This window comes from Vulpes vulpes, chromosome 10 (assembly GCF_048418805.1).
Source record: "Vulpes vulpes isolate BD-2025 chromosome 10, VulVul3, whole genome shotgun sequence".
Classification (NCBI taxonomy): Eukaryota; Metazoa; Chordata; class Mammalia; order Carnivora; family Canidae; genus Vulpes; species Vulpes vulpes.
In genome coordinates this window covers 89,919,790-90,063,968 of record NC_132789.1, presented here as the reverse complement: position 1 = coordinate 90,063,968, position 144,179 = coordinate 89,919,790, and the positions used below count along the sequence as shown (strand labels likewise).

The 144,179-nt window shown below is 38.9% G+C and overlaps 2 protein-coding genes across 5 annotated transcripts; both read right to left on the bottom strand.

Annotated features, from left to right (window-relative positions):
• Window positions 1-58,938: 58,938 nt before the first annotated feature.
• RBM46 (RNA binding motif protein 46) lies at window positions 58,939-108,329 on the bottom strand. 4 transcript variants are annotated; one of them, XM_072725293.1, is made up of 6 exons: window positions 108,124-108,329; window positions 94,487-94,648; window positions 90,874-91,341; window positions 89,554-90,336; window positions 67,812-67,871; window positions 58,939-61,003 (listed from the first exon to the last, which is right to left on the bottom strand). In XM_072725293.1, the coding sequence occupies exons 2-5, from the start codon at window positions 94,635-94,637 to the stop codon at window positions 67,816-67,818; spliced, it is 1,458 nt and encodes a 485-aa protein (XP_072581394.1). In that variant the 5' UTR covers window positions 94,638-94,648; window positions 108,124-108,329; the 3' UTR covers window positions 58,939-61,003; window positions 67,812-67,815. The 4 variants fall into 4 exon arrangements, with proteins under 4 accessions (XP_072581394.1, XP_072581396.1, XP_072581393.1 ...); XM_072725295.1 differs by having other exon boundaries at window positions 58,939-59,905; XM_072725292.1 differs by lacking the exon at window positions 108,124-108,329 and adding an exon at window positions 107,753-107,905.
• Window positions 108,330-125,852: 17,523 nt separating this feature from the next.
• Window positions 125,853-134,931, bottom strand: LRAT (lecithin retinol acyltransferase). The gene is made up of 3 exons (XM_072724893.1): window positions 134,777-134,931; window positions 133,430-133,970; window positions 125,853-129,438 (listed from the first exon to the last, which is right to left on the bottom strand). The coding sequence occupies exons 2-3, from the start codon at window positions 133,967-133,969 to the stop codon at window positions 129,286-129,288; spliced, it is 693 nt and encodes a 230-aa protein (XP_072580994.1). The 5' UTR covers window position 133,970; window positions 134,777-134,931; the 3' UTR covers window positions 125,853-129,285.
• Between the last annotated feature and the right edge of the window lie 9,248 nt (window positions 134,932-144,179).

The following is a 144,179-nucleotide window of genomic DNA, read 5'->3' as shown; positions in this document are numbered from 1 at the left end:
CTGAGCATTGTTAAACACCTCATGGATCGATGAATATAGGTCCATGCATGGATATATTATATATTAAGAAATTGTCTCAGGAAGAAAAAAAAAGAGAGAGAGAAAAGGAGGAAATATAATAAAAGCACAAAACGTTGCAAAAAAGTTCTCGTAGAACCAAAACCTGAAGCTACAGCTGCCGCCAAGAGGGGGCACCAGAGAGTCACTGTCAGGGCTCCTGCTGGCAGCCCCGGAGCTCCCCAGTGCTTGGGAACTAGAAGAGTAGCCTCAGGCAGGAGACCCAGAGTCCTGAGGCCTAAAGGAGCAGAGGAGATGACGGTATAAGCCCCAAGTAGGTACAGAAGGAGAAGCATATCGGGGTTCCCTGTGATTTACAGATTAGATCAAAAATTTCTAAGCAGATACATTGTTCCTGGCTCTAGCCTATTCACTTAAGATGCCACACTTATTCAAAAAAGGAAAAATAGACAAAATCCTTACTTCTGTGAGTTTATATTCTGCAGTAATTGGTGGTTCTTGGCCTTGACTACACACTGAAATCACCTGGGGGAGCTTTAACATCCTGACTGTCTAGTATAATAGGCTTAGGGTGTGTCCATGGACTGGGATTGTTTTCATTTATTTTATTGATTGATTTATTTATTTTTTTTAGAGATTTATTCATCCGTTTGGATAGAATGGGTAAAAAGACCCTCAGCCCTTTCTAGGGTCACCAGATTCAGGAAGGACAGCTATTTTATCTAGCAATCCTATGCCTCACCTCATCAGACTAAAAGGAAATGTGGGTTCAGAACCTAGACTTCCGCTGTGTCACCTCAGATACTGGACTTGAGGAACTTGAGAGTGATGGGTGAGACGCAGGACAGTGAAAGACGCCTCCATTTTTCACCACCACCATGACTGCCAAGGTCAGGGAAGGAGGAAAAGTCAAGGTAGTTAAACTCACTGTTACCCAGCAGCACCAGAGGCTCCAGTTGTAAGGAGGGGAAAATCAACCCGTACTCGCTGCAGTATTTGTTGTGACCAGAGCTCCTACACTCTGTTGCAGCCCCCTCGGGCTTTCCTCACTCAATGGCTTCTTGTGACTTGATTTCACTGGTGAAGGAGCCAAAATGGTGAGATACAGTGTTAGGGCATGAGGTTTGACTGAGATGCTCCTGGATTCATTCCCTCAGCAAACGTACCGGGCACATGCTTCACACTTCCATACGTTCTCTTCAAATCCTGTCTCTATATTATTACCTTTTCCATCTCACAGACAGGGAAATGGAAACAGGGAGCTTGAGAAACAGGCCCAAGATTTTAGTGAGCACATGGTAGTACGGTTCTTAACCACTGCGCTAACTGCTTCTGGGTTTGCACCATGGCCCTACCGCTTACCAGTTGGGCAACATCCAGTTAAATATCCTCTCTGGGCCTCTCTATCCCCATCTGTAAAATGGGGATAATAGTGTCCCACCCTCCGAAGGACCTCACACTTGGTAGGCATTTATTTATTTTTTAAAGATTTTATTTATTTATTCATGACAGAGAGAGAGACAGAGACACAGGCAGAGGGAGGAGCAGGCTCCATGCAGGGAGTCTAATGTGGGACTCGATCACGGGTCCCCAGGATCACACCCTGGGCTGAAGGCAGGCGCTTAAACCGCTGAGCCACCCAGGCTGCCCCCTTGGTAGGCATTTAAAGTAGTATTTAGCATTTTTATTATCACTGACTGTGCTATATTTTTACATTCTTGGCTGGCCCTGGCAAAGGGAAGGAAGTATGGTAAGAAAAATATCTAAGTGTTTGTATTCATCAGCTTTCTCCAGAGAATAGAACCAATACCAATAGTTAGACGATACATAGATAGATAGATAATAGATAAAATAGATAATAGATAGATGATAGATAGATAGATGATAGATAGAGATTAGAAATAGAAATAGGTATCATTAGGGATATCTGTGCCTATATTTATTTATAGATATAGGTGGAAAAGAGATATTTATTATAAGTAATTGGTTTACTCAATTATGGAGGCCAATAAGTCCTAAGACCTATAGGGCAAGATGACGAGCTGGAGACCCAGGATAGCCAATGCTTTAGTTCCAGTCCAAAGGTAAGCAGGCTCAAGACTTCGGAAGAACCATTGCTTCCATTCAAGTTCAAAGACAGGAAAAAAGGAAAAAGCTGACACTCCAATTCTAAGGCAATCAGGAATAAGGAATTCTCCCTTACTGGTGAATTTTCATTCTCTTCAAGCCTTCAACTGATTGAATGAGGCCCATCTGTATCAGAAAGGGCAATCTGCTTTGCTCAGCCTACCACTTAAATATTAATCCTATCCAAAAGCATCCTCAAAGAAACGCTCAGAATGATATTTGACAACGCACCTGAGGCCCAGTCAAACTGACACATAAAATTATCCATCACAGCATTCAGCCAGGAGAGGTTGTGATAAAGAAATAGTAACTGGAAATCGACATTTTAGTCATGCCTGGTTTATTGACCTAATTAATTTTTCATATCCTCAGATTATGGAGAGCAACACATTTCACTTATTAAGATTTATATTCATGTCCATCATAAAACACTCTGTTTCAAAACAGAATAACTTAATGGCCATTGAAATGGATTTCAAGGAAATTAATTTCTCTTATAGAAGATAAAACAGCCTATGTCCCTTTTAGAAACAAACTGCAACCAACTTTTGGTTACTCTGCAAACTATTTATGCCAAAGATGACTAGCACCATTAAAAAGCATTTCTTCATGTCCCTCCACTCTTCCACTCCTTTGTGAAGAGTTGGAAACATATGTCCACACAAAAACTTGTACATCAGTGTGCATAGCAGCACTATTTATAATAGCTAAAGGGTGAGAAAAACTCAAACGTCTATCAACTGACAAATGGATACATAAAATATAATATATCCATACGATGGAATATGATTCCACCATAAGAAGGAATTTCACACATGCTTCATAGATCAACCTCAAAAACATTATGCTAAGTGAAAGAAACCAAACCAAAAGGCCACCTATGCTGTGCTTCCATTTATATGGGATGTCTAGAATAAGCAAAATATAAAGGCAGAAAGTAGATTAGTGGTTGCCAGGCACTGGATGGAGCAAGGGAGGAATGACAGAGCCTGACATTGCGCACAGGGCTTCCTTTTGCTGTGATAAAAATCTCTTGCAACTAGAAGATTATGGTGGATGCATTAATTTGTGAATATACTAAAATCTCTGAATTTTAAAATTTAAGAACAGTGATTTTTATCTCAACCTTTAAAAAAAAAAACATCTATTATGCTTGCTCTCAAAAGTGGTATATATTTGAAAACATTTCAATAAGAAATGCTTTAGGGAGATAAAGTTCAGAACATGAATCTTTCATCTAAACTCCAATAAAGTGCGCCTCAGCTTATTAATAACTACATCTAGGGAACAGTATGGGGTGTTAAAATTTGTTTTGTTTAATGCTCTCATTTGAAAAGGAAACTCAAAGTTTAATAATACTCAAAGATTTCAGGGTCACACTGACATGAATTCAATTTTAAAAATTCAGTCTTTGGTACTGGAGGAAAAAAATAGCAGGTCTGGCACAGAAAATGATGCCCATAGTGCTAAGGAGCCTTGTGGCTCCTGAGCCACTTCCCCCAGAAAGCAGGAATGAGTGGGAAACTTATCTACCCACCAGGGGTGATGGCTGTGCTACATGGCAGAAATAAACAGCACTGGGCACTTTATTAGAAAATCTGTCCTTTCCAAAATTTCAGTCCAATTTCTCAGGAGGAGCAATTGAACTGCTGGACAACTCTCCACTTGAATCAAAATACCCGATCTTTGGAGAATTGCCCATTAGCCTCGGTTCTGGCTGCAACAATGAAGGAGGCTCTAGAAACAGCACTCCATACCTGAGCAAGTACATGGAGACCCGTCCATCTGTAGAAGCAAAAAGACACATCTTTCTAAGGTCTTTTCACTGGCAATGCTTTGAAAAATCCCATTTTGCCCTAAAATAATCAGTTCTATAGGTTTGCACTGAAAACATATGGCCTTTATTTCTCTCTGATAGAGAGGATTCTGTGAAAAATGTGTACAACTGCCCACCTCTACTGTATTTGTACATACACTGGTTTTCATTTCAGTGATGCAATGAATGCCTCAAACACAAGAGGAAGGATGTTGCATGTGATTTCTTGCTTTGAGGGCAAATATCCATTTTTGGCATAAATCTTTTATTTTTGCATTACAAAGATTTAAAAAAAAAAAAAGGCCTGCTATGATAGGGACCACTGCTCTGAAAAAAGCCTATGGAGTGTTGCAATCCCATGTGCCATTAACTAGCTCTGTGACTTTCAGCAAGTCACTTCCCTTCTCCACATCTCAGTTGCTTTTGCCATAAAATAATGGACATTAACTAAATGTTCTCTGGGTTCTTTTGACAGTCTCAATATTATGATTGTAATCTGCATTTTGACAGAGAATATAGCATCAATGAGGCAGTCACAAGAGTAGCAGATCAAAATGCAAAAGTTTTCATGTCTTTTCATTTGAAAGGCTTTCTCTTTGACTGATTGCTTAGCAGCATCAAGCTTTATGTGTTCTCCAAAATGAAGGGCTCAGAGTTGCCTTTGCAAGGATGGAGGGAGGATGGATCCTGGCATTTGGCTATAGGATGGAGTTCCTTTATGGAGCTGAGTAAAATTTTAGTGGAACAAATTGAAGAATTGTGAGCAGATCTGAAGCCCCAAGAGACCAGATCCAAACAACCCAATTACTCTTGGATTCCCTTCTAAAGACTCTTTTTCCATCTCTAGATTTCCAGGCAAGTTTGAATTCTATAGTTCCAACTATCCATTGGATGGCACCAGAGGGATCCTTCTGAGGGCTCAAACTCAACATTTCTAAAACTGAACCTATTTTCCTTCTCCAAATCAAATTGGTTTACCAGTCCTCCACTTCACCCTTTGCACATATCTCAGATCTTTCTCCACGCTCCATTCCTTTGACGCTCTGTATTTCCACCTGTGCTGCCCATCACTTAGTCTACTGCTGCTTTCTAAGAGTGCTACCCCCACAGTTCTGTTCTTTCATCCTGCTGCTGTAATCACCTTCTTAAAGCATAATTTTGATCATGCCACTCATCTTCAGCCATCCCTCACAAATGACCAAAATTCAAATTCCTCTTTGCAATTGTCAAGTTACCCCACCATCGGCCTCCACTCACCCCTCCAAACAGAAGGGTTCCCATTGGAAACTTTTCCACACTCATTTTATGCTGTGCACCGTTTATCCCCATGGATTATAATTACCATTGTGCTTATCTTATCCTCGGGTTACGATGAAAGCTTGTTGTTGTTTCTCTTCTCTGTCCCACAACTTCTTTATGGGAAGATCACTGACAAAAAAGAACTCAATATCACAAATAAAGGACTGACGAAAGTCTTGACTAAGTTTCTTTATTTTTTCTTAAGATTTTATTTATTTATTCATGAGAGACACACAGAGAGAGGCAGAGACACAGGCAGAGGGAGAAGCAGGCTCCATGCAGGGACCCCGATGTGGGACTCCATCCCGGGTCCCCAGGACCATGCCCTGAACCAAAGGCAGACACCCAGGCATTCCCTTGCCTAGATTTCTTTACCACATCACCTGAATGCTAAATATGGGGACATTTAATAATACTGTCCATTTATAAAATCATGAAATGTAAATCAAAACATTACTTGCTAAAATTGGGAAGGACTTGCCATTTTTTAAAAATTGATCAATGAGTAGCCTCTGAACTTTATTTTCTTTGATTGATATTAAGGTGATCTGTTTAGTAAATGTAACACTAGTCTACAGAACTGGAAGCACAATTGAATATCAAAGGCTTATCTGATATTATGTTACCTTCTTCTGTTCCCTTAAATTAACTAGAATATTCTTAAAAGCATGTTTTCATCCAATGCTTCCAGCATCACTAGATTTGTGTAGGAATTTTGATTTGATGATTTATAGTCCTCTGAAAATAAAGGAAAAGTAAGTAACAGTGAATCAGTAAATTGCTACTTTGCCAGAAAAAAATATCTATAAGACACTTTCCATATTAATCTCCTATTTATAAGTAAGCAATGCAGAGGGTGTTTGCTTAAATATTTTATTATAAGAAAATCAGAAAGGGAAAATAAGCATTCAAAATATCATTTTTCTTCCCATATTTTCTCCTAGCATACATATTACTCATATATAATAAGGCAACATAAAAATGAAATTAAACCACATAATTTGGTATATGAACATCAATATATGTATTACCCTCAAATCAACACATCCTTCCATTTTTAATATGCTATCATTCAATAAATATTGACTGGGAGCTCCATATATGTCCTATTCTGTTCTAGCTGCTAGGATATCATGGAGAATAGTGCAGAGAAAATCACAACTCTTATGAAGCTCATATTCTACTTGAAAGAGACAGAAAATAAGCAAGAAAGTGAGAAAAGAGAACGAATCCATAGTGGCAAACACTATGGAGAAAATGAAGCAAGGTGATGGGAGAGCAAGTGACTGTCTCATAGCTATTGTCAATAGGGAAGTCAGGAGAAAGTCAATGTAACTAACAAGAAGAATCAACCAAGCAACAATCTGAGAGGAGAGCATTCCAGTCTGGGAGAAGAGCTAATGTGGAAGCCCTAGATCAGGTGTAAACCCGAGGTTTCAAGGAGTGGGAAGGAGGCCAAGGTAGTGGGCACAGTAAGAGTGAGAGAGAAATGCAGGAGAAGAATTTGAGGAACTGAGAGAACCCAGGTCATGCAAACCCCATGTTGGTCTTGGCCACAAATTTCTACTTTATTCTAATTACAATCAGACATAACTAAAAATTTTCAGAACAGAGTGTATATAACCTATGGACTATTTTAAAAGAGTGCCTTGAATGTGGTACAGAGGGAGAATAGATTAAGGGGAAAACAGGAATAGAAGCAGTCAGGAGGTTATATTCAGGCACAGTGTGAAGCTGGCTTGGATCTGGATAGAAGCAATGGGCATGGTGAAGAGTGGTCAGGCTGGGAGTATTTCTAATCCTGTGTCTGGAACACGTGAAGAAGGTTTTGGCCTAAAAACTGAGTGAATGGTGGTGTCACTTCCTGAAAAGGAACAGATGAGGGAATGGGTAAAATCAAGAATTTTCCATATGCATCTAACAAGACAATGGCTAGCCATGATTTGCCTTCCAAAGACAGTGTCAGGAATGCTTGCTTCCTTACAAGTTTTCTGATTAAATGGCTAACTAAGGCTGACTCCAATTACATTTTATAGTAAAAGCTGAAGTAAAAACTATAGGGCTTGAAACATTCTTTTTCCATACTTAATAAAAATGCAAATACTGGGTCCCCACCCCAAGAGACTCTGATTCATTAAATCAGGAATGAGGCTCAGAAATCTCATCAAGCTCTCTGGTTACTTTTAATGAAACTGGAACTGATTTTCCTTTAGACCACACTAAGAAACATTTGTTTTGATTCATGAACTTGAAGGTTTTAGAGACCTTAGATATCATCCTGTAAAGTTTAATTGGCTTGTTTTACAAATGATTAAACCAAAGCACAAAAAGTTTCAGTGCTTGCTGAAGTCAGTTGTCTATTACTAACAAAGATCTCTTAACTCCGAGGCCAGAGTTCCCATGTGGGGCGCCTTCCTACATAGGACCTGGGACATAGTGGTGCAAAACTAACATAGTAAACTTACTTGATCAATATAGCCTCCGTGGGCTACAGAGAAGAAAGAGGGTAGATTCTGAGAATTTCATCACTATTCACAGATAGGCAGCAATTTGAGCAACCAAATGAATGGCAAACCTACAGTGATATAGCCAGCCTTTAAAAAAAATCATAAAAATAAACTTTTACCTTTGTATCGGACTTTGTATTTCCCAAAGGCTTTTCACGTAATGTCTTATCCAAGTCTCCCCCAAATCCCATGAGACTTAGAGACCATCTTCCAAGACTGACTCCCATGACTCCATAGAGATATAGAGACTCCATAGAGTCTGTTATTCCCATTATCTAGACAAGGAAAACAAAGCTCAGAGAACCCAAGTATGATGGAATTACAGCTTGGATATGTTTAATATTCTGAAGTTCAACAGGTACAATTCAACTAAATAAGAAAAGAATCTTCTGCATTACTGTGGTTTATTAGTTTGGCTCTATACCCAGTGAGGCTGTGCACCAGATGGAGCAGGAAATGGGATATATCAGCCTGCCCTTACGAAGTCTCAGGCCCCCTGTGCTTCTATAGAATAAGCAATTCTCTTCATTGAATGTGAAGCTAATGTTTAAATATGCATTTTTATACTTCATTATCATTACACACAAACGCGATTGCTGCTTCTGGTGTCTGGTCCAACAGGAACTTGGTGTGTTGAACTCATTCAGAAATGCTGAGCTGATCTCCAGTTAGGTGGGCGGATCCTAGAGGCAGCCTGCCCGCAGAATTACACACACACCCTCCACCTCTACTGACCCAACAACCCCCATCATGGCACAGAACATGGTCACATTCAGTCTAGACCGTCAAGATCTGAGAAAGACAATTTTTTCAAGCTGAAAAAGCCCAAACTAAAATCCTGAAGGGATTTTTAAGGGGTTGTATGGACCATGTGGAATTTTGCCTTGTATGTTGATTTTAGGACTTCTCTGCTGACACTGAACTAAAAAAGAACAGCAACAACAACACAGTAGGGTTGGTTGAACCTGTATTTTCAGATCTAAAATCCAGACATCCAGCAAATAAACAAAAGGTAAAAACATGGCTTGTAAAGAAAACAGTTAATAACTGCAAGGAACTACTTAAATATTGTCTTAGTTTGGATTCCACCAGAAGCACATCTGGACCAAGTAATCTGTCTGGGAGTTATGCAGGAAGAAGTAGGAGGTCAGATTGAGAAAGGAGAAAGACAATACAAGGTGCATCCAGGAGCAGGTTACTGCTGTGAGAGACCTCTGGAAAATGGGTAGAACCTACCTCAAAGCTGTCCCACCAGAAGGGCAAAAAGCTGGAGTTCTTATCAACCAACTCCTATGTAGACATTGGTTAAAGTTTGCTGTCAGGGCATTCCTTTCCCTGCCTCTTCTGCAAGGCCGACCACACTTCTACCAGGACAGAAAACAGAGATGGCAGGCACTTGCAGCCAGAGGCCACTGGCATGTGTGAGGACAGTAGATACTTAGGGAATACGGGGGGGGGGTGGGGGGGGTGGGTACAGCGACCACACTATACATTTAATGAAATAGACTGCAGCTGTTAAAAGTGATGTGCAGAAAACAGTGATCTAGGAGACCGCCATGAAGCATACCATGAAAGAAACAGAAACAGGTTACAAAAAATAGGACGTGATCACGAAAAAGAAAGAAGTACACTACATGCATATGTAGGCTTAGAGGAAAATTGGAAAAACATACAACAAAATGACAAATAGTTATCTTTGGGTGGCAGGACCATAGTTGGTTTTAATTACCTTCTTTGTGCATATTAGAGTCTCTAACTTTTCTGCACTGAACATGCACTATATGTGAGATATGAGGCACATATTTTTAAATAAAAGAAACGGGGGAATGCCTTCATTGTGAGATCTATCTAATCACTAGGGAGTATGTGGATCCTTAAAGCACTGGAATCTAGGGTGGAGATAAAACAGAGAAAACAGGATTCCAAGAATCCACTCACTTCAGGATATCTTTACCTGCTGTTCTAGACAAATGTGATCAGTGTTCACTCAGTAGTACACAGGAAAAAGTAGGATTTATTCAGAGTTGTTATGATTAACAGAGCAAGAGAAAAGACATTTCCCTGTGTCCCTGACTATGGCTGCAATAAATGAGAGTAAAAGGGGGATCCAAATAAAAATATTTGTGAGGTTGAAATATGAAAGCAAAACAGAGATCACCAGTGAACAGATTCAGTACCCCAACCATGAAGGGAAAGAGTGAGACTTTGAAGTGGCCAGTTACAACTAGAGATCAACTGATAGGAGAGGCTGCGAACTGGATCCAGTGAAAGATGAGGACTGCAAATATTTAAGGCCGCCTGAAGTGAAATCTCTGTGTTTTTTTGCCTCTAGTTCATAGTTTCTTTTTTTTTATTATTTTTTAAAATTTATTCATGAGAGACACATAGAGAGAGCCAGAGACACAGGCAGAGGGAAGAGCAGGCTCCATGCAGGGAGCCCGATGTAGGACTCGATCCCAGGACCCAGGGATCACGACCTGAGCCAAAGACAGATGCTCAAACGCTGAGCCACACAGGCATCCCACTAGTTCATAGTTTCAATTGAGTTTTCCCTCACTGCTGTTTTATGAATAATTCCTTTGCTGGGTATAATTTGCTGTTAAGCCTATCCATTGAGTTCTTAATTTAATTATATTGTTATTATTTCTAGAATTTCTCTTTTTTCAAATTTTTTTGTCATTTTTGTAGTCTCTTGATCCTTGTTCATATTGTCAACACTTGCTTTTATTTTCTTAAATATATTAATCATACTTATATTCTGGGTTTAAAGACCTATTTTTTGAAGGTTTCTTTGTGCATCTGTTTTTACTACCTAATTTTTCTTCTGGATCACTTATGGTGCCATATATTCCTTTGATTCTCTGTTTGTTTCATTTTATTTTGTTTTTTAAGGGGGCAGCATTAGGTCATGTTCCTTATAATTTTACTATAAAGTTATTATTTGAGGCCAGCACTCCACTAGAGTAGATGTGTGTTTGCTTCTGCTAGCAACCTAGAGCCAGACCAACCTGAAGCCATTTTAATGTCTATCTTGAGGGTTTTGGACTCCAAATCCATGAGAAGGCCAACATGCTTTTACGAATTCTCGGGGAATATTGTTTTACCCCCATCCAGCAACTCTATTACAGACAGGCAATTTTTTCCCATCTTACCTGGAGAAGAGTCATGTGTACAGATGGATTTCTGGTTTCACTTGCACTTAAGTGGGCTGTTTTTTCAACATATGTGAGGTCACTTATGCTAAAGAAAAGGCCAACACATCTACAAACAAAATAAGTCTTCAGTTTACTTTACCTGACATGGAGACAATAACCAGTGAAAAGACTCAATGAATGGCTCTATGAGAGATGAAAATCTGAAGCTCTTATTTGTAGCAAGTTCATTGTAGTTATGCTAATTACGAAGTTTGTGCCTTGAATTAGGTAGAAAAGTCCATAAAGTATAGCCAGTTGATTTCTTCTGTGTAGTCAGGAGAGAATTTTCAATTTGTGTTATTGGGGTTACTAATATACTTAATCATTTACCAGCATTGGCTGGTGTATTGCTCCAAAAGTTATCAGCACTGGCTGCTCAAAAATGCTGTGGACAAAAAACAGCATTCAGTTTTTATAGCTCCCAGGCAAGGACTTTACAAATGGAAATTTTTCTTTTATGTGACTAGATCGTCATCTTGGGCAAGTGTTGAGCCCCTCAAAGCCACCAAAACAAAAGTATTTCTGAGGCTGGGACCATCCAAGATGGCAGCATAGGAAGGTTCTGAATTCATTTCCTCCCATGGACATATTAAATCTACAGTTATATATGGAACAACTCTCCCTGAAAAAGACCTGAAAACCAGCTGAACAGCTAGCTTCTTCACAACAAATGATAAAAGACCCATACTGAGATGAGTAAGAAAAGACACAGTCTCACCAAAATCCCTATCATACTCACAATCTGGAGAGATCTCCTAAATCCAGAGTTTCTCCCTAAGGAGCTATGAGTTTGTGCCTCACATCAGGGACCCCAACCAGAGAGATGAGAGAGAGACCCTCCAAAATGTCTGGCTTATGTCCAGAAAACCCAAAGGCCTATAAGGAACAGAGATACTGGTCTTAAAGTGCTAACACATAGAAGCACTCACCCTGGAGCCTGGTGCAAAAGCAGCAGATTGAAAAGCGCCTACACTGCAGGTGAAGGAGATTCATTTGCCAATCTTGAAGTGTCTATTGGAGGGCCAGAACCTGTTGGGACTCTTTCTAGGGATGGAGGTTCTAGCAGGTGCCATTGCTGCACTCTCCCTCTACCTAGAAAGTGCTGGTGAGCACCTCAGACCTGTACTCTCCTGTTGCCCTGCTAAAGCTCACAAGTATGCCCTGACCCTGAACTCTACCATTGCCTCATTAAATCCAACAGGTGTGCACAGTTCACATAGGGAATACTCTTTCATTGCCTGGTCTCAGGTGGCCAGTAGGCTTGTGTTCCTGGGTAACAATTGGAAAGACCTTTTTTTTATTTTCCCAAACTACCACCCCCAGGGCATGGCACAAACAGAAGACAGGAACACATCCAGTCTATTCGTGAAAAAGACCTAAAAAAAAAAAAAAAGAAAAGAAAAGAAAGAATGAGAAAGAAAGAAAGAAAGAAAGAAAGAAAAAGACCTGTTTACTTGTCTTGGCACTTCAGCCTGAGGGGCTGACTTCAGGTTTGTCACACATAGATTCTACAAAAATGTCCTCAGGGACCACAGGCGGGGATGCCGTCTTTGCATACTTCCTTGGCCTTGGCACAGCACACTGATACCTCACAAAAAGGAGCTTATATGCTCATCTGAATTAATCATTCCTAAAGTTAGTATGAAGGCTTAAATACAAAAGAAGTAAAAATAATTACAACTACAATAATTAATTAAGGGATATTCAAAATAAAAACATGTAAAATGTGACATGAAAAATGTAAAACATGGGGCAGAGGAGTAAAAATGTAGAATCTTAGAATGTATTCAAATTTAAGTTGTTATCAACTTAAAATAGACTCTATATGCAGGCTGTTATGTGATCTTTATGGTAAACATAAAACAAAAAAATAGATATACAAAAGATGAGAATGGAATGTAAGCATAACAGCAAGGAATGTCATCAAGCCATAGGGGAGAGAGAAAGATAAGAAAAGGATAGGAACTACAGAACAATGAGAAAACAACAAAATCTCAAGAAATACATCAATAATTACTTTAAATGTAAATCAACTAAAGTCTCCAATCAAATGAGAGAGAGTTGCTGAATGAATAAAAACAAATAAACACAACAAAAGGTCCATCTATATGTTGCCTACAAAGGGCTCATTTCAATCACACGGACTGAAAGTTAAAGGATAGAAAAAGAGTTTCCATGGGGCATCTGGGTGGCTCAGTGGTTGAGCATCTGCCTTTGATTAGGTCATGATCCCAGGTCCTAGGTTCAAGTCCCACATGAGACTTCCCAAAAGGAACCGACTTCTCCCTCTGCCTGTGTCTCTGCCTCTCTCTGTGTCTCTCATGAATAAATAAATAAAATCTTTAAGTAAAAGAAAAAGATGTTCCATGAAAATGTAAACCAAAAGAAAGCTAGGGTAGCTATACATATAGCAGACAAAATAGACATTAAAACAAAGACCGTTTTGTTTAAAAACAAAACACAAAAAGGGCATTATATAATTATAAAGGGGAAATCAAAAAAGAGGACACAACATATGCAAATACTTTTGCACCCAACATAGGAGCACATAAATTTATTTATTTTTTTTGAAACATGGATCTTTTATTTTTTTTTTATAAATTTATTTTTTGTTGGTGTTCAATTTGCCAACATATAGAATAACACCCAGTGCTCATCCCATCAAGTGCCCCCTCAGTGCCAGTCACCCTCACCCCCCGCCCACCTCCCTTTCTACCGTCCCTAGTTGGTTTCCCAGAGTTAGGAGTCTCTCATGTTCTGTCTCCCTTTCTGATATTTCCCACTCATTTTTTCTCCTAGAGCACATAAATTTAAAAAGCAAATATTAATAGTTCTAAAGAGAGAAATTTACAATAAAATAATAGAAGAAGGCCTTAACACCCCACTTATATATATGGATAGATTATCCAGACAGAAAATCAACAAAAAATAATTAGCCTTAAGTGACACCAAGACCAGATAGACTATTTTAATTGATCTATACAGAACATCCCATCTAAAAGCAGCAGGATATCCATTGTCCTCAAGTGCATGAGGAACATTCTCCAGGATCAATCATATGTTAGGATATAAACCAAGTCTCAATAACTTTAAGAAGATTGAAATCATATCAAGCATCTTTTCCAACCACAATGGTATGGAACTAAAAATCAATTACCAGAAGAAATCTGGAGAACACACAAATATGTGGTGATGAAATAACATGCTACTGGCCAACCAATGGGTCAACAAAGAAATTAAGGAGGAGGACAAATAAAGCTCAAAGTTAACAGAAGGAAGGAAATAAAAAACATTACAGCAAAAATTAATAAAATAGAAATTAAATAGACAATAGAAAAGATCAATGAAACTAAGAGCTAGTTCTTTGAAAGATGAAAGAAATTGAATAACATTTACCCAGAATTATCATGAAAAAAGAAAGAAAACTCAAATAAAATCGCAAATGAAAAAGAAGAAATCACAACTGATACCACAGAAACACAAAGGATTGTAAGATACTACTATAAACAATTTTATGCCAACAAATTGGAAAACCTAGAAGAAATGGATAAATTCCTAGAGACATACAATCTTTCAAGACTGAATCATGAAGAAATGGAAAATAAGAGTGGACTAACTACAGGTAAGGAGACTGGATCAGTAACTAAAAACCTCCCAACAAACAAAAGTCCAGGACCAGACAACTTCATTGGTGAATTCTATCAAAAATTCAAAAAAGGTTTAATACCTATCACTTCTCAAAGTCTTCCAAAAAATTGAAGAGGAGGGAATGCTTCCAAACCTATTTTATGGGACCATCATTACCCTTACACCAAAACCAGACAAGGACACCACAGAAAGGAAAGTACAAGACAACATTCTTGGTAATCCTTAACAATATGCTTGCAAACCAAATTTAACAGCACATTAAAATGGTCATTCACCACGACAAAGCGGCATTTTCCTAAGAGGAAAGGATGGTTCATCAGGCAAAATCAATCAGTGCACAAATCAATCAGTGTGATATAGCACATTAACAAAATGAAGGATGAAAATCATATATTCACCTCAAGAGATGCAGAGAAAACATTTGACAAAATTCAATATCCATTTGTGATAAAAACTTTCAACGAAGTGGGTATACATCAAATGTACCCCCCATAACAAAGGCCTCATATGACGAACCCACAGTTAACGTCATACTCAATAGTGAAAAGCTGAACCTTTTCCTCTAAGATTAGGAAAAAGATGAGATCCCCACGACCCCCCACTTTTATTCAACATCGTATTAGAAGTCTTAGGCAGAGCAATCAGGCAAGAGAAATAAATAAAAGGCACCCATTTTGGAGAGAAAGAAATAAAACTGTCACTATTTGCAGATGACATGACTTATTTACAGAAAACCCTAAAGACGCCACCAAAAAACTGTTAGAACTAATAAATGAATTCTGAAACAAACTCAGGGTACAAAATCAATGTACAAAATTTGGTTGTATTTCTATATACTAACAATTAACCATCAGAAAAAGAAATTAAGAGAACAATTTCATATATTAAAAAGGAAACAGGGATCCCTGGGTGGCGCAGCGGTTTGGCGCCTGCCTTTGGCCCAGGGCGCGATCCTGGAGACCCGGGATCGAATCCCACATCAGGCTCCCGGTGCATGGAGCCTGCTTCTCCCTCTGCCTGTGTCTCTGCCTCTCTCTCTCTCTCTCTGTGACTATCATAAATAAATAAAAATTAAAAAAAAAAAAAAGGAAACAGTCCCATTTATAATTGGTTCAAAAAGAATAAAATACCTAAGAATAAATTAAACCAAAGAGGTGAAAGAGCTCTACACTGAAAACTATAAGACACTGATGAAAGAAATTGAAGACAACACAAATAAATAGAAAGCTATCACGCGCTCAAGGATTGGAAGAACTAATATTGTTAAAATGCCCATTTTGCCCAAAATAATCTACAGATACATTGCAATTTCTATCAAAATTCCAATGGCATTTTACACAGAAATAGAAGAAAAAACCCCTAAAATGTGTATGGAACCACAAAAGACCCAAAATAATTGAAGCAATCTGGAGAAAGAAGAATAAAGCTGGAGGTATCAAGCTCCCTGATTTCAAACTATATTACAAAGCTGTAGTAATCAAAACAGTAATGCTATTGACATGAAAACAGGCACATAGGTCAAATGGAACAAAATAAAGAGCCCAGAACTAAACCTACACATATACAATCAATTAATTTATGACAAAGGAGGCAAGAAAATTCAATGGGGAAGAAATAATCTTTTTAATAGATCGTATGGGAAAAGTAGTCAGCCAAAAGTTAAAGAATAAAATTAGATTACAATCTTACATCATGCACAAAAATTAGCTCAAAATGGATTAAAAACTTGAATGCAAGACCTAAAACCATAAAATCCTAAAAAAGAACATAGAAAGTCCCTTGACATTGGTCTTGGAGATGATTTGGTGGATCTATCAACAAAAACAAGGACAGTAAAAACAAACATGACAAGTGAGATTACATCATACTAAAAGATTCTGCACAACAAAGGAAACTCAACAAAATGAAAAGGCAACCTACTGAATGGAAGAAAATATTTGCAAATGATATATCTAATAAGGGGCTCAACAGCAGACAAAAAATATCCCAAGAAAAAAATGGGTGGAGGATCTGAATAGACATTTTTCCAAAGGAGATATAGAGATGGCCAGTGGGCAAATGAAAAGATGTTCAACATTATTAATGATTAATGAAATGCAAATCAAAACCACAATAAGACATACCCCCCACCTATTAGAATGGCTATTATCAAAAAGACAAATAACAAGTGTTGGTGAAGACTTGCAGAAAAGGGAACCTCATGCACTATTGATAGGAATGGAAACTGGTGTGGCCACTATGGGAACAATACAACCATTCCTCAAAATATTAAAAATAGTACTACCATATGACCCAGCAATTCCACTTCTGGATATTTATCTGAAGAAAATTAAAACACTAATTTGAAAAGCAACCCTATGTTCATTGCAGCATCATTTACAAAAGCCAAGATATGGAAACAACCTAAGTGTCCATTGCCAGAGGGAAGAATGGTTGGGCATGGGCCAAGTGGATGAAAGGGGTCAAGAGGTACAAAATTCCAGTTAGAAAATAATAAGTCGTGGGATATAACATGCAGCATGGTGACTAAAAGTCGATAATATTGTACTGTATATTTGAAAGTTGCCAGGAAAGTAAACCTTAAAAGGTTCTCATCGCAAGAAAAAAACCTATAACTGTTTGGTAATGGATGGTAACTAGACTTATTATGGTGATGATCATTTCACTATATATATACAAACAGAGTCATTATGTTGTATACCCAAGGTCAGTTACACCTAAATAAAAATTTTAACAAGACTATTGAAACCAAAGTCTAAGTTCATGTAGCATCAGTGTTAACTTCCCTATACTCCTGCTTTAGATGGTCTTTACCTTTGCTAATTCCTTTCTTTCTAAGCAGCTTGTCGAGGCACTTGATATTTTAAAATATTTCAACTAATATTTTTAGTTGTTTTCAGTGGAACAAGATGCCCTATACGATGAAACAGGTAGTCAAGGAAATATTCCGTAGGTTCTTACTGTTTAGTGGAATTCAAATGTGTACATCACTGGGATAATTACATTCTGGATTTACCCAAAGCAAACACCCCATTTATGCTGAATTATTTGCCCAGGGATAAACCAGTGGACTTGAGTCTTTTAATTCCATTGTAAAATATTCCTTTTGAAAGTGAAATAGTTAAAATTAAATTAATTTTGAAATGCAAGGAATTGTTGTACAATGCTTCAAGAGCAAGTTCCCTGCCTTTCTCTTCTTTTATATTACCAGTCCAGTATGAATAATTAAATAAATGGATGAATGGTTTCTACTGACAGTCTAGCTACATATGTATTAAGATATAAGAATTAGTCTAAGAAAATGTGGGAGCAAGAGAAAGCAGAGTTTTTTGTTTATTTTTGCCATTCAGACTGTCATGTGTATTGAGTAACTGAAATTTGCTAAAACCGGAAATGTCTTCATCTATATAGATATAGTTAACAGATTCATAGAAAAGTCTTCATATGAATCACTGTGCTTCAGTTTTCTATTGACCTAAATAACTGCAGCAAAGGATAAAACCTGTCAATAGTACTGCCAAACAGACACATATTGTCACTGGTATTAAAACTTGTGGTCCTGGAATTGCTAAAAAAAAAAACGAAAAACAAAAAAACAAAAAACAAACAAACAAACAAAAAACCCACAACTGATGAGGCATTACTTTAAAGCAAAGGCAAAGGAAAGAATGTCATCAGTGAAGGAAAAATAGAATAAGAATTCATATATGTCCCGACATCAGAGTTGGAGAAAAACGGGTGCAGAATTTCACTTTAAAGAATGAAAAATTTGAAACATAGGTTCTGAAAAATATTGCTTGTCTCAAGTTCTTATGAGCCTGAAAGTTCATTGTCATTCAACAAAGATTTACTTAGAGCATAATATTTGCCAGACACTGCAAGGCCCGGAGCACATCAGAAAGCTCATAGATAAATAAGGCAGACAGATAAATAGTAAAATAAATATAATGAAAAATAAAAGCATGCATTATTCTTTCTATCAGCTAAATAATCCACGCATTTAGATTCAGTTAAATGCTGGTTAACTGTAGCCTAATATCCATAAACGAGATGCCATTTATCAACTGGCAGCTAATATTTAATCCAAGATTGTCTAATATAAAATTCACAGTGAAAATGTGTTCCTTGAGGGTTCCTGTGTTCACAGGGTGTTGGTTAATTTGAATGAAATGCTACAAGTTGCCTCCAGTCGCTTGCTTCAAACATAAGAAAACATTACACACTCCATTATGCTGCTAGTCTGAAGCCCGAAGAGCAAAGAGACAAAAGAACAATGCAACTAGGCACTCGAAATGAGTCTGTGAAACGCAGCACAGAGTCCCATTTCTAGAAGTTCATGATCATCATCAAAGCAGACAAAATCAATGAAAAGTCAAATTTCAATGAGCTTGCCTCCAAAACTTGACATTATTGAAAAGTAAATGGTAGAAGTAAATAAAACCAGGGTGAGAAAGAGAATGAAGAACAAATTTTATGCATTTAGACTAAGAGTAATTCTACTGCTACCTGGAGTCCTTTGCAAAAAAAAAAAATTTAATCCTTGGTATGCCCTCCACCACCACCACCCCCAAAATGCATTCACCTAAATAGCTGAAGGATCAAGGAAACCAAACAAATGTCTTGGAATGTGGCTTGCCTGGCTCCAGAGGGGCAGGAAGAGATGCCTGGGGTGCATTTGCTTCCTGGCTTATCAGGGACACTCTCCCCCTCATAATTTAAAAAGTCTTGTGAGTTTATGATCTACACAAAGACAATGATCCAACAGGAGACAAAAACATGGTCATGGGAAGCCAAAAACTAGAATAAGCAATCCGGACGTAGAAATTGGACAAAAGGGGAACAGAGAGACACAGTGCGAAGCCAGACACCAAGCAAAGGCACACGAAGTACAACCCAGTGGGCATTCAAACCCCAGGTCCTATGGAAGTAAGCAGCTTGCTTTTCATTCTAAGACTTCCAATTAAAAATTACAATACACTGCTAACTTCTTAAAAGGAGGCCAGGTTTGCCTGTGGAACATACTGTCCCTTAGTTTGGAGAATCACAGCAGTGAGCTACTTCAGTTACACAAATAAAAACGAAGTAACCACCCGTTGTTTGGAGGGGTGATCCATCTGGAATTACTTCTGGATTGTGTGTTGGTGTGGGTGAATGTAGGGAGCAATATATATGCATATGCAAACTGGAAATCTGAGAAATAGGTGCAGGAAAGGGCAAGAGAAGATTTAAAGAGAACAGAGGGGAGGTTTTCGGATTTCATTTGGTTATATTTTTGAAAGATTCTTTTCTTGATAGAGAATTCTAGATTGACTTTCCTCCTAGAAGGATGTTGCTGCCCTGTCTCCTGGATTGTGCTGCTTCTAATGAGATATCTGTTACTCTTATATATTTTTCCCCTCTGTACATGCTGTGTCTTATTCTGGCTGCCTGTAAGATTTCCTCTTTATCACTGGTTTCAGACAATTTGAGAAGGATGTGTCTGGTGTAGGTTTTTGGTTGTGGGTTATTGAGGGTTTTTTGTTGTTGTTGTTGTTTTCCGCCCCCTCTCACATTGCATTTTATTAATTAATAGCTTTAGTCATTTTTTAAGACTTCATTGTTTTCGTCAGTTTTAGGTTGAGAACAAAATTAGAAAGGTACACAGATTTTGCATATACCCCCCACCCACCCATACACTTACATAGCCTCCCCCATTATCAACATCCCCTACCAGAGTTGTTCATTTGTTACAATTGATGATCCTTCATTGATATTTCATAATCAGCCAAAGTGGATAGTTTAATTAGGGTTCGCTCTTGAGGTTGAACATTCCATGGGTTTAGACAAAGGTCTAATGATATTTAGCCACCATTACAGCATCAGACTTAACAATCCTCTGTGTTCCACTTACTCATCACCCATCCCACCAATCCCTGCAACCTTTTTCCCGTCTTCATGGTTTTGCCTCTTCCAGAATATCAGATAGTTGGAATTATACAGTAGGTAGACTTTTCAGATTGACTTCTTAAAATTAGTAATATGCACTTAAGTCTCCTATATGTCTTTTCATGGCTTGATAGCTCATTTCTTTTCAGTGCTGAATAATATTCCATTATCTGTTGTACCACAGTTTACTTATTCATTCACCTACTGAAGGACGTCTTGGTTGCTTCCAAGTTTTGGCAATTATGAATAAAGTTGCTATAAGCCTCATGTGCAGATTCTACGTGGACATAGGTTGCAAACCTTTGGGTAATACCAAGGTGTGGAAGAGTTGGATCATAGGGTAAAAGTATATTTACTTTTACAAAAAACTGCCAACCTGTCTTCTAAAGTGACTGTTCTAGTTTCCCTTTCCATCAGCAGCGTATGAGAGTCCCTGTTGCTCTACATCCTTGATAGCATTTGGTGCTTTGGATTGGGGTCACCCTAACGGGGATGTAGTGGTATCTCATTTTAATTTGCATTTCCTTAATGACATATGATGGTAAGCATCTTTCTAGATGCTCAATTGCCATGTGTCTACCTTCTCTAGTGAAAGTACATACTGGTAAGGTCTTTGAACCATGTTTTGTTGTTGTTATTGTTTAATTATTGAGTTGTAAAAGTTCTTTGTATATTTTGGCTTATCAGATGTATCTTTTGGAAATAATGTCACCCAATCTGTGGCTTATCTTCTCTTTCTCTTGACCTTACCTTTCACAGAGCAGATGTTTTTAGTTTAATAAAGTTTGGGCTATTGATTCTTTCCCTTATGGTTTGTGCCTTTGGTGCTGTATCTAAAAAGCCAGTACCATACCCAAGGCCATCTAGATTTTCTCCAGTGCTATCTTCTAGGAGTATTATAGTTTTATGTTACACATAGGGCTTTGATCCACTTTGAGTTAGTTTTTGTGAAGGATGTAAGTCTGTGTCCGGATTGATTTTTTTTTTTTTTTTTTTTTTTTTTTTTTGCTTGTGGATGTCTAATTGTTCTAGTACTATTTGTTGAAAGGATTATCTTTGTTCTATTGCATTGTTGTTGCTTCTTTGTCAAAGATCGGTTGGGGAACACCTGGGTGTAAAGTATGAGCGTTTGCCTCTGACTCAGGGTGTGACCTCAGTCCTAGGATCAAGTCCCACATCAGGCTCCCTGCAGGGATCCTGCCTCTCCTTCTGTCTATGTCTCTGCCTTTCTCTCTGTGTGTCTCATGAATTAATACATAAAATCTTAAAAAAAAAATAGGTTGACTATATTTATAAGTGTCTGTTTCTAGACTCTCTTGTGTTCAACTGATCTGTCTATTCTTCAGCCAATACCACACTGTCTTCATTTTTGTAATTTGTTTTTTTTATAAATTTATTTTTTATTGGTGTTCAATTTGCCAACATATAGAATAACACCTAGTGCTCATCCCATCAAGTGGCCCCCTCAGTGCCCATCACCTAGTCACCCTCACCCCCCCCCCACCCACCTCCCCTTCCACCACCCCTAGTTCGTTTCCCAGAGGTAGGAGTCTCTCATGTTCTGTCTCCCTCTCTGATATTTCCCACTCATTTTACTCCTTTCCCATTTATTTCCTTTCACTATTTTTTATATTCCCCAAATGAATGAGACCATATAATGTTTGTCCTTCTCCAATTGACTTCTTTCACTCAGCACAATACCCTCCAGTTCCATCCACGTGAAACAAATGATGGGTATTTGTCGTTTTTAATGGCTGAGGAATATTCCATTGTATACATAGACCACAGCTTCTTTATCCATTCATCTTTCGATGGAACCGAGGCTCCTTCCACAGAACAGAAATCTCACAGAGCAAGAGGTAGACATGGCCAACAAGCACATGAGAAAATGCTCTGCATCACTGGCCATCAGGGAAATACAAATCAAACCCACAATGAGCTACCACCTCACACCCGTGAGAATGGGGAAAATTTACAAGGCAGGAAACCACAAATGTTGGAGAGGATGTGGAGAGAGGGAACCCTCCTGCACTGTTGGTGGGAATGTGAACTGGTGCAGCCACTCTGGCAAACTGTGGAGGTTCCTCAAAGAGTTAAAAACAGATATGCCCTACGACCCGGTAATTGCACTGCTGGGGATTTACCCCAAAGATACAGATGCAATGAAACGCCGGGACATTTTTGTAATTTGATAATAAATCTTGAAGTTGGATAGTGTCAGTCCTCAAACTTTGCTCTCTTTTAACGTTGTCTTGGCTCTGCTGGATCTTTTGCCTCTCTCTATAAACATAAGAATCAGTTTGTCAAAGTCCATAAAATAACTGCTGTGATTTTTTATTGGGATTCCACTGAATCTACAAATCAGATTAGAACCGACATCTTGATAATGTTGGGTCTTCTGAACCATGAGTATACAGTATCTCTCCATTTATTTTGTTCTTTGATTTTATCATTTTGATTTTGTTTTTTCACATATAGATCTTATACATATTTCATTAAATTTATACCTAAGTATTTCAATTTTTGCAGTTGCTAAAATAATTGGTGTTATGTTTTTTAATTTCCGTTTAGTGCTAGTATATAAGAAAGCAACTGACTTTTGTATATTAACTTGTATCCTCAATACTATAAATAATTCTCTTTTTTTGTTCCTCTATAGGTAAAGAGTCAAAGAGTACCCCCCCCCCCCGGCTTATTTCAAAATTTTCTCTTTATTTTTAATTATCTGTAGTTTGAAAATGATATGCCTAGCTGTTACTTTTTTTTGTCACGTATCCTGCTTGGTGTTCTCTGAGTTTCCTAGATCTGTGGTTTTGTGTCTGATATTAAATTATAGAAATTCTCAGTAATTATTGCTTCAAATATTTCTTCTGTTCCATTCTTTCCTTCTTCTTCTGGTATTCCCACTATACATATGTTACACGTTTTCTAGTTGTCTCACAGTCCATGTATAGTCCATTCTGTCTTTTTCAGTCTTTGTTCTCTTTACGTCTGTTTTGCAGTCTCTATTGATATACCCTCAAGCTCAGATATTCTTTCTTCAACCATATCCAGTTTACTAGTAAGCCCATTAAAAGCATTCTTCGCCCTATTCTAGTTTTTTGTTTGTTTAGCATTTCTTTTTGATTCTTCGTTAGGATGTCCACCTCTCTGTTTATAATGTTCTCCTAATTTTTGTGTGCTTTCTACTTTATCCATTAGAGACATTAGCATATTGATTATACCTATGTTAAATTTCCAGCTTGACAATCCATGTCCCTGCAATACCTGGTTCTGAAGTTTGCATGTGGATGTTCTTACTTGAAATTGTTTTGGCCTCTTAGTACGTCTTGTAGTATTTTCTAGATAGCTGAACAGGATACACTGGGTAAAAAGAACTGTTGTAATTAGGCTCTTAGTAATATGGTGGTGTAGTCTGGAGGTCAGGGAAGTCTTCTCTCGTCCAATGATTAGCTCTCAGTCTTTCAGGAGCCTATGCCTATGGACTGTAAATGTCATAGGGTTTCTTGGTTTTTATTTTTTTTTTTTCTCCCTTCTTAGGTGGGATAGAATTGCTAGAGTGGACCAACATTAGGTATTTCCCTTTTCTCACCTGAAAGGCTAGAACTGACTGTAGTTGGATACTTCCTTTGCCCTGATAAAATCTGATAGAATCCCAGATTTGGCTCTGGTTAATTAGTTTCTCCTGAGGGCAGTCCCTTATTAAGAAGACCAAAGTGCCCTGGGGTATTTTTTTTTTAACGATTTGATCTCTTTATTCATACCCTGCTTGACTGGCAGGAATGATTATGGGATTAGGATCCTTTAGTTCCAGTGCTGTGGTGATCATCACTGCCAGTACTGAGATTTTACCAGCAATGCATTCAGGTTTCCATACTACTCATTATTAGCTGTAATGTTTCAACATTTCAATTTCAGGTGATTGGAAACAAGCACAATGATTTTAATTTCCACATTAGTTGGTGAGTGAGTTGTGTTTTCATATGAGACCAAATTTTGCTTCTCCATCCAAGAGCAAGAATACACTAAGTTCAGCCAAGGGGAGTCTGTTGTAGGACGGCTTCAGGGAAACTCTACATAATGATTAACTGCTCCCATTCTTCCCCCTTGCCCCACCTTTTACAAAATATGTATTGTTGCTCTGTGAGCACATATTTTAAGTTTTCATAAGTGATTTTAAAATATACATTGCATCCTGAGTCTTAAATTATTTTTGTAATTCTGTTTTTACCATTCATTCATTTTATAAAAAACCAGCTTCAAACTGTTACATAATAGCTCCTAGAGAGCATCCCCCTGTTTTAATTATCCATCTAATCCACCAGCACCACCCCCCCAGCCCCAGAATGGATACGGGATTACCTCCAGCTCTCTGCTATCATGAATCCTGCTGCAATGAACATCTGCGAACATGTTCCTTTATGGACCTATGTGAGAATTTCTCTCTTGGGTTTCATCTTCTGTTAATTGCCTATTCATATTCTTTTGTTCTCTTGTTCTCAGTGATTTGCAGCAGTTCCTTGGTTATTCTAAATATTATTTCATAGTTGGTTTTATATTTTGGAAATAACTTCACCCAGTTTATCGTTTCTCTGTTGCTATGTCCATGATGTCAGGATTCAGAACCAAATACAGGAAATAAGGAAAAAACTGGGGAACCTCGCATAGCTCTCAACTCTAGGACACAAAAGGAATTGTTAGCATCTGTCTTAAATTATTCCCCAGGAAGGCTAGTTCCATCAAAATATTGAGGGAATGACTTCATGTAAACTTACAACTATATGTGAAATAGCCTTAACGATGTTTGGAGATAAAAATGTGGAGTGTTGCCAGAGGTGCCTTTATCATAAATATATCTTGGTTTCATTGCCCTTTAAAAAGCCATCCAGCTACACCCCTTGATAATATGCCTATTTAGGCATATAACCAAACCATGTGTTATGAGTCATTAAACATCAGAATGAGGTCAAGGTGAAGAAACAAGAATGCTGGAGAGACTTGGTGCATTCATTATGGTACCCACCAGGTACCCTAATGTTTAGGGAGTCATTAAGTTAGTATCCAGAGGGGGGAAAAACATACAGCTGCAGCTTTCAAGATTAAAACAAAAATGAAGCAAGATGTTAAAAAAATAGTGTCAGTGAATTTCCTAATGCTGAGTAAATTCTAATTCCTTTGAACACTGATTAGAGTGCAAGTTAATGAAAGAATTTTACATAGAAATGTTGAAATATAGATTTGGTGCCAAATATTTCTTTCATATTAAACTAAAGCAGTCCATTTAGACCTCTTTTTCCAAATGGACATATTCCTAATGCATAAGAAGAACCATTGAATTGACCATGACCTTAGTCTTTTGCCTGTATGCCTTTGATTAAATTTTAGTGATGTGGTCATTTCTCTTGTTTTGTTTCATTTCTCACCAAAGAAGTACATATCCTCTTGAAAAGGTTAATGTTACCGTGGACTGATTCTTAATATAATTCTCTGCTAACATTTCCATTTCTGAAATGTACTATGTCATATCTCATATGTTAAATGGCAGTGTACTATCAGTGTATATTGGAAACATGTACAACAGGAAGATCTAGACACAGAGATAGAGATGGCCATGGAAAGGGAGGTAGAGAAACAGATCAACCTGAAGCTATGGATAGATAAATTTCTAACTGCAAAAATCGAAAAGCATTTTGAAAGTCTGTATCTAATCCCTACATTAAGAATCAAAGGATCTAGAGAAAACCTATTGTTCCTGGACAACAGGTATTCTATCATTCTGTGAAATTGAATTCTATCATTGTGAGGCTGTCAGTCGGACTTGATTATCATAATAGATAGCTTTTAGAGTCAGGTTATTTTTAGTTAAAAAAATAGGACTTATTAAATATTAGGTAAACTATTGATAGTTCTTTTACCCCCTCTACTATGACTTCTAATGGTGCTGATTCAATTAATTATCCAGTCTCCTATTACAATATGGAATAAATTTTAAGTGTATTTTCAGGGTAGATGTCAGAGCCATTAGCACATATATTTAAATGAGCTGATTAGGCACCTGCCTTCAGCTCAGGTCATGATCCCCGGGTCTTGGGATTGAGCCCCTCATCAGGCTCCCTGCTCAGAGGGGAGCCTGCTTCTCCCTTTCCCCACCTCCCTGCCTCATGCTCTTTTGCTACCTTTCTCTCAAATAAATAAATAAATAAATAAAATCTTCAAAAACAAAGATAAATAATTGTAGTTAGTAAGAAACATAACTACAAAATGTATTTTGACTCAGAGCAACTGTTATTATTTGGTCAGTGGAAGGAATGAAAGATTCACCTGTTCATATTTGAATGAGTTAGAAAGAAATAAATATGCAAATATCATGAAACTTACCTTCTGATAATGTGAAAGCTGAGCTGCTTCAAATTCATTAAGAAAATATTCATTAGAAATTGTATAGGAAATTATATTTCTTTAGGAATCTGGCCTTTCCTGTTACTCTTTTTTCTCTCCTGTAAATTGGATCCCATTCTCCCACGAATGATTGCTTTTCCCTGACTAAAAAATATGTTCAAGTCTCCTCTCACTGCACACACAAAACCAGACAAATCTTCAGCAGTCTTGCTACCCGAAGATGCTTCTTCCTGTATATCATTTTCTTCTTTGCCAAACTCCTCAGAACAGGGGTGTCATCCAAAGATTCATTTCTTCTCTGTAAGAAGAAATTCTCATCTCACTTGGAACTGATGATCTCAACCTCTTCCCCAATTCTCTTTCCTTCCTTGTCTCCTGACTTGCTGGTTTATTTCTCATCTCTCTGTCCCTTCACACTTTCTTTGGTTCTAGCTCCTTAATTTTCTAACCCATTAAATGTAGACTTTCCTAAAATTCATATCTTTGGACATTGCTGTGACTTAAATCTTTGTATCCTCCCCCCAAAATTAATATATTGAAATTCTAATGTCCAATGTGACAGTGTTAGGAGGTGAGGCCTTTGAGAGAGGCTTAGGGTATGAGGGTGAAGCCCTCATGATTGGGTTAGTTCTCTTACAAAAGAGACCTCACAGAGCTCTCCTGCCCTTTCTGCCCTGGAAACAAGAATTCTGTGGTATGAAAGAAGGCTTCACCCATCCATGTTGGCAACCTGATCTCAGACTTTCAGCCTCCAGAACTGTAAGCAATGCATTTCTGTTGTTTATAAGTCACCCAGTGTGGGGTGTTTTGTTGGAGCAGCCTAAATGGACTAACACAGACACCTTCTCATTTTGTTCTCTCTTACAGATCATAATTTTCGATTACCTACTAGACATCAAAAATATTGACCCCCCCAAAAAAAAAATATTGACCCAGTGTATTTCCCCCCCACCAAAAAAATCTCTTCTTTCATCCATGTTATCTAGTGACATTCCTATTATACTAGTTATTCCAGCTGCTATCATCGATAACCTCTCAAAATATTGGCTTGCACAATAAAAGTTATTTCTTGCACATATATAGTCCAAAATAAGAGTTTCTGACCAGTGGGCATTCTCTGTCATCAGTGATTCAGAGACTTGAGCACCTTCTATTTTACTATTTTGCCATCTTTAAACATTGTTTTCATGGTCATTGAGCATGTCTTCATTGAGTCATTAGAAGGAACAAGAGCATAGGAAAGAAAATAAAAGTAATTTTGAGGCCTTTTCTGAAAATGATGCACATCACTTATGGTCACTTTCTATTAATTAGAACTCGTTTATATGGCTCATCTAAGAGAGGTGCATTAATGTACTCTTGCTGCCATAACAAAATAGCATAAACTTGGTGACTTAACAGAAATTTATTTCTCACAGTTTTGAAGACTAGGAAGTCCAAGATCAAAGTGTCTGGTAAGAACTCTCTTCCTGGCTTACAGATGGCCACCTTCTCATTGTATCTTCACATGACTAAGGAGGGAGTAGGTAGAGAGAGAGAGAAGGAAAGGAGGCAGAGAGATGGAGGAGGACGGGAACTAAGAGAAGAGAGCCTTCTCCTAAGGCCACAGTCCTTTTAGAATAGAGTGCAGCTGTTATGACCTCATTTAATGTTAATTACCTCCTAAAGACCCTATCTCTGTATACAATCACCTTGGGGGTAAGGGCTTCAACATATGAATTTGAGGAGGTCACAACTCAGTCCATGTCTGATCTAACTGTATTCTCAGGAAGAAGAGGAAATAGGTTTGGTAAATGGCTAGTCTAACTCTATCTTAGTTCACCCTTCTGCTCATCAAATATCCTTTCCACCCTTTTTTCCCCCACACAAAGAACACAGTTATCCCCTCCCTAAGGGATAGACCAAAGTCCCTTGCAGTAACCGCATCCAGATCAAAGTCCAGAGTCTCTGGATGATGCATGTTCCTCTCCAGTATGAAAATGTCTTTTCATGGTGCAGTGACTTATAACCTAAAAATACAAGTTGTCTGCCTCCCTGACCTCCCCCCCCTTAAATACATGACATATTCACTCACATCTACTATGTAAGTTATGGCAAGAACAAGATAGCTACATTAAAAAACTTTCATTTTAAAAAGGAGAGAATTGGCAAAATAGTCATTGATCCATAGCAATAATGAAATTCTTCCAGACAGGAATTTTGAGAAATCTCTGTCCTGTCCTTGCAGTGGAGGGTAGAAAGGTGGAGTTTCCCTGCTTCTGCTCTTTGGAGGGAATTCCCTTGTCCATTGATGTCTATATCCCCTGGGCCTCATCAAAACTAAAACTTTTACTCTACTTTACTTTTACTCAGTGAGAAGGACCAAAAGATAAGCCACAGCTTGAAGAAAATTATTACAAACCACCTATCTAAATGTATAAAGTTCTCTCAATCCTATTCAACAATAAAAAAGATCAAAGAGTAAAATTAGAAAATGGGCAGAAGACATGAACAGACATTTCACCAAGGAGAAGAAATAGCAAATAAGAGAATGAAAAAATGCACATCATTGGCCATTAATGAAATCCAGATCAAAACCCAAATGAGAGGGGCACCTGGGTGGCTCAGTAGGTTGATCATGACCCTTTGGCTTGGGTCATGATCCTGGGGTTCTGGGATCAAGCCTCATGTTAGGCTGCCTGGCAGGGAGCCTGCTTCTCCCTCTCCCTCTCCCTCTGCACCCCACCACTTATGCTCTCTCTGTATCTCAAATAAATAAATAAAAATCTTAAACAAAATAAAAAAATAAAATCCAAATGAGATATCACTACCCTCATACCAAAATGGCTAAGATAAAAAAAGAGTGGTGACAACTCCAAATGCTGGTGAATATGCACAGAAATGAGATCACACATACATTGTTGATGGAAATATGAAATGGTACAGCCACTCTGGAGATCAGTTGGACAATTTCTTTAAAAAACTAAACACGCAAGTATCATATGACCCAGCAATTACACTCCAGGGTATTTATCCCAAGAAATGAAAACACGTGGGTCACCTGGGTGGTTCAGTCGGTTAAACATCTAGCTCTTGATTTTTGGTTCAGGTCCTGATCTCAGGGACATGAGTTCAAGCCCCACATTGGGCTCCATGCTCAGCGGGGAGTCTGCTTCAGGATTCTCTCTCCTTGTCTCCCTCTGCCCCGCACCCCGCCCACTTGCACCTACTCTCTCTAAAATAAATAAACAAATCTAAAAAAAAAAAATAAAGGAAAACCTATGTTCACAGAAGACCTGCAATATGGACGTTTATAGCAGCTTATTTATAAGAGCTAAAACCTATACTCAGCCCAAATGTCGTTCAACAGGTGAATGATTAAAGAAACTGCAGTACCTCCATACTATGAATATTACTCAGCAATTGAAAGGAACTATGGATACACACAAAGGCTTCAATAAATCTCTAGGAAATTATTTTGAGCAAAAAAATCAATCTCCATAGGTTAGAAAAACGGTAGCAGTGAAGACAGATTAGTATTTGCCAGCAATTGAGAGAAGAGAGCAGAAGAGAAGGTGTAGTTATAAAAGCAACATAAAGAATGCTTGTTCAGGATCTTTACTGTGGTCACACAAACACACACAGGTGAAAACTTAATGCACACATGCGTAAGAATGCATAATATTGGAGAAATCTGAATAAGATGAGTGAATTGTATCAATGTCAATATCCTAGTTGTGATATTTTGTTATAATATCACAGAATGTTAATGATTGGGGAAAACTGGGCAAAATGTCCAAAAAATTTTTCTGCTGTCATCTCTTACAACTGCATGTGGAACTACAATTACCTCAATTAAAGAAAAGATTATTAGGTTAAAAAAAGTTTCTCATTACAAAAGACTAGGCTTTGCAGTGGATAATAGCTCTCAAAGATGCATGTGATTCACTTTTTTTTCCCAAAAAGTTCATAATATACTGCATATTATGAGGAGAGGAGCTAGCCTCCGTTCTTCATGAAGACCTTTGTAGCATTGCATGCAAGATTCTCCTTACCTGATTCTAAAATACTTTTCCGTCCCCTTCTTTTCCTGCATGTTCTAATGCCTCCTGCATTCTAGCCCTGTCTATTTCCCAAACACTCCCAAGCATTTTCAAGACCCTGGGCTCATGTGATTCTATCAAGCTGAAATAACTTTTCCCATCGTCTATTAAAATTCTTATCCTTCAAGGCCTATTCAAACGCCGCTACCACATCTGACGCTCTTGCCCTGCCTTGTCTGAATCTCTGACTCCATATTCCACGTTCTTACAATAGCTCATCTTTTTACTTCGCATCTCCTTTCACACATCATTCAATATTTGGTTAACCAGGCTGGCTTCTCTCCCTCCTTCCATATACAATATATTATAAACTCCTTGAAAAAAAAAAGAACTGAATCACATTCACCTTTGAGAATTATTATCCTCTGTAACTCCTAATACAGTCCTTTGCATGTAATTTAATATTCACTGATATTTATTGAGTGCCTGCCATTGGCAAGCAGTGTTCTAAATGCTTCCCGTATGTCAACTTTAGTCCTCACCACAAGGGAGGTCTTATTATTTTCACTTATACATGATAAAACTGAGGCACAGAAAGCTTAAGGACCTCGCTCAAGGTCACAGGCACTACTGTGTGCATGTGGTCATGTTCACACTCTTCACCATCATGTGATAGTGCTTCTAATTAGCATTCAATAATTGATTGATACAATTAAGGAAAGCTCTCTGAATGAGTTATTTCAACTTGTTTCCCAGCAAACTGGTACTGTTGATTGCTAGTTATGTGCCAGGCATAGTGCTGGCTGCTTTCACATCGGCTCATGGAATACTGGTGTTCCCATTTTATAAATGTGGAAAAATGAAACCTAAACCATAATTTAGTCTACATTGCCCAGCTAGTAAGTATTAGGGCTTTGTTTGTTTGTTTTTTTATTAAATCAAGTTACAAGGTAGGAACAACACAATTACTTATGGAATCAGGTGAAACAAAGGGGAGCTCTTTCTAATGAAGTACTTAAGCACATAAGTAATCATGACATTGAGAAACTCTGCCCTTCATTTGCCTTTTTTAGAAATCCTATTATCTAAAAAAAAATAAAATAAAATAATAAAAATTTAAAAAAAGAAATCCTATTATCTAAGTCTATTCTTTGATCTGGCTCTTATACAAAGTTTTCTTTCTGTGTATTCTCAAGTTCTCAATGTTCTTACGAGCTGCTGTGAGGTACAATGCTATAAATTAATCAGGTTTATAAAATGTTTTGAAGAATAATTACATATATGAAGTTGATTCCCTCTGTCAGAGAATTAAACTGCTAGATGGACTTCGAGTCAACCAACACTTAATACTGGATCTGTTTCCTCGTGCCTAGGATTGTGTTGAGCATAAAGAAAATCTTAAAAAGTATTCAACAGGTTCCTATCCTTTTAAGGACTTTTAAAACCCATTGAATAGATGTTATTTCAACTATTAAACAATGAAATACTCTACCACAATGGTATGTGGTCTTTTCTGATGCAATTATATGTATGTATATAATCACATGAATAATTACATAAGTTATATAAATACATATAGAATATATAAAATTATATATATGTGTGTAAAACAACGTTCTGAAGAAATCTCAGGGTTTTTTTTTTAAGGTTTTATTTATTTATTCATGAGAGACAGAGAGAGAGAGAGAAAGAGAGAGAGAGAGAGAGAGAGAGAGAGAAGCAGACACAGGCAGAGGGAGAAGCAGGCTCCATGCAGGGAGCCCGACATGGGACTCGATCCCAGGACCCCGGGATCATGACCTGAGGCAAATGCGACGCTCAACGGCTGAGCCACCCAGGAATCCCTAAGATTTTCTTTAAAAATCTGTAAAAACTATTAAGTTAAAGAGAAGGGCATGGAGCCACAGAACTTCAGATTCACTATACAAAATTGTTTTCTCTACAAGAATTTCAGTAACAAACATGGATTTTGTTTCTTTTTTCTTTCTTTCTTTTTTTTTTTAGATCTTATTTATTTATTTGACAGAGATTAAAAGACCACAAACAGGAGAGGAAAAAGCCAGCTTTCTGCTGGGTAGGGAGCCCACAGTGGGGCTTGATTCCAGGACCTTGAGATCAGGACTTGAGCCAAAGGCAGACACTTAACCAACTGAGCTACCCACGTGTCCCCGAACATGGCTTTTAGAGCAGAACTCTCTCTGGTGCACGCTACTGCACGTTAAAAATAATAAATTGGTGGATTAAACTCTTTCTCCTCTGATCTGAAATCCACATATTCAGGAACCACTTCTCTTGATCACCTTTGGCCTTTATTTTGTCATTTTGCTTCTCTATCAAAGTTCAAACTCTCCAGAGGCAAATAAGAGAACAAAGGAACAAGGATAAACAAAGCACCCCCAGAGCAAAGGGCAGAGGAGCAAAGCACCAACATTGCCTACTCATTTGTAAAGGAATGGCTCCCAGTGGTGATTGGCATTATCATCAACTGGGATCCCCTTAATGTGAATCTTGCTCCTCAATTAAGTTGTACCTCAGTCATGTAATGCACACTGTCACGGAAATTCATGTGTGATCAAAAGCTTCTTTATGTGTGCTATACATGAGTGCCTTGAGAGCCCAGCGCAATGATGAGAAAGGGTTGAAAGAGTCGGCGAAGCCTTCATGGAATGTGGAATTTTGAGCTGGGCCATGAAATAAAAATAAAAAGATGGATTGTCCTGCGAAATGTGTAGCTGAGATGAACAGTAACTCAGCAGGAAACAATACTCATGAGAAGAGTTTAAAAAGGAGACATGAGCCTGGAACAGGTGTGGTGCCAAACTCCTGCAGCCGATGTGGCCATTTATAATTAGAATTTTACAGTAGATATCTGTAGCCACCGATATGCAAGGGCTATTAGGCAGGAGGCCCTATGGAGGGCCAATCTCACTACCACTTTCCAGAAAAAGTAACTCAAACTGAATGTGTCTACACCTACAAACATTTATTAGCAAACAGACAAATAAATAGAAACCTGTTTTTTTTAAAATATTTTATTTATTTATTTATTTATTTGAGAAAGAGAGAGAGCATGAGTGGGGGGAGGAGCAGAGGGAGAGAAACAAGCAGATTCCCTGCAGAGCGCACAGCCCCATGCTGCCAGACTCCATCTCACAACCTTGTGATCCGTGACCTGAGCAGAAATCAAGAGTCAGATGCTTAACCGAAGGGGCCCAATACCTGTGTTATGAGGTCAAGTCCCAGCTATCTCTTTAGGTGCTCCAAACATAACTGACACGAAAGGGTCACTAGAGAGGAATTAATAATTTTTCAAAGGCAGGGTCAACGAACCTTCTGTTTAGCCTGAGAAAACCACACTTTTCTGAGTAGGAGGCTGTCCACAGGCAGCGTTCCTGAATCAAGTCTGGGACACCAAACCAAAGGGTGGAGACTACAGGCCCTGATGGATTCTTATGCTCTATCCACATTTCTGGCTAAGTCACACATCTAGAACACAGTTCATTTCGCTGGCAAAAACTAACTTCTAACATTCATTTGCTAATCCACAGAACACCTAGTGTTGATTAGAGCTAAAGATAGTTGGAGAGCTCCTAGGAGCTCTCTCCTCGGAAAGTGCCCTTTTGATTAAAAGCCACCTCACCATCCCTGAAATGTGTATTCCTCTTCGGGCAACAAGGCACTGTCCATGTGGATTAAGGATAATTAACACACTCCTCCGTATCACATGGTCTCTGACGAAGGATTTTGAAGAAGTAAATCACCACTGACACAGCAGGCAAGAAATAGCAATAAATCCTTCAGTGAAGCATAGAATGTTGGCAGATGCAGTGGAGGACAAGGGGAAGCCAGCGCATGGAAAGTGCTGACTGGCAAGGAGAGTGGACCTAACAGGCATCAGGGAACCTCTGAACAGGAGACTCAAAGAGTGATGTGCCACTAGGGGAGCATCTGAGAGCATAGGCTCTAGTGGAGGACTGCTGGTGGGGATGCAGACTGCCATTTACTAGCCGTGTGCACTTGGGTAAATTGTCTCTATGCCTCCACGAAGAGGAGAGTTAAAACATCTAATTCATCATATTGCTGAGAAGAGTCAATTATACACACACACACACACATACACATATAGGTAACAAAGCACTGATAACAGTATCTGACACCAGTAGGTAAATAAATGTCAGCTACTCATAGAAGGACATGAGGGAATGAAAAGATGCAGGAATGCAAATGAAGACAGCACTAAGTTGCACCCAAGTGGTGATGTGCACTGGGCATGATTATGATTCCCTGCCATCTAGGCAATAATCATGATTACTTCTTTGCCTCCTGCACCTTTTCTTCCCCCGATATTCTTGATTATATGTGAAATTTAATTTGCAGGATTGAATTCGCCCCTGTGCCTGGTAGCAACACAACAATCCCAGAAATAGTACCCTCATCATTAGAGATGACACTGGACCTGTCAGAACCAACTGGATGCAGTTATATGGAGTCAACAAAGCAGAGTGCAAAAATTTCTTATGAACAAAAACATGGGGTGACACGTTCAGATTGTGAACCCAATGTGTGGTAAAATTGTGGGCTGAAATAGCATGGAACAGTCATTAGCCTTGCATGTGACAATTTTTTTTTCTTAGCCAAAGCGGGTAACAAACAAAGCATACAGGGAAGAAGAAAAGAAATCTGGCTTCACTCATTTTGCTGTTTGAATACCTTTCCTGAAAATACATACTCTGGTTTTAAAAATAGAATCTACTTTTAGGGGTCCTTGTATCAAATTGTTCAATTGGTCATCTAAATAGAATTAAATCAAATTAGTCTTTAATAACATGGAGATTATTTGCTTATTTAATTGTTATTTACTGAGCATCCACTGAAGGTACTAAGGCTACTTTAGCTCATAAAACAGACATAATCCCCTACCTGAATGGACCCTCTATTCTAGTGGGAAGAGACAGACATGAACCATAACTGTAATGAGTAACTCACATGACATGTTGGCAGATGGTAAGTGCAGCGGAAACTAACCAGAGAGAGGTAAGGGGGTCAGGCATGTGGGGGTGGGAAGGACGTGTAGTTTTAAATGGAATGATCCACCTTCGAGAAGATGGCTTGAGGAGTGTGCTCAAGAAAGTGATGGAAACCTCCAGAAACATTTAAAATTAAGAAAGAACATCTCAGGAAAACTAAAATAAATGATGGAAGACATTGTAATATACAAAATTCTGACCTATAAACACATTTCAGAATTATCTATTGCAATAAAAAGATGTAATGATGCCCAAAGATTGCTTTATGGCTGGAAAGAATAGAATCCAACATCCATCAATGTGAAAAATGAGCCACTTCTTTTTAAAAATCTTATTTTAATTCAATTAATTAACATATAGTGTATCATTATTTCAGAGATAGAGGTCAGTGATTCATCAATTGCATATAGCACCCAGGGCTCCTTACATCACGTGCCCTCCTTCATGCCCACACCCAGTTACTCCATCTTCCCACCCCCGCTCCCCTCCAGCAATCCTCATTTTGTTCCCTATAGTTGAGTCTCTTGTCTCACTCTCTGTTTTTATCTTTTTTTCTTTTTCCTTCCCTTCCCCTATGTTCATCTGTTTTGTTTCTTAAAATCCACATAGGAGTGAAACCATATGCTAATTGTCTTTCTCTGACTGACTTATTTTGCTTAGCATAATACCCTCTAGTTCAATCCACATTGTTGCAAATGGCAAGATCTCATCTTTTTTGAGGCCGCGTAAAAGAAAAATGAGCTACTGCTTAATGGCTCCAAGAATGGTTTCAGTCAGGAACTTCCAACTTCGGGAAAATTAATATCTCTATCCAAAATTGAAGAAGAGGGCTCTCTTTCTTTTTATTAAGTTTAGTTTTAAAAAATTCCTTTGAAAAAAATAAAAATAATAAAAATAAAATAAATTAATTAATTAAATTAATAAAATAAAAATAAAATTAAAATAAAATAAAATAAAATAAAAAAGAATGGTTTCAGTCAGGAACTTCCAACTTCGGGCAAATTAATATCACTATCCAGAATTGAAGAAGAGGGCTCTCTTTCTTTTTATTAAGTTTAGTTTTTAAAAATTCCTTTGAAAAAATAAAAATAATAAAAATTAAATAAATTAATTAAATAAAAAAATAAATATAAATAAAAATAAAAATAAATTAAATAATAAATAAATTAATAAATAAATAAATTCCTTTGAAACACCACAGTATTTGGTCTTACCAATAGACCAAATTGGTAAGACCAAATCTACTTACCTCATTTGTAATCAATAAAAGACTATTGAGCTTCTACAATTTCTCTGGATTTGTTTGTGAAGATATACCATGAAAAACAATCCACATTGTCTGAATTAATCACCTACTGGGAGTTCAGGGAATATAAGTTATGAAACCTAGGACTAAGGAAAAACTTCAAGGATAAGGCTTTGGATTTGCTCATTTTAAAATGATCTTGAGGACTAAAAAGTTATTGCTGAATTCATTGTGTTGCAAAATAACTACAAAAATAAATTGCATCCATTGTATTTGTCAATGGTTATAATTTTGATATGATAGATCAGAGACCCCAAAAGAGAATGGCTTAAACAAGATAGATTATTATTTCCCTACCACATTATAGACTAGCTGTTCGAAGCTGGCAGGACTTCTCTGCTCCACATGGGCATTCTGAGATCCATGTGTCTGCCACCTGTGCTTGGTCATTCACAAAGGCATTGTCCTTGTCTTTATGGTCATAGGTCCCTAGCATGTCTGTGTTCCAGTTCCTGCAGGGGGAAAAGGACCATTGTCAGGGAAAAATAACCAGTCCTGAAGTCGGAGAAGAGATGTAAGTTGAATATATCACTTATAGTTCCCAGATCTCCTTGTCCAATGTTAGTCACATGGCCACACCCATCGGCAAGAATGACTAAGAAATGTAGTCTTTGTATGAATTACCACATATCCAGGAAGAAAGAGACAACTTTCATTCTGCTGTGGTCTGCCTTTTTGTCCACCCGATTTTCCTACACACCATTCCACTCACACATGGAACATACTACCCTTTTCCTAAAATACTCAACGTCCCATTCAGTTACTGTGGCCAGATCAAAATTCAGGATCCCTGAATGACAAGCAACTTTTCCATCTGGTCCAGAGTGGCTCCTCTGGACTAGAAAGCAGCTTATATATGTTATCAACATCCTTCCCAATATGCACACAGTATACAATGAGGACCAATTCCAGCCTGAGCCTATCTTGTTCTTATAATACTTTGCTAACAGCATCAAAGGCTCAAAGGAATATATGTCTTCAAATTATGCAGACCTCTAGGCACCTGAGATCACTGGTATTGGCTTCCTGAGAAGCTGCAGGCTGAGGAAGTGGTCAGAGGCCTCCTCTGGAGGTTCCTGAGATCTTCAGGGAGCTCTCAAGCAGTGCTGGGTTAGAGTAACAATGACAACTTCCCAGCTCTTCTCTTCCTTACAGCCCCCAGTGGTGGTGGAAGACTCTAATTGTCTGTATTAAAATGTTTTATTCTTGGAATACTGATTGACTTTTATTTTCCTGATCAGACCCAAACTGCTACATCATATTTTATCAAACCTTAGTCATCATCAAATGTAAGATCCAGGGCAGCCCCGGTAGCCCAGCAGTTTAGCGCTGCCTTCAGCCTGGGGTGTGATCCTGGAGACCCCGGATTGAGTCCCACGTCGGGCTCCCAGCACGGAGCTTCTCCCTCTGCCTCTCTCTCTCTCTCTCTCTGTCATAAATAAATAAAATTTTTAAAAAATTAAAAAAAATGTAAGATCCACCATTAATATATTCAACACAAAAAAGAAGGACTATATAAGCCAAGTAAACTATGGCGTTGATTGGGAAACAACCTGATTTCAGAGAAAGAGATATTTGAATGTTTAAAATGTGTCTCTTAGAATTGATAAAATATGGGAAGATGTTAATCCTCTTGGAATTTCGCCCCCCCCCCCTTGGAATTTTTTTTTTTAAGTATGGGATGAAGTAGGATCAAGTTTTATCTTTTTCCACATGGATACCAAATTATCTCAGCATCATTTATTATAAACTGTGTCCTTTCTCCACTAATCTGTAGTGCTACTTCTGTCAAATATCAAATACCTTTGCGTGTGTAGATATGATTCTGGGTTTCCTAGTCCATTCCATTGATTTGCCTATCTCCATACTAATACCATGCTGCCTAAATCACTATATTGTCAAAAAAAATTTTTTGATAGCTATTAGCAAATCTTACCATCTAGTTCTTCTTTAGGATGATCTTGGCCTTCTGTATACTATATAAATTTTAGCTTAGCTTACCAAGTTACCCACAAAGCCTTCTGCGGTTGTGATTCAGATAGCTTTGCCTCTCTAAGTCCATATAGTACTTAGTCTTCCAATTTATAAGCATAGTACATAACTCTCCACTTTTATATTATTCTTTCAATAAAGTCTTTTAAGATTATTTGTAGAAGGCTGGCGCATAGGTTGTTGGATTCATTCCAAAGTGCTCCATATTTTTGATGTTTTTGTGTATGGTATCTGTACAGTTCAATTCCTGTCTGTTGTTTTCACAAAGTCTCACAAGTCTGCATAATGACAGTTTTGTTTCTTCCCTCTAATCCTCGTACCTTTTATTTCTTTTTCTAGTTTTACTGAACTCGCTGGAATCTCGAGGAAAATGTTGAATGGCAGTAGTGATAGCAGACACGCTCGTCTTCTTGATCACAGAGGGAAAGAATTCAACATTTCACCATTAAGTGTGACGTTAGCTATAGTTATTTTGGAAAATAAGAATGCTACCTTCTCTTTTATTTGTAGTTTTTAAAGGATTTTATTTTAAAATAGACCATTTTACCACATTTTATTATGTGATGAAAAATGGCCAGTGGCATTCCAGGCTCCAATATCTATTTCCCTGTCACCTGCCATTCATCTGCTAATAAGCAACATATCATCAATTTTTTTGTTATGACAGTACACTATCTCCAGGTACCTATCTCTAAATATGTTAAGGTAAGTGCTAAACTATTCCAACAAAGGTAACCCCTCACATAGCAGCTTATTTTATTTTTTAAAAGAAGAATTTATTAATTTATTCATGAGAGACACAGAGAGAGAGGCAGAGACACAGGCAGAGGGAGAAGCAGGCTCCCTGCAGGGAGCCCGATGGGGGACTGGATCTCAGGACTCCAGGATCACACCCTGTCACATAGCAGTTTGGAGGAAATGTTTTCTTTCTTACCTAGCACTCTGACCATCTACCCTCACAGGGATACTCTCGTCATCAGTTTTTATATAACACCCAGTGTTGTCATGCACCTGAGATTCTTTTGAATGCACTAAACCTCTACTCCCTAAAGAAAAGAAAATGTGTATACTGTCTTGAGGAATTTCAAAACAAAAATGATTGATGCTGCTGCTTAAAGTGATCATGCCAAATACGTCCTTTCAAATTCTGTTCTTCCCATGCACCTGGCTTCCCAGCCAAGGACTATAATTCTAAGTTTCCCTTGCAGCCAGGTGGGCTGCCTGACAGCTTGAGCCAATGATTGGTGAGGGAAATGGAGTGTACAAAGTCTACATCAGCTCCTTTTTATAGACAAGCTGCCTTTCCAGGACTTTGGCTCTTTTTCCTATCCTCCAAACCTGAAAGCAGATATGCCAGGAATCCAGTTTTGAACAAGCAGCTAAAGATAAGGGCTAGGAGAAGAGCAGAGTAACTGGCAGAAACTTAACCTATTCTTAAATTGCCTCCTCCACTGAGTTAGCATAAACACCTTTTGGAAAAGACCCTTGATTACCAATCAATAAAATCAGATCTTAAAAATTAATTGGAGAGTTTCTTATTTCAGCAACTCCATTAGAAGATAATAAAGTGTTCGAATGTCTAGGAAAAGATGGCTAGAAAATAGGTTTTTAAAAACCAAACCAACTGTTCGCAAATTTTCTTATATCTCAATCACAGAATTCAAGCCTAACAAATCTATTGAGTGCCTATGTTTTGTTCTAGCATTATAGGAGGTACTGGGAAACAATAATCAATAAGACAGCCACTGGCTGCATGACCACAACACATAAAAAGGAACTGACGCACGTTTCCCTCTATGTCTCTCTCCACTTTCCCCTTGCCTCTGAAATTTGGCTAATGGATGCAGGTAGCCACGAAATTTCGAGTACATTTTAAACTATTTGGTGGATGTGGGACAGAATTCAACTTCAAACTAAATCAAATCTTTGAGCTGTTTTCAAGCAGATATCATTTACCTATTACCGCAGCACAAAGAAAAATTATCACTGTGGTAGGTTGCCCTGGTTCTATTATCCTGAATAAGCTCAAAAATGAGAGAATGACCACATACACTGTATAAAATCAGTTGTCTGCTGATCACTATGTTAAAGAGTTACTAACAGTAAACCTTTTATAACTTAAATAATACTAATACAAAACCTTTAAACTAAAGTGACTAAGTCATTTTTGAAGCTTACAATCTAAGGAATAGTATTACCTCATATTAGTACCTAGTATATAGGAATAGTATTACCTCATATTAGTACCGAGTATATATTAAGGGATTCAATCCTCACACAAAAACTCCATGACGTAGCCATCACCAACGTCCTCCTTGTACAGACACAAAAAACAAAGCCTCGAAGAGGTGGAGTAACTTGCTCAAGCAATACAGTATTCAAGTGCACGAGGCCTGGATCATCAGTATATTCTCTTTGTTTGAAGTCACTGTCCTGTTCTCATCTGGCTTCTTCATGGCCTTCTCTTGCTTTCTCTCCTTTTCTCATCTATTTAAAGAAGAGATGGCATATATACACACATATATATATACACACATATATATACACCAATATACATATATATATATATACACCATGGAATATTACTCAGCCATCAGAAAGGATGAAAACCCACCATTTGCTTCGACATGGATAGAACTTTGGGGTACGATGCTGATTGACGTAAGTCAATCGGAGAAGGACAATCATCATATGGTTTTACTCATACAGGGAATATAAGAAATAGTGAAATGTATTATAAGGGAAAGGAGGGGAACTGAGTGGGAAAAATTAGAGATGATGACAAACTATGAGAAACTCCTAACTCTGGGAAACAAACAAAGGGTTACAGAAGGGGAGGCAGGTGGGGGGATGGGTTGACTGGGTGATGGGCTCTGAGGAGGGCACTTGATGGGATGAGCACTGGGTGTTATGCTCTATGTTGGCAAATTGAATTTAAATTAAAAAATTAAAAAGAAAGAAAGAAAGAAGAAAGAAAGAAAGAAAGAAAAGAAAGAAAGAAGAAAGAAAGAAAGAAAGAAAGAAAGAAAGAAAGAAAGAAAGAAAGAAAAGAAAGAGAAAAAAAAGTATTTTGGGACACCTGAGTGGCTCAGTGGTTGAGCATCTGCCTTTGGCTCAGATTGTGATCCCAGGGTGTCCTAGGATTGAGTTCGGCATTGGGCTCCCCACAGGGAGCTTGCTTTTCCCCCTGCCTATGTCTCTGCCTCTCTCTGTGTGTCTCTCATAAATAAATGAATAATAAATAAATAGTCTTTATAAATAAATGAATGAATAAATAAAATAATAAATAAAATGTATTTCATAGAGTGCATTGTAAGAATCAATAAGGAATGTCTTAAACTTCTTCAGATCTAAGCAGGATGGGAAAAAGTTAAATAATCACTCAAGTTCTATGCCTCTTTCTGTGATGTAAAGTCTTATTTTTAATTTTTGCGTAACGTTTAAATTTTTTGGTAATTTACATAATTATTTTATTAAGTGGATTTAATTACTATAAAAATATGGGAATAATTTTTAAGTGGCTGGAGGACACTGACCAAGTCAAAACAGGAGTTCTCCCTTGTTGTCAATATATTTTATAATCCAATGTATGCAAATATCAATGAGTCATAAATATTTTTCTTATGTTAAGAATGATGCAAAGTAGCATTTGTCATAATTTGGGAAGGGTATAATCCTGTAGCAGTCTGCAAGCCACAAATGCAATTGTGTGTCAAGTCACATATTTTATGTATCCCAATGATCAATCATAAAAACAATAATCAATCACACTAAAAGATGGAATTATCACTCACATCTATATAAAAGTATATTGAATTATTATCATATAAATAGGCAATAAAAGATTATGCTGCCTGAAATATAGTGAAAATGTCCTATAGATATGTTTCATTAATAAAACTATAGCCTGGGTGGCTCAGCAATTGAGCGCCTACCTTTGGCTTGGGGCATGATCCAGGGTCACAGGATCAAGTCCCGCATGGGGATCCCTGCCTGTGTCCCTGCATCTCGCTCTTTGAGTCTCTCATGAATAAATAAACAACATCTTTAAAAAAAATTATTTAACTATAGTTATATTTTTAGTTTTGGAGATGATTATGGTATTATCATATTTTTAAGGTTGTAATGTGTTGTGATTTCTTTCCTCATTCCAAAAAAATATTTTCTTACATAATTTATTCTGATGATCCCCCAAATTACATAAGCTTTAGTCTCCATCAGAAAACCTAGGGATGCTTGGGTGGTTCAGCAGTTGAGCATTTGCCTTTGGCTCAGGGTGTGATCCCAGGAGCCTCCTGTATCAGGCTCCCTGCAGGGAGCCTGCTTCTCCCTCTGCCTATGTCTGCTTATCCCTCTGTCTCTCATGAATAAATAAATAAAATCTTCAAAGAAAAAAAAAGAAAGAAAGAAAATCTAGATCTTCCTCTGCCTCTGCTTTTTGTTGATATCACATGATTGTCATGAGGATAAAAGAAAACAATGCATTTTAAAGACCTTGGAAAAGCAAAAAAGTACTATAGTACTGAAAACTGTTAGTATTATGTTGTTTTGGCTGTGACTCATTTTCACTTAAATCTTTCACACATGGTAGAGAGATTTCCATAATGGATTTTCATTTCCAGCTCAAAATGGAATGCAGTTTTCTATGTATAATATTCAGGTGTGAGGCATAACTGCTAAATTATGTGGTATCTTAGAAATTTAAGATACATTCTCTGCACTGAAGAGATTCAGGAATTCCTGAGGAGTTTCTTCATTTGCTTGCTGAGCCATACCATAAGCCAGACAATATGTTATATGATGACTCAGAAATAGAACCTGCTTTCAAGGTTGTCTCAATGATAGTGTTAATCCATTGAGAACACGTGTGGTTTTGAAAAATCCAAGTCATTTGGAGATAATGGGATGAATGAGTCAAACAAACTTGGATAATAGTGTTTGAGGCTGTAAGAAGTGAGTGAAATAATGAGGTTAAGTTTCCTTGTACGGTCCATACAGTGGATCTGGATACAACTTTTGAAATATTTGTTTATAGAGCACCGGGTGGCTCAGTTGATGGGGCATCCAGCTCTTGATTTTGGCTCGGGTCATGATTTCAGGGTCCTGGGATCAAGCCCTGTGTTGGGCTCCAAACTGAGTTAGGAGTCTGCTTGAGAATTCTCTCTCTTCCTCTGCCCCTCCCTGCACTCACACGCATGCTCTCTCTCTAAAATAAATAAATAAATCTTTAAAAAGTTAAAATGAAATGAAATATTAATTTACAGTAATCCTTCATGACTTTATTGCCACATTTTGTACACACTGTGATTTGGAGACTTGCTTGTACACATGCCTTCAGCAAAGAAAAAGCCAATGCAGCTATATATTTACAAGTTAAATTTCTTCAAGAGAGATGTATTCACCAAAGCAGGTTTTATTTAAAAAAAATAACTGAAAAATTAATCAATTTGTAAAATTATATATGCAGAAACATAGGCCAGCAAGAGCACTACTTTCACTGAGGCAAAGCATATGCTTGTATTGGCATAATTATTAATTACTATTAAATAATTAAAGCTTCATTCATGTCTATGAAAAATGGCTGCTGTTTGGAATTTCAGAACAACTGCTGGGATTTCCTCTGCTTTTTGAAGAAAAAATTTAACTTATAAAGAATAAAAGAAACATATGTTAATCCAATGTCAAATCAATAAATTTTTTTTAGTCTGCCATTAGAGCCCAGTAATATCAGTAAATTTATATGCGAACTTGAACTTCCTTAATATCTATTCCTTTTGCATGGAATGAATTTAATTTTACTTACTATGGAAATCAGTCAAGCTTAATTCCTTCATTGCTCATCTGTAATGAATTCATGGGTTTCTATCCCTCTCATAGCTGGAAGAAGAACAAAGCTCAGGGTGATATATTCAGAAATGTAACCAGTACAAACATGAAAGCGGAGTCCTGCAACTTGCTGCTAACTGTTTACAGTTTACCCAACTTCATAACTTGCACAGCAGGTCTCCCTTTGCTTCTGGAGATTTCTCAAGACACATTCTGAACACTAAGAAGCTATTCCCATAGTTTGGAGAATCTAGTACCAATCATTTTCCTTTACAATTGCCCCCTTTCACAGAGCTCCATATTTAATAGCAAAGTTGTGCCTAGGCATTACTAATTCTAAGAAGCTACCTTTAAAATTTTATGTGTACCCTGCCTCATTCCACAAAAATTGAGAAAATTCACCAAAATCAATTTATTATAACTGGGTAGGATAAACATAAAACTAAAAAACCAAGGCCAGGAGGAAAAGGCAATCATGCAAGGGACTAGTAACGGGCATTGCAAAATGTGTAGAATCTTCTATTTTTTTTCTTTTTTCTTTTACTTTTTTTTTTCTTTTTCTTTTTCTTTTTCTTTCTTGTGTGTGTGTGTGTGTGTGTGTGTGTGTGTGTGTGTGTGTAGAATGTTCTATTAGCAAAGACTCTGCGAAGCACACTGGGAAGGACCAGGACTTGGAGTCTGTTCCCAAGTCCACCACTATATTGGTTACTCAGCCAGGGATTTGAGTTACTTTCCAATTTAATAAATAAATTCTTCTGGAGCATTTTCTGGGCCTCAGGGGCTGTTTTGGGGTAGAAGATGCAAAACTTCAGGGCTCCTGCCTCGACCCAGGGGAGGCAGGCAGCTCCTGGCCCTCCCTGCAAGGAGGAGGAGGAGGAGGAGGAGGAGGAGGAGGAGGAGGAGGTAGGTGGTTAGCTGGCCACGCTAACAAGGAGTGGGGAGAGATTTCAATTCCGACTTGGAATCACGAAGGGCTTTGGAGAAGTAATGAGTGAGGTGAGCTTTCAAACACAGAATTTTGACAGGAAGGTGAGGCAGGTGGAGAGCTGCCAGGCCCGGAGGCCGCCTGCCCCCTCCCCGCCGGGCCTGGGAGCCCCAGGCTGCAGCTGCAGGGCCCCAGGGCCCTAACCGGGCTCCCCTGCCTCACCTGGCGCCCTCACCTCGCCAGCTCCTTCCATCTGCACAACCGCAGAGTCTTTATGCCCCTTAGCATTTTCGTTCTATTAGCTAAACACAGAGGCCCAGGTTCAGCTTTGGCAATGGCCCCCCTGGGCCACAGAGCCTCCTTCGCGTGGAGGGCAGGGATCCTGTCTGCTATTTTGACAGTCCTCATCCACACTAACTTAACATGTGCTTTCATTGAAAAGCTAATTAATGAATGTTAGCTATTTTTTTTATTTATAAGAATATAATTTATTATATACTGAACACATGCAATGGAGATATATATTTATGATTTTAAGTGTTTATTTACTTATGTATTTGTGTACTTTAACAGCTATGAGCTAAATGTTAACATTAAATAAAATATGGGACGCCTGGGTGACTCAGCAGTTGAGCATCTGCTTTCGGCTCAAGGCATGATCCTGCAGTCCTAGGATGGAGTCCCATATGGGGCTTCTTGGGGGAAGCCTGCTTCTCCCTCTGCCTATGTCTCTACCTCTCTCTCTCTCTCTCTCTCTCTCTCATGAATAAATAAATGAAATCTTTATAAATAAATAAATAAAATCATAAAAGTTACCTAATAAAATCCTCCCTCTCAAATCATTCCCCAGACTATAGCATATAATGGTACCATATGGTGATGTCACAACCCAAACAAAGCCCTCTTTTGTGTCCTACCCTCCCTGGGTGACACCCCAACCTTCTCAGCCTGGTGTATGAAACCCTGCATCATCCACCAGTGCTTAGCAATCTTGCCCCATAGCTCTTCATCCTACCGTCATACTCTACACTCCAGCTCTCACATTCCTTGAGCCATATCTTTTCTTTCCAGTTCTCTTATGCTTTTAGAGACTGTTCACATTGTCTGAAATCTCTTACCAAAATGATCCTTCAGCCTAAAACCCTTCTCCATTCTCTTACTGAAAAAATATAGAGAGAGGGGTGATAAGAGGTTAACTTTTAAGATAATCTTTAGAGGGTAACATGATATAGGAAGAGGAGGCAATCAAACGTAATTTTTATGACAATCTTTTGATGCATGGGTCTGAATTCCTCCTAGGGCATCTGCTTAGAGGTATCCACAGAGAAATCAAACTTAAAGAGACACCTGACAAACAAGCCTGGAGCAGGTTTATATTGGCTTCTGCCACATTCAAATAAAGCAAGGCTGAGATTTCCAGAGTTAGAACGCCCTTAGAAACTTAAAGGCCATGCCTTGGTGAGCAGAGTCTCTGAGAGGCACAGGTTTGCAGTGATGGTTTAGCAGTGACCTCAGCAGCAGTGAGGCCCAGCCCCACAGCTCAGGAGAAACTTCCTAATGCTGTCCTGAACCTGATTCCACCCACCCCACAACTTCTTTTGCTTGGCTATCTGCCACCCCTTCTTCACATTTCAGCTGAAGTATCATTATCCAGCATCTAGGGACCACCCTAATAGCAAGTTCACAACATCTTCTGGGTTCCTTGCCAAGGTGTTAAGTCTTATAACACCAAAGCATGTCCATAAACTAATATACTCTCTACTAATCAAGCACCTCACAACCCAGTCTCATTCATACTCTCCTGACTCCTCCTACATTCTCTTTCCTCCTTTATCAGGCCCAGCACATCCTGCTGGGTTGTGTTGAGACTTAATTCTGGATCCAGGATCTATGGCCAGGAGAAGATACAAGGGAAGATCTCAAGGGGGTACCTCTGCATCACCTTCAACAAAGGGAGAATGTTAGCTATTAATAGGAGGAGAGGGCTAGTCAGGATCAGAGAGTTCAGGGAAATCTAGAAACTCGAGATTTGAGGATCAGACAAGTGGGATTTATTCCCAGGATGCATGAGTGGCTCAATATTCACAAATCAATCAATGTGATATATCATGCGAATAAGAAAAAAGATAAAAAACTAATTTCATTTCAATAGATGCAGATAAAGCATTTGACAAGTAAAACGTCCATTCATGATAAAAATTCTCAACAAAGTAGGTTTGGAGATAACATATCTCAACAAAACAAAAGCCATATATGAAAAACCCATACCAACATCATACTCAATGGTGAGAAACAGAGAGCTTTTACCCTAAGGTCAGGAACAACACAAGGATGTTCACTCTTACCACTTTTATTCAACATAGTAGTGGAAGTCCTAGCCACAGCAATCAGACAAGAAAAAGGAATAAAAGACATGTAAATTGGTAAGGAAGAAATAAAACTTTCACTATTTGCAGATGACACAACAGTAGTATATATAGAAAACCCTAAAGACGCCACTATAAAACTACTAAAACTGATAAATGAATTCAGTAAAGTTGCAGGATACAAAAACAATGTCTAGAAATCCATCACATTTCTGTACACTAATAATGAAGCAGCAGAAAGAGAAATTAAGAAAACAATCTCATTGACAATTACATCAAAAATGATAAAAACATCCAGGAATAAATTTAACCAAGGAGGTGAAAGACTTGTACTCTGAAAACTATAAAACATTAATGAAAGAAATTGAAGATGACGAAAAAAATGGAAAGATATTCCATCTCATGGATTGGAAGAATAAATATTGTAGAATAGTCAAGTCAGTTAAGTCAGTCAGAGAAAGACAAATACCATCTGATTTCACCAGTGTATAATTTAAGAAACAAAACAAATGAACAAATGAAAAAAAAAAAGATTTTAAAAAACAGACTCTTAACCATGGTGAACAAACAGATGGTTACCAGGGGAGGGGGTGATGGGGGATTAAGAGTACACTTAAATTGGATGAGCACAGAATATTATATGGAATTGGTGAATCACTATATTGCACACCTGAAACTAATACAACACTGTATATTAACTATACTAGAATTAAGATTAAAATTAAATTTTTAAAAATTTTTAAATTAAAAAAAATTAATAACATTTAAAAATTGAGAAAAAGAAGATTTGGGCATCAGAGGAATCACTGTCAGGGTCCCATTCTTTCTCAACAAGCCTGCTAACCAGGACCTAGCTGCTGTGGTTGGAAGTTTAACACTTTCTGGAGCTGAGCTACTCTGAGAATTAAGTCCTAGGCACGACTCCAATCTCCACAGCTTCTCTAAGCTTCGTCTTCAGAAATGAGAGCCTTTTTGGAAGGTACCTATGCCCTCTGGCTTTCACACTTGGTTTTCATTGCCTATTAAATGTTCCTTGCCTTTCATTATCATTTTCTAGAACATCGATCAAACTTACCCAGAGTCATCAATTCCGTTCTTAAAATTACAATTCCCTTCCTACTTTTCAAATACCTGATCCATTGCACCAGCTAGTGTAACCCTTTCTGCCAGCACAGCATCACAATTCACCACTAGTAAAAGTTTAAACAATCAGAGCATCAATGGGAGTGATCTGCACCCCACCTACCAGAGATGGGTCTCTGATATTAGTCCCACAGTAACTGATCTAGCTCCAAAACCCATCCTTTAAGAAAAAAAAAAGATATTATTTATTTGACAGAGAGAGAGAGAGAGCACAAGCAAGTGGAGTGGCAGACAGAGGGAGGGGGAGAAGCAGGTGCCCTGGAGAGCAGGGAACCTAATGCGGGACTCAATTCCAGGACTCTGGGATCATGACCCGAGCCAAAGGCAGATGCTTAACCAGTTGAGCCACCCAGATTCCCCCCCATCTCTTTTTTTTTTAAGAATTTTTTCCAAGCTTTTTTTTTTGGGGGGGGGGGAATAATGGACATACATCATCATGTATATGTAAGGTGTACAGCATGATGGTTTGACTTACATATAATGTGAAATGATCGCAAAATGTTGAGTGTTCCATCCATTTTCTCATATAGATACAATAAAAAGAAAATAAAAACAAAATTTCTCCCTGTGATGAGAACTCTAAGATCTACTCTCTTAACAACTTTCCCATGTCTCATGCAGTGGTGCTGGCTGCAGTCATCATGTCGTACATCATCCCTAGTACTTATCTTATAACCGGGCATTTGCACCTTCCTCCAGTTTCTGTGAGTTTATTTTTGTTTGTTGGTTCTGAGATTCCAAATTTAAGATCATACAATATTTGTCCTTCTCTGACTTATTCCACATAGCACAATGCCTTCCAGGTCCAACATGTTGCTGTAAACTGTAGGATTTCCTCGTTTTTTTATGGCTATTATTTCATTGTGTATATTTATCACAATTTACTTATCTTTCAATATACAACTTAGGTTGTTTCAAAGTCTTGACTATTATAAATAGTCTTGTTATGAACATGGAGGTGCAGGTATCTTTTTGGGTTAGTGGGTTTCTTTTTTTCCTTTGGATATATACCCTAAAGTGGAACTGCTGGATTATATGGTAGTTCTAATTTTATTTTTTTTCCTTAGGAGTTGTACCAATTTACAATCCTATCAACAGTACACAAGCGTTCCCTTTTCTCCACATCCGTATCAGACACATGGAAAAGTAAGTATAGGCCAGACGATGACAAAGGAGCTTAGACCTGTGTTGGCCATGGAAGCTTTGGGGCAAGCGTGATATAATCAGAAGTGGGAGTTGGGAAGATGATTATATTCATCACTCCAACTTTCATCCAACTAATTGTTATTAAGAAACATCAGTGTATTATTCCAAATGTTGTATATACTTGGGTCTTTGCCCTCAAGGAAATAGGCAATAAACAAATACATATACTGACAATATATCATTATAAACTTTGTCTGTGGGAGGAAGTCATCAATACGAAGCTCAGTCTGGAGGCTACTGTAATGGTCCCGGCAAAACAAAAAACAAAACAAAACAACAACAACAAAACTTAGTTCAGCCTCTAAGGAATGTCAGTGGCAGGTGAGGAGGATAGAAATAAAGCACGATACATCTGGAAATACAAGAAGACTGTGTGACCGATGGGAGTAAGAGAATCAGTATTTTAGGAAATAAGAGATGTGGTTAGTTGGATTACAATTATGTTGAATTTCAGATTTCCACGGGATATCTCAAGGGACAGTATAAAGAAAAAGATCTAAATAATAATAAAGTATGTGGTAACTCTCTTAGGTTCGGGGGGGAAGAGAGAGCCCTATCAATTCACTTCATCTCACTGCAGTTCAGCTTCACTGCACTGCTAACATCATAGGGTTTGAAGGAGGATTTAAAAAAATAATAATATATGTGAAGACACTCTGTAAATCGCATACAAGTAAAGCTTTCTAAGAAATGGCCTTGGGGAGCCTTGGTGGCTCAGGCGGTAGAGTGCAAACTCTTGATTTTGGCTTGGGGTTGTGGGATCGAGCCCTGCGTCAGGCTCCATGCTCAGGACAGGGTTTGTCCCTCCCCCTCTGCACCTCCTCCACCCACTTGCACACTTTCCCTCTCTCTCTCTCATTAAGATAGATAGATGGATAGATAGATAGATAGATAGATAGATAGATAGATGGATGATAGATGATAGAGAGATAGATGATAGATAGGTAGATAGGCAGATATCTTTTTTTAAAAAATGGCCTCAAATGCTATAGGAAAGTCAAAGCAGTTGAGGAGCTGGCAAAGGCCTCTGGGTGCTGCCATTTGGCGGTGAAAAACCAGGTGAAGCATGAAGAGAGGTAAAGCGACCTCTCCTCTTGAAGCCCAAAGATAGAGTGAAATGACAATGGTGTGCCCCTTCGAGCTCCCTGAAAAACAAATATTTTGAAAACCAAATTGAAAGAAATCTGTAAAATGCTTTACTGCCAAACATGAACTTTTTTCTCTTTAAACTTAAAGTCAAAAACACCGTGTTTTTCACTTCTGTATCCCCAGCTCATGGCACAAAGCCTCACACGCGAGAGGTAGTCAGGAGGCTTTGAGGGGTGAAGCACACGAGGCCCGGTGACCCCATCTTCTCTTCCCAGGCACCTCATTCCTCCTGCCCTCTCCTCCGTCCTGCTGGCTCTCTCCAGCTCTTCCGACAAACACATTACAGCAGGGGGTCAGGCACGCGTTGAGCTGCCCAGGCCCTCCCAGCCTGTGTGTCCAGTAAATATTACACAGATGGTCAACGGACATTGACTTAGGAGAAGACACAGGCTTTAAAAGTACGTTTTTATTTAAAAACATATGAGGATCTAATTATCCTTCATCCAAGATATAGAAGACCAGGAATCAAGCAAACACTTCTGCAACCTTCTATTTTCTAAAAGCACTTGCAATCTTTAGCAAGCCTGATGGCTGAAAGCGGGTGGTTTCATTTCTTGTTTCTTTTTTCTTTTTTTTTTTCTTTTTTTGGTCCTCATAAACTGGAGGATGTTGCCCCCTTCAGGAAAACTCAGATAAAAAAAAAAATCTGTTCTAGAAGAAAAAATGTGGGGGGAAGCCCTGGCCTGCCCAGGCCCTATGAGGAGAGGCAACTTGGAGGGAGCGGCCACTAAGGCCTGGGGGTTTTGACAAATCTTGGTGAAGAGGAGAGGCTGCTCTCTCCCGACCTCGACCTCGGGCAAGGCGCAGGTGAAGCGGGGGCGTCCCCGCTGCCTGCAGAGGCTGCCGGGCCCTGGCTGCACCGGGCAGGGTCGTCTAGGCCTCGGCGGGTCGGCCAGGGCCCCACCGCGGGGGAGCGTTGTAGGCCTGGGCCTGTTCACGCGTCTCCGGGGCGCACGCTCCTGTCCTTGACGTTTTATTTGTTCATCCATCGGGGTTTGCTCGTGTTTGGGGACCCACGCGGCTGAGGCCGCCCACCGTGGCCTTCCCTCCCCAGAGCCCTGGATGCACCTGCCGCGTCATCCACACCCAACTCGCAGCTTCCGCGCCGACAGCTCACTTCTTCACATTTTCAGAATCTTAGATACTCAAAATTGCAGATTTTCGAAATTTTAATCCCACACATTCTTTTTTTTAAGATTTTATTTATCTATTCATGAGAGACACGGAGAGAGAGAGGCAGAGACACACAGGCAGAGGGAGAAGCAGCCCGATGGGGGACTCGATCCCGGGTCCCCGGGGTCACGCCCTGGGCCGAAGGCGGCGCTAAACCGCTGAGCCACCCGGGGATGTCCTGATTCCGCAAAATTTTAGTGATGAAGGGAACCAGCACCCTGGGAGCGGCTGCGCTGTCCCGAAGGCAGGGAGGGACATGCTGCCCCTTTCAGTGCAGGAGACGGTGGCCCTTCTAGATGTTTCTAGCAGGAAAGGGTCTCAACACGGGGACAGCGAGCGCTCACGCAAGCTGCTGGCTGAAGGCGCAGTCCGGAGCGGCGGCGGCCCCTGAGGCTCCGGGCCCCCCGCGAGGTGCTCCGGCGCCCGGGCAGGTGCAGCAACCCCCCCCTCGCCCGCAGGCGCCCGGGCAGGTGCAGCCCCCCACCAGCCTGCCGAGCGCCCCAGCTGGTGCAGGTACCCCCCACTCTCCTGCAGGCGCCCCGCCGGGTGCAGCACCCCCCACCCCCGCCTGCAGGCGCCCCAGCAGGTGCAGCACCCCCCCCCGCCCGTAGGCGCCTGGGCAGGTGCAGCACCCCGCAGCCTGCCGAGCGCCCCAGCTGGTGCAGGTGCCCCCCACTCTCCTGCAGGCGCCCCAGCAGGTGCAGGCCCCCCCCACCCCCGTCCGCAGGCGCCCCGGCAGGTGCAGGCGCGCCCCCCCCCCCACTCTCCTGCAGGCGCCCCGGCAGGTGCAGCACCCCCCACCCCCGCCCACCGGCCGAGCACGGGGCTCGCACCTGCCGCCCGAGGCGCACGCACCCACCGACGTCGGCCCCCGCGGCCCCCCCGCGCCGCCCGCCAGGCCGCAGCCCGCGCCGCCGTCCCCCCTCCCGGGATGCGAGCCTGGCTTCCCAGCACCGCAGCAGGGCCCCGGCCCCCGCCTGCCCCCGCGGCGCCCTCCTCATCCTCCCGCCGCTCCGCGTGTCGCCGCCTGCACGTGCTGGGGGGGGCTCGCGAGGCCATCCTCGTACCCCCTCTTCTAACCGGAATACCATGCCCCCCCCCCCCCCCGCCCACAGGACGAGTTTCCCTAGTTCCACACACCGTCTCTTGCAGGCGGGACCCTCGGATCAGGACCCGCCCTGTGCTACTCCAGGCCGTGACCCGGGGCACCAGAAGGCCAGACAGCAGGTGCTCAGGGGCACTGGCCTTAGATCCCTTAGGCATCCAATTCAAGGGTCAAAGATCCTTCGGTGAGGACAATCCGGTTTGCATTCCCCTCTCCAGTGTTCTCTGAAGGTTGCCTTTAAGAATTACCTGTGGTTGAAGAACATTCTGCAGAGCCCTTCTGTAAGAAGCGCCCAATTACCTAGTCGGAGCTGAGGTGTTTCACCTCAAAACATCTGTGCTAAACAGGATCCTGTGCTAATTCTGACGCTCACCTTACTGAGGACTGGCTATTGGTGTGGACACTTAGGGTTCTCAGTAAGATGTTACCAAGCCATCTAGAAGCTTTGACCTAGAGGGAGCTTCAAATACTGGCCACTCAGTCCTGGCCTATTAGCTCCAAGAGAGGACAATGTAGGCTCATCCAGCACTGATTACAACAGGCATGAGTAGGCATAAAATATTCACCTGCTGAAGGATGAACATAAGGAGTCTACGTACTGAATACACGAGATCATCAAGGATAAACTCTTGAGTGACAGGGGACACCATTTCCGCTTGGTAGCAGTGCTCCCGCTGCTCTCTTTCCTGAGAAGGGCTGCTATGGCTGGTTTTGGAATGGCGCTATCAGGGTATAAAAGGTCCCTGTGAAGAACCTGTAAGTGTAGAGAGACACTTGGCTTAGCTAAACACCTTTTAAGACTTTACGTTGGTCTGGATTACTCTATCACCTATTCCCATGACAAAGGAAGAACCTTCCTGTCCCAGCAACATCACCTTTCCAGGGCTGCTTGGAAACACCAGAACTTTTGTCTTTAGTATTTTCACCGTTGGGGTGGACTCCCTGTTGGCTCACCCTTTGGCCCTCTACTCCTGGTTCTCTTTTCTATCTAGTTTTCCAGATCCTTCAACACACCTCTTGCTCTCCATAAAGGGTTGCATCAAGAGCTCAAAAAAATAATTCTCCTGGAATTTATTTTTACTTACAGCTAACTTGCAAATTATACTATTCTCTCATTATAAAGGCATGGATAATGTGATCTTGTTTTCGTTACTGTTCTGGATAGTTTCTAGAGGATGGCTAAAGAGATTTGGATTTTGGTGACTTACATTACCCTTAAAATCCTAGGTTCCCATTTTTTCCCCCTTGGCCAACCTGTTTTAGGAACTCTCCATGATACAAGAGATTAAGAGACAGCAGCATAGCAAGAATAAAACTTTAGTATTCTTAAAACAAAAAAAAAGATTTATGTATTCATGAGAGGCAGAGAGAGAGAGGAGAGAGAGAGAGAGAGAGAGAGAGAGAGAGAGAGAGAGAGAGAGAGGCAGAGACACAGGCAGAGGGAGAAGCAGGCTCCATGCAGGGAGCCCAACATGGGACTGGATCCTGGGACTTCAGGATCACGCCCCTGGGCCAAAGGCAGGCACTAAAAGCAGGCTGAGCCACCCAGGTGTCCCACTTTAATATTCTTTACACCATTTCTACTTGACAGCAGTGCTACTGAATATTTCAAGTACACTGGACCCATTGAGTCAAAAGCAGTGAAGTGCATAGCTGCTTGCATTGCTGCATTGCAGTTACCACCTGGGTTTATTTTTTTCCCTGGGTCCCTACTCAAAACCCAACTTGTGGTTAGTCACTGATCACTGATGTATTTGGGTTCAGATTAGGTTTCTCTAATGTATTTTGAGTTTCCTAATATATTGGTGTTCAGATTCGGTTCACTAAAGATCTTCATTTTGTTTCTGAGAAAAGTTATAGGTCTTCTTACTTTAAATGAAGATCGATGATAGATTAAACAGTCACACCGTGCCTGGAATAAGGGGAACTTTAAAAGTGTGATGCTATCTGCTTTCTCACAATCACTTAGTTTTTTGTATAGCCTTCCACTGTTTGGTATGCAAGGATAAGCACATGCAAATGTTTTCTTCCTCTTTATCCAAAATACAGCATTATTATACACATACTTCTGACCTTTGCTGTTTTCCACTTAACACTATCTCTTTCTATATTAGGAATAGTATCTCTTTTGTATTTAATATGCACCAATAAATGTATTATTTTAGTCCCCTAATGATGGGTATTTAGGCTACAAATGTTTCGATGAATCACTTTTTAAATATATCATTTTGCACACACATGCAAGTATATTCCAGAATGAGGACTGCAGGGTCAAAAGATTGAAATATTAGTGATTTTTTACAATAGCTGCCAAACTGCTCTTTATATAAATCATATCAATTTATAATTCCAGCAGTAATATAGGAGAATGCTGGCTTCTTTAAAATCTTACTAAAGCCTTATCAAACCTTTGAATTTCTGCAAATTTGAACTTTTAGTTTGTACTTGAGATAAAGCATCTTTTCATACATTTAAGGGCCTCTGTTATCTGCCTATTTTATCCATTTTTTCTCGAGTATATTTTTTTTTAAGATTTTTATTTATTTGAAAGAGAGCGCTTGGAAGGAGAGGGACAAGCAGACTGAATGTGCGACTCAACAGAGGGTTACACCCCATGCCTTGAGCTCATGACCTGAGTTGAAATCAAGAGTCAGACAGACACTAAACCTATTGAGCCACTCAGGTGCCCCTTGAGTGGATGGTCTTTTATTGATATTTTACAGTAGTAGAGATCAGCATTAGCCATTTGTAAAAATAACTTGCAATTCTTGTTCAACTTTATCATTTGTCTTTTGACATATGCTTTCTTGCCATGCACATTTTTTTTAATTAATTGGACTTGCCAACCTTTTCTATAATGGCTACTAGATTTTAAGTCATAGAGAACTCTTTCCCACTGTGACACTGTAAAAGAATTAAACTAGAGAAATAAAGTTAAGCTTTCTGCATAACCTTGTGATGTTTACGACAGTTTTTATGCAAAACAGATCATCGCTACATAACAGGATCTACTCCACATCTCAGCCATGGTCCCTTGCACAAAGTTGCATAGAGAACCTGGAAAAGGGCTGTCTTTAGAATTGCTTCCCCAACCAATGAGCTATATCAAATAGCTAAGAGGCTTATCAATAATAGTTTGTGATGAACTAACCAGGAAAGCCCTTATTTAAATCAAAGGCCTTAGACTATAAAAATTAAAGCATCAAGTAATTAGCAGCTACATTCACAAGCCAAATGAAATTTCATGTGCAGTATGAACAAAAATTAATTGCCCATCTATAATATCGTATAGAGACCATGATTGACATGAATGTACTGATTTCTAGATTTCTGCTTGAAGGGAGAAGAGATGAAACGCTGGTACAAATAAATTAATAGTGTATGATTTATATAATTATACTCAAAATCAGCTACTATTTGTGTGACTTCTATTTGCCAGGTGTTTTTTTTTTTTTTTAACATTATTAGGTGTATTATCACCCCGAATAAAAAACTGAGCTTGAGCTCGAAGAATTGGTGGTGGTGATCCAGTAGGATAGCTAAAGCTAACATATTTTCCATCATGTTACTATGGATCTACAAATACACTGTGTGTGTGGCTGGTAAGCACTCTCAACTGTTTGTGGGTTTGTGTTTTAATGAAAATGCTATGTGGGAACTTGTAATTATGATTATATGGGCCATTACAAACATTTCTATGAAAAGCGATATCAATGTGTTTTCCTTTGGTCTGGAATCTGAGTCATCTCTGTATCCCAAGGGTTAGCACAGTAGCTGACTAAACAAAAACTCTGTGTATGTTTGCCAAAGGAGTGATATGAACCTGTAAGTCACGGTAATTAAATTGCAATATCTATGCAATCTATGTCAGGAAAAAATTAATTTTGGTTAAGTATAGTATCTATGTTCATTTAAATGAGATTTAAGGCAATAACCCAGAAAGTTAAGTACTGCATCCTGTTATATGGAATAAGCATCATATAGAAGGGGAAAAAAAAAAGACTACAGTTGACCCTTGAACAACAAACATGGAGGGCTAGGGGCACCAACTGCCCCACAACCCACACACAGTCAAAAATCCAGGTATAATCTCTGACTCTTCAAAACTTAACTACTAGGGGTCTATTGATCTGAAGTCTTACCAGTAATATAAACAGTCTATTAACACATATTTTATATATGTATTCCTACAATAAAGCTAGAGAAAATGTTAAGAAAATCATAAGGAACATACATTTATCACACTATATAAAAAAATCTTGCATAAGTGAAGCCCAATTCAAACCTGTGTTGCTCAAAGGTCAACTGTAATTTACTCTCCATATAACTTCTGCCAGAAACTTAAGCCAGCAGAAGAAATATCTGCAACCATTTCATATCCTATGTATGCAAATTCCATGTCCTATGCTGCTGTCAACAAAGTTAATATCTGGTATCTAAGAGTGGAAAAAATTTTGTCCCTGATCATCAATTATGTAAACTATCATTAGAAATTCATTATATATGTACATTACCAAACCATTAAACAGTCAAAATGCCTGGATTCACTAAATATTCATAACAAAAAGGAAATTTCACCTGCTTCAACAAAATATTTCTACTATTAGCTCCTGAGAAGGATTCTGGTTACAATGTTTCACAAAACTAACAATTTCTGTTTCCAGTATCCTTTGCTTTGGTCCCATGAAGACGCCTATGAAAAGGTCAAGGTGACTGTGACAGCTAATTTTTTTACACATAATAATAAAAATAAAACACATGCATATTAGAAGCATCACGTATTTAATGTCAAAGAATTTGAATTCAAGTACAAAAATTAAACAACACATGATTTCAACATTAAAAAACTGTTAACACTTATTATTCAAACAACTATACAGTGAATATCAAAAACACAAAAGAAGCATAACTATAAAAACCTGAAATACATTAACAGCAAAATTAAAATTTATTTCTATAACAAACAGTTAACAAAAATAGTTCTAGTTATTTTCAAGGACCACAATGGTAGAGTGCTTTTCCTTTAGTACTGCATAAAATTTGTATCTTAATCTTTTTGCCCTTCATTTCTTTCTACATAATAGATGCTTCTGGTTATATAATTGTTAAAATCTCTAATACAGATAGTGATCCTTGGTAATCAAATCTAGCATAACCATTGTCTGCAAGTGCTTAAATATTTGTGAAATGCTATTTGGCAAAGTTATTATGCAAAAATCTAACACAAACTATTGGGTTCTACTGTCCACTCAGGAATTAGAAGTATTTAAAATCCCAAAAGTTTAAAAAGAGGAGTAGTTTGCTATATCTTTATCAAACGAAACCACTGAATAACTTTTTAAACTTAGCATTTTTACAAGTTCTACAACTGTAGGTTATTCTGAATTATGGTTGATGTTTTTACTATGTTGAAATAAATATATATGTATCATTTTAAAACCAAGTGTGCAAACCCGATTCTAAAATAAAACAATATTTTAATTTGCATGCTTTACAAAGAAACTTTCATACTCAATGTTTACAGTATCTTCTTCAGAAGAATGAGGCCTGATTGGAGATATATAGTCGCTGTCCAACATGGCTGCCATTAGTAAGTGATATTGTTGGTGACAAGGGATAGCTTGGATAAGAATAAGGCCTTGAAGTATAAGGAAGCACGCTGGGAGTCCCAGAAGAGAGAGTAGCACTAACAGGGGAAAGACTATTTATTGAGCTGCGACGGAAAGTGTAGTCTGTAAATAAATACATGAACAATTATGCTGCACATCTTTATGGATACAAATTTAATTCAAAGAGACAAAGCATTAAAACCATAATCACAGTTTAACATAATGTTCTAACATTCAAAATCGTACTAATACTATTCTGCTAGTAAAGAATGTTTCAGCATTCACTAAATTGCAAATCCTGATAGTTTATTACAGTCAGTCTTGTTTCTTTCACTGACACAATGGCTTCAGAGGTCTTACTAGAATGCATTCTTGGATATCTTTTACTTGTATATCTATTCATTGTTTTGTGTATTTTTGATCACAGAAAAAAGAGAACCTCTGATTTCTCTTGCTCTACAATGCACCTCCTTTTAAATTTGGTTCTGATGCTAAGGGGTAGTCCATGAAGAAAAGATAAAAAAAACAGCAAATTCATATTTGCTTATCCTTTTTGAAACTGTATTAGGCATCAAATCAGCAGAAACATTCTCCCCTGGACTGCAAAAACATTTGGTGTAAACTAACTGCCCAATATTTCATTATTTAAATACTAATATAAACATTTGTATAACTCAATACACCAATTTAACATTAGAGTTCCTACTTGTACCATAAAACAGTAAAATGAATCATGTTTATAAAATAAACTTCAAGAAACCATTATCAACTTATAGCATAGAAAAATCCAAAAATTAAAAACAAATTTTTAAAAAACCAGTTATATTTGAAATATTATTATTCCACATTAAACATTCATCTTATGCACCAATAATTTCCTGCTTCATTAATTGTAATGTTTATATGTATGTAAGAATATTAAAGACCAAATCTGTAAATCCTGTACTTTCCAAAAACTCAACTATGTTCTTTGGGATAGAATAGGCCACAGGTCTGACAATAACTATAAGATGATTATTTATAAAAGTCATGGTGTTTCTGGGAATGAAAGAAAAGGAATTAGGTAATCTACTGTACAAGTCTTTTCTGTATTTTCCTGGTATTATAGATGAGGCCTAAAACATATGAGCATTAACTTAATGTTGTCATGGGGCTTAATATTTAGCCAACAGGAATGAGATCAACTGCAGGAGAATAAGCTCAAGCAACATCAGTAAGGACCTAGTTAAGAAAAAAAAATGGAAAAAATAAAAATCAGTTAAATATAGGTTTAATTTCTAGCACTGTAAAACTCTAACTTGATTAATTTTAATGGTGCCATAAAACCAATAAAAGCAGTCTGTTCCAAGAAAACAAATACATTTAAAATATCCAGTTCAAAATATTTTCAGTATTTTGAAATTGGATAAGGAATTACTTTGATACCATTTGCTTTTTTAATATCCAAAGTAGGATAAGTAGTTGTCACAGAATTTTTCTTCTTCTCTTATGGATACACTTTGCCTGAAGGGTATGGTATTTAGTAGTAACAGAAACCTTAGTGCTCCTGTAATTCAAATTAATTGCTTACAAAGTTTTGATTCTCTCCTCCTAAAGAATATTACACAAATACAATCAATTCCTTATTAGACATGCATCTATGATACAACTAGCTCTTTCAATTTTTAACAATGTGGTCATAAACAATATAATTTAGAAGAGCAGATCTTTAGTTACACTTCTGTAGGTGGGGAAAATGCAGTTTTCAGAGAAATCACTTTCAACTTTGGGTTTATATCCATGCAAGAGTTAATGCAGCATATTCTTTGAAATCTAGATAAAAGAGATAGCTTCAGGGAATGATTTTACAAAGAAGATAAGACAACGGACTACTGGCATAGTACCTAAGTCTGAAAATGGGCATTTTTAATAGTCTCCTACTGTAAACCTTTAATTTAAAAATACACTAATCAACCACTGTTTTCCTACATTTCTAAGGAAACTAAATTAAAATACAAAATTAAAAGCTAACTTTGATGACCTCATTCATACAGGATGAATCAAGAGAAAAAAAAAATCTCCCCCTAATGCTACAAAGATTAGGAAATGAAAAGCTTCAGTGTTCATAAGATTTTACAAGCATTTCAAAAATAAATTTTATTATGGCATAATAATCTAAATATATTCAGAAAAAAATCTAGGTAATTAGAAAATACAATACATATCAAACTTAAGATAGTAACTACTGGCATAAACCTAGATGAATCATCTTTTCCTTAGATCTAACATACAATATATAGCACAGAAAATAAACATCAAAAGACATCACTGATTTTTATGAAACAAGTTAATAAGTGAGTTAGAATTCCTAGCATGTACTTACTTGCCCACCCCTGTTTTTTTTTCCCCAATGAATATCCTTAACTCTTCAATACCACTGTTTCTGTCTCAGACTTGGATCCGTACTCCCCCTTCCCCTTCTTAAGGGAATGATAGAGCCAATTTCAGATTTTAAGTTTTACACTGAGAATGATTCAATTGTGTTAATACTTTTTAAACTGAGGTACAATTTACATACAGTGAAATGCATACATCCTATGTGTTCATTTCAATGAGTTCTGGTAAGTGTTAACCTAGGCAACCAACCCCTAGAACAAGATATAAAACATAGCCATCAATCCAGAAGTTCCTTGTGGCTCCTTTCCAGTCAATAGCTCCTCTGTTGGAGGCAACCGCTTCCTGACTTCTCACTACAGCTTACATTTGTCTGTTCTTGGACTTCATATAAAATGTATTTTTAAAGTACTTTTAAATATAGCTTCTCTCAATACAATTTCTAAGATTCATTATGTTGCATCAGTTTATTCTTTTTAATTGTTCAGCAGTATCCTGTCGTACATATACAGCATAACTTTTTTTAATCCATTTACCTACCTGTTGACAGATAAATATTTGAGTTGTTTCTAAATTATGACTATTATGAATAAAGCTGTTATGAACATTCTTATGCCAGCTTTTTTGTGGATATATGGTTTCATTTCTTTTGGGTAAGTAGGAGTGAAACTGGTGAGTTATAGGGCACAGACAGGTATTGCTGAACGTTTCTCCAATGTGACCATTTTGCATTCACACCAGGAAAATATAGAGCTCTGGCTGTTCCACATCCTCACCAACATTTGGTATTGCCAGTGTTTTGAATTGTAACTATTCCAGTGATGTGACATAGTATGTCATTTCAGTTTTAATTTGAACTTCCCTCATGACTAATGTGTTTAGCTGCCCATCTGAACATTCATGTTCTTTAGTAAAGTATGTTTTCAAGACTTTTGCTCATTTTTATTGGTTTGACTATTTATGGTTGGTATTAATAAAGCTTTTAACTAATCAAATTCTCTAACTCAAAATCATAAACCAGGGACAGGCTGGTCCTCAGAAGTCTCTAATTCCAATCACCTCTTTCATTGAAGAATGACAAAAGAAAAACAAGTTAAAAATTGGGCCTCCTAATTCCTAGGAAAGTATTGTTTCTACTTGACCAAGCTTTTTCACTCTGGCAATCTTCTCAAAGCTGGGTTGGGCAAAGGGTCTCAAGAGGTTATCAGCAACAGGGGATAGAAATACAGTAGTAGGTGCTCTAAGCTACCTGGCTGCTACTTGCACCTGGCCACCCCATACTTCCCATTTCAAGGCATACTGCTCTGCATTCCCAATGTATATGCTAAATGTTATCTAAGAATTTCATTTGAATAAAAGGTCCTTTTGCAAAATAATAAAAAATAAAGTGATTTGCTCGAATATAATATTAGAGATAGCATTTTCGGTCAAATCCTCTACAATTTCATATTTATATCTTGAACGAATACAAACATTTTCATATAATAACACTTTGATCTATATAGCAAATAGGCTATATTTGCAATTCTAATCAAGCAGTAATGGCTAAAAGGACCCCAGATTCTGAAGGATTCGGGAGCTGTGTCTAGAAAGAGCAGGAAAGTGAAGAGGTTGTAACTGTCGTGCCACTGACCTGGGAGCAAGTGCAGAGACTGGCAGCACATTCACCACCTACTCATCAGCCCCACCTTTTAAATAATAATTTGGTCTACTACCTTTCTCTGTCCAACACAAGAGATGAATACCATCAATATGCTTCTCAGTGAAAACCTAAGCAATGGACAACATACACTGCTCTACTCCAAATTGTATCTTGTTTGTTTCTAATTCTCTTACACATTTTGACCAAACTCCATGGATTCTCGAACTGCTTTTCTGCCTCATATAAAGAGGAGGAAACCCTTAATGGAGACTCTAACCTGAGTTCAGTGAAAAGGTCTTCTTATACTTATTTCGGCTTTTTCTTCTGGTTTGTTTCTGACCATACTCTTTAATTTTCCATTAATAAGTACCCTCCCTCATAATTTTCCTTAACTATTTTTTCTTCTTGTTAACTAAGTTCTACCTTCACATCCACTCCCTCTTTTTGATGCACCCTTTTTAAGTGTACAATTCAGTGGTTTTTAATAGATTCACAAGGCTGTGTAACCATTACCATTAATCAGAACATTTTCACACCCTAAACAGAGCCTCTATACCTATTAGCAGTAACTCCTCCATTTTCTCTCCCCCAGCTCCTACAAACACTAATTTTTCTGTTTCTATTGATATGCCGGTCCTGGATTTTTTATATAAGTGGAATCATACAATTTATGTCATCTTTTTAAACTAGCTCTTTAGCATATGTTTTCATGGTTCATCCATGTTGTGGTATATATCAGAACTCCATTCCTCTTTTTTTTGCCATTCCTCTTTATATCCCTTCTATGAATATACGACATTTTGTTTATACACTCATCAGTCGATGGACAGTTAGGTTGTTTCCACCTGTTGGCTGTTATAAATAAAGCTGCTAAGGAATAATATGCACAAAATTTCATGTGGACATATGCTTTCAATTCTCTGGAGTAAATAACTAAAAATGGACATGCTGGGTCATAAGGGAATTGTATGTTTAACTTTTTGAGGCAACTATACTGTTTCCCAAGACAGCTATACTGTTTTACCTTCCCCCAGGCAGTGTGAGAATGAAGCACCTGATATTTTGATTTATGAAATACATTTCCCCACACCTTTAATTCATATTTTAAGTACTTCTTTAGATTTCTATAGGATCTTTATTAAAATTTTTGAAAAAATTTCCTCACCTCACCATATTATTATTTCAATTTCTAACATTCAAATAACCACAAATGAAATAACTCAGTAACTTTCTTTCACTGCTTCATCTGCAAAAGTGTTAACACTTGTTAACACAGCACTGTATATATGCAGAACATAAAACATGGTTGGGTTGAAAGAGAGATTTCTAAAATTTCTAGTATAATGTAAATGACATTTATCATTTATTTTGTACTTTCCATCCTAGTAAAGAACTATCAAGAACTAACTATAAAACAGAGGAAGGAATTTTCAAAATTGCTAATTATTAACTTATAACCTATGACATATTTACAAATCACTAACTAGAAATTTTTAAGTGATATTTCTGGCTAGCACACTTAGTTATGATCAAATTTACTGGCATTTTTTAAATATCATTTACTTTCCCTATTACAATTAAATTTTGACAAAAAAAGAAAAAGTATTTTTACACCCTACTTAATTTTTGCTGAAGGCAACTGACAGCAAATATAGTATAGCAGACATGAAATGACCAATGTTTTTTTTCTTACGACTAGGCTCACAGAGTAGCTTAAGTCAGTTTTTCTGTTTTAAGATGATTTTTAGGAGGCTTTCAATATGTTAATCTTAGTAATGGTGGCTGGATAAAAATGAAAGTTATTATCTCTAACTCCTTTCTAGAAAGTTCTAGTTGGCTAGTTCTCTATTTTTAGTAATTATATTTTTCAGATTCAGTTTGGGGGGGGGGGAAATCACCTCCTTTTGTTTTTAATTGAAGTATTTTTAAAATTTACAATATATTTTCCATATAATTTTGAAAGAGTGATGTGAGTTTCAAATTCTTATTGTGAAACTTTGACTTTATATAACAATTTTTATAAACCTATAATTGTCAGGTATCTGTACTTATATTTTTAAGAAATTACAACTGTTTCATCCTAATTTATCTAAAGATTATAAACATTCAAAAACAAAGGTATGAAATTCTAGAAAACACAAACTAATCTATAGTAACAGCAATCAGATCAGTGGTTGCTTGAAAAAGAAGGTAGTCCTCCAGGAGGAACAGGTTACATTAGGGGTGACAGAAATGTTTGTCTTCTTGATTGTAATATTATTTCACAGATGTATACATAAATGCAAACTGACCAAAGTGTACACTTTAAATGTGCACTTTATTGTATTTCAATTGTCAATAAAGTTATAAACAAAACCCAAGTGTTTCCTTGAGTTAGTTTCAGTGTTTCCCAACCTATTACAATTCAAGTATCTCAAAACATTAAGAATCCCTTAGCCAAGAAAAAAAAATTTGAAAAAATAAAATTGGTAAAACTGATTTCACACTTGTACAGGTTGCTACCACTATGCTTTTCAATATGCTAATAAGCATTATGATTATGCTAGGGCAGTATATAGTACACAGTTTTTCCCAAACTTGTTTGACCTTAGGAACAATTATTTGACCTTAGGAACAGTTATTTCACTGAACAACTTGCAAATCACTTTGGGAAGAACATTTAATGGGGGCTAATATGTAATAGGGAAACGTTAAAAACAAAACAAAAATATTCTTGAACTATGTTAAACACAGTGATTACAAACTCAACTGCCCTCAGAAGCTAAGATGTAACAAACAAACGAAAAAAGAACTCAAAGAGGACTAAATGTATAACAGGTGTCTATTATTTGTACTGAAATTAAATCTAGGTGCATTCCTTTCAAAAAACCAAAGAGACAAAGCAAACCATATCAGGAGCTTCCAATTTGCTACCTTTGTTTAACAGGTTATGTCAAATTCCTTTTAATGACAGTTTCTAAACCATTTGGAAGAGATTAATAGAAAAGCAACCTACAAGAGAGAAACTTATGATCTGAGCACTACAGTTTATTTAGGATCCAGTATGGCTCAAAAATTGTAACTTGCTAAAAAAAAAAAACTATCTGGGCAAAAGTTAAGAGAAGATAAAAGTCTTAGGAAAGATAGCAACTCTTTTCAAGTTTCATTTCTATCAGTAAAATTAGTCCCCATAATTCAAAATTTGAACTATAAAGACTTGTTAGAAAAGGTACTTCTGACAATAACATCATATATTTGAGTTTTTATGTTAAGATCTACAATAGTTATAAGCCTCAAGCAAAATATATCTCCTTGTATCTCAAGTATGAATTCTATTAATATTTATTGAGTACTTACAAAGTGCAAAAATAACTATACAACATCAGCACTACTTAATCCTTACAAAAGCCTTACAAAATAAGTACTATTATTTTCCTCTTTAACAAGAAAAATGAGGCACAGCAAGATGAAATCAGCTTAAACAACAAGAAATAAAACATGGAGTCTACCCAGGGAACCACAACATTCTTTTTGCCTCAAAAGGTAAAAAGGAGTTTAAATGGTAATATTTATTTGAACTATAACTACCTTTAACATTCTACTAAAACTTATCTTCTCAGTATCATGTTGGAAAAACTAAAGAGTGAATCCTAGTAAATAACTTTTATTTTTATTTTTGTATTGTATCAACAATAATTTTAGTTGTATTAATTCAAAAAATAGGTAAATTTCACAGGTAATCTTGAGAAATGCTGAATAATCCACATTAAAACACTGTTTACCATCTTTGGTGGTTCACAACATACAATAGTATGTCATAAGCCTTGAGAAGACCTGAAATATGGGAACCAGTTTAACTTTCTGAACTTTCCTTAATGAATCTATAATTAACAAAACTTTTATAATCAAATTATTTCACAAGCTTCTTTAGACAATTTTAAATATTTCTTCTTATAACCATAAGAAGGATAATTTATAACTGGCTTTCTGAAAACTAAATATATCACTTAATATTCCCAAAAGACTTTTTCTTACCTGTTTATTTTCTCCAAATTCTTCTACATAGGTCCAGGCTGAAGAGATTGTGTTCCCTGTCTGTAATCAGTGAAGACAGAAAAGAATTGAGTCTTTAGATTGGTGTTATCCCTAATCTTGGAAGTGCATGGAATCCTTGATAACTTTAGTTAAAAACCTTCTGATCAGTAAATAGGAAAATAGAGAAAAGAAACAAGGGACAAATAATTATCATTTCTGAATCTCTGCAAAGATGAACAAAGAGAACAGTATTTGATATCTGAATGAAAAGTATGAGTTAATACATTATCAAAAGTATTTCTATACTAATTAAGTCCTTATTAGTTGGTTTTTCCAAGAATTACTACTCTACTAATAAAGGACTTTAAAAACAAATAAGATTGCCCAATTTCTGATAAGCAGATAGCCCAAAGAATCTAAACAAATTTGAAAACTACCACCATCCTTTCCTTCTGTTTTAAAAAGAGATAGATGGCCAAAATAATACTAAGCTTAAAAAAATGTTTGCTTATTAACAGCTCAACAATCTACTTGAAGCCCAATATAACCATATACAGTACAACTCTGGATATCCATACATTTTAGTGACTATCTCTTTATATCCCTTAAAGCTTTCTGGTAGGGACATACATCCAACCCTCTCCTAAGATACTGTGCAAAAAAGTATGAACAAATGAAAATGTTTGATGATCCACACAGAACTTTAGATTTTTAAATAGCCATCTTAAAGATAACTCAGTAGAAAAAGAATAGTCACAATATTTTCTTGATTTTTACATAATGAAATTAGGTAACTTCAATCAATCTTCCTGGTGAGAATTAGAAAATGGAAGCAATTATTACAAGCAACAGTATCTATCAGAGAGCACCAAGAAGGATCAAGGAAGACAATGAGAATAATGGGATCAAGATCTTGGATAAGAAGGAAACCCAAAATGGTTTGCACATCTTTTGGAGGTATGTTTCCCCTAGAAGGACTAGCCGATCCTGTAGAGGTATCTGACAGCCAACAGAAGATAACAAGAGATAGATGAATTTCTAAGGATAAAAGTACAAAATCAGAGCTAAAAAACTAGTGATAAGGCAGGTCTCAAACCTGAATAAAACTGAACTAGAAGTAGACCAACTTTAAAAGAGATTAACTTCAACTCTTCCCAGTGCCTTCCTGGATTAATAAGGCACTCTGGGATTGACAGTCCCTTGGCCATTTTTCTGAAGCAAAATAAATCTTCCCTAATAAACATTAAAGCAGCATGCTAGCTTTCAAACTCTTTATTTTTCATAGACATATGTGACATTCAATCAAAAATAACCAGTCATACAAAGATAAAACAATCTGACCTAAAACCAACAGAAACAATAGTCAACAGTAACTGATCTACAGGGAATTTAGGTAAAAGTTTTCAGAACTAGATATTAAAATAACTATGCCTAATATGCTCAAGGAAATAAAAGACTAAATATTTGGAAGAAAAAATATAAATCAAAAAAGAGTCAAAAGAAATTCTAGAACTGAGAAATAAATACAAATAAATGGTTTTATCAGCATGATAGACACATGCTTTAAAAAAAGGGGGGGGAGTGTAAGAAGAACTAATGAACCAAACAAAAGATTTGAAGAAAATACACAGACTACACATAAAAAGAATGGAAAATGCAGAAAGAACATAATAAATATATGGGATACCTGTAGAGGTCTAACACAGGTGTAATTGGAGTACCAAATGAAAAAAATGAGACAAAAGCAATATTTGAAAACAGAATAACTGAATTTTCTGCAACAACTGAGTAACATTGATTCACAGATTTTAGAAGCAGTGAAAGTCTCAATTAAGATAACCAAGAAAACCATATGTAAGTTCATCTTAATGACACTCCCAAAAATCACAGAGAAATATTAAAACTCCCTGCAGGGGTGAGGAGAGTTTATGTTCAAAGGAGCAATAAATAAATGACAGTTGACTTCTCAACAGAAACCATGGGAAACCAGAAGACAGTGAGTGGAATTATAACTTCAAATGGCTAAAGGAAAATAACTGGTGACCTAAATATGTATATATATTATATATCTATTTATTATATATTAATTATATATTATATAAATATATATTTTTTCTATATATATTTCTTTCAAAGACATATTCAGGTAAAACAAAACTAAAAGAAATCTGTCATAAGCATGGATCCACACTAAAGAAAATACAAATTAATGTTCTTTGGGCAGAATATATAGAAATAATCATAGTGGAAACTTGGTGATGTAATAGGAAATGAAGAGCAAAGGAAATGATAAATATATAAATGGTAAATGAATACAAATGTATATTAACAAAAAACTATTATAACTAGGCATGTCGGGATTAAAATATATAAATTTAAAACACACGGAAATATCAGGACACTTGGGTGGCACAGTTAAGTGTCTGACTCTACATCTCAGCTCAGGTCTCAATCTCAGGGTCATGAGTTTGAGCCTCACACTGGGCTCCATGCTAAGTGTGAAGCTTACTTATTCAAAAAAAAAAAAAAGAAAAAAAGAAAGAAAGAAAAAGGTAAAACATATGGAAATACCAAGGCACTATTGAAATTGGAAGAAGAAATAAGTTAGAGTGTACAAAGGCTCTTGCACTGTCTAGAAAATGATAAAAGCATTAATTAATATTAGGTTTCAATAAATTAAGAATGCAAGTTGGAGTCTACAGGGTAATTCCTAAAAGAACAGTAAAGACTCGGGACACCTGGGTGGCTCAGCGGTTGAGCATCTGCCTTTGGCTCAGGGCGTGATCCCAGAGTCCCAGGAGTCCCAGGATCAAGGCCCACATTGTGCTCTTTGCCTGGACCTTGCTTCTCCTCCCTCTTCCTATGTCTCTGCCTCTCTGTCTCTCTCATGAATAAATAAATAAAATCTTTAAAGAAAAAAAATAATAGTAAAGACTCTACAGCTCTAATATGCTAAAGGAAGAGAAAAAAAGGTCAAGTAATCACCTATCTAAAGAAAGTAAGAAAGGAGAACAGGGCAACAGAACAAGGAATAGAAAGCAAATGGCAAGATGAGAGATTCTAAGCAAAGCAGTAAGTACAGTAAATGCTAGCTGACCAAATACTCAAAGAATAGACTTTCAACAAAACAGCAGCAACAAAAACAACAGAATCTAACTATATACTGGTGTTATCTTAAGGATAAGATACAGGAAAAGCAGAAGGTGCAAAATGGAAATATACAACATATGCAAACTTTAACCAAAAGACAGCTTATAAGCTTACGTTAATATCAGAGAAAGTAAAGTTTAAGTCAGGAATTCATGATAGAGATAGAACGACAGCAAAATGACAAAAGGTACATTTCACCAAAAAAAAAAAAATTCTAGATTTCCGTGCACCTAATATATAATCTCAAAATATATAAAGCAAAAACTGACAGAACCAAAGGAGGAATAAAAATAGATCTATAATCACAGTGGGTGGTTTTTATCACCCTTTCTCAATATCAGAACGAGCAGACAAAAAAAAATCATGAGATAAAATTTAAATATGATCAACAAACCTGACCTAACTGAACTGTATGCCCCAAAAAGATATGTTGTGAAGTACCAAATGCTCTTACCTCTGAATGTGAACTTATGTGAAATAAAGTCACTGCAAATATAATTAGTTAAAATTAGGTCATTGATCTGATTGGTATCCTTACAGAGAAAAACAAAGGAGATTGCCTTGTGAAGACAGACATTCCAGGAGAAGACAACATTACAACAGAGGCAGTGACTAGAGAAATGCATCTATAAGCCAACACTATAAGCCAACAACTTGAGGCCTGCTGACAACAGAAGCTAAAAGAGGCAAAGAAATTCTCTATTAGCCTAACAGAAAACATAGCCCTGCCAACACCTCAATTTCTGGCTTTTAGCCTTCAGAACTATGGGCGAGTAAATTTCTATTGCGTAAACCACTCAGACTGTGGTATATTGCCACAGCGACGCTCGCAAATACACTGCAATCAATTAACAACTGCAAACATATTCTTTCTAATAAGCAAGCATGGAATATACATACTAATTGGTTGTTACAAAACAAAGGGACTGAAATGATACTTTCTGATCATAGTAAAAAATATATGTAAATAACTACAAAAACTTCTGTTATGTTTAGAATTTCCTATGTTCAAGAAGAAATTAAAACAAAATATTTTGAAATAAATTATAAAAATAAAATACAGCAAAATATAAATTTTGCAGCTATAACCATACTTTAGCAGGGAATATTGTAGTAAAAGAAAGGCTGAAAACTTTAAACTAAATGGCTTCCTAGATATTTCATATATTCAAAAACTATATCATACCAATTATATACAAACTCTTCCATACAACAAAGAAAAAAAAAACTTCCTTCTTTTAGGAGGAAAGATATGGGCCAATCTCACTAATGAACACAGGTATAAAAATCCTAAAGAAAATTACAAAAACCAAATTTATCAATACATAAAAAGGATAATGCATGATGACCAAATTGCATCTATTACAGAAATACAAGGTTGATGTCACATTGAAACATCAATGCAATTCACATTAAAAGAATAGACAAAAAATAATAATTATCTAAGTATAAACAAAAAAGCACTTAATAAAATTCATCACCCAACTCATTCTTGATAAAAACTCTTAGCAAACTAGGAATAGAAGGAAATGCCCTTAATGTGACAAAGAGCTTCTATAATAAAAGCTGCAACAAACATCCTACCTTAATGGAGATATAGTGAAAGTTTAAAAGGAAGCCTTCTATCATCATTTGTATTCAATGCTGGACAAGGGGTTCTAGCCAGTGCAATAAGGCAAGAGAAAAAACTATAAGGATAGAAAGAAAGGAAGGAAAAAGCTCATTATTTGCAACTGAAATGACTGTGAAGGCAGAAAATTAAAAATAATGTAGGATCAAACCATTGGAATCAAATAGTTTTATTCAATACATAAGAGCTGAATTTATATAAACAGGAACAATCAGAAGTCAAATTAAAAGGCACTTTTTACAATGCTGTTGAAAAACCTTAAATACCTATTAATAAATCTAATAAAAGATGTAGGAGAAATTTACACAGGAAACTACTGAATGTTTGGAGAAATTAAAGGAAGCCTAAATAAATGGAAAGATCTATAATGTTCATGGCTCAGAAGTTACAATACTATAAAATATGTCATTTCTTTGTAAATTGATCTATAGATACAATTCAACTTTAATCAAAGTCCAGGTAGACTTCTTTTTGGGTATAAATTTGGTATAAATTTACAATCTAATTATAAAATTCATATGGAAATATAAGGGTGAGAAGAGCTCAGATAATTAAGAAAAAACAGGTAAAGATGTTCTCTATCAAATCTTAAGATTTTTCAAAGTTACAATGTAGTAACTTAAAGATGGTATACTAAATTAAATTAGATCAATGGAATAAAGAATCCAGAAGAAGCATGTATATGTATATAGGTGTGCCTGTGTACATACACAACATACATACTTGATTTCCACTAAAGGTGGCACTTCAGAGCCATGGGAATAGGATAGTCTTTTCAATAAAAAGTGCTATGTAGATGATTATACATACTGAGAGTAAAACCAAACTTGAACATGTAGTTTTACACCCTCACTAAATTTAAAAGAGTAAAAAAAAAAACAAAATATAAGAGAATATCACACAACTTTGATAAGCAAATCTAAGCAAAGATTTCTTAACTAAGACACAAACAGGATTAACTTTAAAAGATTGATAAAATGAACCAAACTAAAATTAAGAACTTCTGTATTTTTCAAAGTGTACCATAAATAGGGTACAAAGGTAATAAGCCACACAGAAGAAGGTATTTGTAGAAAACATATCCAACAAGGGGACTGTATCTTAAGTAATAAAGAAAAAACAAACAACCCACTACATCATTTGTATTCAATGAGACTTAAAAGACATTTCATCAAGAGGATATCTTAATGCCCTATAATTCTCTTAAAAGATGTTCAATATCATTAGTAAACAGTGATATAAAAGTTAAAATCTCATTGAGACATCAATATATACTAACAGAATATTCAAAATGTTCAAAGGTTAGTAATACTCAAGTGTTGGCAGGAATTTGGAACAACCAAAATCTATATGCTGCTCATGAAGCGTAAATTGATACAATCACTTTGAAAAACTGGCATTATTTACCCAAGTTTTAAAAATATGACCCACTTTTACTCCCATGTATTCAACAGGAATGCATGCAAGAATCTTCACAGCATCATTATTATTCAAACAGCACAAACTGAAAGTACCTCAAATATCTATCAACAATAGAAACAGCAAATAAATTCTAACATTCTAATAGAACATTACTATCAGCGAGAGTGAATGAACAGTACTGCCACATGTAACATGGACCAATCTTTATTCATAACATAATGTTAAAAGAAGCCAGACAAAAGTATATAAAATGCTGAATGAATTTCAAAAACACAGAAGTCAGAAAGATGGTTTCCTGTGGGAAGAGAGAAGGTAATATGTGCATTGGGGTACAAACAAAGGAGCTTTTTGGGATATTGATATTTTATGTCTTCACCTGGTAGTTAAAAGGATGTGGTTCCTCTGTAGTAATTCCACAAAGCTTACAGTCATTTGTGGACTTTTCTGACTGCATGTAAAGTAATAAATCACAAAGTCAAAAAAGGGGGGAATCACAACAGCTATCACAGTGATATACATAAATGAGAAACTGTTCATTTATAATTATGATAAAAAATAAAACACTGTAACACAGTTATGGTCAAAATAAAAATGATTCAGAGTAACTTAAAAACTAATAGTGATTTTCAGTAAAGATGCTAATCGAAATTACTATTAAATATGGAACCAGTTGTCCCTCCATAAGGCCTTCACATACTACCACCTGGAGTTTCACAATTAATGCATTAATCTTAAGAGAGAAAAAAATGCTGGGATTTAAATTATCAGTCTAGGACAATTACATTCCTGTTAATGTGCAGAAGACATGATGATAATCCTCAAAGGAAAAGTAAAAACTATCAGCAGAATCTCAAGTAAATGTTAAACAGAAGGTTACTAGTCTTTTAATCTCATTTGTTAGCATCACTCCCTTTAAAAAGTATTGACTGTTAATGAATATATTCTAAGAAATTATTTCAAAAGAAATGTCTTTCCTATTTTTTTTTTATTTTCAGGTGTACAACATTAGTGATTATTCAGTAAGGAATTATTGAGACACAAGGAAAAAACTAGGGAAAAGAAAAGGCATGTCAAAAAGTCAAGAATAAGAATAGGATACATCAAACTTCAGATATCAGAGACAGGATCTTATTTTCTATAAAAATGCAATCATTAGATACGTTATTTTTAGTGTTGTTATGTAGGGATAAAAGCCAAAAAAGATAAATTAGGTAAAATTCCTGCTAATTAGGGTATTTATTTTCATTATATGCACTAAGACCTAACATTGTGGATATGAATTGTTCTATAAACACGTGATGAAAAGTTTTATTTTTGGAGGCTATTATTTTAAAGATTGATTGATTGATTTGAGAGAGGGAGAGAGCACACGCACAAGGGAGAAAAAGAACAAGAGAGAGATCTGGGAGAAGCAGGCTCCCCGCAGAGCAGAGAGCCAGATGCAGGGTTCAAACCCAGGACCCTGAGATCAGCACCTGAGCCACAGGCAGACACTTAACCAACTGAGCCCACCCAGGTGCCCCTGATGAAAAATTTTAGAAGTCACTTAAAACTAATTATACAGGAAAACTGTGTATCTCTTAAGATTTCACTGATTTTCAGTTTGAAGAAGAATTCCATATAAATTTTTAAATAACTGGTACAAAAAAATGAAGAACTGTTTTTCAGACTCTCAGATATGGCATACTACTCTTCCTTCTTTTCAAAACAGAAAATAACTGCTTGCACAGGATTCCAGTATAATCCAAATAAAATTTCTACATTAGCAAGCTCAACTTTTAGGGCTTTTCTTGCTTTTAGAAAACTAAACTAAAAGAACTCCATCTTCTTAGTTTATACCTGTTTAGAAGAATGAACATGAAATGCAAGCTAGTATAAGAAGTTTAGAAATAACATACAACAAGCTATTGCTGTTTTCCATTTGTGAAGTCTAACAAATGTTATAGATGGTACTAAATATAACTACAGCTTATGTAATGAGCTTAAGAATCTTCATAATGGTCAATAAAATTATAAAATTGCATGTAATATGATCCATTATATTCTATAGTACAACCAAAATCCCCTATTCTTCAACTATCCAAATTTCATTTATACGTATATATAATACACACATATTTAATATAAAATAATCCATGACTCATGTCAAGTATTTCAAGGATTTCACTAAAACCATACTGATCATTTCTATTTAAATGAAATATAAGTATATATCATTCTGTTAACCACCATTCATAATATAATTGTTCTGTGTCTGTACCTACCACCTCAGATATTTCCTTTCCAATCCTTTGTCACTTTCTGCTCAAAGTACAGCCTTTATCTTTCATAAGAATCTTTATCTTTTAATCTTACAGCACATAGATAATTTTCAATTATTTGAAAAGCACTACATGCTAAGTATTAAAGGAGGAGACAGTACTGACCTATATAAATGCAGGAAATAATAACAATTAAAAAAACTTATGTACAAAAGTCCCTTGCCTTTACAATCCTGAGGGATCAAAAATTTTATAGTAGTAAATAAACAGCAATTTAAAAATTACTAAATTGTTAATATTATACAGAACAAGTCATCCTCAGCAGTTACTTTGTCTAAGAAAAGCTTCATAACAAGGTAAGTCAATGAAATCAAGTAGAATATTCCAAGTAGAGTGAACAACACTAGGAAAGGCCTGGAAGTACCAATGAGCAATGCGAATCCAGATAACCAAAACAAGAGGTATTTGTCTATGGTTAGGTAAGATGGGGAAAACCAGGAGAGCATTCTGAACAAGAGAATGTGGAGTTCAGAGGACCTGATCATACCACAATAGCAAGCCATTGTTGGTTCCTGAACAAGGAAATAACAATGAAAAATCATAGATAAAATTGGAGTGAAAAATTGTATGGTTGAATTATGTATTTGAGATGTTCTGAGTATAATCAGAGAGCAAAATGAAAGTACCAAACAAGGGACCATGAAATAGATATAAACAAACTCCACCTATGTGAAATTCTGTCTAGCATCTGATAGAGGTAAAAAAAAAAAAGAACAAAAAACAAAAAACAAAACACATCATCTACTGGTTGTCAATGCTTACCCTAAACTTAAAGATCCCAGTTACTTTGTAAACAAAGTATACTCGCAAGATCTTTGTAATTTAGAATGATTCATTTAGGTTTGAAACAGATGTCCTAGGTCCACACTACACCGAATTGGTCTGATATACAGGCTTGTAGGACTGGTCAAGATAAAACTGTCTGAAAAGGAAGTAAAGCATGGAACAAAGACCCACTTCCTTCTATTTTAAGTTTTAGGAGAATAATTGGCCAAAAATATTCTACAAGTTCATAGTCTGTTGTTTAACATCAGACTAAGGTCAGTTTTTCACTTGAATCACATGACATAACAAAGAACGGCAGCTAAGAGCACACAGAGTCTTAGCTAACTGGGGTATCCTGAACAAATGATTTAATCTACTAAAGCCTTAGTTTCTTCATTTGTTACCCAAAAAAGTATATAGACATTAAAGTAATATTTACCTCAAGCAAGTGCTATATAAAGGCGTTTAGCATAAGTGCTAAATTTATAAAATTACTTATAAATTTATAAATTTTTAAGTGTTCAAAGAATCTGAACTATTATTATTACTAATAACGTTTATTATTATAAATATTAGAAACGGTTGTCTTGGATTTGTTTTCTGAAAAAAATGTTACTTTTCAATACTTACATGGCACATTTTAATATACAAAAGGCACTACAGTGGGCTTTTTAACATTTTAACTCATTTAATACATACAATTACCCTATGAGATAAATACTGTTAACATTCCCATTGTACAGATGAGGACACCAAAGAACAAAGAGGTTAAAATAACTTTTCCAAACAAGTAAAGAAGCTGGTACACGAACTCAGGAAATTTGGCTCCAAATACCATGCTCTTTTAATCCATGAAGACTATATGCGGTACTAAATTTAAGTACTGAATTTCATTTTGCTGAAATTCTTTCTGAACACAATGTACTATTTCCTGACGCTCTCATCTCTGATTAGGTCAGGTCATCCAGTTATGTATTCTGGTACACCCTATACCTCTTCACAATGTTTATCAGAACTGTGACTATCTTCCTCATAGAATGTAAACCCTATGAAGGGAGTAACTGGGTCTGATTCACTACAGATCATCAGGACTTTAACAGAGTGTTCAGTATTTATTGAATGAACCACATATTAACAAGGATTAACAATCAGTCAGGTGCCAGTTAATAAGCCAAAAAGGAGAACAGAAAGCCTAAAGAAGTGGGTAATAATAAACAGAAAGGTTATCCACAGGCAAATAAGAATGCCAAAACCAAACTTTCTTACACTGAAGTTTCGAAAAGCACTTTTTTCAGAGGGCTTCAAAATAGTTAAGGCTAATATACTCTGAAGCGGTGTTAAGGAAGATAATTCTAACTTCTAATTGTCTAGTAAAGAATCTTTCCTTTCCCTACACATCTGTTTGACAATATAAATAGATTTAAAACAAAGGTTAAAAAAATTTTTAATTAAAAATTAAAAAATTAAAAAACAAAGGTTAACTTTCTTTTTTAACTAAGTGAAATAGAGCTTTTAGTACTTTAAAAACTTACATGGTTCTGGGTTGTATTAAATCATTATCTACTTCCTTGAAACTTTCCTCTATTAGACTTAATTCTAACCCCTAGATTTTACATATTAAAGTTTTTTCCCCAGGTGTCAGCTCCTCAAACATCTGAAGACAGTAATCATATTTCCCCTGTAAATATCAGGATTTATAGAGATGCCTGGGTGGCTCAGTAATTGAGCATCTGCCCTCAGCTCAGGGTATGATCCTGGGGTCCCAGTATCAAGTCCTGAATCAGGCTCCCTGCATGGAGACTGCTTCTCCCTCTGCCTATGTCTCTGCCTCTCTCTGTGTCTTTCATGAATGAATAAATAAAAATTTTAAAAAATAGGATTTATAGACTAAAAAGTCCCAAATTCTTCAGTTGTTCACTGTCCTACTTTGCATTAGAGTTTCCAAGTTCTCTCTAGTTGTCAAGTTTTAATTAAACTTGGTGCCCAAAAAGAAACAAAACATTTCATACCTAGTCTGAACAGAATAAAAATATTTGGTCTGGAAACAACACAACTTTCCTATATTATACCCTGAATTATAAGAATTTGAGAATCCCTAGAGTACAACTACTCATTCTAATTTTGATAAAATAATTTAAGTTCTTACTCTTGGTTGGCTGGCAAACTTTCATTCTTTGCCAAATTCTTTACTTCATTATAAAAGTATGTTATTAAAACAGAAGAATATATAAAATATATACAACTATATTATTTACAAAATAAAAACATGTACTCACCACTCAGGTTTAGAAACAGAAAATTATCAGTAACTTAGAAGTCTCTCCTGCATCATTTCTAATTTCTCCTTCTAACCCTTAACCATGATCCTACTTTTTAAGTGTTAAGCATTCCCTTGCTTTTCTCTATGGTTTTGCCACATATTCCTATATCCCTAAACAATAAATTCTTTAGTTTTGTTTGGCCTTATTTCCTTTTTTTTTTTTTAAGATTTTAATTTTTTCTTCATGAGACACACAGAGACAGAGGTAGAGACATAGGCAGAGGGAGCAGCAGGCTCCTCACAGGGAGCCTGTGTAGGACTTGATCCTGGGACTCCAGGATCATGCCCTGAGCCAAATGCAGAAGCTCAACCATTTGGCCTTATTTCCTACACATAATTTCCCATTGCTTCAATTCTTTCAATTTAAAATTTGAATCCTGGGGTGCCCAAGTGGCTCAGTCAGTTGATTAAGCATCTGACTTTTGATTTAGGCTCAGGTCAGGATCTTAGGATCCTGGAATCCAGCCCTGTGTTGGGCTCTCTGTTCAGTAGAGAGTCAGCTTGAGATTCTCTCCTCTCTCTCTGCCCTTCCCCACAGGCCCCTCACATATGCACATATGCACTCTCTCTCTAAAATAAATAAATCTTTAAAATTTGAATCCTTTTGTATTTTACACATTTTTAATAATCCACTTCATATCTTTCTTACAATGAAGTAAGGATTAAAGTGAATAACCCATCCACTACCAGCAAAAAAAAAAAAAAGAGAATAGAGGGAAGATAAATATTCTACTCAAGTTAATACACTCCACGAACATAAGATAATGCCATCCTCCCCAACAGAAAACTGAGCTGAAGAGAAGTTTCCCACTTTTCCTAAGTTGGGTTTTATAATAGGGCTTTAGAATATATGTAAATTCCCTGAATTGATGAACCATACGTTTAAACAGCATTCCGGGATAAACAAATATAATTAAATAAATTAGCCAATTGTACTTGGTTTATTTAGTTTTGGTTTATTCATACTTCATATCTAAATATAAATATTTGGGAGATGGCTACAGAATTGATCTTGTCATATACAGAATACTAGACTGAAGGAACTCAAAATAAAAATTACCTGAAAATGCAGTTAAAATCTTAAGGCAATGGACTAATTCCCTTAGTCACCAACTCAAATGAGAGTGCCTGATACCAGCAATCTACTTTTTGAAGCCTTAAAGGATTAATGAAAAAGCTTGTCCATCTCCCTCCCCAAGTCAGGTTCACTAATGTAGCAACTCCTTGTGTGCACATGAACTACAATAAATACAAATAAATAAGTAAAAATAAAATATAAAGGTTTTTAAAAATCAAGAGAAGTGAGATTTTTTAAAAACACTGGTATATATATATATACACACACACACTTTTATTTATATAATAAAAGTAGATGACTGCAAAAAGACCAGGAAAATCACAGATAACCTAGATGCACTGCAATATAAGTTAAAAAATCTTAAGTCTACTATTAAATAAATTAGGAAAAAAAAATAAGAAATGGAAAAGAAAAAACAATTATGACTATTTCATCATATTTGTAAATGCCCCTCATGAGCTAAGAGAGTGCTTTCATAGGGCAAGTATTCCTATTTTTGCTTAGTATCTCCTTTTTGCCTCTAGTTCGTAAGAGAAAAGGATAAACTTTCCATTGTTCTGATACCATCACTATTTCTGTACTTGATAAAGCCAAATTTCATACCAAGGAATCCCTAAGGGATTCTTGAGCACTCAAGAAAACTTAATTTTGAGACCTCAAGGAAACACAGACACATAATATACACAGGTAAGAATCATTTAAATTAGTAAGTATGTCCCTGCTTGAATTATTTTTTTTACTTTTGGCAAAAATTGTTAACTTTATAGTACAGAATACAACTTTAAAACTGTTTTCCAAAGATTCATAGTGGCTTCCTTGGAATCTTATAAACTCTGTGCTTCAAATAATCTATAGTTTTCACAAATTCATAACTATAGATTTGATCACTCTTAAACCAAAATTAACACAACAATGGAAGAAAAAAAAAGCCACGCATATGGCACATAAGCCACAAACTTATTTGTTTACCCCGTAACCTGGCCAGTAAACAAGCAGACTGGAACATGTACTGCTGAAACAAAGGTAACAAGAAAAAATATTAAGTTAATAGGCTTGCATTATAGTCTTACAAAAATTACATAACAAAACAAGATTACAAAAAAAAGTTTAAAAAGCATTTCTTGTAATATCCTTAGAAAATATAATGAAAGAAAAATCAAAGGGAATAAAGGGGAAAGGAGAAAAAATGAGAGGGAAATATCAGGGAAAGAGACAGAACATGAAGACTCCTAACTCTGGGAAACGAACTAGGAGTGGTGGAAGGGGAGGTGGGAGGGGAGTGGGGGTGACTGGGTGACAGGCACTGAGTGAGGGGGGCACTTGATGGGATGAGCACTGGGTGTTATTCTATATGCTGGCAAATTGAACACCAATAAAAAATAAATTTATAAAAAAAAAGGAAAATCAAAAAGTGCAAAAGGTGGAGGTCAACACAGATATATACTGTATAAGGAAGCTGGAATTGTGCATCCTAGTTTACATTATTTTTACTTATTCAAGTTTACTCAAATGCAAATCCCTTGAGTTAGTCTGCATAGAAAAATCAAGCTATGCTGTTTAAACACAAAAGAGACTTCAGTGTACGCTCTCCAAATTATCAGGCAATACAATCACAACAGATTTTTCCTAATGATTGCATTCCTATATACTTTTTAACCTAAAGTTGTAGATACAATTATAGAATTCATTATCAGTGTGGTATACAGATGCTATTTACTGAATCAAAACAACACAGGAGAGTATTATATAGACAAATCACTTTCTTAAAATTTGAACTATATTATGTATTTTAAAAAACCTACATATAGGTCATTTTTATAGTTCAAATGTCACTATGAGATATACAATGGCTCACATGTAACTAGCATATCTTCAGGCAAATACCACAAATTTAAAGAGTAAGGGAATCTGAGTACTTATTAACTTCTAATTAGATGGTAGAACTAAATAAAGTGTTTTTTTTTGTTGTTGTTGTTGTTTTCTTTTATTTTGAATCCCCAGAGGTAAAAACACCATTCTTGGACATAGTGCACTACTATGTCTTGCAAAGAGGATGTATTACTCTAGAACAGAGGATAAATTGGCTCTAGAGTAGATGATACATCTGAAATTAACTCACAGAAGTAGACGCTATATGTAATCTAACCAAAAGGCCTGGAAGCAACTGACACTGAATAATTTTTAAGTAGTTAAAAGCACAGATAATTACTTAAATAAAATCATAGTAAAACTGTTTTTCCAAAACATTTTCTGTCAACATTCACTAGTCCACTTACTAAATTATATTGCTCTATCATAAGCAATTGTTGTCTACTAAATTTTAAATAGGAAACAGAAATAACGGCACAACAGGCAGAAGACTAATACAGCTTTTCACATAGATTTTACTGATTCTAACCCTCTCTTCCAAAAATAAGCCACAAAGGAGAGAAAAATCAATGTAACACTGAAATTCCTTTCAATGCCATGCTAAAAAATATATTTAGGTGACATCATGTGGCAAAATTAGAAACTGCTGCTGACATCTAAGAATAGAGTATACGTGCAAAATTTATTGTGGCGTTTGATATGAGGGGAATATTTACAAACCATTACTTCTTAAATATTAAATGACAAAATCAGATGTTAAATTTCAAAATAAAGCAGTTGCACCTGTTAAAATGTGTATTAGAACAATTATTTTAGGAATGTATTAACCAAAGATATGAAAGAAAAAGGGATCAAACAGGATTAAATAAATATATAAAGCAAATGAAATCACAGATCACATTAGCCAGTTAATAACTATGGAACAAATACTGACACATGATGTTTTAATAATACACATCATTATTTTCCTAGATTTTCTGTTACAAAAGAAAACAAATTTCCAAACTTTTAAGTAATTAGGTTGTTTTATACAATCTTGGTTTTGATTAGATTTAACTGAAAATTTCAGGGAAGGAAATAACCAAAAAGCAATTATTTGTCATCATGCAAATAAAACAGGTGACTCTTTCCTTTTTTTTTTTTTTTTTAAACCAGTTGTTCTGCTGTGAAGTAGACAGATAAAAGCTTTCAATTAAATACAGGAAGGGATACTAAACTGAAAGTTAATTATTGCAAAAACAACTCTTGGTTTCAAACTATCTGAATTCAAATATATATTTTGGTATAGTTTTTTAAAATTCAAGTATTATTTTTGGCCCTTCATAAGATTTTCACTGTATTTTAAACAAAATCATAAATTGGGGTGGGGGGATAAAGGAATCATTAAAGCTCACTAAGTAAAACCCTGATACTTTAGAGGTGAAGGCACTGAGGTCCCCAAAGAGTGAATGATTCATTTGCCATCCAAGATCATGGTTTGTTGGTGGTTGAGGTTACACGTTCTTCTATTTTTACTCAATACTCTATGTTAAATAAGCTGCTTCTCTCACATTACTAACTCCATGATAATTATGGTTCATTAATACAGAAGTGTTAATAAGATAAAAATTATGAGTAATACCAGATGATGATATTTCAGGAAAAAAATATAAGTTTCAAGAGGAACAGAAATATGTTTTCATGAGCACTAGGCCCCCTAGGGGGTCAAAGATACATAGTTGAGTTAATGGAATTTTCATTTCACCATTTGGTCATATGAAAGCAAATTAATGTACAAATGTTGGTGCTATTCCTACTTCTTATTTAAGTGAATTTTATAGCAAATTATTTTATTCTTTATATCAATTTGAAATAATATCATCAAAGTTAGGTCCGTAATTAAAACTGGAAAAGATAACTTTCTAAAAGTATTACTTTTTAAATTATTTATAATAAATTTTGTTACGATACAACCATTTTATGTATTTAGCTTAAGTGTCTCCCAAAAGTATTAGCTAAATTTAAAAAAAGAGTTTCTGTTTCAAAGCAATTTATTAGATATTTTTAAAATCAAAATTTTATTTTTGCATTTCTGCCCATCAATCTGGAAATGATAGTTCATAAGAAAAAAGCACCAATTATTTTTCAGATTAAAACTTCTCAGAAGTTTTACTTTCATCCTATTGTATCTTCTATTTTATAACTGTCAACCAAATTACAAGTAATAGCAAAAATCAAAACCTAATTTTAATGATAATAAAGGGATAGCAAACATAATGGCTATCATGCTTAGAATATATATCTAAATATTTTGCCACTCTATAACTAGAAAAAATTAAGAATTCTAATGATGTATGTCATTACAAAGTAAAATATGAGAAGCTATATGCAAGTCAGCCACAAAGTGAACACTGAAAACAGAATGTAAAGGAGATATTAAAAAAAGACCATAAAATGACACGTAAAATAGTCCACACAAATTAAGATCGATTCATCCAGAAAAACAATCACTTGCTCAGAAGAAAAGCAACAAAAGCCACATAGTTGTACTAAAAAACAAACAAACAAAAACAACTTGCAAAGTTTTAAAAAGCAAGACTGGTGAAATTTCAATTAACCGAAGGCCACATCCTCTCAATTTCTAATCTTTAAAATCAACTGAAATCACCAAAGCAAACACTACACACAACTGTTTGCCACTTAACCCACCACCATGCTATTTTTCTAGCAAGAATTTGCACCTTGTACTCCTCTGCCCATAAACTCTCAAGATTTACAACTCAAATCAGGTGGGAGGTATGCCCTTCCTTTATAGTCTCAAAACAACCTCTGCAGGGTTTGTGTCTCTGCTTTTTTCAGTAAATCATGAGGCCTTAAGACCAAAAACAGTATTTTATTTGTGTTTATCTCCTGATACTTAGAAAAGTATGCTTAGTACGTGAGAGGCATTCAAGTTCTTTAATTAAACTTCATCCATCATAGGCAAAACAACAGCACACAAGTCAAATGAAATTCAATCAATGGCACTAGCTGCTTTGTGACAGAGGTTCTCTAGTCCTGTTTGAAAGTTTTGTGTGGTCATACAAGTAAAAAACTGCCACTTACATTGGTATTAAACACAGAAATAAGAAAAGAAATGCCTTGCCTTCAATTAGTTGTTAATGAATTATTTATTTAACAAGGTGAATTGCCAATAACACATTTGAGGCTACCTTCCTCCTTCCAGTAAGTATTCTCCAGGACTTTCTTTCTTCAAAGCTATAATTCTCCAGGACGTTCCTTTATTTCCTTTATTTTGCTTATCCCACTTAGGTGGTGAAGAATCCTCCAGGGGAAAGCAGTGGCAAAATTGGAAGGCCCATATTCAAAACAGAGGCAAAGTTTTAGGAATAGCAAGATTATTCACACGATAGTCTGATCCATTATTAAACAGATATAAAATTATGAGACAGAAAATGCTTATTTAAAAAGATACCGAATGACCCACAATGTCTCTCCATACATCAAATACTTAGTACAGAAACTCTTAGCCTATAAGTATATATTCTATGTATTAAACCCACTGAGTATCCCACATATCATAGGTTCCTAAATATAAACAGGTAACAATTTCTTATCCCATTGGTTGGGTGATCAATATCCAGTGAGGTTAGGGAAATCATTATCTGACATTATGAAGATGAAGATAGTCTCTAACTTTCACGTCAAAAACAAAACAAAACAAAACAAAAAACCAAAAAAAAAAAAAAAAAAAAAACCAAAGCATTCAATTTTGGCATTAATCCCAAGCTTTTAGTTTCATCTATTGAAGTATTTTGCTTAAAACAGAGTTCACTTTAAATGGGACCAAAAAACGCAAAATTTTTTAAAAATTGATTTTAAAGTACTACTCACCAAGAACTTTTGGGGTTCTGCTAAGAAGTAAACTATCTGATCTCTAATACTCTTTTAGGTAACTATTATGCCTTTAAGAAAACTATTTTCCCCATAACACCAATGATAATCATTTAAAGTCTCATTTTTCCTCTTTTACTTTTCAAACCTGAAAATGGGCATGGTAACACCAAAATAATGTGGATATTAAAAGTACATTCTTAAAAGATTCTGAAATAAAAAGATAAATGACCATTCACATAAAATAATCAAACATCATCAAGGCTGGATAATAATGCTCAAAACAGCATCAAACTGAAAGGGTTAACAGAAGGGTATCAAAACAAACTAAAAAAAAAAATAAAAAATAAAACTACACCAAAGAAGACATCTTAAAATGGTAGTTAAATTCACTGCCTAGAGAGATAGAATTCTTTAAGAAAACAGAGCCAAAAGATGATTTAATATTTAATGAACTCTATTTGAGAGATTCCAGGAACCAATAACCATCTCTCAAGATCTCAGGAAAACCCAATGCTTGAAACATGTAAATATTTAGCAGAATATGAAGAACATACCACCACTACCAACTGATCTCAGCCCTTAACCACCCAATAAAACTTTGCAACTTTTAGATAAAAGAATTTGCACCTAAAAAGATATCAACTCTTTAAAGCCCAGAGACTCCAATATTAACAGAAGTAAAAAGCAAGTCAGAATACTGCCACAACAATATTCAAGCTATATGTATCTTAATCTCCCATATAGCAACATGTAACCTCTTGGCTATCTATAGCTCCTGCCCTATTTTAGTAACCTCCAAAGGTGAGGCATTTGTTTTCTGACCAAAGATTCTTTGACTCCTAATTTATGATTCCTATACTTCCCTAAATTCTATCCCTCCTTCTCCTCAGCTGCCTCTACTCAACCTTCTCTCACATTTCTAGTCAACTCCAATAAGGATTTTTATATTACACCCTGAAGACAAGGCCTTAGGCCTTGTATACAGCATCCAAACAAGCCCTAGTGTTTAACATTTTTGGCTTGTATCTTAGGTCTTTTCTCTTAGGTAATTAGAAACTGAGAAAATGAATGAAACACAAATTGTCCATTTTTTAAAAGTAGCTTTTACATAAAATTGATAAAATCTGAAATAGATGACTAAACTGTGCCCTCTAAGTATTTCATTTATTGAAGCTAATTTCATCCCTAAATAACAAAATTAAGTTGTGAATACTATACTTGAACAGGGATTTTCTTTGGAAACTATAAGGTCATTAGAAGTTAACTATGGGAGCAGCCCGGGTGGCTCAGTGGTTTAGCGCTGCCTTCAGCCCAGGGTGCGGTCCTGGAGACTTGGGATCAAGTCCCACATCGGGCTCCTGGCATGGAATGGAGCCTGCTTCTCCCTCTGTCTGTGTCTGTGCCCGCCACCCCCCCCATCTCTCATGAATAAATAAATTAAATCTTAAAAAAAAAAAAAGAAGTTAACTATGGTCCTAGGACTCAAATAAAAACCATCTTAATAATGGAATTAAAAGCTGATGAAAAACTTCTGGTTCCATATAACATCTGATCTTCTTTATGGGACAACCAAATGGGCAAATCATGTCTAAACAGAAAATCTGACATAAACTAAGGCTATACTTTAAGAATATTGGAAATTTAAGCTAAGTTAAATTTGTAAGGGAAATGAGTGGGGATAGAAATATGTTTCAGTATTACCATGTTAGATCAGATACAAGTATCAGAAAACCTTGCTCAGCAACTAATTACCTATACTCCACTCCAAAAAATAATTTGATCCATTTTTCTCTAAGGACCCTAATTTGAATTACTTGCTATTCAAGTCATTTTATCTTTAACCTAAATTTTCTTTATTAAAATAAAAAATGGGGGGATCCCTGGGTGGCACAGCGGTTTAGCGCCTGCCTTTGGCCTAGGGCGCCATCCTGGAGACCCGGGATCGAATCCCACGTCGGGCTCCCGGTGCATGGAGCCTGCTTCTCCCTCTGCCTATGTCTCTGCCTCTCTCTCTCTCTCTGTCTCTCTCTCTCTCTCTCTCTGTGACTATCATAAATAAATAAAAAAATAAAAAATGGAAGGCTTCTATTTTGTGCATTAACGAAAATTATACCTAAGAATTTATTAACTTAAATTTCAAGACTGTAAAATTCTCAACTATCTCCAACTGAGTTATTACTGAGGACACTACCGAAAAGTTTCTTTGAAAGAAACCTACCCTTCTGCCCTAAAATTCTGAATATCCAAGTCTCCTAAAAATATGCATACCCTGGGAGTGGCTATGATAGATAAGCACTGTATAAAATACATCCGTACGATGTATAAAATTCTCTCCCCTTGACAGTGGTTTTCCTTTTAGACTGCCTTACCTTTAATAAATCTGCGACTACCCATTTTAAATAAGCTTCAGCTGTATGGTTCTGCAACCATAAAATAAATCAATTTTAAACTAAGAGTTTGACAATTATAATCAAGAAACAATTATAATCGATCATAGGGGACTCTTCCTTCTTATCGTTATTTTTAAGGAAACCACTATCCTTCTAATGTCATTTGGGGCACAAAATAATCACCAACTGAAATCTATAGCTAAGTTAAACAAAAAAAAATGAGAAAAAGTAGGGGCAGGGAACTAACATAACAATAAAAAACAGAAGAAAATACCAGAGTGATACTGCATCTCTTCCTTCACAATGCCAAATATTTTACCATATGACCCAAAGCCTTTTTAACTATCCCTCAAAGGCTTTAGAGAAACCTTTCTTCAAAGCATGAAATTACAAAGGGAAATGGTCATAAACATCTCTTAGTGATGCTTTTTGTCTTTCATGAGTAATAATGATGAATTTCCAGATTGGTGAGCATAAGGCTGTGTCTACACATGACCCACCTGAAATACCTCAGATTTTACCAACTCCCTACTGATGCCCCTCAAAATGACTACTGTGTAGACTTCACCAAAGATGTGGGGACACTCTTAGAAACTGGCTTAAAGTAACATCCTATAATTTATATGGAAATGATCAAATGAGAATTAGTCATTATAAAAACAACAAATTAATGAAATAATAGTATGAACTCTACAAAATAAATCAAAACCAAATTTTCCCCAAAGTAAGCAATGTTTAAAAAGCTAAATACAGGAAGATTATGCAAGAGAAAAGTCTCAACAAAATTTACCATGGATTCATAAAATTGAGGTAAAATTCAGGTTAAACATCACAAATTCTAGATAATTCAAAATAATTTATAATAATACTACTTCCTAATTTCATATTCTACGATATTATTTAAAGTATTTCTAAACTTACCCAAATGAAGTAATGTAAACTGGGCTGCCAGTTCCTTTGCATCTTCTAATGTAGTACAGAGTTTGTCTGGCATAAAGTAACTCTGGGATCCATTTGCAATAGCAGGAATAACAATTTTATATACCAAGAGTACTTTCCCATCTTGACTTGTTGTTGAATATAAATAATATTCTGGTGGTGCCCAATTATTTTTGTTGCAGTAATAATCCAAATGCATTACTGCAGAATTGAAATGATTGGATTTTAAAGAATACATGCTAATTGGAGTAAGCTTTGTTCCAGGAAAAAATGGATAAGTGCATCTTTCGATTTCAGGGGGGCTTGGGCTATGCTGACCATTGAGACGAGCTGGAAGAGTTGGTGGTTTGCCTAGAGTTTTTGGGTGGCTCTCTTCTTTGTTAGCAAACACAATCAGGTTTTCAGAATTAGGGCTAATCTGACCATTAAGATGCTGTCTCCAAGTGTTTTCTTTATTTACTGGTTTTGCCAGTGTTACCTCAATACTTGCTCCATCAATGCATTTTCCATTCATAACAGACATAGCAGCCACTGCATCTTCTCGGTTGAAAAAGTGAACAAAAGCATAATCTCTAAGTTTCTTTACTCGTTCAACTGCACCAGGTTTGAATTTGTTGAATTCTGCTTTAATAGTCTCCTCTGTAGTTGAGATCATTAAATTTCTTACATAGAGAACTTTAACTCTCTGCATGGTTTCCTCATCAACCTCTTTCTCTGGGTCAGCCCAATCTACCTGAATGGTATGGCCCCATAGTTGGAAGGTACCTATAAAAAAAAGAAATTAACCTGAAGACAATTAAAACTAAAGGAAAAAAAAAAAAAACAACTAAAGGTCAAAAACTATTAAAGAAAACTTTCTCCAGAGAAGCAGGAACACAAATACCTATCAGTATACTTGATTAAACATTAGTTTCTCACAAGAAAACCTTCATGAAAGTTTTTACTAAGGCAAACAAACCCCAGCTAGAATTTATAGTACAATTCATTTCAAGAGTCAACAGTACAAAGACACTTCAAAAACACTTTTACCAGAAGAATTAGGTACTGTCCTTTGGATTTTTATCAAACAACAATTATTACCACAAAAAAGTGTATACATCCAGTAAATTAGTATATAACTAGAGATAATGACTCATAGGAACAACTTCTGGCCTTCTTAGAACCCTTATTTCACTTCTTACTCAAAAAATCTACCTCTTTAAGGACCTTACATATTTTCAAAATATTGAAAATATTTTGTCATTCTTCCATGTTTATACTAAGGCTAATATGAAAAAATAAACTTCAGAAGGACAAGTTTACCTGGAATTAGTTTTCTCCTAGCCATAGCAGCAGCTCTGTGAGATTCATATTCAACAAATGCAAAACCACGATTTTTGGTTTTATCAGTTGCACTTGGATAAACAATGACATCTACAACTCCTTCTGTAACTTTCTTCATTTCATCCAAAATTTCTTCTTTCTTCTTTTCCTTAGGAATAGCTCCAATAAATAATCTGCAATTATCCAAGCTTACACACACACCAATAAACTTCCCTGGTCGAATCTCATAATTATTAAGAATTCTGATGGCTAACTGAGCCTCTTCTTTTGTAGTGTACATCACAAAAGCATACCCTCGATTTTCACCACTAAATTCCATCATAAGTCGAAATTCATATATCTTTCCAGCTCTTTCAAATACAGGAACTAACTCATCTTCATACATATCACGAGGTATTTTACCTACAAAAACTTCACAGCCTCTAGGTGGAGGGGGACCTTCCCAACCTGAAAGTCAAAAATAAACAAATTCTAGTTAACATATTTATATGTACTATTCAATGATCATTCATTCCACAAATTTATTGTGCTTTCTATGTGCTGTGCACCACTCCAGATGTTGAGGATACAAATGAACAAAACAGAAGACCTTTCCTTCATAGGCTTAAATTCAATAGAGAAAAGAGGCCATGATTGGTAAGTGCTATGGAAAAAAAAAAAGCCACACAAGAGTTGATATTTTTGGTAGTCAGGTAAACCTTCTCTGAGAACATGAAGTTTAAACAGAGACCTGAATAAAATGAGGGAATAAGCCTTCAGAACGTATCATTAAGAAAAAGCAAGTGTTTTATATGTTAAAACAACATCAAGTGCATAGGCCTGTATGGCTAATGAGTATTTGAGGTAGTATTAAAGTGGTGGGCATTGCAGCCATCCATGTGGCTACAGGCCAGATTTTAAGTCTAACAGGAAGATAATTGGAGAGTTATGAGCAAATAAGTTATACTAGCTACTAGAACAGCAAAACATATTTAAATAGCTGTTTCCATCTGGTTTGCCTCTAGTATAAACACCACTCCTCTACTCACTGCTCTTTCAAAATCCTCCCCAAAACAACCTCTCCTTTAATAGTTAAAGTATTCTTTCCCCCGTAACTCAATCCTGACTTCTTTATAAACCCAACTAGAACACCTGAAAGACTCTACCAAAAATTGCTTGAATTGATACACAAATTCAGTTGCAAGATATAAAATCAATGTACAGAAATCTGTTGCATTTCTATACAAAAATAATGAAGCAGCAGAAAATCAAGGAATTGATTCCATTTAAACTGCACCAAAAATCACAGAAATTCTTAGATACCTAAGAATAAACCTAACCAAAGAGGCAAAAGATCTATACTCTGAAAACTATAGAATGCTCATGAAAGAAAATGAAGAGGACACAGAGAAATGGAAAAACATTCCATGCTCACGGGTTGGAAAAACAAATATTGTTAAAATGCCTATACTACCCGAAGCAATCTATACATTTAACGCAATCCTTATCAAAATACTAGTAGCATTTTTCACATAACTAGAACAAAAAAGTCTGAAAATTTGTATGTAACCACAAAAGACCAATTAGCCAAGGCAATCTTGAAAAAGGAAAAAAAGCTGGAAGTATCATGATTCTGGACTTCAAGCTATATTACAAAGCTGGAGTCATCAAGACAGTATGGTACTGGCACAAAAAGATACATAGCCTAATGGAACAGAAAACCCAAAAATGGACCCACAACTATATGTTCAACTAATTTTTGACAAAGCAGGAAAGAATATCCAATGGAAAAAAGTCTCTTCAGCAAATGGTATTGGGAAAACAAAATGTTAGACGACAACATTCCGAATAAAATTGGACTACTTCCTTATACCACACATAAAAATAAATTCAAAATGTATGAAAGACCTAAGTGGGAGACAGAAAAACATCAAAATCCTAGAAGTGAATACAGGCAGCAAACTCTTTGATCTCAGCCATAGGAACTTTTTTTTTAAGATTTTATTTATTTATTTACTTATTTATTTAGGGAAAGAGCACACATATGCATGCAAGCCTGAGTGGGGGGAGGGACAGAGGGAAAAGGAAAAAGAACTTCAATCAGACTCCACACTGAACAGAGAGCCCGACATGAGACTCAATCTCATGACCTTGAGATCACGACCTGAGCTAAATCAAAAGTTAGATGCCTAACCAACTGATTCCCTGAAGCACCCCACTACAGCAACTTCTTACTAGACACATCTCTGGAGGCAAGGAAAACAAAAGCAAAAATGAACTATTGAGATTTCATCAAAATAAAAAGCTTCTGCACAGTGAAGGAAACAATCAATGAAAGTAAAAAGCTGCCTACAGAATGGGAGAAGATATTTAAATAACATCTAATAACAGATTAGTATCCAAGATCTATAAAGAACTTATCAAATTTGGCACCCAAAAAAATAATCCAGTTAAGAAATGGGCAAAAGATATGAATAGAAATTTTTCCAAAGAAGACATCCAGATGGCCAAAAGACATGTGAAAAAATGCTCCCCATCACTTATCACCAGGGAAATACAAATCAAAACTACAATACAATTCCATCTCACACCTATCAGAATGGCTGAAATTAACAACACAAGAAAAAACAAATGATGGCAAAGATGCCAAGAAAATGGAACCCTCTGATACTGTTCATGGGAATGTAAACTGGTGCAGCCACTCTAGAAAACAGGAAGTTCCTTAAAAAGTTAAAAATAGAACTACCCCATGACCCAGCAGTTGCACTACTGGATACAGGATACAAAAAATACTGATTTGAAGGGGCACATACACCCCAATGTTTATAGCAGCATTTATCAACAAGAACCAAATTATGGAAAGAGCCTAAATGTCCATCAATTGATGAATGGATAAAGATGTGGTATACACACACACACACACACACACAATATGGGATATTACTCAGTCATCAAAAAGAATCAAATTTTGCCATTTGCAATAACATGGATGGAGCGAGGGTGTACTATGCTAAGTGAAATAAATCAGTCAGAAAAAGACAAATACCATATGATTTCATTCATATGTGGAATTTAAGAAACAAAACAGAGGAATATAGAGGAAGGGAAAAAAAAAGAGAGGGAAGCAAACCATAAGAAACTCTTTACTACAGAGAACAAACTGAGGGTTGCTAGAGCCGGGGAGTACAGGGGTCATTACCTGGTGATAGGTATTAAGGAGGGCCCTTCCTGCATTGAGCACTGGGTATTATATGTAAGTGATGAATCGCTGAATTCTAATCCTGAAACCAATATTACACTTATGTTAACCAACTAGAATTTAGTAAAAATTTGGGGAAAAAAACCCCGCAAACCCAACTTCCTTCTCAACTATTTCTTAAATCAAGAGCAGAGATGAAAAAAAAATAAAAGAATCAAACATGCATAACATACACAATCTACCTCTTTTCCCTCACAACAGTAAAAACAATTGCTAAGGTCTCACAACAGTAAAAACGATTGCTAAGGTCTTAAAGCAGTTATAAGGAAAGAACTATTGTTCGGCATACTTATGGATATGTATACCTAATGTACATTAAAGATTCAACTTTTTTGAACATAAATAAATCCACACCTGGAGGAGGACCACCAAATTTTCTTTGCCCATTCTCTTGAACCATGTTGTAACCAGTCTTTTCCATCAAAGCAAGTAATGCTGCTTCATTCTGAGTACCGGTTCTGACTTTACTGCATCCATTTGTTCCATCTATGTTTTCTTCATTCATGGTTGCAGTTCCTAAAACAAAATTCAAAAATAATGTTTATGACATGAAGCCACAGAGCTCTGTGAAGGATTTCTTTGGGTTGCAAGGAACCAAATACATTTGTGGATGCTACATTTGGTGATCACTACAGTCCTGCCCACAAAGTCCTGCTCCACAAATGGAAGCTAGAAATTTCACTTAATGTCACTGATCAATCAAGCAGTACCTTTAGAAAGTCTAAGCTACAAGAAAGGGAGGCAAAAATAAAAAAGAGAAAAGAACAAAAAAAAAAAAAAAAGAAAAGAAAAAAAAACAAATAAGTGAAAAGGAATTAGCAAAGAAAAAAAGCAAAAGAAGTAACAAAATAAATATACTGCCATTAATGAATATGACCACTGCTGATCGATACAGCCAAAATTTATGTTTTTTATCATATAGGCCAATTGGATTTTACTGTGCCTTACATTTTTCAGATAAATGTAGCCTAATGCCAGTATAGCTCACATTGTCAACAATCTTTAAGAGCTCCACTAGTTATCAGAAATTGAACAGATGCTCGGAGTTGGAGTAAGTAAAGAGAACTTTAAACCAGCCCCTGTTCCTAAAAGCAGCTACTAGAGAAAGCAGGGATCACAATGACTTTCTCTGAGCAGAAACAGGAACTACTGTGATTTTCAACCAGCAGCAGCTTAAGAAAATTACCTAAGGGGTTCATGGGTGGCTCAGTAGGTTAAGCATCTGACTCTTGATTTCAGCTCTGGTCATAACCTCAGGGTTGTGAGATTAAGTCCGTGTCAGGCTCCATGCTCAGAACAAAGTCTGCTTGAGATTCTCTCTCCCTCTCCCTCTGCCCCTCCTGTTCAAGCTCTCTCATTCTCTCAAAAATAAATATTTTTAAAAATTACATCAATGGGTAAGCAGGAGCTAGGGAGAACGTGACATCTGTGTTGACCACTGTATATAAAAATGTTTTTAATTTTTTAAAATGAACTTAATTACCATATCCATAAGTCATCAGAAAAATCACATTGATCCTACAGATTAATACTGTGATTTATTCCATTTCTTAATTTTATATCTCCCTTATTTGGTTTTATCATGAACAAATACAAAAATTAAAATCCACAGTATGGGAAATGTACTGGGAAAGCCATTTTGGCTTTCAATAGAACTTTCCTAAATGGAAACCAAGTCACTGTAGCACACCATTTTAAGAAGTATGAAATATTCAGCCAGAGCACCTCAGTTTGACTTAGCTCTGCCACTTTCTAGCTATGCAAACCTGGTGGCTCAGTCGGTTAAGGGTCTGATTTTTGATTTCAGCTCAGGTCATGAACTCAGGGTCCTGAGATCTAACCCTGCATTGGGCTCTGCATTCAGCAAGGAGTCTGCTTGGGATTCTCTCCCAATCCCTCTGCCCATCCCTCCACCCCCGCTAGTGCTCTCTCAAAAAAAAAAAAAAAGAAAGAAAAAGAAAAAAGAAAAGAAAGAGAGAGAATTAAGATATTCTATAGGCATACTGAATTCAACATACCCAAAACTGGAATATCATTTTATCTTCCAAACCTGTTTATGTTTCCAGTTTTACATCTTCATCAATTCATGCATTCAACAAGGGCACAACAAACATACTCCCTCCCCTCCAAACTTTCACAACCAGAAACTCATGAGTTAACCCAGAGTATTCCTTTGATTCACAGCTAATCATTCACAAAGATCTGCATATTTTACCACTGAATATATCGTGAAATCATTCTTCATATCCTGTTCTCAAATATTACCAGAATTAGTACTAGTTTCCAGATTTTAGTCTTGTGCCCTTTGAACAAAATCTCCATGATGCTTTCAAGGTGATATAAAATATGTATATCAGGCATCCCAGGTAGCTCAGTGGTTTACCACCGCCTTCAGCTCAGGGCTTAATCCTGGAGACCTGGGATCCAGTCCCACGTCAGGCTCCCTGCACGGAGCTTGCTTCTCCCTCTGCCTGTATCTCTGCCTCTCTCTCTCTCTCTCTCTGTCTCTAATGAATAAATAAATAAAATCTTTAAAAAAAATAAAATAAGTATATCATCTTAAGCTTTGACTACAAATCGAAACTAAAGAGAAAAAATTAGCACATTTACATTTTAATCTTAAAATCAAGCAGGCCATTTTAAAAAAATAAAAAAGCCTCGAAGGAAAATATTGCTATATTATTTTCACTAAATAAATATTAACTATTATTTTGGAAGGCAGAAAAACAAAATCAAGACTGAAAATTATAAACAGGGAAAAATGATCTGTAACACACACATTTAAGGCTAATTTAAAATAAAGAAGAGCAGCACGGTGTCACAATTAAGAGCCAATTCAAGTATCCAAATAATTGCTTATATGCAAATCCTGTTCTCCTCCTTAATAGCTCTGACTTTGGGCAAGTTTGGCTTCAGTTTACTTGTCCCTAAGAAATGGATAATAATAGTTTCTACCTCACAGGGTTGCTGCCAGGATTAAGCATAAAGGACTTAAAAAACAGTATTTTGCATATAAACACTGCAAATATATTTACTATCTAATTAATACACAATAAATAAAACTAACTTCTAATAAAATTTTGTCCAATAAATTAGTAAAATAAGAAAAGCACAAACTGCATACCAGGGATTGCAAATTCAGATTCATTCACTTGTTCAACAAATGTTTGTTGAGCACCAACTGTATGTTAGTACTATTCCTTATGTCTGGGCTACATCAGTAAAAGACCAAAATTCCTCCCTGGAATAGCTTGTTTGCCAGTGGCAGAAAACAAATGATAATAAAAGTAATAAGGAAGTAATATATGTTAAAAGGTAATTGTGTGGGCAGCCCTGGTGGCCCAGCAGTTTAGCGCTGCCTTCAGCCCAGGGTGTGATCCTGGAGGCCCGGGATCAAGTCCCACGTCAGGCTGGGGGGGTGGGGGGTGTAACTGTGTGTGGGAGGGAGTACAGGGTATATAGAAGGGATCAACAGAAGACAGGGTACAATTTTAAATAGGATAACTAGTACTGACCTCAATGAGAAAACATTTGAGCAAAGAATTAAGAAATGTATCCATCTAGTTATTTGGGAAGAGCCTTCCGCACAAATAGAAAAATGAAGACAAAGGTATAAGGTAGAAGTGTGCATGGCACACAAAAGGTACAGCAAGGTGACTGGTATGGTAAAGCCAGCAGGGGGTGGGGGATGGGTATTTCGGAATAAGAATAGTAGGAGATGGCCAGCCCAGATGGCTCAGCAGTTTAGCACCGTCTTCAGCCCAGGATGTGATCCTGGAGACCTGGGACCCAGTCCCGCGTCGGGCTCCCTGCGTGGAGCCTGCTTCTCCCTCTGCCTGTGTCTCTCATGAATAAATAAATAAAATCTAAAAAAAAAAAAAAAAAAAAAAAAAAGGAATAGTAGGAGATGAGATCAGAGAGGTAACAAGCTGCCAGACCTTAAGTCACAGACACAGACCGTAAGTCAGGTAATGAAGGACTTTAGCTTTTTTTTTTTTTTTAATTTATTTACTTATTTATTCATGAGAGAGAGGGGCAGAGACATAGGCAAAGGGAGAAGCAGATTCCCTGCAGGGATCCTGATGCAGAACTTGATCCCAGAACCCCGCGGTCACAACCTAAGCCAAAGGCAGATGCTCAACCACTGAGCCACCCAGGTACCCCTAGCTTTTATTCTGAGTTAAATGAGGAGCCACCATAGATTCCTAAACACAGAATATGATCTTGCCTTTTTAAAGTCAAAAAGAAGTGGGGTGCCTGACTGGCTCAGCAAGTAGAGCATTTGACTCTTGATCTCAGGGTTCAAGAGTGTTCAAGCCCCATATGAGGTGTAGAGTTTACTTAAAAATCAAATCTTCAACAACAACAACAACAAAAAGAACAAAGGAGGAAGCAGGGAGACCAATGAGTAAACTAGGACTAAAACTCAGGTGAGAGAGGATGGTAGCATGGATGAGAGAGAGGCTGGTGAAAGGAAAAAGATAAAAAGAAGTAGTTTCTGATATGAGATATATTTTGAAAATATATCCAACAGAATTCACGAATAGACTAGATACGGATCATGAAATGAATAGAGAAGTCAAGGATAAGACCAAAGTACTGGTCCAGGCAATGAGAAGCCAAATGATGAGAAAGAAGAGATTTTAGGGGTAAAATAAAAGTTCAGTTTGGACATAAGTTTTTGTATCCACTAAATGACTAACTCAAATGCCTACAAGGCCCTGGGAAGAAATGTTAAATGAGCAGAAAGGCCAAGGACAAGACTCTAAGAAGTGCTAAGCACCATCTTGAAAGGGCAGTGACTACTCAATTCTAGCAAACTATTAGCATGATCAAATCCAGTTTACACAGTTATGCCAAATTTTCCAACTTTTCAGGAAGGAAGCTGTAAATCTGATTCTTATGTGAAATCTCAATTTTTAAAATTTGAGAACCAAAGAACTACATTTCCCTACTAAACCTGCAAAACTGGTAGGAATGCAAATTGGTGCAGCTGCCATGAAAAACAGTATGGAGATTTCTCAAAAAATTAAAAATAGAATTACCAGATGATCCAGTAATTCCACTACTGGGTATTTACCCAAAGAATAGGAGAATGCTAATTTAAAAAGATATATGTGCTCCTATGTTCATTGCAGCATTATTTACAATAACGCTATGGAAGTAACCTTAAGTATCCACTGATAAACAGATGGATAAAGATGTGACATAATCCAAACAGTGGAATACTAGTCAGCCATAAAAAAGCTGTGACATTTGTGACAACATGGATGAACCTATAAGGGCATTATGCTAAGCAAAATAAGTCAATCAGAGAAAGACAAATACCATATGATTTCACTCACATGTAGAATTTAAGAAACAAAACCAAATGGACAAAAAACAAGAGACAAAACAGAGACCTCAAAACAGTCTTAAATACAGAGAACAAAATGGTGGCTGCCAGAAGGGAGGTGGGTAGGGTGGTAGGTTAAACAGATGAAAGGAAATTAAGAGTATACCTAGTTAGATAAGCATTGAAAACGTAGAGAATTATTGAATCACTATATTGTACATGTGAAACTAACATAACACTGTATATTTTAATACAAAAATTAAGTAGAATATTGCAAAGCTACATAAACATCATCTCATTTACATGTGCAGATACTCAAAGGCATTAAGATGGCATGACTAGAGAGTAATACAGTAGAAAATCATGTTCAAATTTAGTCCTGGGTATATATACATTAGTTCTAAATTCCAATTCAAAACTTAATAATGAGTCAAATTCTCACAATTCAGTTCAATTCTCTATACATTCATTAACTGTTTTCTATGGCTGAGTCACTTTACTGGACTTCAGTCATACTGATCACCCTGAGGAGTAGAACTACAGTCATGCACATTTTGTGCCAGGGATAAAGTATGCCTTTATATACCTTTCTACTCAGAACCATACTCAGAAAGGACTGCCACAGAAGGTAACTTCCTATCAAGTCGAAGTATTCAAACATTGGCTAAACATGCTATAGAGATTCAAGCAAAGAGTACACTGCTGGACCATGTGGTTTTGACCATTCCTTAGAAAATTTGGTACGGACTTAAAGCACAGATGATGGCTTAAAAGAATTTATAATCCAGGATATAGTATATCATCATCCAATTAGGTGACTTCTATGTGTTAAGCCTGCATTTTCGAGAGCAATATCTCTATTCCTTGAAAGTAGAGTAGTGGGTAGTCAAGAAAACTGAAAAAAAACAAACTAAAAATTAATTCATATGTAAAAATAGTAACAAATATTATACAACAGACCAAATAAAATACCGACAGATTTTCTATGGTTTTAATTCTGGGCTGCTTAAGGGCAGAGATCCCATCTTCCTTGAATACTTTCCCTATTATCCACTACAGTGTTTGGCACATGGTAGGTACTCAATTATTTGTTGGATGAAGAGTCTAGCAGAAAATTCAGAAAAATCCTTACCAGGACTTCATATACTGTTAACAGGGACGGATTAAACTGGAATTATCTTTTTAGAGGGAAATTTGGCAATATTTATCAAAATCTAAAATGTTCATAAACTTATTTAGCAATTCAATTACTAAAAAACTAAGCTAGATATAGTTGCACAAGTACCCAAAAATAAATGCACAAGAATGTGGACTGAAACAATGTATGTAAAAGCAAAAATCCAGGTGGGGGGGACACCTGGGTGGCTCAGTTCCTTAAATGTCTGCCTTCTGCTCAGGACCTGTCCTAGGATCCATCCCGTCCGGCTCTTTGCTCACCATCTGCTTCTCCCTCTCCTTCTGCATGCTCTTTCTCTTTCTCACTCTTGCTCTCTCTCAATAAATAAAATCTTAAAAAAAAAAAAAAAAGACAAAAATCTAGAAGATATCTACTTGTCTACAAATAGAGTACTTATTCAAAAATTACGGTATAACTACATGATGAAGTATTATGCAACTGTTAGAGAATGTCAAATTTGCATGAGCTGATACGGAAAAATACTCAAGAAATAAATGAGAAAAAGCACATTGGAGAGCAGTACGTTTACTGGTTTACCAACTGAATGTTTTGTTTAAATATATTCATATATACATTCACATGTCTATATAAGCATACAAAAATTTTAGAAAAATTTTATAAGAAACTTTAACAATCATCATCACTGGTAAGTAGGAATGAGGAATCAAAGTACCTTAACTTCTCACTTTTCTGTGACTATCAAGAATAACTTCTACTTATATTAAAATCAAGAAGCCCTTTCAGGGGCTTCCCACTGTTCCTTAAATATAAAGTCTAAACTCCTTAAAAAGCCATAGGGGCACCTAAGTGGCACAGTGGATTAAGCATCTGACTTTTGGTTTCAGCTCAGGTCTGATCTCAGGGTCTTGAGATCAAGTGCCCCGTCAGACTCTGCCCACAGTGAGGAGTCAGCTTGGGTCTCTCTCTCCCTCTCCCTCTGCTCCTCCCCACTGTGCTCTCTCTCTCACACAGACTGAAATAAATAAATATTTAAAAATAAATAAATAAATAAATAAATAAATAAATAAATAAATAAAATAATAAAATAAAATAAAATAAAATAAAATAAAATAAATAAAAGAAAATAAAAGAAAAGAAAAGAAAAGAAAAGAAAAGAAAAGAAAAGAAAAGAAAAGAAAAGAAAAGAAAAGAAATAAAAGAAAAGAAAAAGTCCTAAAGGTCACTTCATAATCTGGCCCAGCCTGCCTCTCCAACTTCATTTCTTACTATATGGCAACAACAGTACTTACCTATTTGCAATTTGTCAAATGTGCCAAGTTCCCACATACCATCCTTTGTGTAGCTTGTTCCCAGTCCTTTCTCACTCTCTTTGCCTTTCCCACTCCTAACATCCTCCAGGGAAGCCACCCCCTGACCCTCCTGTCTCTGCTAAACTGGGAATTCCTCTGTGTGTGCTACTGTCACAGACCATCTCAGAGGGCTGCTCTGTCAATCCCCCACCTCCTTCTCCCCTAAATTCTGCCAGATATTAAGAAGGGTCCAGTCTTTTATTTCCAAATCTCTACCACCACGTACACTCCCTGCTATGCAATTATTCTTTGGGAAATGAGGCAGAAAAAGAGGAACACTGTGATTTAACTAGAAATAATGGACTTGGGTGAGAGAAGACCTGAGTACTGGGCTTAGTAAAGAGATCTTTGACAAATTACTTTACAGTTTTTACCTTTACTTTGCAACTCTGTGAAATTCCATTTTATGCTTATTTCTGCATTCTTTCGTTTAGCACCTTGTATACCTTGCAAAATGACAGTCACTGTATATACATGATTTCATTTAGTACTTAAAATACCCCTGTGAGGTACATATTATCTTATTCCATTTCAAAAATAAACTGAGACTAAGATAAAGTTACAGTGCTAGCAAATTGGTGGAGTAGAGATATTCCAATCAGAGACCTGTCTGCCTAGATATTGGGCTCCTAATGCCCACTTTAGATTACCTTCATTTTAGATATTTAATAATCTGAGATCTCCAAAAAGTGATGTGATTTGCCTAAAATCATATAAATTACAAAACCAGGACCTGAATCCAGATTTTTTCCCACATCAATAGTTTTTTTAACATAATTATAAAAATTATTAAATTACTCATGCCTCCTTTGAAAAACTACAGCATGATTTTAAAAAACAAAACAAAAACAAAGACAAAAAATGTATTAACTTAGAAGGAAAAAAAGTCAATTAAAAAAACTTTTGGAAGAACTCTAATAAAATAATTTCAGATTTATTAGAGACCTTAAAAATTATCTTATTCAATACCACCTGATGTTTGCATCTCCTTTACAATATTGGTGTACAAAGCAGTCACCTATTTTATTCTTGAATTCTTACAAAAAAATCACCATTCTCTGACTTTGGTTAACTCTTTAAAGAAAGTTCCTTCTTATACTGGATTATAATTTCTTCCCTTGTAACTTGCACATAGAGATCCTCCTATTATCCTTCTGGCCAAAGTGAACATACACCTCTTTCATAGAATTGCATTTGAAAATTGATTCTCCTCTCCTTCAAGCCAAACATTACCAGTTCCTTAAACCCAACTTGTCCTAAAATTATGTCCCTTAACATACTATTCCAGGAGCTATTAACAGACCTCAAAAATACCCAAATACATCTGAGAATCACTAGACCTCTCCCTTAAGACTATCACAATGAACATCAGCCTATTTAAGGCCGTGAAAAGTTTCAGTTACAAAAAAACCTTGCAGCCTTAACTCCTGTCTTTCAAACATTAATTGTACTTTATATGATACAGTTTCATGTTCCCTCACTATCCTTTTTGTCCCTTAAAAGCATGGTGGCCAAAATTACAGAGAGAGATATCAATGTTCTACATAGCTGCATGGCATTGATGGTTCAAATCAAGCATACTGTCAACAAAATATCCAAATCTTCCCTAGCCTATGTCGAAGTAACTGGATTTTAAAGTCATACTGAATTTCATCCTATTAGATTCAACCAACAAGCTCTTCCTAACCTTCCCTCTGATCTTTTACCCACTTGTGTCCCATCTATGAAATGTCCTAACTTAACTTCCTTTTCCAAGGCGTAACTTTTTTTAAGAGAAGGAAACAGGTACGGGAGGGCAGAGGGAGAGAGAGAGAATCCTAAGTAGGCTCCATACCCACAGCCCCGCACCTGATGCACTCGATCTCACAACCCCAAGATCATGACCTGAGCTGCCTGCAATCCAGAGTCAAGACACTTAACCCACTGACCCACCGAAGTGCCAAGACATAACTTTCTTATTTTCATGCTTAATTAAGAGCGATCTTTCCAAATATAATTAGAAAATATTTTTAAGCTGCCCTAGTTGGACCAGTGAACAGTAATAATTCTACACTGTCTTTTTAAATAGTTAACATTCTGTCATCCTTGTAATGAGACAAATTATCCACCAATTATGGGTCCTGATAATTCATTTTAGAAATGCATTTACATATGAAGAACAAGGACGTGTGATATTCTAAAGAAACTTAAAAAATAATAATAAAGCTATCTTTCTCCATTTAAGATTGTTTTTACCAGGTTTTGATACTATACCATCATTGAAGATTTTCTACTAAGAGAATATTAGAATTGCAAGTGGACCTTGGACCACTTCCAATTTTACATTTGGAAAACCAAGAGCAAATAAAGTAGAGACCTGCTTAAGGTCACAACGCTAGTAACTGACAAGGCCTGTGCCTCAAACCATCAGGCATTTATAAACCCTGGCCCTCTCCCATAATTTAGTCCAGAGGGACCTTAAGAGTCTAAACATCCCAGAGGACACATTACCGGCCCATTACACTAAAAACATCATGTCGATACAGTGTGGAGAATAGGAAAGTGTGAGATTTATATATTTTAAACATGCTACTAGTTTAATATGCCACCTTACGTACACTATTTACTGCCATAAAAACAATTGATAAATATACCTTCTGCTTCTATTTTACCTGAAATGTAGAATTTAATTAATACACAGGAGTTTTTTGTTTTTCTGTAACTGATAGCTTACTCTGAATGGCTGATTTGTGCAATCCAACCCACCCCTGCAATTACTTACAGACATATATTTTGGGCCAATTCATGTCTCTAAAGTTGTATTTTTAAAAGATATTAACATATTATCCACGGTGTCAAGATGAAGTTGGTTAATCCCCACATTAAGACTCTTTTTAGTAGACAATGACTAGAAACATATGCTAGACTTACTACACTTAAAGAAATCTCAATCAAAATATTTTAAAAACTTAAAATTACAAAAGTATAAGACACACAGGAGAGTCACCAATCTCACCCTATGTTTTTTGTCTTACTCCCTCTTTAGAAAGGTGTTTTATCTTAGAGCCTCAACAAAAGTAACATATACACATATCTAATTCAAAAACCTAAAAATATCTAACCTCAATAGTATACCTAGCAAAATACATTTCTAAAAAAGCCAGAATTCAAGAACCTCAACCAGAGAATTAAAAATCAAATCTAAAACAGGTATACAGTTATTTTTATTCTAAAATATTCCAGAATCAATCTGAGAATTACCAAAATTCCAAGAAAGCATAGCAGTCTTATATGACAAAACTGACATGCCAACTGAAACTTCTAGGCTCAATTAGTTCTTGCTGACCCAAGGAATCTGCGTAAGGGAAGGAGGGCCCAGAGCAAGAGAACGACATGAACAAACAAACCAAAGTGGGGACAGGATGGCAGATTAAGAGTTGCTATATCACATATAAACTCTAGTTTTCAAGATAGATCTTTTTTCCTAAACTTTGGACTTTCAAAGATTCCTTTCCAGCTCAGTTTCAAAAGTAAAACTGAAGAAACATTAAAGAAAAAAGTCCTCTAAGCTATAAAGTAGAAGGCCAAGATGGCACAGCCAATCACAAGATAGATATCCACGTAACAATTTGAATCAAGACTTTTTTTTTTTAAAGGACTTTAGTGTAAATGCTAACTATATCCTCCTTAATTTTAAGTACTTTAAGAAGCTGACAAAATCTAAACTTTCAAATTCATACTTCCTTTTAAAATAGAAAATATAATAAAAAATTACTACTACAATTTTAGCAAAATATACATGAAAATTAATCACTTTAAAGGAATTTGTCAGCTATGTTGAAACCTAAATTGAAACTTCATCTTATGAATTACTGTTAAAATTTATGAAGATGGACATTTTAAATTTTACTATAATTTTTTAAAGTGAATGCAGTAATCAAAACATTTTTAAGATATAAAAATGTTTTAATAGAAAGCACATTAGATCTTTATGGCATTCCTTAAATTACATGGTATTATATTCCTGATCTGTTGATCCAATTGTTATTGAGTATGAGACACTGAGACCATGGTTGCCAAATCAATGGAGACGTTTCGGCGGCAATTCATTTTAGTGACAGACTGCACTATTTCCCACACGGTTGGAAAATGAGAAGGATTACTAAAAGTAATAGATATGTATAGATATGGAAGCCTAACATTTCAAAATAAAAAGGTATAGATAGAACAGTTCAAATCCACTTTAAATGATTTTTATTAAAAAAAATGCAGACACGTTTCTATTCCTAGAAGTTAAATATAATAATATATAAAAAGTGTTGGTACTGGGTGGTTTCACGACTTTTAGCAATACTGTGGAGGGCAGTATTGTTTTTGATTATATCATTAACAATAAAGTCTTTAAATATTGTGTCGAACACAAAATTCTCTGAATCTAGGATAAAGATACCCACAACCAAAATTCTTGAATGCTCTGACACAATACACTGCTTTCCTCGCATTCTTCTATAAGCTTTCATTCATATTGTCACAATTTCAACAGAGATCGTATTTTCTTCCCTCACTTTTGTTTTACCAAGGACGGGATAGTAAAAGGAAGACACAATTCAGCATTCATATCCAGGTCTGGTCAGATTCTACGCCAACCACTTGATTTGTGCTCGCAGACGCCCCGTCTGCCTTCCTAACCAACAGGACAACATTGAAACTATGGCGCTTTATTTCAGTCCATAAATTCGGCATATTCCTATTAAGAATCGCTAAGTCCTTATGCAGCCAGCAACACACATGCCTACATTTCAGATGTTGACATGCACTAGGATCGTTGGCCGAACCGTTCAAGTCCAACACTCCGCCCTCTAAAGAGAACATTCGGGGGGTCCCAGGTGGCTCAGCGGTTAGCGCCGCCTTCGGCCCAGGGCGTGATCCTGGAGACCTGAGATCGAGTCCCGCATCGGGCTCCCTGCGTGGAGCCTGCTTCTCCCTCTGCCTGGGTCTCTGCCTCTCTACCTCTGTCTTTCATAAATGAATAATTTTTTTAAAAAAAAATCTTAAAACATAACAATAAAGGGACCATTCGCGGTTAAGGCCGTGCCTTAAACAGAAACCGGGGCGCCGCGGCCAACCACCATCTTCCAGGTCTGGGATGGCCTCTGGGCGCAAACAAGCACAAGTTTCTTTAAAAAAGAGACTTTTCCACGTGTACCCTGGAAAGGAGAAACGTCATTACAGCTGAGGGGCTTTAGCTCCGAAGGCCTCTGGGTGGAAGCTGGTGCAACCGCTCAACTACACACCGCAGCGATTCCCGAAAACATCCCATTCCTTCCTTCCTTCCTTCCTTCCCAAGGGGCAGAAGTCTACCGACACGTGGACCGGCCCTCCAGAGCGCGCTCGTCCTGCTCCCGACACCGACACCGACACCGACACCGACACCGCGCGGCCCGCTCCGCACAGGCGCCGAGCCTGCGGGCTCCTCCCGCCACTGCCCGTCCACGCTGGCTCGGCTCAAGCCACACTAACCCCACAGGGGAGGAACCCGGTGCCCCAGACTCCCCACCGATGCCACCGCGACGCAGTCCTGGGTCTCCGGCCTCCGGGCTCCGGCTTCACCGAGTGTGGTCACAACGAGCGCGGCCTCAGCGCGCGGCGATGCCCCGGCCCCACGCGGCCCCCGGTCGCTGCCCGCTGCCCGCGGCCCCGCCCGGCGCCGGGCCCCACTCGCCCGGGGAGCCAACAGGGAGGCGGGCGCGGGCGGGAGGCCAGCTCGAGGCTCGCCCGCCGCCAGCACCCGGGGAAAGGCCGCGGTCGCCAAACCTCACCCAGCACTCGGACGCCCCGACGTCGTCCCACGGCCGCCGGAGGGGACGCGCGGCGCGACAACGGCCGGACGCCCCGGGCGCGCGCTCCACGGGCGGCGTTGGGGGAACCGGGAGGCAGCGGGCGGGAAGCGGCCGGAAGGCGGCGGGCAGAGCGGAAATGGGGCCGGGCGGGGGCAGGGCGGGGCAGGGCGGCGGGAGGAGCCCAGGGCCGCGACCACGCGGCGCCCGGGCTGCGGCGGCGGCTGTCGGCCGAGGCCGCCCCCGCGGGGCCCTGCGGCCCGGAGACAGGCTCTCCAGGCCTTACCGGCGGTGGCGGTGGCGGTGCCCGGCGGCCCCCGGCAGTGACCCCGCTGCCCCCATCCCCTCCTCACCCCTTCGGGTCTTCAAATGTTGGTCCTAAATCTCTGGGACCAACGACCACAAACCGCCGCCACCGATTCGGGGCCCAGTCGGTCGGAGCGGGGGTGGGGGGGAGGGTGAGGGCGAGGGAGGGGGGCCGCCGCCGCGGAGGAGGGGAGCCCGCGGGGAGGAGCTCGCGTCGTCCTCGCGCCTAGGCCGGCCTCCCGGCAGCCGCCGCGCGCAGCGGCCCAGGCAGCCCCACGAGGAGCGGAGCCCCGGCCAATCAGCGGCCAGCTCCTCCCCGGGGGGCGGGGTCAGAGCGGGGGGAGTGGGCGGGACTAAGGTTTGAATCAGAAAGAGGCTCTCGGAGGGGGGGCGTGAAAGCGCCTGGAGCGACAGGCCCTTTAGCCAATTGGGCTCTGCACACACGCCTTGAATTTTGCTTCCTTTGAAGATAGAGCGTGAGTTTAAACGGCGAAGAAAATAAAGATAATGCCCCATTCTGTTGACTAACAGACTCCTGCAAAGCCCCTCCATCGCGTAGCTTCTGCTCCAACAAATGAGGAACCTGAAGCCCAGAATGGTCCACCGGGTTATACAACCTCGAAGGGCTGCCTTCCACGGGGACTGGTGAATTCAGTTTGTTGCCTGCGTGGGTTCAAGGCTCTAACAAGTGTCTTCAAAATCTGTGAACAACAGCAAAAAATTTTGTGAGCAAGCCGCGTCTGGGTACTTTTTACCCCTCCCCTCATGGTAGGATTGAGCAAGGCCTTTGGTGTCTGGCCGACCTGGACTCCAATCCCTGGTACCATTTTGTGGTTGTGACACAACTTCTCTGAGCCCCAGTTTAATGGGGAATGGGAAGATAAATGATAAATAATATCAACAAATGCTGAGCCCTTGTTATGTGCCAGAAACAACTGCAAGGTATTTTCACGTGTGGGTGCATTTAACTCCCAACGTAAGATTGGCCAAGGTGCTTTGGCCCCACGTAGCTGCATATTGCAGATGGAGACACCCAGACAGAGAGCTTAAGTAGTTTGTTCAAGGTCATCCAGCAAGTAAGTTTATTTCTGCTCTGAACCCTGCAGACATAACCACTGTGCTATACTGTCTCAAAATGTGTCCAGAAACAAGTGGCATAATGCCCAGAGTGCCCAGAGCATGTTGGGTAGAAGCTTAACAAATCCCTTCCTAAACCATCTGCCCTTCAGCCCAGGGATAGGACCAATCTCATGTATATAGGCTATATGCCTATATAACTAATAATGATAAATAAAACAACTGGAAAATCTAGACATAGAATGTAACTACTTGGCTGGGTGTTTTTTTTTTAATATGTTAATTCTCTACTTTAAGAACTGCAAAGGTGGCAAGTTCTATCATATTGACTGTGTCTGTGACTGCTCTTTCATTTCTCCAGAAAGAGATTACTCATATTTTCATGTTGATGCCATCGGCAGTTCTCGGTAATTAGTTCTAAATGCACATGTTGAAGGTTTAAACTAGCTGAAGTTGTGTTGTTAGGGCGCATTAATCTGAAAAGTTCCAACAACTAAAAAATTTCTAGGAGTTGCTGTAAGATCCTTAAAACCTCACTAGGTGGAGATGTTATCTTGTGAGGTGCGAAAGACAGTTCCAGGAAATCCCCTGAAGAGTTATTTTACAGTTCTAGCTTCCTTTTTTTTCTTCCACCAGACACCCTCCCCCACCCTCATATAAAGAAAACCAAACAAACAAAGGCTTCTCAATAGGCATTAGTCAGGCCATAGAACCGTGCTTAGATGAAGATAATACTATTTAAAGATCCTTGCAGTGCTTATGTAGTCTGTCCTCTTGGTCAGATTTCTCCTAAACTTTTTTACTATCCAAAATCTATTAATAGATGTATTTTTCAAATGCTATAAATACTATATTCTGTGTATATAGAAGTAAAGGAATCACCTTTATTTCTCAAGACTCCTAGAAAAGAGAATCTTAAATACCTTTACCAACTAGAATTTTTTTTTTTTAGAAATAAACTCCAAATTAGGTTTGTTATAAATTTATTTGCAAGTTTATGGGGAAAGGAGATCCAGATTAATGGGAAGAGTGAAGATAAGTGATATGGAGGTATTTTTTTTTTTTTTACTGAAAAGCGGCCTAAAGTAGAATACTTGTTGGTAAGGGAAAAAAAGTAGAAGGGGAGGTCTGCATCACTATGGGACCTGGAAAGAAAAAAGTTATCAATAAAAATTGAAAGAGATGTAAAAGATATAGTTGGTTAAAGTAGTCTAGATACAATGTAAATGTGGTTTTTCTCATATGAAATGCAATTTTTTTAGAATAAAATCTTCATACACCTTCTGTAAAATACAAACTCCCAAAAGGAAGAAAAGCAATGAGAAGTCTGTATAAATGTTTAAAATCCAACTTAGTCATAGTAGAAGAAATGAAAGGTGAACAGTTTCATAGAAAAAAAGAGCATTGTATAGTGTTAGAGCTTCCTACCTCCATATCATATCTGGCGGTGATGGCGTAGATCCACCAAAAAATAGCAACTGTTTACATGTTTATAGAATTAATGATCTTTCTAAAAGAAACTTGGAAGCTAAGGACCATTCTTTAACCTGGCAACTCTCCATTCTAAATGATATCTCAAAATGCTTTCAGAAGTATGAGGGCTTTAAAAAAAAAAAATCTCAGAGTAAATATACTTATTTCAATTTACTGACCCTCATTTGATGATTTCTACTTAACAGATTAACTTGAACTTTTGATGTGTCTGGAATGTGAATGTCAGCTCCATGATGATCATAAGGTGGAATAGGTGCTTTTCCCAGTAGGCTATCCCAAGCCATCTTTACATTCAGCCAGTGTACCTCCCATGATTAACAACCTATCTTCCCAAGGCAACAAATTAGAAATAGAGATCTTTGTACACAATTTAATGGTCTGTACAGGAACCAAACCTATAACGAAGGCCTCAGTTAACATAGATACTAACTAAAGGAAGCAGTAATAAAGGCAACCTTTGATTGGTATTAGTTGGTAGTTAACATCAAGATCCAGTCATCCAATTACTATTTTTTAAATAATTTTTAATGATTTTTTAAATAATATTAGAAATAATGCTATCCTATAAGAATCATCTTTTTCCCCTTTGAGAAATAGAGATTTAACTTATATGAAATAACTACTGTATGTAAAAAAATAACTTTCTTTTCCTCTCTCTCATTCTCTTTTTTAAGTAGGCTCCACACCCAGTGTGGAGCCCAATGGGGAGCCCAACCCAGGGCTTGAACTCATGACCCTGGGATCAAGACCTGAGCTGAGATCAAGAGTCGGATGCTTCCCTGACTGAGCCACCCAGACACCCCTAAAAAATAACTTTCTTTCCTTGTGTTTTCTTTTTTTTTTTTTTTAATAACTTTCTGCTTAAAAATTTAAACACTTGGTTGGAGAGAGAGTGGGATGAAGCTTTCCTGTCTTATCTCACTGAAGAAGCTTTCTTAGGTAACAAATTATAGTGGAACTATAGCTGACAGACACCAGCAATTTTTAAGCTGGGAGAGCCAGAATGACTTGCCCAAAAATCACAGTCAGTTAGTGGCAATACTAGATCTCCAGCGTCTCTCTTCTGACTTTCAGTCTTAAAACCTGGCTCTCACAGAAACTTAAATTGTGCTTTAAATTCTACAGTGGTTTAAAAAAAAAAAACAAAAACCCTATGAATATATTCAATGAAGAAAAGTATTTGGCTGAGGACAACAGGGTCAGCTTTGGTTCAGGAACATTAGTATACCTGGCCAGAAAGGATGTGTGAAGTAAAGCAATTTCTTGGGTATTGAGGTTTCTTTCTTCACACTCCATGGGTGGTGCCCTCCCAAGGTGACTCCAGCCCTGTCTATCTAACTCAGTTATTGTCTTAGCCAAAGAAGCAGAGGGAGACTCCCTCTCTTTGACTAGGGAAGTGTTTTGCATTTTCTCAAAAGCAGCGAATAGAGAGTCCTTGGAACCCTAAGTGGAGAGGATACCATTATAATCCACAATTCAATCAGTCAGTGTTTTAAATTAAAGCATCACATCTTTTTAATAAATCATTTGTTTTAATTTGCATTGATCTGCTTAGATGTACAATCTCCAGGGCATCCTTGAAATCACTGACCTTTTATGTTCTGCCAACTTTCACTTATTCCATTCCAATCGTCGTTCTTTTTTTAATCCAATCGTCGTTCTTAATAAAAGGCATACATTCCCTTTTCATCTCAACTTGCACTTTAGCACCACTGAATTACTAAATCCTTGCAAGTTAAAAAACAAAACAAAATAAAGCAAAAACAAAAACAAAAACAAAAAAAATCCCTGAAAACTCTAATCTTGTTCTGTTGAAATAATGTATTTAAATGTAAACTGTGGAAACAGCTACAGTGTGTAATTCTGATTTTCTTCAGGACTGCCCAGTGTATATGGGGCAGGCTAACCAAACCGGATTAGAACTGATTCTTTGGTTCAGTCCAGTAGCCCTGTGTAACCCAAAGATAGGGCTTTAGTACTACAATAGCTAAGGGACAGAGGAAGTCTGTGGTATGTGGTTAGAGAACTAGGAAGTGAATGAATAGTATATACATCACTTAGTTGAGGTATAGAGGTAGAGGAGTAGGTGTAGAATGACCATAAGGTGTAAATTCATGATGACTGCTTTGTTTTAAGAACAGATATTAATAGCATCAAATCATATTAAAATTTTACACAGATTTGTTTATTTCTTACTTTATGTTTATAGAAAAGCCTCTTTTTATATGCATCTTATATGTAGGGTGGTATTTAAAAAAAAAAAAAGGCACTGGAATTAGAGCCAAAAAATCTATATGCCAATTTCAGCTCTTCTTTTTCCAGTTGTGTATGGCCTTGGTCAACTCACTTAACCTCTCTGAGCTTCAGTATTCACAGTTGTCAAATGGACGTAACACCAACTGTCTCACAGGTAGTAGTATATAATAGGAGGTACCGAGTGAAAATACCAAGCCCTGTAGTGCCCACTTCATTTGTAGGATGTGAGATTTTAAGTGTCATGTTTTGAATTGTTGGTTGTATAGTATTGTAATTTTAGAAATTTTAAAAATAGACATTTAAAAAATGTGCTTTCTCACAACTCAGAATTGACTGCTGTTAACATCCAGTCATCTTGGCTTTCATTATTTTTTTACTAAAAAAAATGTATATGCATACACACACGTAAAAACTGAATCTCCTTTGGCCTCCCATTTGTTCCCTTTGCCCATTGATAGGTTCGTTTATTCAGTGTGCATTTACGGAGTGCCTACTACGTATGAGGCACAATGCTAATTGGTAAGGTGGGGATTCATGGTAAACAAGACAAAAATCTTTGCCTTCACTTTACTGTAGCCACACTGACTTCCTGATTGTTCTGGAGTATACCAGGCAAACTTCTGCCCCAGGCCCAGTACTCTTGCTATTCCATGCCCCTGGAATGTGCTTCCTATACAAGGCCAAGTGGCAGGCCATTTCATCTTTTTTAAGGCTTTATTCAAATTCCCCTTTCTCAGTAAGACCCTCCAAGGCCATACTGTATAAGTTACATCCTTCATCCCCATCACTCATACAAGCTATATCTATGTCTGTTTAATTTTTCTCCACAGTGCTTCTCACCATCTACCTCTCCATATATTATCTTGCCATTAACTGTCTCTTCTCCTAAAATACAGGATCCAAGAAAGCAGAGATTTTTGTCTATTTTATTCCTTGCCCCCTCTCCAGTGCTAACATAGTGCCCTTAACAATTATTGGTCAAATGACACAAAGGAGTGAATAAAAGTTTAAAAATTAGATGCGGATAATTTCTTCTCAAATTTGAATGCTTAAAGTGACTGAATGAAAGAAAAATGTAATTCTTCTGTGATTTACCAAATTACCAAAATGTAGACAGACCTTATCTCCATCTCCCTGCTTCCAGAAAAACTACTTATTTTCAAAATATGAGTGAAATAATTTTCATAATGTCAGGGCTTACAGAGGTTATATAGCTCAAAGTATTTTGAAACTGATAGAAATAAGACTCCAAAATTACGTTTCAGACAGTTGAAGCTGCTCTGTTTATTTATCCTGGGATTTGAAATTACAGTGAAGCTTAAAGTCCTGTACCCCAAAGGAAATTTTATAGCCAGCCGTCTCTTTAGCCTTCAGAAGTAGACTTAGCTGTCACAATTGAGGACTCCAACCCCAGGCATCACTGAAAGAGTAGTTCAAGGACATGAGCAACACTGTTCAACAAATATTTGTCTAATACCTATTTCTCTCTAAGCAGTTAGGAAGTCTAATGAGTTGTATTTCTTTTTTTTTTTTTTTTTTTTTTTTTTTTTGCCACAGTAATGAAGTGGAGATACGATGGACCTTGGAATGAGATAGTTCAAGCACTGGCAGTGTCAGTTTGGACACAAGTTATTTAGCCTCCCAAAGTCTCCATTTTCATATCAATTGCGCAAACAGCAATATTGGTTGCCTTGGTTATTGGTAGTCTAGATTAAATAAGATACTATATCAGTCAGGATAAACTAGGTTATGCTGCAATAATAAATAATCCCACAAATCTCAACTTATAATAAGAGGTATTTTTTTTTCTTGAGCTACACTAGCTGTGCTTCTCCTGCCATGTAGTCATCCTGCAGCCCTTTACTCAGGAACCCAGCCTGATGGAGACCAGCTAGCTATTACATTGCAGGCTGCCATGGCAGAGGAAAAGGACAATCTCACATGGGCAATCGCATGCCAGATTTCAAACTGACACATATCCTTCCGATCACATTGCATTAGCTGCAACTGGTCACATGGTACCACCAACAAAGGAGCCTAAGAGGTATACTTCTACATACCCAGAATGCAAACACCTGAATTTTTGCTGAGCAGCAGAATCAATGACTACCATAGATGGTAAATGTAAAGTGTTTAGTATAAGATCCACCTCAGGCCTGTCCCTTTTCTCTCTCCAGGCTACTCCCTGTATGCCTTCTTGTTTATTGAGTGGAGACACCCATATTTCAAAAACAGTCTCTTTGAATTCACAAACTGTGTTTAGTACAATACTTGAACTAGAAAATGCTCTATGAAAAAATAACTGTGTGATCAAATTAATTTGAGAAAAACTACATACTACATCCCACATCCCTTTCTAAAAATTATCACTATATAGTAGCTTATTAGAAGTTCTGAGATGTCTTCTGGTAAAGATAAGTGTTTATGGGGGACGCCTGGGTGGCTCAGCTGTTGAGCGTCTGCCTTTGGCTCAGGACGTGATCCCGGAGCCCCAGGATCGAGTCCCACATCAGGCTCCCTTCATGAAGCCTGCTTCTCTCTCTGCCTATGTCTCTGCCTCTCTCTCTCTGTGTCTCTCATGAATAAGTAAATAAAATCTTCAAAGAAAAAAAAAAAGATAACTGTTTGCTTCTGTTTAACCCAAGGTTTATTCAACAAATATTTATTGTGAATTTAATTCTACCTCCAGTACTACTAAGACTAATGCTACTATTTGCATTTATTGAACAACTCCTAGCTGCCAAATTGATATCAAACCTTAGAAATACAAAACTGAAAAAGGCAGACAAGATTTTTGTTTTGATGGTGGTCATGGTCTAAAAGAGGATTATCAGCATGGTTCTAAAGCCTTTGCCTGGGTTAATTCCTTTGATTCTCCTGACAGACCTTAAAGTTGGCATTATTATTGATCTCATTGTACAGATGAGGAAAAGGGAGGTTGCACAGCTAGCAAAATGTCTGAAATTCAGGGATTAATCAAATAAATTATGAAAGATCCATAAGGTAGAGTATTTGACAGTCACTAAAAATTCTTTTATGGAAGAGTATCCATGATGTGGAAAACACTGCTTATGATTTTCATGGCAAAAAGAGAGTCTCATTTTTATTAAAAGTAGCACTCCTTCCCTTCCTCAAATTCCTACAGAACATGCCTGTCTTCGTTAGATGAGTCAGAACATTGTCGCATGGGAAAGGCAGTCCGGAAATTCAGTATTTTAATAGGTGTTTTGCTAGTCCCAACTAAATCAGGATCATGTTACTAAAGAGCAGAGGAACAGTGCTGTGGTGATAGCCAGCTACTAATCCCAGCTCCACCGTCTGTGGAATGTTATCCAGGCACCTGCAATTTTAACACATTTCCTGGGTGATTCTGATGCAAGTGGCCCAAGGAGTACACATTAGAGAATAGTACTGTAGGCAATCAGAATAAGGGGGAAAATAGGACTGGATGACATTAAGGTTTATTTATTTACTTTTTGGATGGTATTAAGGTAAAAAAAATTTAAAAAGTCCATTTATCAGAGGCACTCAGAACTGATGAAACGCATACCTTGAGAAGAAAACTGACATCGATTAAGAATAATAGAAATGGAGTGTGAGTGCTAATAAAAAATTTAGCTCGCTAAGTATTGTCATGTCATTATAGATGGATTATTATTTCCAAGTATCCAGAATAAATAATAAACCCGGAACACACACACACATACACACACACGCCACCCCAGAGACTAATCGTAATTGAGTCTTACTCTCGGGTGGAATCTTGAACGCTATAAAACCCCAGTGATCAATATGATTGCTAGTGACAACTGAACAGTTATGTCAGCTTTCCTAGGTTCTGAGTTTAGAATAAGACGTGCCCACTTATGCCACAAGCTGTGGTTCACATTCATGGCCTCTGTGTTAAGGGCACCATTTCATTTTCCCTCCCTCTCTCCTTTTCCTGGCTGCTTCTAAACTTTTCCTATTACCCAGATTCACATAAAAAAACTTTTCACTGGCAGTAGCCCTTTCTCTTCATGAAGTCTTTGCTTTAAGGGAGCCAGCACATCCAGTTGCTGTAAGCCAGGCCACCCTGGCCACTGCTGGTATTTCCAAGAGGTCAGCAGCTGGGTCACATCATTGCAATGGCCAGACCGCCTAAACAACCATCTGGGGACCTTGGAGCCTGACCACTCTGCCAGCATAGAAACCTCACGCTGGCCGGACCCTGCCCCACAAAAGCTCCGCAGCAGGAGAGCCAAACAGCTGCTTTGCTTCTGAGAGCTAAAGTTGCAGAGCAGAGGCTGAGTGCAGAGAATCCCTTTGGTAAACATTAAGAGAAAGAATCGGTGTATAGGTCCCAGCAAGGGAGCCTAAGCCCAGAAATACGGCTTAGTGCATGGAAGAGGCAATACCCACCACAGCCTCCTGGTTACCACTTAGTAAGCACATCTATGTTCCCAGCCCAGTGAAAGGCTCGACATTCTTTAACCTTCACAATAATCTTGAGAAGGAATATCGTCCCCCATTTATACTGCAGAAAATTAAGAATGAGATAGTTTGCCAAAGACTCTCAGCTGGTCGGGAGCAAGAATCAAAGCCAGATCTTTCCATTTTTATCACAGAGGATCCCTGGCAAAGACTGAACAGAATCAGTGGCGGGGAGTGGGAGGGGGCTGGGAGTGAAGGTACGGTGAGGAATCACAAATAAATGTGATAATGTTTATGAAACATTAAAAATTAAATTAATTTAAGAATTAATTAAAATTAAAGGGTTAAACAAAACCAGCATTTCTAGTATGCATAAACACTATTCCTATTAAATCTAGAAATACAATTATTTTGACAATCTCCCAGAGATGGGATGGTGGACAAACAGGAAAAGTTGCAAGACAGAACAGGTTGTTTCACAAATATCAAAGGTGGTTAAGGGAACCCGTCATGTAGCCAACCTGCAAGCCCATGCACGGCACTGACAGGTGTGCCTGCCGCAGCAGCAAGGTGGGCAGCAGGCCCACACTTGGGGGAGCAGTGGTGCTCTTAGATCCAGCCAAAAAAACACTTCCACTTGGTGCACTGTCAAAACTCTTTTTTTTTTTTTTATAAGTTAGTTGTCTGGGCAACAGAAGAAATTTAGCAAGATGGAGAAAGAAAGACCATTTGTGCCTTAAACCAACCTTAAACCAAGTCCTAAGAATGAAGATGTTAAACTATGACATGAGATGTTCTACAGAGATAAGCAAAGGATTAAACGAGAGATTTACAACACGTGGTGATCAGTGCCAGGCTTATGCCCATAAATCACAGCCTGAATAATATCCCATGAACACTGTCAGGCACAAGATTATAAGCAGCAATACAGAGCCACCCTTGGCCTTCTGCTGGTAAGGAAGACCCAGGGCCTCATCACCCACAGCCATAGCACATAAAGTACCTCTCCCTCAAGTAGTCAGTGTATACTTGTTGAAAGGAAGAAAGTAAAAAGAAAAAGAATCAAAAGAATCAGAGGATGACTGGTTAGATGTTTGAATGTAAGAGTGCTGAGGACCTAAAAATTAGAGAATGTTCTTCCTTTGGCTGACTGTCTGTAAGAAACAAACAAAACAAACAAAAACCAAAACCAAAAAACTGTGAGAGACAGTGAAATCATATTCATTTTTTAGAATTTATTGGGCACCATGCCAGACACTCAGAAACACTTGAAAAGAGCCTATGGTTTAATTCAGAAGCCTGACAAGCCAGCTGTCGACGAAGCAAATGCATTGATTACAAACCTGCAACCTGTGGCGTTTGGGTCATCTTAGCCTCTTGAATGGGCCTAGACCCATTTTAGAGTCATGAATAAAGGGGGCTGCATCCACTAGGTCACCTCCAATGTAGGCTTTCTGTTTGTTTCCTCACTCTGCTGCAAACCTTCGGTCTGGAACTTAATAGGTGCCCAGTGGGACCACATGAGGTTGGGAGGCCTATACTTATGAACCAGGCCAATCCTGTGGCCTTCCGACAGCTGCCATCCTGAACCTGTCTCCCACTTTGCCTTCTGTTACATGTCCATCTCCTAGGCTAATTTCCTCTAGGGCCTCACCCTTCAGACCTGTCACCTCTGACTTGTGCACTCAGTGGGCTGTCAGCAGGGATTCTAGGGCCTGGTTCATAAGAAGAGAGACTGGAGGAAAAATGTTTAGAACTAAGGCCAATAATCAATCCAGATTGCCTCAGAAAATGGCCAAGACAGATTACTGCTGAACCAACAGTATTACATATATCACACATGTATGTAATGTCCTCCAATCTGTAACCCAGGGCCTGGTATCACTTGTGACTCTACCCCTCACCATAAACCTTCTAAGAAGGATTTTCACTATTCCTCCCTGGTAGAGAGGCAGGATGGTTCCTTTGCCACCCCTGTTTCTTAGCTTTTCGATATTCACCAGTTGAGTTCCCAGGCTATTATTTCGAATGTGAATCTCATCGCTGGAATACTAAATCCCAAATAACAAGATGTGCAGTTTAGGGAACTGTGTATCTGTGTGTTTACCAACAAATGGATGGTAGAGGGACACACCTGTTGTTATTATTACAGGCTTTTGTTTTATCTGTCTTGGCATTGCTTCACAAAAGGAAGTTGCCTTGTAAACAGCTCACTGTGGAATTTAGGGTGCTCGCCATGGTGTCAGCTTATAAACTCTGTACTCTACAGATCAGAGAGCTGCTGAACATGCACAGTATCTGGTGCAACTGGGTACAGTTTGTGTTCCTTAACAGAACTGAAACCAGACATTAGCTGTATTAGCTAAACTTTCCGATCCCAGGGACAGGGACCACCTTACCTTTCCATATCACTTTCTTGTAAGGATTTAAGATCTTAAGACCTGTTACATTATTTTGAACTTTAAGGTGTACAGCCAAAAAGCACAGGTAAAGACTGGGCAAGTAAGTGTGCCTCCTCATGACAGGACATTGGCTGGCTGCAACAATATGATCTTGGAAAGAAATTGATGACTTCATTTACTTGATTGCCCACAGTTTGGGCCATTTGATATGATACAGAATTTAGAGTAAAAATACCAAGGCTTGAGTCCTGATGCCACATTGGTGACTGCAGGATCATGAACATTGAACCTGCTTAGCCTCAAGTTCCTGGACTATAAAATGAGAATAACAACCATTGTGGTTAAAAACCAAGTCATTTAATGTTTATAGGCCCAGTGTCTTCTTTATGGGGTAATAGTTATTAAATAAGCAAATGTGCGCGACAGCACTTTATAAAATAATAAATGAGAAAATGATATTTCCAAAGCTACTTTCAACTTGGATACTTCTAAAATTGTGGTCACAATATACCTGCTCATTGAGAGTGACGACTTTTCTCTCTCACCTCTGTAGCCCTGTTACCAAGTTCAGGACTACTATATAATGGATACTCAATACAAGTGAGCAGGATGAGAGGAATGCAGCAGAATCTGAATTCTCTGCCATGGGAATGAGTTGGCTCCTTTGCCCTGCCAAAAAGTAGTTGGTATTCTAAGCCCATAAGTACAAATGTGGAGTGGTTGGTAACTCAGCCCCACAGATTCCAGGTACTCAGGAGAGACCTCCCTGACCCTACCATGTCTCCCTCATATCAGGAAAAACGTGTACTGAGGAGCACATCCTAACGTGGTGACTTAGAAGCACATGTTGTGAATGATGTTCAACATTAGTCAATTGCCTCTTGGAGGCAGTCTATTAATCAGCTTGGCACAGATGTGGTGACATTCCATAGTTTCAACATACTATTTAGATCAATCTTAAAGCTTTCATGTTCTGGTCTCTTGCTGAGTGTCCCTTGTGCGTGTTGCATCAGTTCACCTGGCATTGAAAAGTCCAGATGAGCAGGTGAAGCCACGGAGAGCTGTAGTGCCTAGACGTGATGGAAAGATGAACACCTTGTTGCCTTAAAAAAAAAAAAAAAACTATTTATTTGAGAGAGAGAGAGAGCATGAGTGAACATAAGCTGGGAGGAGGAGCAGATAGGGAGGGAGAAGACTCCCCACTGAGCAGGGAGCCTGATGTGGGGCTCGATCCCAGGACCCTGAGATCATGACCTGAGCTGAAGGCAGACACTTAACCAACTGAGCCACTCAGGCACCCTCATTGCCTTTCATATAAAAAAAATAAAGATGAAGTTCCAAGAATGAAAATGGACTCATATATCCCTAAGTAAAAATAAATAATAATAATAATAATAATAATAATAATAAAAGATAAAAAGGAAAACAGCAAATTTACAAATTATACTTAATTATACTTAATGACATTGCAAGAGGGTAAACTTCCAAATGCTCACGTGAAGCCAAGATTACAGCCCTTCTAGTTCGTGTCCATTCAAGCCACGCAGCCCTCTCCCACAATGACTTAAGCTTTTATATCTGCCTCATAAGAAGACAAAGACTGCAGCTCATCAATCCCATCCATTCCCACTTTCTAGCACAGACCAATGGATGGATCTACCTGGGGTGGGGCGGAGGGAGGGTGGGGAGCAGTTTGAGGCCTGGCATGAAAACCAAGTAAAGGACCATATTCAGAGAATCACTGCTCTAAAAGAAAGTCTTCTTGTTGGTTTCTCCACCTATTGCTGAGGTGTGTATAGAATAAATGCAAAAAGCACATTTTCTCAAAATCTCTTCTGAGAGAAGATATCCATAGCACTTGGTTTCAGAGTGGTCATGGGAATGAGTGTCAGCAAAGTAGAGAAATCTGAGCTACAGAAGGAGGGGTAGTTCCCACAGCGCCCACAAAGAGAAGCGGGGATGGGGTGGCTCCTCACCTCCTGAGGAACTAGTCCCAGACTGTTCTGGTGCTCTATAGCCATTGTCTTCATCCTCCTGATTTTCAGATTTTCTCCCGTCTCACAGCTTCAGTTCCTTTAGAGCTTTTAAGATAATTGTGGCAAATGTTATTGTCAGTTGAAGGCCTTATCCAGGAAGAATCAGATGAAGGATGAAACAAAGAGAATTTGCCACTGTTAATAAATTCCCTGACAGTCACTTGTCTGTGATTTACCAGAGGTGAAGTGGAGAGAGATGTGCGTGCATTGGTGGAGTGTGGAGCTGAATTGAGGAGTCTCGAAGAGGAAATGAATCTTGATGTTGCTCAAGCATGTAGGGATTGCTACATTTTTGGTTTCCACCCAGCAGTGAGGCACCTGGTCAGAACAGGTGTCTGGACCAACATGGAGCTTAAAGCTCTGGTTCTTCTGCTTGAGCAGATCCTCCGGGCGCAGCCACAGATTGAGCCAGGCTTAGCAGACAAGGATTGTTCATCTGATAGATTTTGGAGTTTCAGCTCGTTGTTTGATTCCGTATAAACAAGAAGATTTACTCAGGAATAGTAACACAGTCTTCTGCAAAGAATAAGTGATTCAGACAAGTAGCAGATCAAATTATTTCAAAATTCTGCATGTGTTGAGGTCAATATAGACTGAAGGATAAGAAACCATTATTTTATGTAATATTGGTTGAACATGTTAGCATTAATTTAATGGATTAGTTTGATCTTCCATTATAATTTTTATGACTATTTTAATTGTAGAGAATCTGAAGTACTTATGAGGTAATGATGCTCCCAAAATTCCAATAGCATTTGAATCTGAGTCTTGCACTACGTCTTGATCTCTCCATCATTCTGTGAAAGAGAAGAAATGGTGATGGACTGCCCCCAATATGTTGTTTGGAGGAGAGCACAGGACTCTAGAGTCCATGCAGTATGGTTTCTCCACCTCTCCACTTCCCCTAACCTCATCAGGATTTCCATCTGAATGAATGTGTTCTTTTCAAAGAAGACAATAGAAATGAGAATGTTCGTTGATTTGACTTAACCCTCTAAAAGAAATCACTGCTCTGAAAGAAAACTGCAATTCTGATACTATCACAAAGAGTGTCCTTCTGAAAATAGTTATGAAGATTAACTTGATTTATGCTTCTTAAGTGAGGCGAGGCATAAAGCAGTTCCCAGTATGTTCCCTTCCAAAGAATGCCGAAGGGAAAACAGAGATGTCAGATACTATACTGTTTTCTGAGTCTTTGGGCTTTATTTATTTCCTTTTCCCACCAAACTACTACAAAAGGAAGCCCACGCTCATTTTCCATTTCCATCTCAACCCATAATCTGCCTTCTCCCCTAACCTCCCTAATACCCCCCTACCTAACATTAGTGGGATGCTTATTCATCAAGGCCACTCAGTCTCCTTATTTGTCACATCCACTGTGAACACCCTTCAGTCCCTATCTCTCTTCTATATCTTGAAGCTATTCAGATTGTTAGCTTCTAAACCTCGCTCCTCCTGGCCCCACACAGTCTCTCCTTGGTCGGCTCTAACCTTTGTGCCATTATTCCTCAGTCTTCTTCTAGAACTGTTCTTGATCTTTCTTCTTCCATCTTGTTTGTGTGTGTGTGTGTGTGTGTGTGTGTGACTTTAATCTTACATCCTTCCACCTTGTAAGACTCTGCACAGACTTCCCTAGGATGGTCTAATACATATCTCTGGCATTAACTGTCATGACTTCTAAATATGTCCCCATACCCGAGCTCTGTCTTGAGCATGAGACTCCAGTTTCCAGTTGTCTACCCTGTATTTCCATCTATGAGACCCGAGGCTTCTCCAATTTACATGTCCCAAACTAGGCTTGTCCTACTTCTCCCAGAGTTGACTCCCCTAAATTAGCCAGTATGTCATATACAACCAGTTAATATGTATCCTGGTGCCGACGCATTTATTGCCTTTCCTGGCAGGCTCTCTGCCAGCTGGTTTCTGGCTTATTTGGCCAACGTGAGGCCCTCGCGGGAGATTAGAGGGTGAAAGGAAAGGGAAAACTAGGGGTATTACACACGTGCACACACACATCCTGCCCGGCAAGACTTAGAATGGTTTCTGTTTTCTTCATGGAACCTGTATGAAACCCCCTCCTTCTCACCTCTCAAATCAATCCATTCTCCTTTCTCCATCCTCATTGCCACTGAATTACTTCTAGTCTTCATCATTTCTCTTATAGTCTGGTGATAGAATTTATGTCCTTTGAGTTATACCTCATCTAATCCATTCTCTACATTCTTGCAGAATGAGCTATGATGATAATGAGATGTTACTCTTTTTAAATTAAAAGTCATAACTATCTTCTAAAGAAAATCAGTTACAAGTAGCCCCTTTAGAATAGATCACCATATCTTGGAGCATGTCATTGTGCAACTTGGCAACAACTGATTGGCCCAAGGATGTCACCTGAGAACAGACCTAAAGGATATGAGAAGAACCAATGACCGTGAGGTAGCCTGGCCAGAGTACTTTGGTCATGACCACCAATATTGTGTGATGGCTGGTCAGCCTAATTGGTCAGCTTAGTTCCTTTGGAATTTTCTCCCCCCCCCCCCCCCCCCCCCCCCCCGGCTTTGGAATTTTCAAATGAGAGACAGAGGCCGAGCAGAGTGGAGAAGTAGAAGTAACACAAAATCAAAGTGTAAGGAAAACCATGAGGCAGTAGAAGTGATGATACACTGAAGGTTAAAACAGTAAGTGAGCAGCAATAGTAGTAGCAGTTATAAGGTCAGTGGAATGAAGAATCTGGGACAGAATCTAGAATCAAGAGGAGGATGGCACCAGGGTTATTGTTGGAAGGTGGAAGTAGTTGTGAGCTGATGGGGGAGATGTGACCATTCACCCTTTGATTCCTGTAGTTCCCACGTCTCCATGTCCCCTGAAATAAAACTCTGTCCATAAACCTTACGATTCTTTTCCTAACAACCTAATCCCACCCCTCTTCATCATGTGTTTGACCAAACCACATGCTCATAAGCCTCACCTGAGGTACTTGGGAAGTTTAGGAAGTGCTTTCTTTCCACTTGAGACTTTTATAGTGTCAAGTCCTCCATGACCTTGCCTCTTGTCTCTAACTTCACCTGAGCCGAGTTGTCTTCCTCAGAGGAATGGTGGAACAGTATAGGTCCCTTCCTCTCAAAGCAACAATATAAACACAGGGTAATTGTTCTTAGGGACTGGCAGTGATCCCACTGTGATGTGGGTTCTCATGACTCTGTGCCTTTGTATGTACTTCTCTGGGTGCCTGTAATGGCCTAGAAAAAGGAGGTCTTTCACTTCAAATGTTTGTATTCTTTACAACTCAATTAAGGTATCACTGAAAACATGTTTCTCTTCTCTCTCCTTTCCTGGCCAACAGACAGCTATAGGTTTTGTCTCTGCCCTTCTGACACTTGTACAAGCTTATTCTTGTTTTGAAATCTATTTACTTGCCTTTCTTTCTCATGAGACTGAGGAACCACAGAACTAAGATTCTAACTAGTTCATTCTTTTGTGGCCCTGATTGGAATACACAAAGGGTCTGCAAGAAATTAATACATTAATTGGACCAAAGCTTGTCTAATTTATGAGAGACTTCAGGAAGCCAATGTCATAGAGAAGAAGGAAAGCTGGAGTCAAATTGTGGATCTGCCTGTGATTTTTTGTGTAAAATAACAAAGTATCTCAACCTCTGTGCCTGCTTTTTCATGTCTGAAATGTGGTTAGGTGTTTAACAGTATGGCTCAATAACATCTGTGGTTCTTTGCAATAAATATATTTCAAGACTGACCCTGGGATTTGCTTCATCCCAGTTCGATCCATAGCCGGAGTAAACCGGCAGGCCACCTTGGTAGTCTTTGAGTTCATGCCCATGGCTCTGTGTTGTAGCTGCTTGGTTTTATGGAATGGAGAGTTGCTTTTTAATATTATGCAGAAACTTTTTCTCCATAACCAAAGGAGGCTCCCAGATGTAGATGACATAGATCATGTCAATCTGAAGGCAGATCCACATAGTTTTAACTTCAAATATGTAAAGCCAGCTATGTTCAGGAAAGGAAGCCTTGAAAGACCAAATTCTTCAGGCTACCATGCTCAGAAAAATGCTTATGTATATCAAATTCAAAGACAAGAGAGGACAGTATATAAAACTGATTTTATTTCATACACATATATACCAAGTTTAAACTAGTTGGGCTATCAGATCTAGGTTAGGTAAAATTCTCTAAACAGATCATATAAAAGACAATATTGGCAGTCATCATTTCCTATACGCTTCTCATCTATAACAAGACTTTGCCATCGACATAACTGTGATATTACTAAAAAACATCTTTATAAATATTTGACAGTAATAGTATGAAATAGAGAATGGAAAAAGTAGAAATATCGCTCTATTCTGAAAAACAAAATTTAAACAACAAATCTGTACTTATTTGCTTGTCCTTATGAAGAAGCATAACCAGCAGAACAAAGTTCTGGACTATCCAATATACATACATCACCATATTAAGTTATATTTCAGGAACCAATTTTCTGGCAGGAAAGGATACATGACTCCTCCCTGACACCCTACCAACAGTACTCATGAGTCAAATAGAAGGATTTGGCTAGTCCGCTGACACTTCCTTGACATGTTTGCTCTCCACCCTCACAATTATAGGCCCTTATTTGAGAGATTAAGGGCCATAACTAGTCTTCTAGGAGAGTCCCTTGTCCTGTCTTGCCCCATGCCCCATCCTTCCTCTGTACTTTGGGGAGTTATCTTTCTGAACTCAAACGTCCACTGCCGGTTCATAAAGTCCAAACTTCTTGGTCTACACAAAACTTGCATCACTTGATCATTGCTCTCCTTTTCCAACACCTCTCCTCACCACCCTTGCTCCACACTAACCTCTGAACCACTTTCCTTGCCTAATTACCCCATGCAGTTTCATGCTATAGTCAACGAACTTGTGTGCTAGGCATGTTGTAGACAGTTGTCCTGCATTCGCTCATCCTGTTCCCAATGTGTAGAATGTCCTGCCTAAATCTGTCCCCCTGGAAGACATCCCGTTTTTTCCAAGTCTCAGTACACAGTCCCTATAATTTTGGCCTTCTTGCTTAAAACTAGCCAGGTCATTTTCTGTGCTTTAAATCCGCTCTACTATGTAGTCTTAATGCTTCAATGTCAATGAGGCCACAAACTCGGAGGCCCAGGTCTCATTCTTCTTTTCATTCCTAGTACCCGCACAGTACTTGACACATTATTTCACCTCAGCCCCAGCTAGTTCTTTGGCCTTCATCTACATATGGCAACAACATAAGCAACAAAAAGCTGTGTTAGACACTGCTTATCATTTCACAAGTTAGAAGGGAAATTTAGAACTGTAAAGGATTTGCAGAATCATAAGGATGAACCTTAGTTAATGAAGCCCAGAGACATTCATTAGAGACACAGAAATGCCTGTTTCTTCCATGACCACAATCAGGGATCTATGCTGCTTCTAACTTGCTAACTGAGCACAATAAAACAAAACTTTCCTTTGTCCTAAGTTCAACAGATTCTAGTGTTGTGGAATACTGAATAAATAAAACCTTCCTTCCAGTTTCCTCTTCCTGTAAATAGTAGAATGTATACAGTATTAATTAGAGATCGTGAAATTACAACAGGTCAGTGTCTAGCATATAATGAGCACTCAAATGAACTAGGAATTGGATCTTACTTTAAGGATATGAAGTAGGACTAATTATGTTAATTCTAACCTTAGTACTTCCCTTAGCGTTTAATAAGAGATCGTACCTTTGAACACATATTTAACAACAGGCAGTGTTTTTTGCTACCTGAAATACTGAAAACCTGCAAAAAAGGTAGTTATTTTAGGAGGACACCATATGTTTAAAAAATCAATTTATTTAAACAGTTGCTACAAAGGTAATATATAGTAAGTGAAAAACCTCTAATACAATGCAGTTCACATAGTGCTTGCTTTCAAGTACACATACTTAAGATAATTTTAAGTGGTTGGAATAGGCCCAAAGAACCTTTATGCCATTTCATGTTTTGGTGTTGCCATTTCATGTTTTAACAACTTAAAACATTTAAATGATTAAACACAAAGTTCAATTACTATTAAGCTCCAACTGAATTTGTTGTAAATTAGTGGTAGCAAAACATCAGTTATGCTAAAATCTGCTCTTAAATTTCTTCTGATTGCGTCACTGGGTAAATGACTCCACTCTCCCTGTATCACTCATTAGGTGACTCATTATTTTGTGATTCCTGATAGTTCATAAAGCAATTTTAATACTGGAAATGCAAGTCTAGCTTGTGGCCTAGTTTTTATAAGTTTGGTAATTCTGCAAAAGTACATGAACGCTCGCTCTAACAGTGCAACATCTCAACTCTTGACAGGCTCAGTGTAATCAATTTTCATGCTGGTGGTACGGAGATACTCAAAACCTACTTCTAACAGTTATTTCCTTGTGGCATCCTTCTTTTAAGAATGGAAACTATGCAATGAAATGAAGAAGTCCATTAGAAGACAAATCTGAGGACTTTAAAAAATTATACATTAGTAAGTGCTTTAAAAGGTAAACCATCCAATGACATATATGCAAGTTATACCATGGATGCAAAGGTCATAAGAAAAAGGACTAAGCTTATTTTTATATTCACTTCTACAAATGCTCTCTGGTAACCACAATGGTATAACATAGCAATCAAGTACAAACTTAATTTGTCTCTCATCAGTCTGTGTATAGGTGGACACTTGCATATTCAATTGGCCCATACACACTCCAAGTAGCCAAATTACTTCAATCCTATATCCATTTGCCTCTCAGAGTGCTTGAACGGCACCAGAGTGACACATAAAAGAAAAAAAAATTAACAAATGCCAGGCTTCTGAGTAAGTAAAGCCAAATGAAATTGTTCAGCTGATGCTATAATAGGTATTCCTGCAAGAAAATGCAGATTTCTATAGTTCTTTTGTCAGTTTCTTTATCACTAAACTCTAACTTTGCCAACAGGATTTCAAGTAATGAAAATATTTTTGATTTATTGGGAATTATATATAATACATGAAAAAAAAAGATTTTGAATCTTTTTTGCCAATCATGAAACATGTTTTCATCTGAACAAGGGGAAAATCGTTTAGTTTAGTTTAATGTAAGTTTTCCAATGAAACAGAATAAATTTACAACGAAGTTAGTGGTCTCATTCAGTAAGTCTTCTAATCTTCAAATTCAGGCCTAACAGAGAAGAACAATGATTACAGGAGAAACAAACAAACAAATAATCTCCTGTAGCCATCATCTTAGGGTCTGGTTCTCTTGCAATGATGAATGCTATCAGAAGTTGTCATGTTTCCAAGATTTGCACAGTGCTTTAAAATGGAACTGCCTGAGAAGATTCAGAAAGCCTTTGTTCTTGGGCTTACACAGTAAGCACTTTGAGTGATTCTTAATCACATTTTTATCCAGGACAGTGTTACAGGTCACATCTTTCTCGACCGATGCTTAAACTTGTGCTCTATAAATATAAACATATTTACACACGGAATACACACACTGACACGGGGATATGAAGTTAGCCAGCCATCCATAAGAAGAATGGAATAAAAATTGCAGGAAGGGTAGTATATGATGCCAAGCCCAGACAGACTATAGATGCCAATCCCAAGACTGCTGAAGCAAGAACACTTCTCTGATCACGAATAATTATCTTCACATTCTCACAGAACTGGAAAATAAAATTGAAGAATATTAGAAAACATGGCTAAACCTGAGAAGGATCACACGTACCAACTAGTAAAGCATAATTTTCTCACCAATTTTCTGTCTAACAGAAAAACTAGTATTTCTCTGATGACTTCGGAAAGAACTGAAGATTGAATAGTTCAGTTCCTTGATTCCATTTCCCATAGTAACTGAAATGATGCTTTAGGCAACTGAGTTCATAATGGCAGCTGCTTTTGTAAATGCAGAATTTTTATAGAAAACTATAGAGAACGTAACCACATAAGAGTTATTCAGGATTAAAGGTCAAAACTGTAAACTACCCGTCAATAACATCTAAAATTATATAAGCAAAAGAATCTCTAATCGTGAGTGATAGAATTTAGCTTATTATTATTACTGGTGAATTCAATTCCTATAACCCATCATTTGAAAATCTGATGATACCAATGACAACCTTCTTCCTGCGTCTCTAAATCTAAAGGCACAGAAAGTCTAATTTTTTTTTGTCCTATCCCATTCCCTGAATAAATTAAATTTAATCAATTCTGTGATGTAAAATTGGCTGCCGGGGATAAAGATAAATTAAATATGATCCGTACACCTGAGGAAGGCATGCTTCTAACATGTGAGATTGTTTCTCTTTAAAAACTAATTTTACTCAGTACTGATGGCTTATGTTTGAGTCCTGGCTCACCTCTTATTAGCTCAAGTAAATCTCATGTAAATCATTTAACTTGTCCAGACTACCCTCTTCTCTTCCATGGGAATAAGAAGGTTGTTGGGGGGATCCCGGGGTGGCTCAGCGGTTTGGCGCCTGCCTTTGGCCCAGGGCGCGATCCTGGAGTCCTGGGATCGAGTCCCGAATCGGGCTCCTGGCATGGAGCCTGCTTCTCCCTCTGCCTCTCTCTCTCTGTCTATCATAAATAAATAAATAAATCTTAAAAAAAAAAAAGAAAGAAAGAAAGAAAGTTGTTGGGAGGATCAAGTGAAATCTTTAAAGGTACTCTGTATTCTTCTACATACTGCATAAATGTCAGGCATTACAATAACTATTATTACTGCTACATCTGTTGACAATCATCTCTACCTATTCACTGTCAGGGCAAAATTTAGCAATGAACGGCTTTGTTTTTAATATAGGACTTTTGCTACTCCTACTAGTTTAAAGCTCCTTTTCTAGACATGACATTGTATATGCTTTGATGGTCTCCTACAGTGGCCTATACGGTCCTGGACACCTCAGTTTCTAAGTGCACATAGTATATAAGACCAATATATTTTAATGCACTATCTTGACCATGAGGTTGTCTCTATCCATACTTTTGTAAAATTTCTAGACAAACAAAAAGCTTCCTGTTAGTTATCCAGATGTTGTTTTTCTTACATATCAATCAGATGATTTGTCCCTTTTTACTAAACAACAACACTGAGTCCTAAACATAACATCTTAAAGTAGTGAAGATCAAACTAAATCGGGTTTTGAGAATAATGAGAAAAGGTGCTTGGCAAATAATGGGAAGTTATACATTCAGGTAAATGAGTAAGCTGTCTTCGTTCAATTGTGCTTATTTTGTCTTTTCCCCCAATAACTGTTAATTAAGGAAAACAGAGAATCATTGTGGAATCCCTTCCCCAAAAGATTTTCTCAAGGAGCATCTTATTTCTACTGTTCTGTTCTTGTTCAATAGGCCATTATTAGCCCAGGAGGCATCTCCAGTGATGCTCAACAGGAGGGAATGTCCTGCATTTCTAGAAGGTGTTAAGATGCCTGTAGGGACACTTTTTGAGCACTGAAACCCCCCAAATTAAAAGGGATGTTTGCATTCCTCTTTTGGCAATGAAAAGCAGTACCCGCAACAATAACAAAAACAGAGAGTTGAGAAAAAGCATAAGGCAGAGGAATAGTAATTAAAGGTCTTTATAGTTTACAAAACACTGAAATTGTTAACAGTAATACAAAACGCCCTTAATTTTATGAATCCTAGACTTGTTAAAAAGAGCTTCACACTACAAAAAAGCAAAATGGTTTTTTCCCACTAATTTTCAAATTAGTTGTAGGGCTCTCAAGAGGGAAAGTGCTCTTCAGAGTGTTTATAAACTCGAATTTAAGTAAGACAACTTGCAACTCTCAGTGTTAGGTTTACCATAGTATACACAGATGGAGAACTAAACAATCAGACCCCAATTCAAGTCATTCCTTACATCTCTGAAAAGTAGGAATCAGCCCTCCTCCAGTATTAATCACCTACTTCTCTGAAGGCATGTTCAAAAAAACAGTTCTTAGAACTGGAAAATTTGGGATGGGGATTTTTTTTTTTTTCCCCGAGAAATCTACTCTGGCCAAATTGTTTGTTACATCATTCAAAGTGAAGACAAAAACTCAGTTTCACAAGAGGTGCTAGGCAGCAACAGCAATTTAAAACACTTCTCTCCTTCTGTAAAACCTTATAAAGTTTCCAAAGATGAAAAACTACTCCAGCTAGTTATTTATGCAGATTAAATATTTTACTACCTCAAGGAAAGCACTTGTACGGTTTTGTTTTGGTTTTGGTCAAAATATAGAATACAGTGACATCTGTGTTCCATGAAAAAGTAACTCCTAATTAGGGATAGAAATACTGTTTTTCCTTAGAGAAATCATTTGCTTGGTTCCTAAATAAATCTGACGTGCTTCCTTTTTGTATACTTTTGGAGCTAGTGTTTGTAAATGTAGTGAAGTTCATTTCTAATCAGGCCTGGACTGGGGCTGTGATTCTTAAATCACTGCACACTGACTATATTTTTTCTAACTATATTTTTATTTTACTTAGAAAAGAATTCCAAGATTAAGTCTGTTGTTGCTCTATAAATAATCTCTAAGGAGTTTCATATATCGATGTGGAAAAAGCATGGTACTTGTATGCTCTGCCACAGAGGAGACAAAGATTTTCCTGTATGGGTCAAAAATGTGATCAAGATGTGGAGCAATAAAAAATTGGTGGCATGGACTCATTCTTTTGGTCCGAAAAATATCTAAAGGCTAAAACATGAAGCTTATTAGGTGATGGCCCAGGTTTCAATTGAGAGTAAACATCAACAATAACCTCTTTAACAACTATAGGGAAGGTTGAGAAAGCTAAATGCAAATGAAGTTGCAGGCTTAAAAAGTTACCTATCTTTAAATGAGCAGGTTTCAAAAGGAAATAAAAAAAAAAATCCATTCCCTCCCCCCCCTTTGGATTTGTGGCTAACTTTAATCATCTTTAATGCTAATACTGTTTTTTTTAAGTGCCCATAAAAATTACAACATTGAATGGATCTTCTTGAAAATCAATTGTTCTGATCTCTGAGGAACCCATAAACAATCTAACCCACCTTTAGAGCTAATGGTTACAGGATGCCTAACAATGAGGAAGTCTAGATGGGGATTAAAGCCTGCAAGGAAAGAATTCAGAGTATCAAGGAAATGACTTCTCCGAAGCCAGAAGGGATCTACCAGGGAGGTCTTTGTACTGGGAATTTCGATAGGTTTCAAGTAAGCACAGGGAATCCAGGCCACAGCTAACAGACGGAGAAACCTGCCTGATTCCTTAATTTTGAAGGAACAGCAATTTGTACACAAGGTTATAGATAAAATACAAACTCTGAGCGCCTTTCTTCCAGTTGCAATTCTTGGGAAAATCTGCAAGCACACAGCGACAGAGTTTCTCTGGACCCCCCTGACCCCCACCTGCTCTTTAGTCGTTTCGACTACTGGGTGCACACCCTGAGGGCCTCGGCAGCAGTAACTGGGTAGATTTGCAATCGCTGGCAGCGCTGCCGCATCGCCACACTCCTGACCGTGCATTTCGAGGTTACCTTGCAGGGGACAACCACGCCTTTTATTTACTTAGCCTCTTTTAGGAACACAAGAGAGCTCGCTACTTGTTCCAGGGCTCAATCCCTGATCCCAGAGTATGTGGGACAAGGCTAGGGATGGGGAAGGGCGAGTCCCCGGCGAGTCCCACGTGTACCTTGTCGGCCTGGGGGCTGACCGGGGTGCCGAACCTGCAGTAGGTCACGAAGTGCTCGCAGTTGTTCCACAGGAGGCTGTAGGAGGTCATGCCCAGCAGCTTCTCGGCCCTCTGCGCCACCTCTTCGTTGAGCAGCGCCTTCTTCTTGAGGGACTGGTCCAGGTGATTGACCAGGATGTCGGCTCCGTAGGCGAAGTCCTCCACGGTGTCCACGCGGATGCTCGCTACCCTGCCAATGACGCCCAGGATGAGGCGCTTGTTGGACACCACCTTCTGGGTGAGCCCCGCGTCGTCGGTCAGGGCCAACAGGATGTCGGGCATCATGTGCGCCACTCGGTTGTCGCCCAGGTAGATGCCGTAGTGGGTCAGGTGCGTCCGGGGCACTTCCAGCACGTCGCCGCGGAGGAAGGAGCTGGTATCGTACACGCCGCGCCTCGCCTGCTCGTCGCCCGCGGCGCCCGCGCTGAAGAGCCGGAGGTTGGAGAGGAGCAGCAGCTTCTCCAGCAACAGGGACAGCGCCTCCAGCATGGGGTTCTTCATCCTGCGGGGACAGCGAGCGTCGGGGCGCGGCCGCCGCTCGCGCGCGGGGACCTCACCTGCAGGCGGGCGGCCCGGGGCCCGGGGGGGGCACCGAGGGAAGGGGGAGGCCTGGAGACTGGTCTGGGCGCCCCGCACCGGGAGCGCGGAGGACAGGGCCGGGGGGCGCCGAGGGAAGGGGGAAGCCTGGAGACTGGTCTGGGCGCCCCGCACCGGGACCGGGGAGGACGGGGCCCGGGGGGCACCGAGGGAAGGGGGAGGCCTGGAGACTGGTCTGGGCGCCCCGCACCGGGAGCGCGGAGGACGGGGCCCCGGGGGCGCCGAGGGAAGGGGGAGGCCTGGAGACTGGTCTGGGCGCCCCGCACCGGGACCGGGGAGGACGGGGCCCGGGGGGCACCGAGGGAAGGGGGAGGCCTGGAGACTGGTCTGGGCGCCCCGCACCGGGAGCGCGGAGGACGGGCCCCGGGGGGCACCAAGGGAAGGGGGAGGCCTGGAGAATGGTCTGGGCGCCCCGCACCGGGACCGGAGAGGACGGGGCCCCGGGGGGCGCCGAGGGAAGGGGGGCAGCCTGGACACTGGTCTGGGCGCCCCGCACCGGGACCGGAGAGGACGGGGCCCGGGGGGCACCGAGGGAAGGGGGAGGCCTGGAGACTGGTCTGGGCGCCCCGCACCGGGACCGGAGAGGACGGGGCCCGGGGGGCGCCGAGGGAAGGGGGAGGCCTGGACACTGGTCTGGGCGCCCCGCACCGGGAGCGCGGAGGACGGGGCCGGGGGGCGGGCGCGGCGCGCGGCGGCGGCGGCGGAACGCACCTGGGGCCGGGCCGGGGCGCAGGGCCGCGCGGAGCTGGGCGGCGGGGCGGCCTCGGGGGCCTTTTAGCGCCGCCGGGGGGCGGGACCGAGGCCGTCACGGCCGCGGCGGCAGCGCTGATTGGGCGCCCGCGGCGAGCGCGGCTCCCCCGAGGGGCGCGCCGGCCCGGAGCCCCGGAGCCCGGGCGGACGCCGCTGCCCTCGGCCGCTCGCCCGCGAAGCCCTCCCACCCCGCGGGCGGCCGCACGGAAGCCCCCGCACCTGTCCGGACGGGGGCGCCGTGCGGGCAGCGTGGGAGTCCCCGGGGGGCCGTCCTGGGTCGCACCACCTCCCCCCGAAGGCCGCGTCCCCGGGGCTCTCCAGAGTGTTTGCATTTACTCTGCGAAGCGCGCGCACCTCCGAAGCCCGCGGCCGCCTTCGCGGATTCCCCGGGGACCTAGGCCCCCGCGCCGCGCGCCGCCCTCCCCTGGACTTGCCCCGAGGCCCGGGGCTGCCAGGCGCCCGCGCGTCCCCGCGTCCCCGCGTCCCCTCCGGCGACGGGAACCCGCGGCGCCTCTGCGCTCGGGCGCGCCAGTGACCGTTGAGCGCGCGGCTCCCAACGGTCGTTTGAAAACCGGCGAAGCCCCCAACGCCCGCCTGGAAAAGCCGGATTGACGCCGTTTATTTCCCTCGCTTCGGGGTCACAGGGACGAGCGGGGCTTCCCGCACCCAGACTCTGCCACTTGCAAAGCGCCGCCGCCCGGACGTGGCCGCGGTCCCCGGGCGCCGCAGAGCGAGCTGCGGCAGGTCCCCCCGCTCGGCACGCGGCGCCCCGACCCCGCGCGGGGTTCGGGGCTGACGCAGGACGTAAATGCTGAGATTCCGCAGACAAAGACCACAATGGGGGGCCCCGGGTGGCTCCACAAAGCTGCCCAATTCGGAGCTAATAAGTTTCCCCGGAAAGCAGCTTCTCCGCCCGCCCGGGGGAGGAGACTGACTGTGCACGATGGATGAAGGGCCGCTCATCCTACCTGGGGGATGAAGGGGACCCTGGAGACGGGGTGGGGGGGAGCCGGGGGGAGAGGCTGACTGTGCACGATGGATGAAGGGCCGTTCATCCTACCTGGGGGATGAAGGGGACCCTGGAGACCGGGGCGGGGGGAGCCGGGGGGGGAGGCTGACTGTGCACGATGGATGAAGGGCCGTTCATCCTACCTGGGGGATGAAGGGGACCCTGGAGACCGGGGGGGGGGGGGCTGACTGTGCACGATGGATGAAGGGCCGCTCATCCTACCTGGGGGATGAAGGGGACCCTGGAGACCGGGGGGGGGGGGCTGACTGTGCACGATGGATGAAGGGCCGCTCATCCTACCTGGGGGATGAAGGGGACCCTGGAGACCGGGGTGGGGGGAGCCGGGGGGAGAGGCTGACTGTGCACGATGGATGAAGGGCCGTTCATCCTACCTGGGGGATGAAGGGGACCCTGGAGACGGGGGGGGGGGGGGGAGCCGGGGGGGGGAGGCTGACTGTGCACGATGGATGAAGGGCCGCTCATCCTACCTGGGGGATGAAGGGGACCCTGGAGACCGGGGTGGGGGGAGCCGGGGGGAGAGGCTGACTGTGCACGATGGATGAAGGGCCGTTCATCCTACCTGGGGGATGAAGGGGACCCTGGAGACGGGGGGGGGGAGCCGGGGGGGGGGAGGCTGACTGTGCACGATGGATGAAGGGCCGTTCATCCTACCTGGGGGATGAAGGGGACCCTGGAGACCGGGGGGGGGGGGGGGGTGAGCTGACTGTGCACGATGGATGAAGGGCCGTTCATCCTACCTGGGGGATGAAGGGGACCCTGGAGACGGGGGGGGGGGAGCCGGGGGGGGGAGGCTGACTGTGCATGATGGATGAAGGGCCGTTCATCCTACCTGGGGGATGAAGGGGACCCTGGAGACGGGGGGGGGGGGGGGGGAGCCGGGGGGAGAGGCTGACTGTGCACGATGGATGAAGGGCCGTTCATCCTACCTGGGGGATGAAGGGGACCCTGGAGACGGGGGGGGGGGGGGGGAGCCGGGGGGAGAGGCTGACTGTGCACGATGGATGAAGGGCTGTTCATCCTACCTGGGGGATGAAGGGGACCCTGGAGACGGGGGGGGGGGGGGGGGGAGCCGGGGGGGGGAGGCTGACTGTGCACGATGGATGAAGGGCTGTTCATCCTACCTGGGGGATGAAGGGGACCCTGGAGACGGGGGGGGGGGGGGAGCCGCGGGGGGGGGGAGGCTGACTGTGCACGATGGATGAAGGGCCGTTCATCCTACCTGGGGGATGAAGGGGACCCTGGAGACGGGGGGGGGGGGGGGGAGCCGGGGGGAGAGGCTGACTGTGCACGATGGATGAAGGGCCGCTCATCCTACCTGGGGGATGAAGGGGACCCTGGAGACCGGGGGGGGGGGGGGAGCCGAGGGGGGGAGGCTGACTGTGCATGATGGATGAAGGGCCGTTCATCCTACCTGGGGGACGAAGGGGACCCTGGAGACCGGGGGGGGGGAGCCGGGGGGGGGGAGGCTGCCTCCCAGTTCTCCTCGGACGCCAGCCCTTCGCTCCCACCCGGGTCCGCCACCCGCCCCAGTCCCCCCGCTTGCCCGTGACTATTGTTCACTTCACAAACGATCCCGAATCGCACTACAGTCCCGGCAAAGACAGCAAGACTCCCATCTCCCGCAAACGGATCGAAAGCAGAGGATGGGGAAGGGGGGGCAGGCGGCGCATCGGTCATTATAAATAGTTTATTTCCCCAAATTTAAAGCGCAGAGCCGCGGAGCCGCTGGTGTTAACCCGGCAGCCCCGCCCATGAGCGTTTGTAAACTTTGGGCCGCCGGAGAGAAAACCCGGGGAGTCGGCGGACACGTTTAAAAGCGCGATCCCGGGGATCCCCGGGCGGCTCAGCGGTTGGGCGCCTGCCTTCGGCCCAGGGCGCGGTCCTGGAGTCCCGGGATCGAGACCCGCGTCGGGCTCCCTGCATGGAGCCTGCTTCTCCCTCTGCCTGGGTCTCTGCCTCTCTATGTCTATCAGGAATGAATGAATGAATGAATGAATGATTGAATGAATGAATGAATGAATGAATGATTGAATGAATGAATGAATGAATGAATGAATGCAAGCACGATCCAGACCTCCGCGCGCACGTGAAACCGCAGACCCGGCGTGCGGCCCTACGGCTCCGGGCACGCGAGCCCGGCACAGTCCTCCCGCGGCGTAGACGCCGGGACCCCCCGGGTCGGGAGCCAAACGGCTGGCGGAGATCAGAGAGGACCTAGTGATTAGCGATTTCCGTCTCGGGCGGTCACTCATTCGGCTTATTAACGCCTACGACCGTCTCCCTCCGCCCCCCCGCCCGGGGGCCCTGGCGGAGACCAAAGCAAGGAGAGCCCGGGGCCCCCGCGGCGCATCACAGAGGATGGAGGCACCAGCGCCCCGGGGCGCCGCGCCCGGCCGCGAGAGCCGCACCCCACGCGGGGTCCCGCCCCCCCCCCCCGCCCGCGGAAATCCGGCCTCGGGGAACCCAGACGAGGCTGGAGGACGTTTCCGTTTGTCTTGTTTTTGAAGTCTGTCTCCTCAAGCCTTCGGCGGGGAGTGGCTAGGGACGGTTGGCTGCTTCTCAATTAGGAAAAAAAAAAAAAAGGGAAATTTGCTGCGTCCTCGAATGAGCTCTTGTGCGCCCAGCCGAGCCCTCGCGCGGAAGCCCTGCCTGACGAAGGGACGCCCCGCGCTCTCCGGGCCGCGCCAGAGCTCCCCTTGCTCCCTCCAGGCGCACCCCCTACAGGGTGACACGCTAGCAGGCACACGCACACTAGTACTTTCCCGTCTGCATCAATTTTAGCTAAACTGGGGGGGGGCGGGGGGGGCTGTTAGATGGCTCCGGAGAAATCTAACATTAGAAATCTCTCCTTCCAAAAAAATAATAAAATAAAATAAAATAAAATAAAATAATAAAATAAAATAAAATAATAATAAAATAAAATAATAAAAATCTCTCCTTCCTACACCAGAAACCATTCAGAATGAGGAGAATCCTCATGGGTTGCCAGAAAGACCTCCTGTGTTCCAGACTGCATGAAAGTCAGCTGTCTTCAACAAACCTCCCCGTGCAAATGCCTCAGAGGCACACAAATGGGTGGCCAGGTGTGGCCTGGGGATCCTAAAAGAGCTGAGGCTTTCCAGGTCAACACCCAGACTTCCCTGAAAGGTCCCGGGACTCGCACCCGGGTCACCTCTTCCCCTACACTCCCACCCCACAGTGACAGCATCCCCACCTGCGGTTCTCCAGTCTGGGTCCATTTCTCCCAGCTGCACAGGGTTTCTGTGCAGAGGAGGCTGAAACTGGGGCGCAGAGAGCCCGCCTAACTTCTGGGCTTCATCTTGAGCTCATCATGGGCCCCAGGAGAAAGAGGGCCTGCTCCCAGAGACGAGGTGCAGCGTCCAGCAGAAATCTGGAAAATCGAACAAGTTTTCGACCGGCACACTTCTTGCCTCTGGAGCCTCCTTGTTCCTCAGTGAAGGCTTCAGAGTGGAGGATATGATCACAAGATTGTGTGCTTCCATAGTTAGGCTCTGAACAAAGCGTTTTCTCACTTAACCCTCATTGCCCTGTGACGTGTCATTTCCCCTTTTACACAGGAAGAAGTTGAGGCTTATAGTTTCGCCTCCACCACTGTGTTGGTGTGGATCAGGACTCAACCACTGGTTTCTCTGCCCCCAGGTCCATCACCCCTGGGGAAGGACCGACCTTCCATCAGTCCACCCACCTGTCATCCATTCATTTATTAAATACCGCTGTATGTCAGCTGCTGTGCTTGTCCTGGAAGTTCCATGAAATGCCTAACCCTCAACTTAGATCCCCCGCCTCTTCTTTTTCACTTAAGACTTCATTTCCCTGCTTCTCTAGTGCCACGGGAGTCTAATTTTTAGCATCAGTTATCTTCCTGCAAAGGCGAGGAAGGTCTGATTAAGATGCTGGTTAGTAGCATTCCCTCCCCAGGAAGGCCCCAGCACTCGGTGGCCTTGTGGTCCCACACCCTCCTTAGACCTCTGTGCCTGGTGTCTTGCCCCAGGGCACAGGCTCAGAAGCAGAACCTAGGTTTTCCCAGACTTCTTACCTCTCATACTTTCTTTCCGTCTGGCTCCTAAATTTGGTTTCCTAAACTTTGTGATTTAAAATTAATTGCCCTCCTTTAGGGTTATTTTGTCATTCTTAGATTTTTAAGATTATTAAACTTGGGAGCACATAAATCATGATAATCTTTTTTAAAAATATTTTTTAATTTATTCATGAGAGACACAGAGAGAGAGAGAGAGAGGCAGAGACAAAGGTAGAGGGAGAAGTAGGCTCCATGCAGGGAGCCCGACATGGGACTCCATCCTCGGTCTGCAGGATCACGCCCTGGGCTGAAGGCAGTGCTAAACCAATGAGCCACCTGGGCCGCCCACTTTTTTTTTTTTTTTTTTAAGATTTTATTTATTTATTCATGAGAGACAGAGGGAGAGAGAGGCAGAGACACAGGCAGAGGGAGAAGCAGGTGCCCCACAAGGGGCCTGATGTGGGACTCGATCCCGGAACCCGGGACCATTCTTTGAGCCGAAGGCAGCCGCTCAGGCCTCGCAAATCATAATCTTAACACGGTGTTTTTCTTCTGAGCCATCCTCCTGCCTTCGGTTCATTTACATATGTTCAGGTCTGGCTCCCTGGACACACAGGGCCCCTAACTGGCTAATTCTCAGGGAGTGGGGAGACTAAAGGCTTTGTGCACTTTCCCCTGGGGGCAGAGGAGAAAGAGCAGGTACCTTTTCCTGGAGCCTCCAAGATCGCTGCTACCTAGAGTGTTAGGAACCAATTACCTCCTGGGAGGAAGGCCTCCTTCCCCAGCTTCCTTCCTGGTTGGCTAGCACCTTATTATGAGGGCCCCAGTCCTGCTTATTGTCTTTAGGAAGATTAAAGACTGCAGTTTCAGCCAGACAGGATTTAGGGTTTGTTGTTGTTGTTTTTTTGTTTGTTTCTTTTGCGAGCTATAAAATAAGAACATTGAGCAAAAACAATGTACGTTTAATATGAAGAATCATGACCACAAATATAGCTTCATGTAAATGAACCACAGGTTGAGGCAGCTGTGACATAGAGGATGGAGGCAGAATTCCGGAGTTTAAGGCCTTGTGGTACCATTTACAGCTACATGAACTCAGACGAGTCACTTTGTCACCTCTGAGCCTCAATGTCATCTTTCTAAAATGAGAATGATATTTCAAAGGGATGCTTGGGAGATTAAATACAATCAAATCTGCAGTGCACACAGAGGATATGCTTTTACTCATAGACCCCTCCTGATGGCTGGGCCCAGAGCCACAAGTGTGAGCGGAAACATGGACATGTTCTCTGTTGAGTGCCACCCCAGAGGGCCAGTCAGCAGACAGCGGGCATGGGGAGGATCACACAGGAGATTCAGAAGCTTCCCTACAGCTCTGCCCTGCAGCTGCTCACCACCAATGAAGTTGTTTATAATTCATAAAAACGGAGGTAAAGGCCAGTCTTTTGTTTGAAGATGCCTCTCAAAACATACAAAACCCCCAAATGGGGACACCTGGGTGGCTCAGTGATTGAGCAAACTGCCTTCAGCTCAGGGCGTGATCCCAGGGTCCTGGGATCGGGTTCCATGTCAGGCTCCCTGCATGGAGCCTGCTTCTCCCTCTGCCTATGTCTCTGCCCCTCTCTCTCTCTCTCTCTCTCTCTGTGTGTCTCTCATGAATACATAAATTATTTTTTTAAAACCCCCCAAATGTCTATGTTTGAAATGATACAATGACATAATACTAAGGAAGACTGCAAATGTTGAGATGCCCCATGACAGGGAAAGCACATTTCATTTCAAAACACCAATGATAAATGGCAAGCCGTGTGACGTCTCACTAACTTCATCTTGCTTCCTTTCGATTTCAACTTAGCATTGTAAGGCTATAGTAAATAAGAACACTCGGTGGCCCAGATTTGTTTAAAAAAGCAAATACATCATACAGCAATTCGGCAGTGTGGCAGGATACAAAATCAATGCCCAGAAGTCAGTGGCATTTCTATACACTAACAATGAGACTGAAGAAAGAGAAATTAAGGAGTCAATCCCATCTACAATTGCACCCAAAGGCATAAGATACCTAGGAATAAACCAAACCAAAGAGATAAAGGATCTATACTCTAAAAACTACAGAACACTTCTGAAAGAAATTGAGGAAGACACAAAGAGATGGAAAAATATTCCATGCCCATGGATTGGAAGAATTAATATTGTGAAAATGTCAATGCTACCCAGGGCAATCTACACATTTATTGCAATCCCTATCCAAATACCAGGAACTTTCTTCAGAGAGTTGGAACAAATCATCTTAAGATTTGTGTGGAATCAGAAAAGACCCCGAATAGCCAGGGGAATATTAAAAAAGAAAACCATAGCTGGGGGCATCACAGTGCCAGATTTCAGCTGTGGTCATCAAGACAGTGTGGTACTGGCACAAAAACAGACACAGAGATCAATGGAACAGAATAGAGAATCCAGCAGTGGACCCTCAACTTTATGGTCAACTAATATTCGACAAAGCAGGAAAGACTATCCACTGCAAAAAAGACAGTCTCTTTAATAAATGGTGCTGGGAAAATTGGACATCCACATGTAAGAGAATGAAACTAGGCCATTCTCTTACACCATACGCAAAGATAAACTCAAAATGGATGAAAGATCTAAATGTGAGACAAGATTCCATCAAAATTCTAGAGAACACAGGCAACACCCTTTTTGAACTTGGCCACAGCAACTTCTTGCAAGACACATCCACGAAGGCAAGAGAAACAAAAGCAAAAATGAACTATTGGGACTTCATCAAGATAAGAAGCTTCTGCACAGCAAAAGAAACAGTCAACAAAACTAAAAGACAACCTACAGGATGGGAGAAGATATTTGCAAATGACGTATCAGATAAAGGGCTAGTTTCCAGGATCTATAAAGAACTTATTAAACTCAACAGCAAAGAAACAAACAATCCAATCATGAAATGGGCAAAAGACATGAGCAGAAATCTCACAGAGGAAGACATGTGCCAACAAGCACATGAGAAAATGCTCTGCATCACTGGCCATCAGGGAAATACAAATCAAAACCACAATGAGAAACCACCTCACACCAGTGAGAATGGGGAAAATTAACAAGACAGGAAACCACAGATGTTGGAGAGGATGCGGAGAAAGGGGAACTCTCCTGCACTGTAGGTGGGAATGTGAACTGGTGCAGCCACTCTGGCAAACTGTCTGGAGGTTCCTCAAAGAGTTAAAAATAGACCTGCCCTACGACCCAGCAATTGCACTGCTGGGGATTTACCCCAAAGATACAGATGCAGTGAATGACTGAGACACCTGCACCCCGATGTTTCTATCAGCAATGTCCACAATAGCCAAACCGTGAAAGGAGCCTCGGTGTCCATCAAAAGAGGAATGGATAAAGAAGCTGTGGTCTATGTATACAATGGAATATTACTCAGCAATTAGAAACGACAAATACCCACTATTTGCTTCGAAGTGGAGGGACCTGGAGGGTATTGTGCTGAGTGAAATAAGTTAATCAGAAAAGGACAAACATTATATGGTCTCATTCATTTGGGAATATAAAAATTAGTGAAAGGGAATAAAGGGAAAGGAGAGAAAATGAGTGAAAATATCAGTGAGGGAGACAAAACATGAGAGACACCTAACTCTGGGAAATGAACAAAGGGTGATGGAAGGGGAAGTGGGCGAGGGATTGGGGTGACTGGGTTATGGGCACTGAGGGGGGCACTTGGGATGAGCACTGGGTGTTATTCTATGTGTTGGCAAACTGAACTCCAATAAAAAATTTTAAAAAATAAAATAAATAAATAAAAATAAAATAAAAATAAAAAAGCAAATACAATAGCCTTTGGCTGCATATTTGAAAGGCAATACACCTCCACTGTATTCATATACAAAATAAACGGAGAAATGAGGTACTGTCATCAACCCAACAGGACAGTATTGGCAATCAGCAGTAATGCTAACAACTAGGAACACTGATAAATGCCATGTTATTAATATTTCAAAAATTCTTTGTAAATGCACAGACATTCGAAGGATATAATGACAGGTAACTGCAGAATTTTCCTAATATCAGGTTTAGCTTTAGATCCTTCTAGCTGATGGTGTGTGAGATCTCAGAGACTCCTGGGGCCTAGAAGACCTCATGTGTAAAGTTTCTTGAGCTGAATTAGAATGACAGACTCTCTAAACCCTCCAAGGTGGAGGTGTGAATGGTCCTGGAGTTTATGAAAATCAGATTATTCAGGCCCGGCAGAGTCTTAGCTGTTGTTCTGGTGAATTTTCACAGAG

Excerpts from the sequence above, each read along its gene's own strand:
- RBM46 (XM_072725293.1), bottom strand. The coding sequence starts at position 94,637 with ATGAATGAAGAAAACATAGATGGAACAAATGGATGCAGTAAAGTCAGA. Across the intron at positions 91,342-94,486 it reads ATTTGGTGGTCCTCCTCCAG|GTTGGGAAGGTCCCCCTCCA; the intron begins GTGTGGATTTAT and ends TTTGACTTTCAG. Across the intron at positions 90,337-90,873 it reads TAGGAGAAAACTAATTCCAG|GTACCTTCCAACTATGGGGC; the intron begins GTAAACTTGTCC and ends TTTTTTTTATAG.
- LRAT (XM_072724893.1), bottom strand. The coding sequence starts at position 133,969 with ATGAAGAACCCCATGCTGGAGGCGCTGTCCCTGTTGCTGGAGAAGCTG. Across the intron at positions 129,439-133,429 it reads TCAGCCCCCAGGCCGACAAG|TTCTGTGAGAATGTGAAGAT; the intron begins GTACACGTGGGA and ends TTTATTTTCCAG.